Genomic DNA, 144,179 nt, shown 5'->3' with positions numbered 1-144,179 from the left:
TCCTGCACTTGACGCCCTCCTTTGATTCCGATGGATGAAATTGTACAGCTGTTTTTTTTTTTTTTTTCCTCTCTCTCTCCATATACCGCTACAACAAGACACCGTCTTTTCTTTTTATTTCTTCTTTCCTTCGTACAGTTAACGAACCAACGCTGTCATTACCGTTTTTTTGTAAGCAGCAAGCCTCCTCTGCATTCTGTGAATCACCCTAGACAATATATATCTCAAGTCCGGCAAGCCCTTGTAACTATGTGAAGAAATAGATGACTTTATTGCTCTTAATAAATACATTTTGTGTTCAGTCATTTTCTGTGTGTGGAGTTTGTGGCGTCTTATCTAGAAGGTGGGTTTTCTACAGGGATGGACTGGCCATTGGAACTACAGGGAGTTTCCCGGTGGGCCGATGGCTCAGTGGGCCGGCTTCAGTAACAGCGGACCGCTGCCCCCCTCCGCTCCTCTGTCTCTCCCTTCCCGCAGCGCTTACCTGGGGGGAACAGAGAAGCATGGGGAAGGGGACAGATAGCTGACTCAACAGCTATGGCCTGGGAGTTTCTCACTTCTGCCTAATCTTGTCCCATAAGGGGGGGGGGGGGGGGCACCAAACTGATTCTTTGTCCCGGGTGAAATATCTCTGACCATCTCCTGTTTCATGTCTGAAGTCTCTGACCATCTCCTGTACTATGTCTGCAGTCTCTGACCATGTGGGGGTGCCAGAAATATTTCTACACCCAGGCGTCTGTGACCCTAGGATCGGCCCTGTGGGATACTACACTTACTGTAGCTGGCACTTCCTTCCCCTTTGTTCTCTCACCTTGTTCTCTGCGACCCGATCCCCTGAAGCCTCTACTCTTCGAAGCTCTCTCTTTGCACTCTGAGGTCATCAGATACAAAGCAGGACCATAAATTCTGCTTTCTAAATGAGGACAAAAGGGGTCCTTCCACACATATCGTCAGAGGAGAGGTGCTTTTAAATAGTACCCTGGACAAATACATGCATTTAATCCATTACTTGGGGAGCCCCACTGCAATTCCCTGCAGTTCAGCTTTAGGCTGGGTTCACACTACTACACTACTTTCATCCTACTTTGCTCTGCTACATTGGTCCTACATTTATCCTACATTGGTCCTACATCCATCCTACTTTCATGAACAGGATACTACTTTGGTCCGACTTCAATGATATTCAATGGGCCTGAAGTAGAATCAATGTAGGACCAAAAGTAGTACAGGGAGCATTTTCAAAGTCGGACCGACTTGTGTAGGACGCTACAAGACGCTCTCATAGGGAAACATTGAACACAGAGCAAAGTAGGATGAAAGTAGTGTAGTAGTGTGAACCCAGCCTTAAACTGAGCCAGGATTCCATGAAAGATACTACAAATGGTGCTGCTCTAGGTGGACTCTTGACTATCCACAGCTGGCCACAGGTTCAGGCTAACAAGGTCCAACTTCTTCTCTAGGAAATGTTATTAAACAGTTGAAAGCTGCACATAGCTGGGGTCCTCTTGGAGAGACAAGGGTCTTTTGGCGGGGCATGACGCTAAATGTAACCTACAGACCAATAAAGTTTATTGAAGATAAAACCCAGAAATTCCAACATCACAATGCCATGCGTTGAAACTCATTAAGGAGGCCCTTGTTGAAGACTGGGCAGTCCTCATAGACTCCATACCTCTTGTGGGGGGGGGGGGGGGGCCATGCCAAGCACTTATGACACAAATGGACCACACTCAGAGGCGGCTCTATTCTTTGTGAGGCCTTAGGCAAAACTTAGACATGAGGCCCCCGCTCACGCCCATAAGGGGAAAAATAATTCAAGCAAGAAAAATGGCTGCAGAAAATGAACGGATCAAGCACACAGGTGATCAGCACCATATCCAGGGCACCCTCCTCACCCATCAGACATATTCAGCCAATGCAAGAGGGGGGAGGTGAGAAAGAGAGAGGGGTAATAGAGAGATCCGATGACGCCGACATTAGTATTAATCACAGGCAAATTAGGCAGCCGCGAGGCCCCTGTGAGTGTGAGGTCTCTGACCACACTAACTCCTTGACAATCATAGGGCCAGATTCAGGTAGATCAGCGCATCTTTGTTCCGGCGTAGCGTATCTCATATGCGCTACACCGACGTATCCCAGAGAGGCAAGCAGAGTATTCACAAAGCTCCCTACGTTGCGCCAGCGTAATGTAAATCATTTGGCGTAAGCTCGCCTAATTCAAAGTAGGTGGACGGTGGGCGTGATTCATTTAAATGAACCGTGACCCCATGCAAATGATGGTCCGAACGAACGACGCATGCGCGCGCATGCTCAGAATCACGTCGAACATACTCCCTAAGATACGACGGCTCAATGCCTACGACGTTAACGTAACCTACGCCCAGCCCCATTCACGTACTACTACGTAAACGGCGTACAATACGACGGCTGTTCCGTCGTCCATACCTTTGCATGGGATGCGCCTCCTATAGGTGGAATAACTTTACGCCGGACGTACGCCTTACGTAAACGGCGTATACTACTGCGACGGGCGCAAGTACGTTCGTGAATCAGCGTATCTCGGTCATTTGCATATTCGACGCGTAAATCTATGGAAGCGCCCCTTGCGGCCAGCGTAAATATGCGCCCAGGCTCCGACGGCGTAGGAAACTTACGTCGGCCGGATGAAGCCAAATTTTAGGCGTATATTGTATTAAGAATCAGGCGCATATATACGACGGCGCATCTGTGCACTTACGCGGTGAATCCTGGCCATAGTTTTTCTTTTTACTAATCCAAAATTACTGTACTGTACATAAGAGATAAGGAGCTGTATATGGATATATGGCAGTGATGGTGAACCTTGGCACCCCAGATGTTTTGGAACTACATTTCCCATGATGCCCAACTACACTGCAGGGTGCATTAGTATCATGGGAAAAACATCTGGGGTGCCGAGGTTCCCCATCACTGATATATACTGTAGCTGTGAAGAAAAAAGGGGTCTTTGAAAAAGGACAGTTGGATCTGAGCTACAGTAGTGATATGGATAGCTGTGTGATCGCATATTCCACTCATTCTATATACTAATTCATTAGCTGGCATATCAGTATGGATGTTCCACCACTACCTAAAGCGAAATCTTTCTATAACGTAAAAATTAGCTCATATTACCGTATTTATCGGCGTATATCGCGCACTATTTTCCCCTTAAAATAAGGGGGAAATCGTGGGTGCGCGATATACGCCGATAGCCGCTTCCCGCGCTCTGTTTGAAATCCTGCGCCGACATATACCGAGTGCATTACACTCGGGTACATTCGGCCAGGTTCGGCTTAGCTCGTGCTCACGCATAAACGTCACAGAGAGTGAGCGCGAGCTAAGCCGAGCCTTACCGAATGTACCCGAGTGTACCGCACTTGGTATATGTCGGCGGAGGCGTTCGAACTGAGCGCGGAAAGCGGGGACTCGACGTGAGGCGCGCGCTGGAGAAGCCGGGAAGACACCATCGAGGCCGCAGACGGACGCCGGACCGGACGATGGACGCTGGGAAGACACCAAAACTGTAAGTAATAAAATCATATAACTTTTTTTTTTTACAGGAATTTTGGGGGCAACATTAGGGGTGCGCGGTATACGCGGGAGCGCGTTATACCGCGATAAATACGGTATCTCCCCCATCTTCCTAAATTTTCATCCAGATCAATGGTATAGATGTCAGACCCTCCCATCACGCCAGGGTGCTGGGCGTAATCCTGAACTCTGACCTGTAGTTTCAACCCCACATCCAAATCTTGTTGCCTATACCTCCATAACATTTCTAACATATGCCCCTTCCTAACCAATGACACCACCCAACTACTAATTCCCTCCCTTGTAATCTCTCACCCCGACTATGGCAACTTCCTCCTTGTTGGTCTACTTCTACACAGGCTATCCCCCCCCCCCCCCCCTCATCAGTCTTATGAATGCTCCTGCAAGACTCATCCTTCTTACCAACCACCACCCCGTCTTTACCAATCCCTCCATTGTCAATCACTTGTCCAACAATTAAAAGACAACAATATACAAAGCCATCCACAACTCTTCCCAGAGCTGTATCGCCAACCTCGCCTCAAACCAACCAAACCAAACCTTACTCTCCATTCTTCCCAAGACCTCCTGCTCTCAAGCTCCCTCTTTACCGCTTCCAATGGTCACCTCCAGGACTTCTCCAGAGCCTCTCCCATTCTCTGGATCTCCCCAAGCTGTCCATCTTTGAGCAATCACTGAAAGCTCATCTCTTCAGGGAAGCCTATTCCAACGCTACCCAACAACTGAACTTTTTTTTATTAAAGCGGGGGCTTCACCCTAAAAAAAAATTCTAACATTATAGTGAGCCGAGTAGTGACAATTGTGCTGACCTTTTTTACTTTCTCGCCGTAATACCGTTTTATCTATATTTTCACCGCGGCTTCCGGGTATGTAATCCTGCGGGACTGGGCATTCCTATTCAAATGCTAAATGATTGACATGCTCCTGACCGGCGCATACAGCGCGTCACGAGTTGCCGAAAGAAGCCGAACGTCGGTGCGCAGGCGCCTAATAGAGCCCACTCGCAGTCCGGCTTCTTTCGGCAACTCGCGACGTACATATATTTTTTTTAATAGTAATGATGGCAATCAGCGACTCTCTGCCCATCGCCGCCCGCCTCACAGCCTGTCAAGTCTTACTCTCCGGGCCCCCGGCTACTACTGGGTGGGGAATGGAGGAAGATCACTCCACCAGGGAAAGCAAGGAGATAAGCAGGCAGGCGACTGGCCCGGACTTGAGCCAAGGCAGAGGAACATGCGAGCGAAGCCAAATGGATATTCACCGGAACCAGCACTTTATCATCAGAAAGGGGCACAGATAATGGAAAAAAATACACCCCCCTAAGCTAGTAGGAGCGGCGGAGTGGGAGTGTGTAATTCAGATTTTTTTTTTAAATTCTGCACTGACTGGGGTAGATTCAGGTACCTGCGCGCCTAGTTACGGCGGCGCAGCGTATTGTATTTACGCTACGCCGACGCAACTTACAGGAGCAAGTGCAGTATTCACAAAGCACTTGCTCCATAAGTTGAGGCGGCGTAGTGTAAATGGGGCTGGCGTAAGCCCGCGTAATTCAAATGTGGAAGGGGGAGCATGTTTTATGCTAATGTGTGATGACCTGACGTGTTTTACGAACGGCGCATGTGCCGTCCGTGTACATATCCCAGTGTGCATTGCTCTCAAGTACGCCGCAACGACGTATTGGTTTCAACCTGAACGTAAATTACGTCCAGCCCTATTCGCGAACGTCTTACGCAAGCGGCGTAAAAAATTCTAATTTCGAAGCTGGAACGACGTCCATACTTAACATTGGCTGCCCCTCCTAATAGCAGGAGCAACGTTACGCCCAAAAAAAGCCTTACGCAAACGACGTAAAAAAACTACCGCCGGGCGCACGTACGTTCGTGAATCGACGTAACTAGGTAATTTGCATATTCTACGCCGAAAACAATGGAAGCGCCCCTAGCTGTCAACGTAATAGTGCACACAATTATACGCCGCCGCATTCAAGTTACGTCGGCGGAAGCCTATTTTTTAAGCGTATCTGCCTTTGAGAATTGGCGTAACGATACGCCGGCGCAGATTTCAAATTACGGCGGCGTATCTGGAGATACGCCGCCGTAAAAGCTACCTGAATCTGCCCCACTGTCGGCTAGTGGCTAGTGAAGGGGGAGAGGGGGCTTGGGTGGCCGGCCGCCGGGGGGGTGCGGGAGTTGTCCGGCCGCCATGGGAGAGACCTGTCAAAGTGGGCCAGTGTGGATGAAGTCCAGGGCCAAATCTTTGTCCCAGTCCAGCCCTGCAATCCGGGGACAAAACCCGGGGACAGACTTGGTCCGGGGACAGTGTCCTCAATCTGGGGACCGTCTGGTCACCCTACCCTACTGTATAATGATTATAATACAAGCATATCACAAAAGTGTATTCACAATGATAACAGCCAGAAGGATATACAGTAACAGAGCTCTGTGTTTATTAGGGAATTGAAGACTCTCTGCAGACCGCATTACTGAACATTGCGTTGTGCCAATTCAAGTTGCCGTTGAGCTTCTAATGATATTCCTCATTATTCTGCTGATCCAGGATATTGATCAGTTACTGTCGTAAATTACTTCAACTTTAATAAACGTTGTATAACCTCTTGGCTCTCAACAAAAACTGCTGCATGCATAATTACAGAGCCTCGTAACTCAAGCTTGCCTGTCTTGCTGTTGTATCCTTTTGTTTTTTTTAAAGGTTCAGTTCAGCTAGAAACCCAATATTTTTGTGTTGAGTTGCTGCTGGCGGGTCGAGCTCCTCCTTACTGGAAATTGATTGCATTTCTTGTTTTATATAAATTTAACACAGTGAACGGCCAAGATTTTTTTTCTTCTTTGCATATTCGTCAAAATACCTTTTTTTTACTTTAAAATATTTTTTTTTTACCTTAGAATGCCCTTTTTCCATCAAAATACTTTATTTGCATGAGAATATTTTATTTATTTTTTTGCATCAAAATACTTTTTCTTTCAACAAAATACTTTTTGCATTTTTTTTTTTTGAGTTGTCAAGCAACAGCCAAGAAACCTTTAAACACTTCGGGCCAGATTCACGTAGATTTTGGCGTAGCGTAGCGTAAGCTATTTACACTACGCCGCCGCAACTTAGTGGAGCAAGTGCCGTATTCTCAAAGCACTTGCTCCGTAATTTGCGGCGGCGTGGTGTAAATGGCCCGGCGTATCCCCGCGTAATTCAAAGGGGGCGGCTTGTATTTAAATTAAGCGCGCCCCCGTGCCGAACGAACTGTGCATGCGCCGGCCTTAAACGTAGCCCATTGCGCATGCTCCGTAGTACGCCGCAAATCAATTGGTTTCGACGTGAACGTAATTAACGCACAGCCCTATTCGCGACGAGTTACGTAAACGACGGAAAAACCTGACGCTGTCCCGACGGCCATACTTAAAATGGCATACGGCAGACCGACGTAAGGTTACCCCTCATATAGCAGGGGTAACCTTACGCTTACGGAAACGGCGTAAACTACGGCGAAGCGGCGCAAAAACTTTCGGGAATTCGAGAATCGGCTCATTTGCATATGCGACGCTGAAATCAACGGAAAAGCCACCTAGCGGCCAGCGTAGTTTTGCATTTAGGATCAGACAGTGTAAGTGACTTACACCAGTTGGATCCTAGCCTAATTCTGACGTATATTGTTTTGAGAATACAAAACAATGATACGCCGGCGGGATTTTCGAATTACGCCGGTGTATCTGTAGATCATTATCAGCTCAGCTCCCATCAGAGGTGCCACCACAGCTGCCAGTCAGTGCCCACCAAAGTGCCAATCAGTGCCCCTCAGTAACGCCTGTCAGTGCCCATGTCAGATGCCAGTCAATACCTCATCATTAGTGTTGCCTATTAATGCCATCTATTAGTGCCCATCAGTGCCCTCCATCAGTGCCCATCAATTCAACATATTAGTGCCTCCTCATCAGTGCCCATCAGTGCCACCTTATCAGTGAAGGAGAAAACAAAATTTTATTACAGAAACGATCAAATATCACCAAAAGAAAGCTCCATTTGTGGGAAGAAAATTATTTAAAAAAAAAAAATATGGTTTGGGTACAGTGTTGCATGACCGCGCAATTGTTATTCAAAGTGTGACAGCGCTGAAAGCTGCAAATTGTCCTGGTCAGGAAGGGGCGAAAGTGCCCGGTATAGAAGTGATTAAGGATTTGTAAAGAAGAGAGGAGCAAAATCCCTCCTGAGATGTGTGGAGACCTGATCACCAACTACAAGAAACGTCTGACCTCTGTGCTTCCCAACAAGGGTTTCTCCACCAACTACAGGAAACGTCTGGCCTCTGTGCTTCCCAACAAGGGTTTCTCCACCAACTACAAGAAACGTCTGACCTCTGTGCTTCCCAACAAGGGTTTCTCCACCAACTACAAGAAACGTCTGACCTCTGTGCTTCCCAACAAGGGTTTCTCCACCAACTACAAGAAACGTCTGACCTCTGTGCTTCCCAACAAGGGTTTCTCCACCAACTACAGGAAACGTCTGGCCTCTGTGCTTCCCAACAAGGGTTTCTCCACCAACTACAAGAAACGTCTGACCTCTGTGCTTCCCAACAAGGGTTTCTCCACCAACTACAAGAAACGTCTGACCTCTGGGCTTCCCAACAAGGGTTTCTCCACCAACTACAAGAAACGTCTGACCTCTGTGCTTCCCAACAAGGGTTTCTCCACCAACTACAAGAAACGTCTGACCTCTGTGCTTCCCAACAAGGGTTTCTCCACCAACTACAAGAAACGTCTGACCTCTGTGCTTCCCAACAAGGGTTTCTCCACCAACTACAAGAAACGTCTGGCCTCTGTGCTTCCCAACAAGGGTTTCTCCACCAACTACAAGAAACGTCTGACCTCTGTGCTTCCCAACAAGGGTTTCTCCACCAACTACAAGAAACGTCTGGCCTCTGTGCTTCCCAACAAGGGTTTCTCCACCAACTACAAGAAACGTCTGACATCTGGGCTTCCCAACAAGGGTTTCTCCACCAACTACAAGAAACATCTGACCTCTGTGCTTCCCAACAAGGGTTTCTCCACCAACTACAAGAAACGTCTGACCTCTGTGCCTCCCAACAAGGGTTTCTCCACCGACTACAAGAAACGTCTGACCTCTGTGCTTCCCAACAAGGGTTTCTCCACCGACTACAAGAAACGTCTGGCCTCTGTGCTTCCCAACAAGGGTTTCTCCACCAACTACAAGAAACGTCTGGCCTCTGTGCTTCCCAACAAGGGTTTCTCCACCAACTACAAGAAACGTCTGACCTCTGTGCTTCCCAACAAGTGTTTCTCCACCAAATACAAGAAACGTCTGACCTCTGTGCTTCCCAACAAGGGTTTCTCCACCAACTACAAGAAACGTCTGACCTCTGTGCTTCCCAACAAGGGTTTCTCCACCAACTACAAGAAACGTCTGACCTCTGTGCCTCCCAACAAGGGTTTCTCCACCAAGTACAAGAAACGTCTGACCTCTGTGCTTCCCAACAAGGGTTTCTCCACCAACTACAAGAAACGTCTGACCTCTGTGCTTCCCAACAAGGGTTTCTCCACCGACTACTAAGTAGTATTTTGCTTGGTGATCAAATATTGATTTTACTTACTGAACTGCAACTCCATTTATAACATTTGTGTTTTTTTTTCCGGATTTTTGGTTGATCTTCTGTCTCTATCATATAAAATACACCTCTGATAAAAATGATAGACCCTTCATTTCTATGTAAGTGGGAAAACGTGCAAAATCTAGAGGGAATCAAATAATCATTTTACCCACTACTGTATATATATATATATATATATATATATATAAAAGCACCGCCCCCCCCCCCCCTTTGGTATTTCAGGAAGTCAAGAGGGGTCCTATGAGCAATGCATCTTACTTCCTGTCTAAATGACTCTGCCACCCCCACAATCCTCATGCCGCATTCAACCCTTCTCGTATTATCCATTTCCGCCATTTAGATTGCGCCCATTCACAAACAAGGTTAAAGACGTATACCTGTGTATGTTCCATGCCTTAGGTTGGCTGTTTGTTCTATGTTTCCATGGGAACAATAATAATAAAATAAAAAAATAAAAGATCCACATACTTCTTCAAGCCTTGGTGAGAATATAATGAATAATGGTACAGGCAAGCAATATAAATAACAAGAGTGGTTAATGGGAAGAAGAGACACAAGGCCATCTGCTTTCACTGCATTGGTAAACAGCTTAACTTTCTCAGATGGGAGAGAAGAAGAACATGTATTAGTGCAAAAAGCACTACGCAAAATCAACTGCCCGATAATCTGTGAATCACATTATTATTTGAGTAAATAAGGAACCCCTTTCATAGTTTAACTAATTGAGGACTGGAAGGATTTGCCCCCTTAATGACCAGGCCATTTTTTTGCGAAACGGCACTGCGTCACCTTAACCGCTTATATACGTCTGCAGTCTGCAGTCTGCAGAATGGCACGGGCAGGCAGAAGGACGTATATATACACGTCCCCTTTAAGAAGCGGTTGTTGTGGACGTGCGCGCGCACCCGCCGCGATCTCCGTGAGCCCGACCGCTGGTCCCGCGGACTCGATCCCCGCCGGCATACCCGTGATAGTCGCACGGAGAGATAGAACAGGGAGATGTTAGTGTAAACACAACGGGCCAGATCCAGAGAGAGAGTACGCCGGCGTATCTACTGATACGCCGGCGTACTTTCAAATTACCCGCGTCGTATCTTTAGTTTGAATCCTCAAACCAAGATACGACGGCATCTGGGTTTGATCTGACAGGCGTACGGCTTCGTAAGCCTTCGGAACGTAGGTGCAATACTTTGGCGTCCGCTGGGTGGAGTTTGCGTCGTTTTCCGCGTCGGGTATGCAAATTAGCTTTTTCCGACGATCCACGAACGTACGCGCGGCCGTCGCATTCTCTTACGTTGTCTCTAGTCGGCTTTTTCCGGCGTATAGTTAAAGCTGCTATTTTGCGGCGTATAGATAGACTTGTCATGTTAAGTATGGCCGTCGTTCCCGCGTCGAAATTTGAATTTTTTTTATTTTTTGCGTGAGTCGTCCGTGAATAGGGATGGACGTAAGTCACGTCTAATTTAAAAAAATGACGTTGTTGCAACGTCATTTCGCGCAAAGCACGGTGGGAAATTTTGAAACGGAGCATGCGCAGTTCAATCGGCGCGGGGACGCGCTTCATTTAAATGAATCACACCCCCTACCCGCCGATTTGAATTCCGCCGCCAGAAATACACTACGCCGCCGTAACTTACGGCGCAAATTCTTTGTGGATTCAAAGAATGAAAAAGGAAGTTACAGCTGCGTAGCGTATCTCTGATACGCTGCGCCTATCTAAATGTATGTGAATCTGGCCCAACATCTCCCCGTTCCGCCTAGTGACACTGTCACTGATCGTGTTCCCTGTCATTGGGAACAACGATCAGTGACGTGTCACAGCAAATCACATCCCCTGACAGTTAGAATCACTCCCTAGGGAACACTTAACTCCTACAGCCCCCGCTAGTGGTCAACCCCTTCTCTGCCAGTGTCATTTTCACAGTAATCAGTACATTTTTATAGCACTGCTCGCTGTAAAAATGACAATGGTCCCAAAATGTGTCAAAAGTGTCCGATGTGTCCGCCATAATGTCACAGTCGCGATAAAAATTGCTATAAATTTTTACTAGTAAAAAAAATGCTATAAAACTCTTATTTTGTAGACGCTATAACTTTTGCGCAAACCAATCAATAAATGCTTATTGCGATTTTTTTTTTACCAAAACTATGTAGAAGAATACATATCGGCCTAAACTGAGGGAAAATTTTATATATTTTTCGGGGATATTTATTATAGCAAAAAGTCAAAAATATATATTTTTTTTTTTCAAAATTGTCGCTCTGTTTTTGTTTATAGCGCAAAAAAATAAAAACCGCAGAGGTGATCAAATACCACCAAATTGGTGGTATCACCTCTTGGTTTATTGATTGGTCTGCGCAAAAGTTGTAGCGAAAGTTGTAGCGTCTACAAAATAGGGGATAGTTTTATGGCATTTTTATTAATAATTTTTTTTTTTACTACTAATGGCGGCGATCAGCGATTTTTATCGTGACAGCGACATTATGGCGGACACATCGGACACTTTTGACACTATATTGGGGCCATTGTCATTTTTACAGCGACCAGTGCTATAAAAATGCACTGATTACTGTGAAAATGACACTGGCAGTGAAGGGGTTAACCTGTAGGGGAGCACAGAAGGGGTTAAGTGTTTCCTAGGGAGTGATTACTACTGTGTGGGGGCGTGGCTTGCCGTGTGACACCACTGATCGTCGTTCCCTATGACAGGGAACAGACGATCAGTGGCAGTGCCACTAGGAAGAACGGGGAAAGGTTTGTTTACACTACCTCTCCCCGTTCTTCAGCTCTGTGACCCGATCGTGGGACACTGGAGGCGATCGGGTCCCGCGGTCACGGAGCACAGGATCAGGCCGCGCCACTGGCCGCGTGCTCGAGAGTCCCACCCTTCACGCCGATATATGTTGGCAGAATGGCACGGCTGGGCACAATCACGTACATGTACATCGCCTTTAAGAGCCCAGCCGTGCCATTCTGCCAACAAATATCGGCGTGAAGGGGTACTTAAGTGGTTAAATGACGCCGCCCGTTGTGATGGCAACCAGTAAGTTTACGGCGCTACTCGCTGTAAACACTGCGCAGGCGCGAGAACTAGCGGTGAATGCTGGGAGATGAGCATTCACCGCTTCCAGGAAATGATTGCTTGTGGGCTTCACAATGTCCACAAGCAAAATGGAAACTCTCTGAAACGGAAAATAAAAGTTAATCTTTGCCACGAAAACGGACAGGCTGTATTTGCAGAAACCAAACAAGTGAGTACAGCTTTGCGTTGTAATACCTCATAGAATGCTAAAAAAACAACAACAAAAAAACGATTGGCCGCGGAACCCCCGCTTTAAACTACTTTTTTTATTATGTTAGAAAATTGATTGTCCTTAACTGGATAAAAAGGGAATATCTGACGCTGTCAGCATGGGAGGGCCTGGTCCATAAGTGTGCGCAGCCTAGGGTGCCCACGTGTCCCGGATTGCCCGGGACTGTGCCGTAATTGACACGTCTGTCCTCGGTCCCGGGCACCTTCATTCCGGGACAATACAGTGCCCCGAAATGAAATAGAGGACACAGCCACCCCCTACTAACTAATAACTACATTTCCGGAACTGGTTGCTAGGGCTGACGCTGCCCAGCATCTTGCAACCAGTGACAATTTACTCTCAGACAGTGAGGCCGGGAGCGAGGCCTGCGCCTAGTTCAGCACTGCTGTCCCCACCCACCTCGGCACCTCCTCCTTCTCCGGCACCCAGTAGCAAGGAGCAGGGACTAGTGTGACCTTCACTCTCCAGATAGTGACTCCACTTCTTTCCTTCTACGCACGTGGCTCATGCAGAGGGAGTGACAGCAGCACTGCGTCTGGTGGCAGGCTATGGGTGGCAAGTGGCACTGCATCTAGTGGCAAGTGGCACATTCACCTGACAAATAACCTGTCACCAAAGTCCCCATCAACCCCGAGACTACATTCCCCCCCCCCTCATCTTTTTTGGGGGAAGGTGTGAGAGGGGGCGTGTCCCTGAATGGCAGTTAGGAAATGTGGTCACCCTAGCACAGCCTATTGCATTAGGGTGTGCACCTCAAACCTCCAACACATATGTGACATATTAACTGACCTCTTCCCCACTCATCCTCCTTAAACAAAGGGTGGGGGGGGGGAGCAGGGGAACACAAAGGGGGACCTGGGCAACAAAAAGAAAAGGAACTGGGACAAGAGTGGTGGCATACATAGGCAGGGCTGTCTTAATGAGAGGGCACACCTGGGCACTGTCCAGGGGCCCCAGCTGCATAGGGGGCCCCTGCACTTTCCCCAAAGAACCTGGTCCTTGAGCCCATGCTGCCCCGAAATTGGGGGCCCCCCCATGATGGCACTGAGAGTGATAGATACACAGGGGAGGCAGTCTGCCTCCTACCTACTTGATGTCTGTTTATCTGCACTGTCATCATTGTAGGGGCCCCAGAGCATTACTTTGCCCAGGGGCCCGTGATGCTATTAAGACGGCCCTGTACATAGGTACCAATCCCATGTATTTTCCTCCTGTGGCAGCTGAATGGTGGCGAGAGGACGAAGGGGAGAAGCCTCCTTTCAGCTGCTGCAGAAGAAAATACAGATCGGTTCCACTAATTTTCACCCCGCGCCACCTATCCTGTCCAGGTTCTGGGGGTTGGCAAATAAGGATCGCAGCTTAGCTGTTACCTGCCCACGATTGACGGGTTGTCAACTCCAGCAATAGCGTGTGTGCCAAGGCACACCTGGCACACCCCTTGCGCACGCTTATGGCCTGGTCAATGCTAATGTAACAATGTATAAGATGACTTATGAAGCCAGGGGCTGTCCCAAGAAATGTTAAAAGGTCTGGGGAAAGTGGATTAATTCTGGAGACACTGTGCAGTCCGGCACTTGAGATATTCCTCATTGACAGGATGGAGGGACAATAATAGAGTGGGAGATAGACATGAGAGTGGGGTATTGGATGGAGAACAGCACACAAGGTTTCGGGGGGTTACCCCCATCAGGTTATAGTAGGATAGGATTATTGGGCCAGATTCTCAAAAGGCTTACGACGGCGCAACGCCATTTGCGCCGTCGTAAGTCCTAATCTGGCCCGGCGTATCTATGCGACTGATTCTTAGAATTAGTTACGCATAGATATCCCTAAGATCCGACAGGCGTAAGGCTCTTACGCTGTCAGATCTTAGATGCAATTTTTTTTTCCCGCCGCTAGGTGTCGCCGACGTAGTTTTCCCCGTCGTCTATGCAAATTAGCTATTTACATGAGATTCCCGAACGTACGCGCGGTCGACGCAGTGAATTTACGACGTCTTTGTAGCATTTGCGACGCGTAAAGTTGCCCCTGCTATATGAGGGGCAACCAATGTTAAGTATGGCCGTCGTTCCCGCGTCGAAATTTAAAAATGTACGTCGTTTGCGTAAGTCGTTCGTGAATGGCGCTGGACGCCATTTACGTTAACGTCTAAACCAATGACGTCCTTGCGACGTCATTTAGCGCAATGCACGTCGGGAAATTTTAGGGACGGCGCATGCGCAGTACGATCGGCACGGGAACGCGCCTAATTTAAATGATCCACGCCCCCTACCTGGATCATTTGAATTAGGCGGGCTTGCGACGGAGGATTTACGCTACGCCGCCGCAACTTTACAGGCAAGTGCTTTGTGAATCAAGCACTTGCCCGTAAAACTTGCGGCCGCGTAGCGTAAACGAGATACGTTACGCCCGCATAGTTTTACGCCAGTATACGAGAATCTGGCCCATTGTGCCTCTATTTAGACTAGGCACGTGGTTGGATTGTTGTTATAAGCGGAATAAAAAAAAAAAAAAGGAGCTGAATGTATGTTGAATAATGCCATAGAGATGAAATACTTATGTGTGTACTTGATATTGTTTATTTTTGGATGATGCTTTACATATTGTACTTGTTGCTTTGTATGTTACATTTGGCAAATAAAAAAACTTTATTTAAAAAAAATAAAAAAAAGATGTACTGTACATGAAACATCTGAATTGAAACAGTGACACCTTGTGGCCGAATAAAGTCACTTTTCTATCCACTCTCTGTACAGTCATTCGCTTCAACCAGTGTACACGGCAGTCTACGTTTCTCTTTTTATCACGGACAGACAGTACAGTAAAACCTTGGTTTGAGAGTAACTTGGTTTGAGCGCGTTTTGCAAGACAAGCAAAAAGTTTTAATAAATTTTGCCTTGTTATAAAAAACGATGGGCCAGATTCTCGTAGAATCTGCGGCGGTGTAGCGTAAGCCATTTACACCACGCCGTCGCAACTTACTGGAGAAAGTGCCGTATTCTCCAAGCACTTTCTCTGTAATTTGCGGCGGCGTAGTGTAATTGGCCCGGCGTATGGCCGCGTAATTCAAAGGGGGCGGCTTGTATTCAAATTAAGCGTACCCCTGCGCCGATTGAACTGCGCATGCGCCGGGCTGAAAAATAGCCCAGTGCGCATGCTCCAGCTCACGACGGAAAACGTCAATGACGCCTACGTGAGCGTCATTGACGTAAAGTTGTATTCAAGAACGACTTAGGAAAACGACGGAAAAAGACGACGCGGACCCGACGCCATACTTAAAATGGCATACGGCGGACTGGCGTAAGGTTACCCCTCATATAACAGGGGTAACCTTACGCTTACGCAAACGACGTAAACGACGAGACCTGAGACCTGAACGTAAACGCCACCTAGCGGTCAGTGTTGTATTGCATTTAGGATCCGACGGTGTAAGTGACTTACACCAGTCGGATCCTAGCCTAATTCCGGCGTATCTTGTTTTGCGAATACAAAACAATGATACGCCGGCGGGAATTTCGAATTCAACACTGCAGACATACTACAGGAGATGGTCAGAGACTGCAGACATACTAGAGGAGATGGTCAGAGACTGCAGACACAATACAGGAGATGGTCAGAGACTGCAGACATAATTCAGGAGATGATCAGAGACTGCAGACATACTACAGGAGATGGTCAGAGACTGCAGACACAATACAGGAGATGGTCAGAGACTGCAGACATAATTCAGGAGATGATCAGAGACTGCAGACATGGTACAGGGGATTGTCAGAGACTGCAGATCAGTGGTGCTGTGTGTCACTCTGACATATATATGATATATATCATATCCCCCTGAGGAAGTCTGTGGATGTGGACAAAGTTATTAGCCTATTGGAGTGGATTTTTACTATCTGTTTGTTGTAGTTTGGTGCGCTGGAAGCACCATGAAAGTGTGAGTACCCTGACGTTTTTATCTCAAATAAATTTACGTCTAAACTATATTACACTATCCAGACTCTTTTTTAATTTTAATTCAAGAAAAATGCCATTAGAGTCACCTGGGGATCCCACAGAGACCATCACATTTTGAGCCCAGAGGTGGTTCAGCTGCTTTTGGAGACCAAACTTAGTTGTGCGGTCACATACACTGAGGTGAGCACAATCACACAGGGGGAAGCATGTGTATGAAGTCACTACATCATTGTGTGGCGAACCATTACAGAGTCACAATATTGGACATTACAGAAATTTACTATCACCACTTTCACTGTGGACTTGCTTAATACAGGACTTTTTCCTATTACCTTCCATTGTATTTTGTTTGGAGCAATGCACTCTATGGTTTATCACTTACCAGTTAAACCACTTGCCAAACGGCTCACATACATATAAGTCGGCAAAGTGGCACATTCCCGCAAATCGCCGTATGGGTACGTCTTCCCCTTTAAGAGCCATCGGAGGCGCGCGCCTGCGGCACGGCGGGGGACCCGATGCACGCGGTCTCCTGTAGTATGTCTGCAGTCTCTGACCATCTCTTGTAGTATGTCTGCAGTCTCTGACCATCTCATGTAGTATGTCTACAGTCTCTGACCACCTCCTGTATTATGTCTGTAGTCTCTGACCATCTCCTATAGAATGTCTGCATTCTCTGACCATCTCCTGTACCATGTCTGCAGTCTCTGACCATCTCCTGTAGTATCTCTGCAGTCTCTGACAATCCCCTGTAGTATGGTTGCAGTCTCTGACAATCCCCTGTAGTATGTCTACAGTCTCTGACCACCTCCTGTACCATGTCTGCAGTCTCTGACCATCTCCTGTACCATGTCTGCAGTCTCTGACCATCTCTTGTATTGTGTCTGCTGTCTCTGACCATCCCCTGACCCCTGTAGTATGTCTGCAGTCTCTGACCATCTCTTGTAGTATGTCTGCAGTCTCTGACAATCCCCTGTAGTATGTCTGCAGTCTCTGATCATCTCCAGCATGTTATCCTGCTGGACGTTATATGACCCCCAGTCAGGATAACTGAACCACCGGGGGCGAACCACTAACTGAACCACTCTAGGCCGGGGGCGAAGAGGTTAAATACCACCAAAAGAAAGCTCTATTAAAAAAAACAAGATGTCAAATGTGTACAGTGTACCATGACCGTGCAATTGTCATTCAAAGTGTGACAGCGCTGCAAGCTGAAAATTGGCCTGGGCAGGAAGGGGGTGAAAGTACCCTGTAGGTAAGTGGTTAGGGGGGGGAATTCCACCCAAAAGTGGAACTTGCGCTTTAGCCACTCCTCGCCCATTACGTGCCACATTTGGCATGTCATTTTTTTGGAGGGGTACCTGGTTTTCACAGGTACTTCCTGTCCCACTTGCTCCTTCCGTCTTCTCGACACCTAGGTGACTCCTCCTCTCCCCCTAGGTGGCTCCTTCCTCTCTCCAATCTTCTGGGACACGTCACCTTTCCCAGAAGATTGCCTGGCCACTAGGAGAGCGCAGTGCGACTCACGCATAAGCAGTGCACGCCCGCCTGTGAAGCCGCAAGCTGTCACAGCTGGGCGCCCACACTTACAATGATGGCGCCATGGAAAGGAGGGGGAGAGGAGTGAGGGTTCGGGTGGCCACATTACTGGACTGTGGGACAGGCGAGTGTCCGATTATTAAAAGTCATCAGATACACTTTTTGGAACTGCTGACTTTTATTAAACTGAAAAACTAGTGGAACTTCCGCTTTAAGCTTGTGTCCACATTTACATGACAGAGGCAGGTAAGAACCTGTATTTGGATGTATTCGGTGCCTGCAATGCGCGCATTACTCACATATCATTATTAAAGCAACCCTGTTATTAAAAAAATAACAAAATAAATGAATAAGAGTTGCCCTTTAAAAACATATGTTAAATATGGCCCTTTATACAATTAGAAAAAAAAATTGAATAAGAGCCGCCCTTTAAAATCTTAGAATCATAGGGCCAGATTCACATATACTTGCACTTGCGCCGCGTATCCTAGATACGCTACGCCGCCGTACCTTACCTGGCGTATTTTGAAATCCTCAAAGATTTTGCGCCGTAAGTTTCGGCGGCGTAGTGTATTTCTGGCGGCGGAATTCAAATCGGCGGGTAGGGGGCGTGATTCATTTAAATGAAGCGCGTCCCCGCGCCGATTGAACTGCGCATGCTCCGTTTCAAAAATTCCCGCCGTGCTTCGCGCGAAATGACGTCGCAACTACGTCATTTTTTTGAACTTAGACGTGAGCTACGTCCTTTCCTATTCACGGACGACTTACGCCCAAAAACATTGAAATTTCAACGCGGGAACGACGGCCATACTTAACATGGCAAGTCTATCTATACGCCGCAAAATAGCAGCTTTAACTATACGCCGGGAAAAGCCGACTAGAGACGACGTAAGAGAATGCAACGGCCGCGCGTACCTTCGTGGATCGCCGGAAAAAGCTAATTTGCATACCCGACGCGGAAAACGACGCAAACTCCACTCAGCGGGCGCCGAAGTATTGCACCTACGATCCGAAGGCGTACGAAGCCGTACACCTGTCGGTTCGAAGCCAGAAGCCGTCGTATCTTGGTTTGAGGATTCAAACTAAAGATACGACGCAGGAAATTTGAAAGTACGCCGGTGTATCAGTAGATACGCCGGCGTACTCTCAGGCCCCGTACACACGACCAGTTTCCTCGGCAGAATTCAGCTTCCGACCGAGTTTCTGGCTGAATTCTGCCGAGAAACCCGGCCGTGTGTACACTTTCGGCGAAGGAAAGTACACTTCTCGGCGAGGAAATAGAGAACATGTTCTCTATTTCCTCGTTGTTCTATGGGAGCTCTCGGCCCGCCGAGCTCCTCGGCGGCTTCAGGGCTGAACTGGCCGAGGAACTCGATGTGTTTGGCACGTCGAGTTCCTCGGCCGTGTGTACGGGGCCTCACTGTGAATCTGGCCCATAGCTCCCAACTGTCCCGGATTTGGAGGAACTGTCCCCGATTTGGAGGGACTGTCCCGGATTGGGAGCAAACTCCCTCTGTCCCTCTTTCCTCCTTATTGTCCCCCATTTTGGCCTGATCTATATACTGTAGTTGTATATAAAATGCACTTTTTATCTAAATGTTTCCCAGAGCTAAACCTTTCATCTGGTTTCTAAATTGCTGCATTTGTACATTTTAATAGCCAATATAAAGGAAAAGTAGTGGTAAAAAAAAAAAAAGACTTAAGGGCTTAAAGGGGTGGTTCACCCTAAAAACTACTTTTTTTTATTACACTGCCCCCCCACATTACAATACGGTTAAGGCTATTATTATTTTTTTGATGCTGTACATACCTTTGTACAGCCAATTCACCCGTGGCTTCCGGCTTGCGAGTCCCGCGGGAGTGGGCGTTCCTAACATGTCTGTGATTGACGTTTTGACCAAAAACTAGCTCCCCCCGTCGCGTAAGCCGCGTCACGATTGGCGAAAGGAGCCGAACGGCGATGCGCATGCGCAGTATAGCGCCGACTCGCCGTTCGGCTCCTTTCGCCAACCGTGACGCGGCTTACGCGACGGGGGGGAGCTCGTTTTTGGTCAAAACGTCAATCACAGACATGTTAGGAACGCCCACTCCCGCAGGACTCGCAATCCCGAAGCCACGGGTGAATAGCTGTACCCAGGTATGTACAGCATAAAAAAAAAAATAATAGCCTTAATCGTATTGTAATGTGGGGGGCCAGTGTAATAAAAAAAAGTAGTTTTTAGGGTGAACCACCCCTTTAAGTAATTTTGCTAATAGGTGTCCCCTCATTTCCATCTCAAAACGTTGGGAGGTATGTATAATGAATATGTCCTTCTAGGGTGGTGGTATAATGTGTCCCCCTCCTGGAAGCAGTGGTTCCTTCCACCATGGGCAGTGTCTTATAGTAACCTAGTGTCTGCTGGGAGGAACCACTGCCTCCAGGAGGGGACATGTTATTCTACACACCTAAAAAGTGTCAGATACCACCACCACAGAAGGACATATTCATTATACATACCTCCCAGCGTATTGAGATGAAAATGAGGGACACCTATCCTATTAGCAATATAACCTAAACCCTCAAGTCATTTTTTCACCCTCTTAAAGAGCTCCAGGTATTGCTCCTATCTCCCACTTTTGAATAGCATGTCCCCCCACTGGAAGCAGTGGTTCCTTCCACCATGGGCAGTGTCTTATAGTAACCTAGTGTCTGCTGGGAGGATCCACTGCCTCCAGTGGGGGGGGGGACACACTATTCAAAAGTGTGAGCTAGGAGGAATACTTGGAGCTTTATAGCAGGGTGAAGATGGGGGTGGGGGCCCTAATTCGATCATTATTATTAAATCAAAGCAACAGGGTGACTTTAAAACGCAACTTCAGCCAAAGCATTTGTAATTCATCTTTCGGTAAAATATAAAAGGGTATCTATTGTTTATGTTTATATTTATATTTATATATATATATATATATATATATATATATATATAAAAGGATTAGCAGTGAGGGGACACAGACACCAGTAAAGGCCTGGCACTGGCAGAGGCCCCCTGATCCATCCAGAACATGCTTTGGGTTTTAAATTGCCTTTTAATGTGTCACGTGACCCCCTGCCGGGGCACTGATGGGACAGTCGGAGGAGCCGCAGTGGGCGTCACATGACGTCAACATTTCTCCCCGGAACGCTGTGTGCGCCGCTCGCTGTTTCCGGGGGAATGTTGGAGACGGCGCACACTGAAGATGGAGGCGCGGCAGGAGGAAGCGGTGCGAGAGTTTGTGCTGGTTACCGGCTCCGAGGAGGAGAGGGCCCGCTTCTTTCTGGAGTCCGCCGGCTGGGACCTGCAGGTACTAGGACAGAGGAGCTGGGGGGAGTCCGGGGAGGGAGAGAGGAAGGAGGATGGAGGGGAGAATCGCATTGTCATCCCGGCTGTCCTACACTAAATTCCTTCCTCCTGATGTATCCATATCATTCCGGCCCATTATATTAATTCTCCGTCATCTGTATACCTCTCCCCCTCTGTATTCGTTGTCCTTCTTCTGTATTCGTTGTCCTTCTTCTGTATTCGTTGTCCTTCTTCTGTATTCGTTGTCCTTCTTCTGTATTCGTTGTCCTTCTTCTGTATTCGTTGTCCTTCTTCTGTTTATCTTCACCCACCTCTGTATATTATGTCCCCCCCCCTTTGTATATACACCTCCCCTGTCCTCTGTATCTGTATTTTGTCTCCCCCTTTTGTTATATACACCTCCCCCCCCCTGTCCTCTGTATATTGTGTCCCCCCCCCTTTGTATGTATACCTCCCCACCTTCCTTCTATATACTGTACTGCCCCCATCCCCCATACTTCCTCCAAGACTTCTGTACATTCTCCCCCCCCCCCCCCACTATATATTCCTGTCCTCTGTATATTGCCCCCCCCCCCCCAAATATATAAACCCCTTTCCATATATCTTTCTGTCCTTTTGTATACTGTCCCCCATCTGTATATTCTTTCCCTGTCCTCTTGTATACACCCCTTGCCCCCCCATCCTCCCTGTATATTCTCTTTATACCATCCACTAATGTGTGTGTGTATGTGTGTGTGTGTGTGTATGTGTGTATATATATATATATATATATATTCTGCACCCTCCCTTTTTTCCCTCTATATCAGGTATATGCAATTAGCAGACCTCCCAGCTGTTACAAAACTACAAGTCCCATCATGCCTCTGGGTGTCATGCCTGTGGCTGTCAGTCTTGCTATGCCTCATGGGACTTGTAGTTCTGCAACAGCTGGATGGCTGCTAATTGCATATTCCTGGCTCCTCTTCTTCCCCCTCCTCTTCTTCCCCCCCTCTCACGCCCCCGTATATTCCTTCCCCCCCCCCTCTCACGCCCCCGTATATTCCTTCCCCATTCTCTGAACCTCCTGTATACAGTTTCCTTAGCACATAGACTGCTTTTGTTATCTCTATAGTCATACTGCCATATTTTTCCTCTGTTAAATGAAAGGGATAATTTGTTACTGCCACTATAGAGTACATTTTTCTTGGAAACTTCTACCCAACAGTATTCAGTACTGGCCACTCCTGTGGCTATGTAGCAGTGGATGAGACATCTGGTACCTGTCCCTTCCTCACCTTTCCTGTCACCTGTGTGGACACGCCCTCCTCTGCTCTTAGATCACAGGGTCCTCCCTCCTGGTATTGTTGCTTCCTCCATAGGCTAACAGACAAGCATTGCTTGCCATTATAACTGATTGTACATAATGTACAGACGCATTATAGTGCTTTCTACTAGGGGAAAACACCTAGCTTAATAACGTTTAATGTCAGGTTCCCTTTAAAATGCCCACTTAAAGTGGAGTTCCACCCATAAATATAACATTACATCAGTAGTTTTAAAAAAGTCATTTGTCCTTTACGGAAAATATTTTTTTTTTTAGATGACTTCAAAGTGTTGTTGCTAGGCAGAATAGTTAATCTTCCCACTTCCTGCACCTAGGTGCTTAATGCTTCCTAACCTACACCGCACAGACTCCTGGGAATGTAGTGGGTGTAACTTTCCAGGAGTCTGTGCACTCCCCAGTCTCAAAGAATCATGTGACTTGGACAGTACAGGTGCTGAAACCTATTACACTGCTTGTGCAGCACTGAGCATGTGTGAGAACTGCAAGGCTGAAATCCAGGAAGTCATACAGTCTGGCTTCATGATGCCCACACTTAAGATGGCCCCAGTCAATTTCTATTTTATAAAGTGTCTAAATGCTGTAACAACCTAACAAAACAGACCTTAGTTTACAGACTAACTTTACTAGAATACATTAAGCTTGTGTATTACAGGGGTATTTATATTTAAAAAGTGAAATTGTGGCCGGAACTCCGCTTTAACTGAATAAAGATAGTTTAAACATCTATGGTTTGTGTATGTTTTCTTAAAGTGGCATATGTAAGGATTAACCACTTGACCTCTGCGCATTAAACAAAAAAGACAGACCATTTTGAAAGGGGAAAAAAAAAATGTTTTACTTTCTGCTCTAAAACGTATCCAATTATTAAAAAAAAAAAAAAAAATTCTTTATCAATTAAGGCCATTATGTATTCTGCTACTTATTTTTGATAAAAAAAAAAAAAATCCCAATAAGCGTGTATTGGTTTTGCAAAACTTATATAGCATCTACAAACTATGGGATGTTTATAGTGTTTTTTTTTTTTTACTAGTAATGGCGACGATCAGCGACCCATAGCAGAAAAAAATGAATTGTTGTGCTAAGGTGTTTCCAGCATGCAGCGCTGTATCATCTGCAAAATGGGGGGGGGGGATTAAAAATGTTTAAGGTTCTGAACATGTAGTCCAAAAAGTTCCGAAGCACAGACTCAATAGTTAAGCCCCATACACACGATCAGACTTTTTAACAGCGGTCTGACGGACGTGTTTTTTTCAGACAATCCGACATTCTGTACGCTCCATCGGACAATTGTTTTTGGTTTTTCAACGGACAAATGTTCGCTGTGAATGCTCTCAAACTTTCAGGAAACAAATGTCGGATGGAGGATAATCCGATCGTGTGTACACAATTCCATTGGCCAAGTACAGACGTGCATGTTCAGAACCAATGCTAAAGATCAGACAAAAATAGCAGATTTTTCCCAAAGGGTGGCGGTAAAGAGCTGAAAAAACACATGATTTGGCTGAAAAAGTCCTGCCGTGTGTATGCAGAACAAGTTCATGGCCAACACCCCTTCAGACAAAAATCCACGTCAAAGTCTAATGGAAGAGCATTCGTGTGTTTGGCCTTGTTTACATAGGCAGATCGCCGTTCTGCCTGTGTACTGAACAATCGGCTGGTGCCGGCGCACATTGAGCCCCTGGTACCCACCGCTTGGTGTGATCACAGCAAGAGCAAGCCGCTCGACAGTGCGCATGCCCTACCCAGAAAAGCCAGATCACTTGTATACATTATCCGGAGCATAGGTGATGCTCTGTAGCAGTAAAACCACTATGGGGGTTGACCTGAAGCAGTTAAGGAATGTCATTTTATTAACGGAAACCTCTCCCTTAGGCGCTGATAATATAAAACAGTTTGGCGGACAAACTACATGGTATAGTTTTTAGGGATAATGCAGCTCTGTGATGACCGTGTTTTGGGTCCTTTATGTGTGTGGGAATAAATGCAGAATCTTGAACATCTGCATTCCTTGCATTTATCCCACAACACATAGGGGCCTTAACACAGGTACCACTCAGTAAGGATGAGCTCCGGCGTGTTCGCATTGAACACGTGAGGAGCCCGCCAGGAAGACGGCACCCGCGCTGCGCTAATCACAGCCAGGCAGACATTTCCCGATGCTCGGCTGCAGAGATCGGGAAATGTCTGCCTGGCTGTGATTAGCGCAGCGCGGGTGCCGACTTCCTGGCGGGCTCCTCACGTGTTCAATGCGAACACGCCGGAGCTCATCCTTACCACTCAGTACAGCGTTCAGCCACATGGTGGGAGGGATCTACTGCAGGTAGGTGGCCCTGAGTTTCAAAGGGTCTAACAAACGCTATAGATGGATAGAAATTCAAACAAAAATTCTTAGGAAGCGTCTTAGAAAAATTCATATGAAAATTCTCAACGTTCAAGTCTTTGAATTTTCTCTTCATTGAGAAAAAAGTCTCTTCGACACACACACACACACACACACACACACACACACACACACACACACACACACACACACACACACACACACGTTCTTGGAACCTTCTTTTCCTAAGCATTTTTTGTCCAAATTTCTACCCGTCTATGGCCAGCTGAAGTCAGTGTCTTAGCGGTCATCAGAGGATCAAAATATGTCCACAGGTTTCTTATTGGCTGTAAAGCAAGGCTAAGGCCCCTGTCACACTAGGATTGGGGCGGCGTCGACAGTAACGTGCCGCTAGTTTTAGCGGCGCTTTATCTTCAATTTCGCAGTGCCATTGGGCTTCTGAAAAGACAGCAGCGGCTGTTTCCAGTTGCTTTGCAGGCACCATTTTTTTGTTATAGCGCCTGCAGAGCGACCCAGTGTGACAGGAATCTAAGAATGACACCCTCATGGAGAAAAGGCATCACAATTCGTATTGGTCGAGCCATATTACTATAGATTTAAACCGTGTGATTTCTTTGATTTATAGTTTTCCTTGGTCTATAAGGTGAGCTTACATTTTATATATATTTTTTTCTATTTTTGTGTACTTAGTTGGCTCTGGCAAGTTTCTATGAAGATGGAGCAGATGATGACATAGTTACATTACCGCAGCCTCCGTCTGGTTCCACTTCTCGCGGCTCTGGGCCCAGGTAAGGAATGCTATGTCCCATCAGTTTGTGGTGAAGTAGAACAGCAGCCAAACTCTTAGTTTTGGATGGAGTGGAAAAGGGTTATAGTCCCTGTAATATTTTTTTTATATAATTTAAAAAAAAAAAATGCTGGGGAGGTGCGTCCTCTCGGGGCTTGACAAATTTCATGCTATGGCAACTAAAAATTTGGATACTGGCGCCTGGGCATTTGTCAGCCCATTACCAGTTGTGAGCAATTCCTATTGCCCGACGCCCGGGACATGCCATTCCGGGTGGCGGGCAGCTGCTTGCTGACCGCACGGTTGGCTAGTTCGGGGAGGGCGTCTCTTGATGTCCTCCCAACGCTCTGATTGCTGTGTCCTTTAGAGAGATATTACCCTCACTTCCTGTCCTGTAGAGGCAACAGTAAGTTGGCAACGTCCAATATGAGGAAAATCCCCTCTGTCGCCACAATTGTCCCCATTGAAAGATTTTCCTTCTCCACGTGTTCCTCACTTTCAGCCCCATATTTGTGGTCACTAGGACAATCTCCTTAACCTCTTCACGACTGCACTATAGCTGAATGACTTCTACTGCATGGTCAGACATTGCCTGACAGGGCATCTATTGACTATCTCCCCTGATTGTGCTTCTTGGGCATCTTCGGACACAGCTGATCGAGGTAAAGGGCCAATCGCAGAGGCCCTTTACCATGTGATGAGCTGTGTCCAATCACAGTTGATCACATTGTAAACAGGCTTTCTGGTAACGGCAGTATTTTCTTCACACGCTCTCACAGCGAAAGAGAAAGGAGCTGGTAACCTGCAATTCTGACAGGCATGTTTACACGGATTATCAGTGCCCCTACATCGGTGCAGGATTATCAGCGCCCATGGGTGCAAAAGAAAAATAACTTGTTTGCTAAATTTTCTAACAGAAATTAAGAAAAATTGATTAAACAATGATCAAATTAATATGGGTACAGTCTTGCATGACCGTGCAATTGCCATTCAAAGTGTGACAGCCCTGAAAATTGCTATGGACAGAAAGGGGGTGAAAGTGCCTGGTAGGCACTGACAGGCAAGTGGGTAACATCATAATAAAAGGCATATCTGGTCCTGTGACAATGGTGTAGAAGGAGAATTCCCGTCACTTCCTGTTATGTCATCAAAACATGAAGTGAAGGAAAATGCTTTTTTGGGGCACAGCAAAAAGAGGTTTCAACCAAAGGTCAGATTAGTGTCTTCTATACTTTATTTTTTTTATTTTTTGAAAGCAAGTAACAATTTGTCATAGGCCAGCAGTTATCCATAAACCTAACATTGTTTTGCCTTCAGCGACCACAGAGTGACGTCTTTCAGAGACCTGGTGCACGCCCAGGAGGAAGAAGAGGAGGAGGAAGAAGGTCAAAGGTGAGATTTGATGTTGGATACATTAGTCGAGATGGTAAATCTAAATTGCAGTTTCGTTTTATTTCGGCATAAAATCTTTTTTGTGTCATAAAAGGTTTCGTTTGTATTTTTTATTTTCAGAACACTGATATAGTTTTAGGGTGCTTCACATAGTTATGTTTCCTCCCCTTATCCTCTGGATCAGCTATTCACAAGCTGGCTTCTGTGGAGCCCTAGGATTCCCCCAGAGGTTGCTAGGGGTTCAAAACGGTGGCTGGCCGATTTCCCATTTTTATAGCTCCAATACCACCTGGCCGAGTCAGCGGCTTACCACCTATGGTCTCTTTAGCTGTCTGTGAGGGTGGAATTTTGACCGCCACTGTAAAGGGGTTTCCTTCCCACTGACCACTAAGGTAAGGGATTAAAAAAAAATATATATATATTCCCCCCCCCCCCCCCCCCAATTGGTATAACAGGGTTTCCCCAACATCTGAGACTGTGTTTTCTTTTACAAAGTTTTTATTGGTAGAAAAGTAAATTCAACAGATTGGTGCAACAGTGTGATGGTTACATCAAACATAAGATAAGGCAGAAGATCCCAGCAAAGGGATGCTATATACATGGTACAATGTTCATCAGTACAATAGAAAACTGCAGCGGTACATTGCGATAAAAAGAACGTTCGGTGCCCCAGAGTATGAGAATGTTTAGAACCACTGATCTACATCACTGCTGAATCCTGTGGTGGAATAGTTTTAGGTGACACTTCCAGAAGCGCTGTGTTTCTAACAGGCTGCGTCAATAGAGGTGCCATTTTAGTGCGTGTGTTTTTTTTTTTTGCCAAAAATGCACCAAACAAGTTTTTTAACACCACTGTGAAAGTGCAGCGGACCAGTGTGAAGACGTACATAGAATTTAAAGGGATGCATTTTTCTTTGCTTTCCTTGCGCTAAAGATGTCAATGGCTGACAAATTTAAATTCATGATATTGAAAAGTCAAATATAATGCAACTATTATATATATTTATATAATTAAATATATTTTAACCATTTTCGGATTTGGCCAAGTGCATTCTGAATTTGCTTATACATCAGGCCTGTTTTATATGAGATGAAGCTTTGTGTGTGTGTGTATATAATTATATATATATATATATATATATATATATATATATATATATATATATATATATATATATATATATATATATATATATATATATCCCCCAGGGGCTCTCGTGGCTCCTCCTTACATCATATAACCCCCTAGGAGAAGCGCTCTCCTGGGGGGGGGTTACCTTGTGGTGCATGCTCCCGAGTCCATAGACACGAATGCCCGACCTGACATCATTGGATTTGATTGACGGCAGCGGTAGTCAATGGCTGCGTGGCTATCAATCTATCCAATTAAGAGCTGGGACCCCATGCAGAGAGGGAGAGCGTGTCTCCACCGAGGGAAATACGGTGCTCAGGTAAGTAAAATTTGGGGGCTGAACACGCCGTTTTTTTTTTTTTTTTCACCTTCATGCATCCTATGGAAGGTTTATAACCCCTTTAAGCCTGGTACAGATGCTGGTTCAACAAACATTCAGTCAGTCTGGCTCCTGTCGGCTGGGCATGCTGGAAAAACAGTAGCTGATCAGCACTCATACCCAATGGCTGCAAGTGCTGACCGGCGTGTTCAGAAGGGGGGTCGGTTGGGTTACTACAGTGAGCTCCTTTCGACCTCCTCGTGGTTTATTTTTTTTTCGCTCAGTCCGCTGAGCTGAACTTAAAAAAAAAAGTGTGTACCGAGCTTTATGGACAGAAGTTGAACGCAAAAAGGGGCACATAATGAGGAGGCAGGTGACTGAATGGCCAATTCACCTGGGAGAGATCAGTAATGACTAATGTGCCTTTTTTGCTAGTCTCCTCTACCTGTATACCAGAATTGTACTCTCTGGTTTTGTCCTACAAATTACGATTCAGCATGTAACAAAACCCTCCGCACAAAGGGCTATTCTTCTCCTACAGGCCCTGTACAGAAAAGCTGATTAGCTGTAGACAATACCAGGGTCAAAGTCTAGCAAGGCAGTTAGTGTGCCAGTCGGGATACAGACATACGAACTGCCTTTGCCGAATTTTGCCAGTGTGCGATGCGAGAACCGACAATGAATTGTAGTTTCTCACATCTCACCAGTGTGAATCGGCACTCGCTTATCTGATTGTCCTATGAGGCTGCATGACCCCTGACCCTCTGTCTGGACAGTGCTGATTGGCCCTGTGCCGATTTTTTTCGCCCTCCCCAAGAAAAAAGAAAAATCTCTAGCGATTAAACACCAACTGAGCATGTGCAGAGTGACTCCAAAGGCTCTGTTCTATCAGTAGATGGATTGGGGGCTGTGGAAGAAGGGGATAATCAGAGAAGACATAATCTGCCTTTTTACACAATGCAGAGGATTAACCCCTTAGGTTCCACAGTGAGTATAACAAGCATGCTTTACTGCATATACAGACTGATTTTTACTGTTGTGGGTTTAGTAACACTTTAATGGAGACGCCCAAAGGGAAACATTTTTTTTCCCCTAATAACAGGAGTATTGACCATTCCCAGCTCTCTGGGGTACTTTTATATCATGATCTTGTCTAAGTGAGGTTCTTCATTTTGGCAGGTTTTACGCAGGGGGCTCAGAGAGGAGCGGACAGCAGATTGTGGGGCCCCCCAAGAAGAGGAGCCCTAATGAGCTTGTTGAAGATCTCTTCAAGGGAGCCAAGGAACATGGAGCTGTCGCTGTGGACAGATCTGCTAAAAGTCCTGGAGGGGAAAGCAGCCGATCGGTAAGGATGAGGGTTCAAAGTTGGGCATTCTGTATAGTTGTCTATAACTGACCATTAAAGTGTAACCTCCACTGTTCTGCATGCTTTACTCTTAGGTGTGCAGCTACATGTAATTTGCAGCCCATGGCTGTTTGAGAAAGCTGCAAGAATTACTGCTAATCGTTTTTACTTTACTTTCTAATAACAAACTTTAGAGGGTAGTCATACTATGACTTGATTTAAGCATAATTTTATTTTTTTTCCTCCATAGCCATTTGCTGGAGGTGGGTACCGATTGGGGGCCGCCCCGGAAGAGGAGTCTGCTTATGTTTTTGGCGCTCGGAGACAGAATCAAGGCCAGGATGTAAGTTTGCCCCAACTTGGCTTCTCTGCTTTTCATCCAGTGTCTTTTAGCTTGATCAGTGAAGCATTATAGTGTAAAAGTAGCGACAATCTACTAATGACTGTTGATGCGATTTGTAACCAGTGTTAATTTTGTTTCCAAAAAATATTTTTCTCAGCTGCGTGTTTTCAGAAATAAAAATGAAATCTGTAAATACGTTAATTGATAAAAATCAATTCTAGTTTTCACCCATTTCACACACTCCTGCTCCACATAGTCACTGCTCTCCTCTAATAAACTGAACCATCAGTCCTTTCCTATGCAGTTCCACGCATTACTCTTTGGCGCCTCTGCTGGCCTTTTCTAAATCTGCAACACCGTTCCATCCTCGGCCTGGCACATTAACCACTTCAGCCCTGAAAGGTTTTACCCCCTTCATGAACAGGGCATTTTTTGCGATACTGCACCACTTTAACTGACAATTGGCTGGTCTTGCGACGCTGTACCCAAATAAAACTGTCATTTTACGTGATTTTGCGCAGGAGCGCACCCTGATGCAATATATCTGCGTGGGGCGGTCCAGAAGTGGTTAAAGTGGTACTAAACTCCTATATTTTATTTATTTTTTTACCTGCAGGTAAGTTTATATGACATAAAAGATGGATGGCCGCACTCCAAAAACAGTACAGGTTGTCTTTTATTAAATGAACAGCAGATACATCACCAGATCAAAACAGGAACAGGGGAACAGCTGACGTTTCGCACAAAATCAGTGCATAATCAGACATGAATAAGCACTGATTTTGTACGAAATGTCGGCTGTTCCCCTGTTCCTGTTTTGATCTGGTGATGTATAAAATAAAAGACAACCTGTACGATTTTTGGAGTGCGGCCATCCATCCTTCATCTATCTTTTTATGCTTGCCTAGTGCACCACCAGCACCCTTGGAATCCTGTAACAGTGTGTGACCGTATAGTAGACCCACCTGGAGCGGTGACTTTCTTTCTTCTATAAGTTTATATGACGCTTACCTGTAGGTTTAAATGAATATCTCCTAAATGTGCAGCGGTCGGTGACGCCATTGGCGCATGCACTCTGAAGGAACAGCATACCCGCGCTGTTCCTTAAGCAGGCCGGGACTCCTGCGTGCATGTGTGGGAGTGGCATCATTGGGGCTCAGCCATTCAAGTGGCTGCGAATCCAGTAGGCAGACTGTGTGAAGATGGAAGCGTTTGCAGTGGTGACACCGCGCCGCTGGAGGACTTGCTAGTATGTAGGGTCTTTTAATTTATTTTTAAAACACTACTACCGTTTTAAATGAGGATAAATAGGGGGCATCTACTAAGCTGCTAAAAGGGGGAATACTATTTTGTGTCCTCCCCTGTGGTATTGTTGGTTTTACACATTATGATAGTGAGGAGTCTGGATATGGGGCACTGCTCATTAAAGCAAGCCTGTTCTTTGCCCATTCAGGGCAAATTAGAGTTCACGTGTTTTAAGTTGCTGCTTGTAAGGACTCCTTTTTTTTATTTATTTTTTTACAATTACTTGCTGAATTTTTGTTCTCTAGGTCCACGTGGTCCTGAAGCTCTGGAAAAATGGATTCAGCTTAGACGAGGGAGAAATGCGTAGCTATCAAGACCCCAGCAATGCACAGTTCTTGGAGTCAATACGTAGAGGGTAAGATTCGCCTTCTATATTTCACTCTTACCGTGAGCAATCCCTAACCTTGATCTTAAAGAGGAAGTAAACCCTGATGGGTGCTACTTCCTCTATCCTTCCCTGCAAAGGTAAAGCATAATGGGCTTCTTTGCATCGCATAGTAGCCCATTATGTGACACTTACCTGCAGGAGAAGCCCACGCTGGCAGCGAGCATCCATCTTCACCCCTCTTCTTCCAGGTGCCGTGGCTCTGTGACTGCCCGGAGTCGCATGATGTCACTCCCGCGCATGCGTGCGGGAGCCGCTTTTCACAGCCCCGGCTTGAAACGGCACAGCGTGCCTCAGTGTCGCTCGGGGAAATTGCAAATATATTGCAAGCACCTACAGGTGAGCCTTAATCTAGGCTTACCTGTAGGTGTAAGTTGTCCCTGAGGGTTTACAACCACTTTAAGGGGACCTGGAATATTTTGTGTAGTTTGTGACTGGACAGGAATAATATTGAGATCAGCAAAGTCGTACGATATAATTATTGTCCCTAGCTGGTGCTTCTTCCTGAATTTATCACCTGTAATCCAGCACAGCAATCTAGTGATGTGCTCACCAGCATGTCTCATGACCTTGGATTTAGGTAAATAAATGGGCCCTTTTGCTGAGGTTTTTATTTGTTTTAGAGCGGAGTTCCACCCAAAAATGGTACTTCTACTTTAGGGGTGATGACTCCCCTGACATGCCACATTTGGCATGTCATTTTTTGGGGGGTAGAGCGGGTACACATTACAGGTCCCAGAAGATTGCCCGGTCATTCAGTGCGCGCTCCAGCTCGCGAATGAAGCCACAGCCGGGGGCCCACAGTTAGAATGCTGGCGCCGGGGAGAGGAGCGAGGCTTTGTGCGCCCGCATTGCTGGACCGTGGGACAGTTGAGTGTCTGATTATTTAAGTCGGCAGGCTCACTTTTTGTAGCCTGTAACTTTTAAATGGGAACTCAGCTTTAAGTAACATAGCGGTTAAGTGGTGGCGGTCATCATGTAAATCCCGGAGTTCATCTTTAAAGAAGCTTCCTGAAAATTTGCTTAGCTCATTGCTGAACCTGAAAGAAAGCAGATCAATAGTCTACCTGTACCTGAGCATTGGTTAACCTTACCTTGTAACAGTGGGTGTATCGGGTGAATAATGATGAAATAATGTGGGCTTAACAAGACGGGAAGCTCAGAGTTGGTGTCACTGTATGGGGATAGTCGGTAATTGGCAAAAGAGCAAGGTTGGGTGAAGTTGGCAATGTTAGTGCAGTTCATTGGAAATGCAGTATCTGAAGTTTGGTCAACCCTCTCTATTAACTGGGCTTAAATGTAACTTGTTGCTAAGGGGGGGGGGGGGGGGGGGGCGCATAACCCTCCTATAAAAGATGTACCTCCTACTTTTCCTGTCACCTGTTTTTGGAATCGTTTTATTCTGCTGCGTTAAACCCCATGCATCTTTGCTCATAAGTATTGGATGCCTGTGGTTCTTCCTAATGTGCCCCCATTTCCATTACATTTTTGAAAAGCAGAACACTGGGTAGAATCAGATATTATCCTTGCAGTGGTCACCTCCCCTGAAGTGCTCATTTTTGTCTAGGTAGACTTTCACTTAAAGCGGAGCTCCACCAAAAATTTGAACTTCTGCTTTTTGGAATCAAACCCCCCCCCCCCCCCCCCCCCCCCCCCCCCCCCCCCCCCCGGTGTCACATTTGGCACCTTTTAGGGTGTAGTAGGGTGCAGATAACTCTCTAAGCCGCAACGCTTCACTTCCTGATTCCCTCACGGAGGATGGCAGCCGAGAGAATAGTGATTGCTTAAGTGTCCATTTTTCAAAAATCAGCAGCTGTTGTATTTGTAGCTGCTGGCTTTTAAAAAGAAATAAAAAAAATAATAATTTCGGGTTGACCTCTGCTTTAATTTATCCCCACTCCCGCACTTTTGCTCCCAGCTGCACGACTGACTCTACTTCTCTTGGGTACTCTGTCAGCTGCAGACACTCTGATATCCTCGTGTACAATGCATAACCAGCAGTCCTGCATGGTAGGTGAAGGATGCTAAAGTCCCATCCACAACCTGTGGCATTAGACAGAAGTCAAGGATAAGGCAAGTAAAAGTGGTTATGTTCCCACTAGACTAAAATGAGTGTTTAACCCTTTAAGTGTGTGGGAGCCCCACTGCAGGAGGCAGCTTTGGATATTTCCCTGAGTTCAGCTTTAATTCTTTCCACCTGTGTACAGGGAGATCCCGGCAGAGCTGCGCAGACTCGCCCAAGGTGGGCAGGTGAACTTGGATATGGAGGACCATCGCGATGAGGACTTTGTGAAGCCCAAAACTGCCTTTAAAGCATTCGCTGGCGAGGGCCAAAAATTGGGCAGGTGAGATCCTGGCAATAATCCGATCAACTTTTTAGGTTATGGAGATTTACTAAAACTTGAGCACTCAGAATCTGCTACAGCTGTGCATAGTAACCAATCGGTTTCCAACTTCAGCTTGTTCCATTAAGTATGGGGTTTGTGTTTTTTTTTTTTTTTTTTTTTTCATACTTGCCTAGGTGGAAGCTGCATCTGGTACCTCTAACACTGAGAAGTGAACGATTAAACACTGCTGATCACTCGGTTCTCACAGCTCCCTGAGCAGATAGCTGCTGACTGTTGGTCACAGCTCTCTGCTTTGCACCCTCCTCGCTCACTGGAGCGCTGGACTGTGGAGGGGGTAGAAGCTCGGGCTCTCGGCTGCTTGCTGAGGGGCTGAGCTGGGTGTCAGTCCAGGGAATCTGAAGGATACTGACTCCATGGTCGTGATGACGCTGAGCATGGACCGACTCTGTGACATAAGCAGAGGGTGGACGTCGGCCCACTCTCTGCTGAAAATGGGTCACACGAGTGCAGAACCAACTGCACTGCTGTGATCCATAGGAGAAGCCCAGCCAAACAAGCTTTGGCTGTACTTCTCCTTTTTTAACTTTTTACAATAAAACTTGGTCGGTAAATGGAGAGCAGAGCTCCACCAGATTCTATGTTTTATTGTCGCATCTTAAGGCCTGGTTCACACTGCCGCGCGGCTTTGAAGCCGACATCCAGGCGCGACTTGCATACAACTTCTTTAACAGAAGTCCATGCAAGTCGTTCCGAAGTCGGACCAAAAGTAACGCAGGAACCTTTTTCTTAAGTCTGAGCAACTTAAGTCTCTCCTATTAGAACAGTTCCATTGCACTTAATGCGGTGCGACTTGTGATGCAACATTTTCTCTCAAAGTGTGAACCGGGCCTCATTGAACAAGCTGAAGTTAGAAGCTGGTTACTATGCACAGCAGCACCAGATTCTGAGTGCTCCAGTTTAGTGGATCTGGACATTTTCTAGCTCCTCGGTCATCTTTACATCGTTCTTTATTTTGTGTTCTCAGCACTGCTCCCAATATCCTGAGCATGCCCATCCTATCCCAGCAAGCAGAAAACGAGGCTAGAGCCAGTTCTTCCATTACCCTTGATGAGTCTGAGCCTATCACAAGCATCCAGATCCGCCTGGCAGACGGGGGAAGGCTGGTCCAGAAGTTTAATCACAATCACAGGTAAGGATTGTAGGTCAGCCAAATAATAGATTATTTTTGGAAACTATGAACTTCATCCTGAGCACATAAGCAACGAGGATTGTAGTATGAAATATAGCTGTGAAGTGATACAGGATCCATGGAAACACAAGACAAACCATTTAATTAAAATATTCAGGTTGTCTCCCTTGTCCTGAGAAACAGAGGCTGTGATCACTGAGCTCTTAATCAAAAGATGCTTTTTGCCTGTTTTTTTTTTTTTTTCTCTTTTTATTTTTTTCTATTTCTCTTTATTTATTTTTTCTCTTTCTCTCTTTCTTTCCTTTCTTTTCTTTTTTTTCTTTTCTTTCCTTTCTTTTTTTCTTTTTCTTTTCTCTTTTTCTTTTTCTTCTTTCTTTTTCTCGTTTTTCTTCTTTCTTTTTCTCGTTTTTCTTCTTTCTTTTTCTCGTTTTTCTTCTTTCTTTTTCTCGTTTTTCTTCTTTCTTTTTCTCGTTTTTCTTCTTTCTTTTTCTCGTTTTTCTTCTTTCTTTTTCTCGTTTTTCTTCTTTCTTTTTCTCGTTTTTCTTCTTTCTTTTTCTCGTTTTTCTTTTTCTCTTTTTTCTTTTTCTCTTTTTTTCTTCTTCTTTCTTTCTTTTTTTCTTCTTTCTTTCTTTTTCTCTTTTTTCTTCTTTCTTTTTCTCTTTTTTCTTCTTTCTTTTTCTCTTTTTTCTTCTTTCTTTTTCTCTTTTTTCTTCTTTCTTTTTCTCTTTTTTCTTCTTTCTTTTTCTCTTTTTTCTTCTTTCTTTTTCTTTTTCTTTTTTTTTTTTTTTTTTTCTTTTTCTTTTCTGCTTTCTTTTTTTTTTTTTTTTTCTTTCTTTTTTCTCTTTCTCTCTTTTTCTTTTTCTCTCTCTTCTTCTTTCTTTTTCTCTTTTTTCTTCTTTCTTTTTCTCTTTTTTCTTCTTTCTTTTTCTCTTTTTTCTTCTTCTTCTTTCTTTTTCTCTTTTTTCTTCTTCTTCTTTCTTTTTCTCTTTTTTCTTCTTCTTCTTCTTTCTTTTTCTCTTTTTTCTTCTTCTTCTTTCTTTTTCTCTTTTTTCTTCTTCTTCTTTCTTTTTCTCTTTTTTCTTCTTCTTCTTCTTTCTTTTTCTCTTTTTTCTTCTTCTTCTTCTTTCTTTTTCTCTTTTTTCTTCTTCTTCTTCTTTCTTTTTCTCTTTTTTCTTCTTCTTCTTCTTCTTCTTCTTTCTTTTTCTCTTTTTTCTTCTTCTTCTTCTTCTTCTTCTTCTTTCTTTTTCTCTTTTTTCTTCTTCTTCTTCTTCTTCTTCTTCTTTCTTTTTCTCTTTTTTCTTCTTCTTCTTCTTCTTCTTTCTTTTTCTCTTTTTTCTTCTTCTTCTTCTTCTTCTTTCTTTTTCTCTTTTTTCTTCTTCTTCTTCTTCTTCTTCTTCTTTCTTTTTCTCTTTTTTCTTCTTCTTCTTCTTCTTCTTTCTTTTTCTCTTTTTTCTTCTTCTTCTTCTTCTTCTTCTTCCTTTTTCTCTTTTTTCTTCTTCTTCTTCTTCTTCTTCTTTCTTTTTCTCTTTTTTCTTCTTCTTCTTCTTCTTCTTTCTTTTTCTCTTTTTTCTTCTTCTTCTTCTTCTTCTTTCTTTTTCTCTTTTTTCTTCTTCTTCTTCTTCTTCTTTCTTTTTCTCTTTTTTCTTTCTTTTTCTCTTTTTCTTTCTTTTTTTTCTTTCTCTTTTTTCTTTCTCTTTCTCTCTTTTTTTCTTTTTTTTTTCTTTTTCTTTTTTCTCTTTCTTTCTCTATAACCCAGCCTCCTTATTTCTTTTCATGATGGGTTGATAAAAAATTGTGGTGAAAGGTGGCAGGTGTCTCTGGTCCAGCAGGGGGTGATGTTGTCCTCCCTGTTCTGTTGTCATGGGACTTGAACAATACCCCCTTCTGGACTACAGATGCTTGTGCACAATTTATACTTTTCCTTTGCTAAACACATCCAGTTGCACCCTTGCTGAACAACTGAATAAGTCGTTTTAAAGTAGAGCTCCAGTTAAAAATATACAGACAGCACTTTTTATATAAAAAGGCAACCTTCTTCCTTTTCAGGATCCGCGACCTCCGTTTATTCATCGCCAGCGCCCGACCGGCAATGGCCGCCACAAGCTTTGTGTTAATGACTACGTTCCCAAACAAGGAGTTGACGGATGAGGACCAGACTCTGAAAGAAGCTAACCTTCTAAATGCTGTCATTGTGCAGCGGTTAATATGAAATCTCCACCCCCCCCCCCACCCCCGGGCTTTCTATTCCACTTTCTCCCCATACACCGCGCCTCCCTCTGCTGGTGACATGCAGTCATTCTGTCTTGTAGTCCTGGGATCTTAATGCTTTTCAGGTGGACTTCTGTTTAGACGTACATTTTGCAGGATTTGTTATAAGCGTTGGACTTTAAAAACGATTTAAATAAATAAAAAACAAAATGCCTAATTGCAGTGTAATATTTACGACAAGTGGTAACTTGTTCCGTTCCTTATCGGCTTTATTGGGATGTAAGGAACTCCCGGATTCGTAAAACGTATTGCTTTAACCAAGGATTAAAATCAACAATATGTGTGATGTTTTTGTGTTTTTTTTTTTTTTTTTTTTTTTTTTTTTTTATATATTGGTGAAAAAATATTCAGATTCATAAGAACATGAAAACACAAAATAAAACATTAAGGAATACCAAGTTAATGAATAGAACTATACAGGTTAATGGGAAGTACCATACCGGTTGTTGAGTATACATGAATGTTGCCTTGATTTGACTGTTGAACAACATTTGTAATTGAACTGAGTAGCAAACATGGCAATAAAACTATTAGTCGGTTTCATTTGTCATTTGTGAATGTGTATAAATAAACCTTCACAAGAGTGGTTCACCTGCCCTTACCCCAGACAGACGCCCCAGTGGGATCATGCCAAGTCCGGTGCTGGCCACTCCACATGTTTTTGCGGGTTTTAACGTACAGTTCTGGGTCCGTCCTCTGGAACGTTTGGAAAGGTGGGTGCCCGTATTTGCTATTTTAATGACCAGTAGCTTTAGAAATGAAGGAAAACTACATTCTCATCTCTGTACAGGGAATGAGAGATGTTAAATTATTATTTTGCTGTGCACTTTGGTGTCCTGCAGCATTAACCACTTGCTTACTGGGCACACATATCCCCTTCCTGCCCAGGCGAAATTTCAGCTTTCAGCACTGCGACGCTTTAAATTAAAATTGCATGGACGTGCGACGTGCCTCCCAAACAAAATTTACGTCCTTTTTTTCCCACAAATAGAACTTTCTTTTTGTGGTATTTGATCACCTCTGCGGTTTTTATTTTTTGCGCTATAAACAAAAAAGAGCGTCAATTTTGAAAAAAACTCCACTATTTTTTACTTTTTGCTATTATAAATATCCAATTTTTTTTTAAAAAAATAAATAAATTCTCAGACTTTTTTTTTTTTTTTTACTAGTAATACGGCGATCTGCGAATTTTGTCAGGACTGCGATATTGCGGCGTACACATCGGACACTTTTGACACATTTTTGGGACCATTCACATTTATACAGCGATCAGTGCTAAAAAAAAAAATGCATTGATTACTGTATAAATGTGACTGGCAGGGAAGGGGTTAACACTAGGGGGTGAGGAAGGGGTTAAATGTGTATCCTGGGTGTGTTCTAACTGTGTGTGGAGGGGACCGATGCTGTGTCCCTATGTACAAGGGACATAACGTCTGTCTCCTCTCTCTCCCTGACAGGACGTGGAGCTTACAGAGCTCTGTCATTGCCGATCTTCCCATACAATTATGAAACCACTCCCATTAGATTCCTTTTCACACAGGGGCACAGAGAAACGCACATGGATTTCTTCAGAATAACAAAAGGTAGAAATCTGCAACAAAGGATGTTATAATCCTTGCAATGTACATGGATCCCCCCAGAGGGGGATTTTTTTTTTTTTTTTCCCCCCTCTAAACCAAAGTGGAAGTTTAGTCAAAATCTAACCAAGGCTAAAACTACTTTTCAAGCCTATTCTACCCAACTATGTAAAGAAAAGATCTGTATACTTTCTTATTCCTGAAGCTGCTCCAGTCCAGGCCTGTGATCAACTGTCTGTGGTGCCATCAGTGTAGAAGAGGGACGGCCGACAACAGATGCCCCATGGTAAGCCTATGGGTGAAGTAATCTCCCAGCCATTTTCAGCCATTCTCTTCAAACATGGAAACTGCCTCTGAAGAGGTTGTGACCAGACCAAAGCAGCTTCAGAATAGCTAAGTATACAGATATTTTCTTTACAAGGCCAGGGCCAGGCTGAACAGTGCAGTCTCTCCTGCAATCTGTGCCCATACGGTGCCAGGCTGAACAGATTGCATTGGTCAACCTGGCACTGTATGGGCACAGATTAGAATGGGAGTATGTTTTGGCTAAACGTCCGCTTTGAATGACACCCTATAGCAGTGGTTTTCCAAGTGGGGCCCTTTGCTTGGCCTTTGGGTCATTATTCCCCCCCACTGTTGCTAACATAGTTCCTATCCGTGACAACAATGGGGCACTGACGCCAATGATCGGGCACTAATCCTCCCACTGACACCAATGAGGAGGTACTTTTCCTCCCGCTGGTGCATATGATGGGGGGCCACCAGTCCTCCCGCTGGTGCACAATATTATGGGGGGGGTCAACAGTCGTCCCGCTGGCGCACAATATGATGGGGGCCACCAGTCCTCCCGCTGGCGCACAATATGATTGGGGGGGTGCCACCAGTCTTCCCGCTGGCGCACAATATGATGGGGTGGCCACCAGTCTTCCCGCTGGCGCACAATATGATCGGGGCCACCAGTCTTCCCGCTGACACCAAATAAACGGACACTATCTCTCCTATTGACACCAATGATGGGGCACTATTACTCCCACTATTTTCAATCATGGAGCATTGTTTACTTTCACTGATGCCAAGACATTTTCTTTCCACTGGCCCCCCTAATGTTTGAAGGACGGTAAACTGGCCCTTTGTTTAGAAGGTTTGGAGACCCCTGCCCTATAGTATTCCACTTTGCTTTTCCCTCCGCAACTACATAAAAGGCTATATGAGGGCAAGGGCCAGAGGAGCTGGGCCTGCACAGTGCTGTTGAAATGGCAATTCAATATTCCACGAAGGGGGAGACTATGCCTTGAAAGAGGGAGAAGGTTGTTTGCTAGCTAGTTCTAAAGCCTGTTACGAATTAAAGTGGAGGTTCACCCTATAAAAAAATTCTAACAGTACATCCAGCCCAGTTCTGCCTTTAAAATGACACTGACCTTTCCCTCCCCCCCCGTAGATAGCGTTTAGCCGTGGAATTCACCGCGGCTTCCAGGTAGGGAATCCCGCGGGAGTGGGCGTTCCTATTGACATGCCAATTGATTGACATGCTAAACGACGGCGCACACAGTGCGTCACGACTTCCCGAAGGAAGCTCGGGTCGGCTCGGCTCTATTCGGCGCCTGCACACCGGCGCCGAATAGAGCCAACCCGAGCTTCCTTCGGGAAGTCGTAACGCGCTGTGTGCGCTGTCGTTTAGCATGTCAATAGGAACGCCCACTCCCGCGGGATTCCCTACCCAGAAGCCGCGGTGAATTCCACGGCTAAACGCTATCTACGGGGGAAAAAAAAAAGGTCAGTGTCATTTTATAGGCAGAACTGGGCTGGATGTACTGTTAGAAGTTTTTTATAGGGTGAACCTCCACTTTAATAAAAATTATTATTGGAATGGAAAAACTGCAAGGATTTTTAAAATGTTTGATTTTCTGTGCTTTTAGTTTATTTTTTCAGTTACTGATGAGGCTTAGCACCTTCCATTAAGCAGCCAAAGCAAAATGGACACCGCAATGCACCCGAAATTCACAGATGTTTGCTCTTGTGCATGACAATGCAAGTGTATTGCTATGCATGGCCTTAGAGCAGGAGTCTCAAACTGGTGCCCCTCCAGCTGTTGTGGAACTACACGTCCCATCATGCCTCTGCCAGGCTTGTAATGCCTCATGGGACTTGTAGGTTTTCAACAGCTGTCAGGTTTAAGACCCCTGCCTTAGAGTCTGAGTGGTGCTCTGTGCTTTAATGCTTGGCAGCAGCACACATTAAGCTCTGCATTACCTCCATGCGCTGGTGTGAATGGGGCTTAAATGTGACAAGGTGTTATATTCAGGGCAGGAAGAGAGCTGTGTGCGTCACAATATCCCTCATTATAATGTGTATATATTCATTTCTGAACGCTATAAGAACCAGTCGCCGTGAGGTTTCCTGTCTCTTGGTGAGGCATGAATGAACATCCCTAAAAAAGCAAACGGATCGGCCGTGTCCACTGGAAGGTTTTTGCAGCCAATGGTCTTCCACCACCGCCCGTATGTGCGAACACGCTCACGTGAGCGAATTACAGCAAAACTGACATTGGGGGACATCTGACAGCATACATTAACCACTTAAGGACCGCCTCCTGCACATATACGTCGGCAGAATGGCACAGCTGGGCACAAGAACGTACAGGTACGTCCTCTTTAAGTGCCCAGTCGTGGGTCGCGGGCGCCTGCCCGTGACCCGGTCCGAAGCTGCGGGACCAGCGGACCCGATTGCCGCTGGAGTCCCGCGATCGGTCCCCGGCGCTGAAGAACGGGGAGAGCTGTGTGTAAACACCAGGTGACGGTGTTCCTGGTCACTGTGATTGGCAGTCACATGATGGGGATCCAACTCTCAAATATAAATGATGACTGCGAACTGTCGGCAACAACCAAGTAAGCGTGTTCTTGGCACAGAACAGCTCCGACCATACGCCGCACACTGCATCAAATTGGTTTGCATGGCTGTTGTCCCAGAAAGAAGCCTCTTCTAAAGATGATGCACAAGAAAGCCCTGCAAACAGTTTGCTGAAGACAAGCAGACTAAGGACATGAATTACTGGAACCATGTCCTGTGGTCTGAAGAGACCAAGATAAAGGTATTTGGTGTCAGATGGTGTCAGGCGTGTGTGGGGGGAACCAGGTGAGGAGGACAAAGACAAGTGTATCTTGCCTACAGTCAAGCATGGTGGTGGGAGTGTCAGGGTCTGGGGCTGCATGAGTGCTGCCGGCACTGGGGAGCTACAGATCATTGAGGGAACCATGAATGCCAACATGTACTGTGACATACTGAAGCAGAGCATGATCCCCTCCCTTCAGAGACTGGACCGCAGGGCAGTATTCCAACATGATAATGACCCCAGACACACCTCCAAGATGACCACTGCCTGGCTAAAGAAGCTGAGGGTAAAGGTGGTGGACTGGCCAAGCATGTCTCCAAACCTAAACCCTATTCAGCATCTGTGGGACATCCTCAAATGGAAGGTGGAGGAGCACAAGGTCTCCAACATCCACCAGCTCCGTGATGTCGTCATGGAGGAGGGGAAGAGGACTCCAGTGACAACCTCTGAAGATCTGGTGAACTCCATGCCCAAGAGGGTTCAGGCATTGCTGGAAAATAATGGCGGCCACACAAAATATTGACACTTTGGGCCCAATTCGGATATTTTCACTTAGTGGTGTAGCTCTATTTGTGGGGAAAAATTATATAAACTGTGTTTGGGGTACAAGTCGCACGACCGCACAATTGTCAGTTAAAGTAACGCAATGCTGTATCGCAAAAAAAAATGTCTGGTCATGGGGGAGGGGGGGGGGGGTGGTCGTAAACCTTCCGGAGGTTAATGTAACATTGTATCCTATTAAAGTTTTCATTGATTTTTTTATTATTATTATTATTATTTCTAAAAATGATTACATTTTGCACAGTATATATATATATTTTACTTTTTACATTATTTTTAAATTGTATTATTATTACTACACAAGATTTTACATTATGATTTTATATATATATATATATATATATATATATATATATATAAAACATCATAATGTAAAATCTTGTGTAGTAATAATAAATACAATTTAAAAATAATGGAAAAAGTGTCACAAGGCCCCGCAGGTCAGGAGAGCAAGGCCTGTGCACTCGCATCACCCCTCCCGGCTGCTCCACCCTATTCAACCCCACAACAAAGAACTCCTTCATCAATCATCACATGACTCCCTCCCCTCTGCTTCCTGGAGCCGCCATCTTTACTGCGGGCAACCCCACCCTCAGCCGCAGGCCCCGCCAACAGCCAGGATGGCGCGCGGCGAACAAAGCGTCCGCTGCAGGGGGGGAAGCCCCTCCAACGTCGTGACGTCGCCACCCTGCAAAATGGCCAATGGGAGAAGCGCACCTGGCCTCACGTGACCCGGAGCTGGGGTCTTGACGTCAAGACGTTTTCTTCTCTTTTTTTTTTTTTGGCGTTTTCACCTCAGCGCGGCCGTCGCCTGTTTCGTGAAGTGAAGAAAGCAGCTGAGCAGAGTGCGCCGGAATGGGAGTGACGGTGGAGAGTATCAGCAACGGGGACGGTGAGAGCGGGGCCGAGAGGGTGTCGGGTGGGGTTTGAGCGGGTGGCAGGTCCGGGGTGGAGGGACAGGGGCGCTGAGGAGAGGGGGCGCCTCCGCCGCCATATTGTGACTGAAAACCCCCCTCACAAGGCCTCTCCTCAGCCCGGAGTCCTCCTTCCATTACATCACTATGAAGGGGAATAAATAAAGGACTTCTTTTTCCATTTACAGACACTAAGTGAGAATTAGAAGAACCCCTGTTATTTTATGTGTCCCCAATTGGGGGATTTCCTTCACTTCCTGTCCCATAGACAAAACTGGGAGTGAGAGAATCCCACATCTGGTGTCCCCATTGGAAGATTTCCTCTTCTGGTTTCCATTCATTTTCTGTCCAATTGTCAAAGCAGGACGTAAGAATTCCAGATCTGGTGTCCCCATTTGGAAGAATTCTTTACATGGGTTCACTTCCTGTCTCCTAGCCGATACAGAGACCTTGAGGGAATCCCAGATCTAGTGTCCCCATTGGACGAGTTCTGGTTTCCCTTCATTTCCTGTCCCATAGCCAAAGGAGGAAGTAAAAGAATCCCAGATCTGGTGTCCCTATTGGAAGATTCCTTTACCTGGGTTCACTTCCTGTCTCCTTGCCGATACCAAGAGTTAGAGGGAATTCCAGATCTGGTGTCCCTATTGGACGAGTAACTGTTCTTGTTTCCCTTAATTTCCTGTCCCCTTAGCCAAAGCAGGAAGTAAGAGAATCCCAGATCTGGTGGCCCCATTGGAAGACTTCCTGTTCTGGTTTTCCTTAATTTCCCGTCCCATTGTCAAAGCAAAAAGTAAGAGAAATCCAGATCTGGTGTCCCCGTTGGAAGAATGCTTTACCTGGGTTCACTTCCTGTCTCCTGTCTCCTAGCCGATGCAAAGAGTTAGAGGGAGTTTCAGATCTAGTGTCCCAATTGGACGAGTTCCTCTTCTGGTTTCCATTCATTTTCTGTCCTGTTGTCAAAGCAGCAAGTAAGAGAATCCCAGATCTGGTGTCCCCATTGGAAGAATTCTTTACCTGGGTTCACTTCCTGTCTCATAGACAAAACTGTGAGTGAGAGATTCCCACATCTGGTGTCCCCATTGATGTTTCCATTCATTTCCTGTCCCATAGCCAAAGCAGGAAGTAAAAGAATCCCAGATCTGGTATCCCCATTGGAAGAACTCTTTACCTGGGTTCACTTCCTGTCTCCTAGCCGAAACTGAGACCTTGAGGGAATCCCAGATCTAGTGTCCCCATTGGAAGATTTCCTCTTCTGGTTTCCCTTCATTTCCTGTCCCATAGCCAAAGCAGGAAGTAAGAGAATCCCAGATCTGGTGTCCCCATTGGAAGATTTCTTTACCTGGGTTTACTTCTTGTCCCATAGCCGAAACTGGGAGTGAGAGGGAATCCCAGGTGTCCCCATTGAAAGAGTTCCTGTTCTGGTCCCGTCTACTAGCTTAAACAGGAAGTCCCTCCAAAAGTGGACACCAGATCTTGGATTCTCACATTGAAAGATTTCTTCTGAGTTCACTTCCTATCTTATAGCCAAAAGTGATGGCGACTCCCAAATCTGGTGTCCCCCCATAGGAAGACTTCCTGTCCCATAGCAGGAAATCCCTCCAAAAATGAGGAAATCCCAGATCTGGTGTCCCCATTGGAAGAATTCTTTACCTGGGTTCACTTCCTGTCTCCTAGCCAATACTGAGACCTTGAGGGAATCCCAGATCTAGTGTCCCCATTGGAAGAGTAACTGTTCTGGTTCCCCCTCATTTCCTGTCCCATAGCCAAAGCAGGAAGTAAGAGAATCCCAGATCTGTTGTCCCCATTGGAAGATTTCCTCTTCTGGTTTCCCTTCATTTCCTGTCCCATAGCCAAAGCAGGAAGTAAGAGAATTCCAGATCTGGTGTCCCCATTGGAAGATTTCCTCTTCTGGTTTCCCTTCATTTCCTGTCCCATAGCCAAAGCAGGAAGTAAGAGAATTCCAGATCTGGTGTCCCCATTGGAAGATTTCCTCTTCTGGTTTCCCTTCATTTCCTGTCCCATAGCCAAAGCAGGAAGTAAGAGAATCCCAGATCTGGTATCCACATTGGAAGATTTCTTTACCTGGGTTCACTTCTTGTCCCATAGCCGAAACTGGGAGTGAGAGGGAATCCCAGGTGTCCCCATTGAAAGAGTTCCTGTTCTGGTCCCGTCTACTAGCTTAAACAGGAAGTCCCTACAAAAGTGGATACCAGATCTTGGATTCTCACATTGAAAGATTTCTTGTTCTGAGTTCACTTCCTATCTTATAGCGACTCCCAAATCTGGTGCCCCCATAGGAAGAATTCCTGTTCTGGTTTCACTTCCTGTCCCATAGCCAGAGCAGGAAATCCCTCCAAAAATGAGGGAATCCCAGATCTAGTGTCCCCATTGGAGCAATTCCTTTTCTGGGTTCATTTCCTGTCTTTTAGCCGAAACTGGATGTAAGAGGATCCCAGATCTGGTGGCCCCATTGAAAGAGTTCCTGTTCTGGTCCAGTCTTGTAGCTTATACAGGAAGTGAGGAAATCCCTCTAAAAGTGAGACTCCAAGATCTGGTGTCCCCATTGAAAGATTTCCTGTTCTGGGTTCACTTCCTGTCTTCTAACCAAAATGGGCATCAAGAGGAAATCCCTCCCAAAAGTGAGGAAATCCCAGATCTAGTGTCCCCCATTGGATGATTTCTTTAGCTGGGTTCACTTTTTGTCTCGCAGCCAAAACTGTGACTGAATCCTAAATCTGGTGTCCCTGTTAGAACAATTTATTTTCTGGTTTCCCTTCTTATAGCCAAAACGGGAACCCCCGATCTGGTGTCCCCATTTGAGGATGTCCTGTTCTGGTTTCCCTTCATTTCCTGTCTCCTTGCCAAAGCAGGTACTGAGAGGAAATCTCAGATCTGGTGTCCCCTTTGTAAGATTTTTTTTTTACCTGGGTTCACTTCCTGTCTCATAGCCAAAACTGGGAGTGAGAGGGATTCCCCGTTCTGGTGTCCCCATTGAAACAGTTCCTGTTCTGGTCCCGTCTCCTAGCTTAAACAGGAAGTCCCTCCAAAAATGAGACTCCAAGATCTGGTGTCCCCATTGAAAGATTTCCTGTTCTGGGTTCACTTCCTGTCTCAAAGCCAAAACAGAACCCGAACGTCGGTGCGCAGGCGCCGTATAGAGCCACACCGACGTTCGGGTTTTTTCGGCAACCTGTGACGCGCAGTATGCGCCGTTCGGAAGCCTGTCAATCACAAGCAGTGCTTGGGAACGCCCACTCCCGCGGGATTGCCGTGAGGTGAAAATCGGGATTAAGAGGTATGTGCTGGAAAAAAAAAAAAACGCCGGCATTCTGTCGGTAGGATGGCGCGACTCCGTGTGATGTCAGAATTTTTTTTTGAGGGTGAACCTCCACTTTAAAGAGCTGGATAGTGATTGTAGATGATGGGATAAGACTGTATAATCTGATTGTATCTTTCCCTCCTGTGTATGGATAACCTTAGTATTGAAGGTTTCTCTATCCCTGATTATGTTGTCTTCTCTTCCTCAGGACGGACATTCCCAAAGAAGGGTCAGAAAGTCTACGTACATTATGATGGTAAGTTATGCCGTTCTGAATTCTTGTCACTTTTAATCACTTCAACCCCAGAAGGTTTACCCCCCCTGCCAAGATTAGGCCATTTTTTTTTTGTGATACGGCACTGTTACTTAAACTGACAGTCGCACGTGTACACAAAATGTATGTCCTTTGTTTTTTTATCCCACAAATGGAGCTTTCTTTTGGTGGTATTTGATCACCTCCTGTGGTTTTTGCGCTAGAAACAAAAACATTTTTTTTTTTTTTATGAAAACAATTTTTTTTTTTTTTTTTTTTTACTTTATGCTATAAAACATATCCAATAAAAAAACATGTAAAAGACGATGGTCGAGCCTCCCTATCTCTTTTCTGCAGTCTTCTTTTTTTTTTGTTTTGGGGGGGGGGGGGGGGGGGGGGTTTGCTGTGGTCTATAGCAGACCCTATTTGATAATTGGCAGTGACAACCCACCCCCCTACTGTCTTTTTTTTTTTTTTTTTTTTTTTTTTTTTATTATTATTTTTTTTTTTTTTATTGTTTTATCCTGAACGGGTGAAAGGGGCTTTCAAGCGGATGTTCCATTACAAAAAAAAGCTAGCTACTAACACTGTAGCTGCTGACTTTTAATAAGGACACTTGCCTGTCCTAGCCGCCAGTGATGTCTGCCCCCGCCGATCCTAGGAGCTCCAAGCGCCGCCATCCACAGTAAGGGAACCAGGCAGTGAAGCAGGACGGCTTCACTGCCCGTTTCCTACTGCGCATGCGCGAGCAACGCGGCGATTTGTGAATGGGCCGGCTGCTTTCTGGGGGACACACAGTTCCCAGAATGCAGCGCGCCCCATTTACAAGAAGACACCCAGTGTAGGAGGAAGAGAATCCACCGAGGAGGATGAAGAGGCAGATTTGGCACTTCCGCATAGCAACAGCTATTTAGGGTGGGTAAAACTTAATTTTTTTTTTGATTTTTGGTGGAATATTTTTTTTAAGGTGAAACCTCCACTTTAAGGAAATATGTAAAAAAAAATAAAAAACACTAAACATTGCCTTTTAATTCTGCACTTCATTTTTAGTCTGTGGATAATCACAATTCTTGATTTAAATGGAAAGCTTAAAATGCAGCTCTGTGATTATATATACATTTTTTTTTTATATAAGACTGCAGTGGAACACACCCATGGCAGTTGATTGAATTAGTACACTTTTTTTTTTTTTTTTTTGTTCCCTTTTTCCAGCACAGGAAGTCCAGCTGCCTCTTTTTTCCTGGAGTCTGGCTGATTTCCTGTCTTCTGTCACCAGAGATTTGCTGTGACTGTTTAACTTTCCAGATTCTCTGACTGCTTATCTTATGCTTGTTGGGCTTCTTTTGTACATTGACTGCCTTGCTGAAACCTACTTTTTTTTTATTTTTTTATACAAATTGTATCACTTAAAGCGGAGTTCACCCGAATTTTTTTTTTTTAACCCTAGATTGATGCTCATTTTGTCTAGGGGAAGCTGGTAGTTTTTTTTAAAATCTAGGCAGTACTTACCGTTTTAGAGATGCATCTTCTCCGCCGCTTCCGGGTATTGTCTTTGGGACTGGGCGTTCCTACTTGATTGACAGGCTTCCGACGGTCGCATCTATCGCGTCACGAGTAGCCGAAAGAAGCCGAACGTCGGTGCGGCTCTATACGGCGCCTGCGCACCGACGTTCGGCTACTTTTGGAAAATCGTGATGCGATAAGATGCGGCCGTCGGAAGCCTGTCAATCAAGTAGGAACGCCCAGTCCCGCAGCCCATACCCGGAAGCGGCGGAGAAGATGCATCTCTAAAACGGTAAGTACCGCTTTGATTTTAAAAAAACTACCCGATTCCCCTAGACAAAATGAGCCTCAATCTAATGTTAAAAATTAACATTTCCGGGTGAACCTCCACTTTAAAGACACTGCATCATGAAAGCGATAGTAAACCGTGGCAGAGTTTAAAAAAAAAAACCATCTGTAACACAATGGCATAATGTGCTAGTATGCGTTGCGTACTAACACATTAGGAAATACTTGCCTTAGAACTAAGCCCTCCAGCGGTGCACCGTCACCGCTGAGAGGGCTAAAACCTTCCCCTGGTCATTCTTCCAGGTTTGTGGGCTGTGAGTGACTGGTGCCACAATGCCATCCTCGGTTCTGGCACAATACTCTGGTCCGGCACGGTATGCCAGACCTTCAGAGCGCATGCGCCGGTGACGTCACTGGTTGCATCCAGGGTGAATATCTTCTAAACATTGAACGTTTAGGAGACATTCATTCATTCATTCATTCTACAGGTAAGTCTTATAGGCTAACCTGCAGGTACAAATTACAGAGCAAGGTTTGCTCCCGCTTGAAGCAGACCATCAGTCTATGAGCTTTGATAGTCAAACACCCCTTGTGCCTTTTTTGGACCTTGTTTTCTCAATACAGTTTAACTCCTGACGCCATTGGTAATGTTTTGCCAGTGTATGTATTTTGGAATTATTGTGTCAGTGGTGCATGAAGAGGCACAGGCACCTGGAATTAAGCTGGCCCTAGATGGATAAAAAAATGGGGAAGGTTCAGCAAGGCCCGTGAACATTTCGATCTATGTATGGCCATTCCTTTTCAACAGAATTTGATCTGGAGATCAAAAATGTTGGAAAACCTTTTGTTGATCAACTCTTTGCAGCCGCTGATCAACGTATTCTGACAGCGAATGAGTCCTGCTGCCAAAATACAATGGCAGAGCGGGGAGAATTTCTCCATCAACCAAGCTTGTGTGGATGGTGGAACCCTTTTTTTTTTTTTTTTTTTTTTTTCAGTTTTCTGTCTGATTGGAAACTTTATTTTTATGGCAAAATAAATGGAGTAAAAGTTTAGATCTTTGCATTGAGCTTTTGTTATTTAGGGGAGAAAGAAAACAGATAAATGGGTTGGTCCTCCTAAAATTGCAGCTTCACTTAGAAATGTAAAATCCCTTTGCCTGGAGTTTTCTTTGTCATATAAACAAAGGTTACCTCTGGTGTGTACGTTCTGTCAGGATCGGCTCTGCTGTTCAGAATCTATACTTTCAGCTCTTGCTGTAGTTTTGGCGCAATGAGATTCCCATACACGAGAGCGCTGGTGTTGTCTACCTGCCCCTTCTCTCCCTTTGCTCATTCACAGAACAACAACTTCTGTTCTGTGAAAGGCTGAGGGGAGCTGATAAATGGCACGAGTGTATAGGAGCTCAATTTCTTGTACCTGTAGCAGGTTGGAGCTAGGAGCTGTACTGTCTGGCATGAATGAGTATAGATTTTAAAGCGGTTGTAAGCCTAAAAAAAAACTGCAAGACACAGGCATAATGCAGGGCTAGACAAATCCCGGTCGCCATGGCGACTAGAAATAGTGTCCTGGCGACTTGGCTTGGAAGGTGGGCAAAAAAAAATGGCCGTTGGTATTACAAGTTAAGCATTACAAGTTAAACAGCAATTCTAATGTAATTTTTCACTATTTTCACTGCCATCTTCTTCCCTCTAATTAGAACCCCCAAACATTATATATATTTTTTATCCTAACACCCTAGAGAATAAAATGGCGATCGTTGCAATACTTTCTGTCACGCCGTATTTGCGCAGCGGTCTTACAAGCGCACTTTTTTGGGAAAAAATTACTCTTTTTTTTTTTTTTTTTTTTTTTTTCGTTACAAAATAAGACAACAGTAAAGTTATCCCCATTTTTTTAAATATTATGAAAGAGAATGTTACACCGAGTAAATTGATACCCAACATGTCACGCTTCAAAATTGCGTCCGCTCGTGGAATGCCGACAAACTTTTACCCTTTAAAATCTTCATAGGCGCCGTTTAAAAAAATCTACAGGTTGCATGTTTTGAGTTACAGAGGAGGTCTAGGGCTAGAATTATTGCTCTCGCTCTACCAATCGCGGCGATACCTCACATGTGTGGTTTGAACACCGTTTACATATGCCGGCGCTGCTCACGTATGTGTTCGCTTCTGCGTGCAAGCTCGTCGGGACGGGGCGCGTTTTCTGGCTCCTAACTTTTTTAGCTGGCTCCTAGATTCCAAGCAAATTTGTCAAACCCTGGCATAATGTGCTAGTATGCATCACATACTAGCATATTATGAAATGCTCACCTTAGAATGAAGCCCTCTCAGCGTCACCCTGTAAAAGTATTTATTTTAAATTAGTAATGTAGACACACCCAAGCTCTATCACACAATTGTAAAGTAATGAGCTAAATATTGGTAAATCTTTATTTGGCACTAACAGCAGTGCTTTATCTATGGTGGTAACACGTTTTGGCTGGAGCCTTTCTCATTTTAAGAGGACTTGTCCTTTTTAACCACTTCAAGACCAGGCTTTTCCAAAAAAGAAGTAAAAAAATATATAATTTTTTTTTAGCAGAGACCCTAGAAAATAAAATGGCGTTGCAGTTTTTTGAGAAAAAATACTTTACTGAATCCCAAAAAAACTAAAGTTGTTCCATATTTTTTATTTTTTTTTGTACCGTGTCTAACGCACACAGGCGTATAACACGCACCCTAACTTTAACAGGAGAGTTTCAGGGGAAAAAAAACTTTCCACAGCCCCCTGCGTATAACACACAGGCAGAGTTTACCCTCTATTTTCAGGATAAAAAAGTGAGTGTTATACGCCAATAAATAGAGTAATTGGGCTAACTTTAGAGCCCATTCACACAGGGGCGACTCGTCGGGGGTGACAGCCGACAAGTTGCGTCCCGCTCTGTTCAATAGAACTGTTCTAATAGGAGAGACGCAAGTCGCTCCGACTTAGAAAAAGGTTCTTGTACGATTTTGGGGGCGACTTGCATTGACTTCTATACAGAAGTCATTTTGCAAGTCGCCTTCAGGTCGCCTTGCCGAGTCGCCCCCCAAAGTCGTGCTGCCCCTGTATGACTGGGCTTTAACTGTTTATTTTGTAAGTCGGTGTATTTTTGTTCCCCAAAAATTACGCTTGTAAGACCGCTGCGCTAAAAAGTGTGTGATTATTTATATCTATCTCTATCTCTAGACCCGATCAAAGCCGATTGCGGCTATGTTCTCTTTTCCGGCCGACTGTTTGCTCGGGTCTCCCGGTGGGAGGGGGTGAGGGATGTCTCCTCCTGCTGCTTGTGATAATGGCCGAGCGGCTTATTGGCATGAAAAGCTGACTGTCCTCTCTTAAAAAACATTCAGTACCGGGGTGATGCCTATAGCTGCAGGCATCACCACGCTACAACTGCTTCCTCAAAATGGCGTACGGGTACCTGATCTTGCAGTAAGTGGTTAAATTATGTGCACACTTGGGGGTCCTCTCTAATCACTGAATAGGACCTTTTTTTAGTAACAAGCTGCAGTTTCTGTTCTTGCTCTTAAGGTGATACCATTTATTCTTTAATTTTCTGTGTATAATTGTCATGCTTTACCATTCGTCTATAGGTTATTTGGAGAATGGCAAGAAGTTTGACTCTTCCCGGGACAGAAATAAGCCTTTCTGCTTCGTCATTGGACGGAAGGAGGTGATCCGTGGCTGGGATGAAGGTGTTGCACAGGTAAATGTTTAATTACCACGTTCTTCACAGGAATTCCTGGTAAAGTGATAGGCTGCATTTTCCAGAATTTGGGGTTATTTGATAGCTGCTACTCGGTATGTATTGGGGAGGGAGCGGGTGCCTGTTTTTATTTTATTACAGGTAACCTGTCCCCACTTCTGGGAGGAAGGATAGCTGCGAATTACGTCAGCTCGGCTCCCTTCCCTTCTGCTGGGCCAGTGAGTAGTAGTAGGGACCCGGCCGTCAAGCCGAAAGGATTCACTGCCAGGTTCCCTTACCGGCAATGGCGGCAGCAACACCCGATGGCTGCGGTGCCGACATTGCTGGACTCCAGGACAGGTAAATGTCCTAATGTTAAAGCGGGGGTTCTCCCTAAAAAAATGTTTTTTTTCTTGTAGCATCTCATTCAGCATAGTAGCGTGAGCTACAGTATGCCTTTATATATTTTTTTGGCGCCGTACTCCCTGTGTAATCGCGTAGTAAAGTTTCAGGGGAATGGGCGTTCCTATTCCGAGGGCTTGTGATTGCCGGCTATGGCGCGTCACGCTTCACGGAAATAGGTGTTTGCTCTTCACGGCGCCTGCGCAGTCAGCTCCGATGTCTGTGCGCAGGCGGCGTATATCGCCGGGAAGAGCCGAGACCTACTCCGGCTATTTTCGTGACACGCCATAGCCGGCCGTCAATCACGAGCCCTCTGAATAGGAACGCCCATTCCCCGCGGGGAGTCTGAAATTTTACTACGCGATTAAACAGTGAGTACGGCGCCAAAAAAAATATAAAGGCATACTGTAGCTCGTGCTACTATGCTGAATGAGATGCTATAAAGTTGTTTTTTAGGGTGAAACACTGCTTTAAAGAGAAAGTGAACCTTCTGCAAGAAAAAGGCATAACATACTAGCTCATTATGAATTACTTACCTGAGATCGAAGCCCCCGCAGTGGTCCTCGTCCCCTCTTCCATCACCGCCATCTCTCCCGGCGTGACTTCTGGGTATCGCGGCTCCAGCGCTGTGACTGGCCGGTGCTGCTAGTCACGGCACGATCGACATTAGAAACGGCACGCTCAGTGCGCCTGCGTGGTAGACATCGGTGCCTGTCTCTTTTTGCAAATATTTCCTAAACCGTAGTGGTTTAGGAGATATATCAAGCACCTACAGGTAAGCCTTAATCTAGGCTTACCTGTAGGTAAAAGTGGTCTGTAAGGGTTTACAACTACTTTTAAGTCAGCAGCTACAGTAATGTGTAATGTGCTGACTTTTTTTCATTTTTGAAAGGGGCAGGCGGAACTCCTCCTTCAAAGAGGTCAAAGGGAATATTCGCCTTTTTCTAGCATCCATGTGTGACTTGTAGGGAGGGGGATACAGAAACCCACACAGGAGGAAGAGAAAATTGCATCACAATAAAGGGAAGAAGAACATAGAAAATTGCAAGTAATGCTAACAGTGGTCACAAGGTGGCAGCATAATGAAATTCTCTATCAAACAGTCGACAAGATAAGACAATGGTTATGCAATTGGCAGACCTCCAGCTGTTGCCGAACTACAAGTCCCATGAGGCATAGCAAGACTGACAGCCACAAGCATGACACACAGAGGTAGAGGCATGATGGGACTTGTAGTTTTGCAACAGATGGAGGACCGCTAATTGCATATCCCTGGCGTAGGAGATGTAGAGACGGACGCAGTTTTTCCCTATAATGCCGGAGGCAGCACAGAAGGTAATGGTTAGGAAGTTTACATACTTTTACTCTATGTAGTTACATATGTGTATATTAATAGTTTGTAATCCTATTCTTTTACATGGGGACCACCATATTTTATTATTTTTTCATTACATGTGCAGTCTGCTGTAGCCATCAGGGAAAGATTTTGTGCATGCTTCCCGACAAGGATTTGGACGGAATTGCTGCACCAGGGAGATAATAATTGGTCAAAATAATAAATGTGTGTGGGTGTTTTTTTATATATAATGTATATGATAAAGGGTTTTAATACGATTTGAATTTTTTTTCAACTTATCAAAGCAATTGCCACACAGCACAGGTTACAGCTTGTAAAGTGCTTTTATTCTTGTGATATCTGTAGGTTAATTCGCTAATTATCATGTGTTGCTTTTTAACATGCTTAAAGTGTGAGATTAGAGCTTTTTGGACTCTTCTCCCTTAATGCAGGGAATGCTTAATTTAGGTGTGTATTGAGAGCAGGATATGGTATATTGTGCAGGTATGGTGGGGTGTTTGGGAACACGGGTCATTGAACAGGGCGCTGCCTGCATTGGTTAGTCTATATGTTTTTTATTTATTTTTTCATTTACAGATGAGTGTGGGGGAAAGGGCGCGTCTCATCTGTACCCCAGACTTTGCGTACGGCCTCACAGGACATCCAGGCGTCATTCCTCCTAACTCAACGCTCATTTTTGAAGTGGAGCTGCTGCGTATGGAGTGAGGGACACTCTGGACTAGAGTGTGGGTATGTGAGGTGCGGAGAGACCTTTCCTCCTTGTGATTGGTCTGCATGTTCATTCTTTGCAGTCTCTGAATAAGCCATCCTTTGTTTGCTGCTTCATTGCCTTTCCTGGATCTCATCTCTCAACTGCATGACGTCTCATCCATATTAACTCTGACTCCATCGTCTTTGACTAATATTTTGTTCAGCTTGTGCCTGCCTGAGAAAAATTATTACATATCAGTGCCTCTGCACCTTTTAAATGAATTTTCTCATTCTTTTTCTTTTTTTTTTTTTTTTTTTTTTTTTTTTTTTTTTCTGTCTGATTTACATTCACAAGGCCTCCCCCATTCTAATGTTCCTCTATCACTATTCTCCTTTCCTGAATGTCTACACCCCGAGCTCTGTTTCTTCCTGGCAACACTTCTGTCATTGTTTCCCCTTTTTCTGCTATCTCTTCATGATGTGACTTTGTTTCTGCTATCTCACCTGTTCCTCTTTCTATCTTACGAAGTCTTCCTCCATGTTTTGTGTGCCTTTTCTTTCATTGGCTGAACTTATGCCTTTTTTTTTTTTCTCCTTTCTGTAATACTACCCCATCCCCATCCTTATTTTTTTAACCTGATAACACATTCACCATAATTGTGTTGATATTGTGTTGCATGATATCTCCATGTTTTATTTTCCTTTGCTCCCTGCTATATTTTTTCCAAGACTTCCTATTATACCTGCCACCCTTCACTTATCTATACAAAATACCTTTCTCTCTTTCTCTCTTCCAGGCTGACTGTTTTCTCTCGGCTTTTTGCCATCTGTCTCCTTCCAGGTGTCGGGAGCGGTCTGCCCGCAATGATTACCCTGCGTTGTGGGCAGAGTGCGGATCACAGCAGCGTGGACACAGCTTGACCCTCTCCCCTCCTTCCACAAACTGCCTTCTTACCACAAGTCGTGTCCTCCTTCTCCTGGCTGAAGTTACCGAGCAAATTTTTCACTGGATGTTTTTATGAAACAGTTAAAGCTGTGGCTGGACAGTCACTCTGTGGAGCCGGCCTCATCCCAGCGCTGTCAAGGATGGTGGTGGTTCTTTCCGTTATTTTGATGCCGCCTGCGTAGGGATAGAGGACCGGCACTGTGAACCATTCCAGAGCTGCCTGTCTGTGCGCTACAGAGCTTGCCAAGCCCAATTCCAGTGTCCTGCAGCTCCTGCTTTCCTCCCCTCACGTGGCAGGGTCCTGTCTTGTCTGCACCGCATGCAGCCCCAACCGCACACTGTCCACATTAAACAGCTTTTCTCTACTGGAAGGTCTTGTGTCTGTGCTCTGAAATCACAATAAATGATCTGTAACTTGGTAAATGTGTGTTGCTCATGATTGTGTGTGCTTCAAATACTGCATCTGTTAATGTAGGAAAAAAAGTCCCAAGATATTTTTATAAGGATAAAAACTCCTGTCAGCGACTCCTGAATAGAGGTCGACCGATATATCGGTCGGCCGATATATCGGCCGATATTTGGCCGTTTTTGTGAAATCGGCATCGGCCGATTATCGTGAAAAAATCGGCCGATTCGCCGCTACAATATCCAGGCCTTGAGGTCCCTTGCCTTCCAGTCATGTACTGACCAGTCACCAGTGCCCCCGCCCCCGCCATGAATCCTCCATCCGCATTGGCCTCTGCTACTCACCGCAGGTCCTGGAAGTCTACGTACGGCGGCGAGTAGGGGCGTGACGTCACGGTCCTTCCCCTGCAGCTCGCGGTCCACTCCGTGCTCACATTGCGAGTAGGGGGCCACGCCTGTCTCTCACGTCACCCTTGCGTGCCCCACCCCCTGCTGCTCCTGGTTCCCGGGTCTTCTACTGGCTCTCCGTTGCGAGTAGAGGCGTGACGCCCAGTGCGCGCCCCGCCCCCTGCTACTCCTTCCCGGCTTCTTATTTTGCAGCATCCCCTGCATTCGAGCTAGGTATGTGGCATATTCGTTCATTGATGTAGATCACTATGGGCATTTATTTTTTGTCAACACTAACACTGCTGGGCAAGGTCACGCTGATGGGCACTTTTTTATGTTAAGGGGCACTCTGATGGGTATATTTTTAATGTGCGCACTGATGAGCATATTGTTTTAAGAGGCACACTGATGGACACATTTTGTTGTGCCCATCAGATTGCCCCTTAACATAAAATATGCCCATCAGCATACACATTAAAAATATACCCATCAGAGTGCCCCTTAACATAAAATTTGCCTTACAGAGTGTCCCTTAATAACAATAAATGTGCTCATGGGCACATTTTATGTTATTAAGGGACACTGTGATGGGCAAATTTTATGTCAAGGGGCACTCTGATGGGCACAACAAAACTTTTATGTTAAGGGGCACGCTGATGGGTATATTTTTAATGTGTTCGCTGATGGGCATATTGCATGTTAAGGGGCACTCTGATGGGCAAATTTTATGTTAAGGAGCACGTTTTGTTGTGCCCATCAGAGTTTCCCTTAACATAAAATGTGCCCATCAGCGTGACCCTTATTTTAAGTTAAGGGGCACAATGCATCCCCACCCATCCCTCTCCACAACACATGGCTGTGGAGGAGGCGGGTACAGAGAGAGGTGGCTGTGGAGGAGGCGGGTACAGAGAGGTGGCTGTAGAGGAGGGGGTACAGAGAGGTAGCTTTACAGCCACCTCTGTACCTCCCTCCGCCACAACCACCTCTCTGTACCTCCCTCCTCCGCAACCACCTCTCTGTACCTCCCTCCTCCACAACCACCTCTCTGTACCCCCCTCCTTAAAATGACTAAGATTGTATTTGTTTTCTTTTTTAATAATTATGAGGTGGCACTGATGGGCTGCACTGGTGGGCACTAATGAGGTGGTACTGATGGACACTAATGGGCTGAACTGGTAGGCACTGATGAGGTTGCACTGACAGGCTGAACTGGTGGACACTAATGAGGTGGCACTGATGGACACTGATAGGCTACACTGGTGAGCTGCATTGGTGGGCACTGATGGACACTGATAGGCTGCACTCCACCTTTCCACCCTAAACAATAACCTCCTCCCCAACCTAGGTTTTCTAAAATAATGGGGAAAGAAAAAAAAAATCGGCCTAAAATATCGGCCGCAAAAATCGGCCTAAAATATCGGCCATCGGCCGCCCCGATTTTGAAATATCGGCATCGGTATCGGCCAGAGAAAAACCCATATCGGTCGACCTCTACTCCTGAATATTGTATACACTATATGGAGTCATTCACAAACTGTATACAGTGCTGTGTTTTGGCAGCGGTATGGGGACAGAACAAAATCAAGTGGTGCTGAGTGCTTCTCATCCATTCACAGGAAGACTTAAAGGGCTTGTTAAACCCTCAGGGTTTTTCACCTTAATGCACTCTATACATTAAGGTGAAAATCCTCCTGTGATGCAGCAGCCCCCCTTTTACTTACCTGAACCCGATCTTTTCAGCCACGGGGGTGAGCTCCAGCCAGTGTCTCGAGTCCTGATTGGATAGCTTGATGGCAGCGCAGCCATTGGCTCCCACTGCTATCAATCAAATCCAATGACGCGGGGAGAGCGGCTCTCCAACGGGGCACTCAAGAGGAGGAGCCAGAAGAGGATCATCGGCGCCACTTGGTGCAAAACCAACTGCACGGAGGAGGCAAGTATGACATGTTTGTTTTAGAGAGAATTTTTTTTGTTTTTTTACGTAGCCTAAAAAAGTTTTCCTCTGCCCAAGTTGGGGAGTCCGGCAGACGATTGTCATGATCTTCACCTCATCCAATCAGAGGAAGCCTTGTATTCATTGATGAATACAAGGCTTCTTGTGAATTTCTGAGAATGCATTGGGAGCTTTCCGGTAATCACTGACTACCGTGTGCTCCCAGCGCGGTAAGTGTTTTACACAGGCCTGCATATATGCTACCGTTCTGAGTGACGGTCCACACGCCGAGAGGGCGCATATGTGTTCACCCAGCATGAAGAGGTTAATCAAGATTATTACTAGGGTGGTCCCGATACTGGTATCGGGACCGATTCTGAGTATTTGCGCAAATACTCCCGATACCGAAATAGAATACTTGCACCCCCGCCGCCGTTACGCCGCATCCCCGCTACCGCCGACTGAGTAATACGGGCGGGGAACATTACAGCTTTCATTTGAAAAGCTGTAATGATTCGTGCCGCGTATAGACATTCCCCCTTGCTCGGGTGAACTGTCCAATCCTGAGCAAGGGGAAGTGTCTATACGCTGTATAAATGAAAGCTGTAATGTTCCCCGCGTGTAATTAACCAGTCGGCGGCAGCGGGGAATGCGGCGGGATGCAGGTAAGGGGGACATGGCTGGATATGGGGGGCGGGGAAGACATGGCTGTATATGGGGGGCGGGGAAGACATGGCTGGATATGGGGGGCGGGGGAGACATGGCTGGATATGGGGGGCGGGGGAGACATGGCTGGACATGGGGGGGGGGGGGGGGAGATATGGCTGCATTTGGGGACACATTTAAAAAAAAAAGTATCGGTATCGGCGAGTCCTTGAAAAAAAGTATCGGTACTCGGTCTTAAAAAAGTGGTATCGGGATAACCCTAATTATTACTAATGATAACCTACAGGGGGAAAAAAAAACATGTTGCAAATAAACATCCTTTATGTATTTTGAAAGGTTCTTCAACAGCCAACCGTAATCCCGCAGCTTACGACAGACTTTCCTGGGCATGGGGGAGTGTTGCACACCCCTTTACCGGAGCAGGAAAAATGACATATATGTACTGTGGCAGGTCGGAAAGTGGTTAAAATAGTCAATGTTGATTGAGAGGGTTGCCAGAGTTGCACCTCCTCTTACAAATCTGCAATCACTGCTGTTTATTCTGGTGCATTGTGTTCAATTGAACGGCTGTTAACACACCAGAAAAGACAACCACTGAAAGTGCACTTGCTGTAAATCTGAGGGGGAAGCGCTGCTGTTTTTTTTATTATCCAATCATGTGCAAGCTAAAATGCTGTTTATTTTCCTTGCATGTCCCCCTCAGATCTTCAGCAACTGCAATTTCAAGTGCACTTGCAGAGAAATATGGATTTGCCTTAAGTAAATGACCCCCTATGTGTTTATAACCTGAAATCTTCCTTTTAACCACTTGCCGACAGCCCCCAGTATATATACGTGTCATCAATTTGACGTTTAATACTGGGATTTGGCAGCAGCTGCCTGTAACCCTGCTATCTTTTTTACTGTGGTGCAACTTGGCATCTGCTAAAAGTGATCGTGGTGGCAGATTTGCCGCGGGATCACTTTTAGAGGAGGCTGGAAAGATGCCTCCCCCACCGCTTTCCTGTCGTTTCTGGGTTCACCAGAGCCATTGGTAAACCCTGGAAGCGATCTGATCTGTTTGATGGATAGGCAGACAGTCAAATAAGGGCAAGATGTCCCCCACTTGGCTCTATGCCCTTGGAGGACTGAAGCAACCTCCGACGCGACTTCCGATTCTTTGACTTAAAGAGACGAAGTCGAATTGTCAAAAAGTGCTTTTAAAGGTAATCGAGAGATCCAAGGTCTTTTTGACCCCAGATCTCTCAATAAAGAGGACCTGTCATGCTTATTTTTGTTACAAGGGATGTTTATATTCTTTGTAATAGGAATAAAAGTGGTAAAAAAAATTAATAATTAAAGGAACACTAAAGGTTCGTGTTTTATTCACTAAATTGATTAATCTAAGCTAGAGCATTTAAATGTTCCTTGCCTCCTTTTTTTCATTTTGCCCTCCAAAATATCGTAATTTAGCTTTCAAAATGCCATATCCTGTGCCTCCTCTTCTTCTTGCCAGAACGTGCTCGCCCCTTCCCTTTGCTTACAGCTCTGCGTGTAGATGCTCTCTCTCATTCACAGGCAAGGAGGCAGAACATTCTTGGGCGTCTCTAGGATGTTGTAGCTCCGCCTCCCTTCCATTCATTGTCCTTTGCATAACTCTTTACAACCCTGCCTTCACTCTGCCCCCCCATTGCTCTGGTGGAAAGTGAAACTGATTTGTCCAATCCTCGGCTTCTACACAGTACAGTAAATGAGGAAACGAGGCTTCGTCAGCTGGAGGAGGTGGGAATGTGTGTGGAGGAGAAATGAATTGGTATAGGCAGGGGGCGGGAAGGGGTGTATTCTGGGGGCGGAGTGTGGCTAATAGTGCATGAGAACTTTGCTCGTTCGACTTCTCGTCTGCCGTTAAAAAAAAAAAGACAAAAAGCTTCTGCTCATGCGCGGCGTGCTAAGCCTAATGGGAACTGTAGTTCCCATTAGGCAGTGAAGTAGAAACAATGCACGAGCCCCGCAAAACAAGGAAGTGAGGGGGGGGAAAAGATGAAACGGGAGTGACGGAGGTGTACTTTTAGCATCCTTTTTTTTGGACATGTATAACAAACTTTATAATGCCAATCATGTTTTTCTGTATGAACTCCTTACAGACTGTATTTTAAAAGGGAAAAAAAATTGTCTTTACAACCCCTTTAAGAAAAAAAAAATGATAGCGTCCCATCCCTCTGCACAGAAACAAACAAATGCGTAATTGGCGCCTGCAAGCGGTGATCAAACCACACGTTTAGTTTCTCTCGCAGGTCTATATTGGCTTCAGTATAAATCGCACAAATAGTAAACACAAGGGGAATACAAAGACACTGAATTTCAGAAGAGCCAACTTCCCTAAACTACAAACCTTGCTAGAAGGCATAAACTGGGATAAAATCTTGGGAACAAACAACATGGAGGAGAAATGGGTTTGCTTTAAGAGCATATTAAATAAGGATATTGGCCAATGCATCCCATTGGGTAATACATTTAAAAGAGCGAACAAAAAGTCCTGGATGGCTTAACGCCAATGTGAAAATGCATATAAAAGCAAAGGCCTTCAAAAAAAAAATAGTTTGAGGGATCATCAGCATTCAGACTTTATAAAGAATGCAACAAGAAATGTAAGGGTGCAATTAGGGCGACTAAGATAGAACATGAGACACAGCGGAGGAGAGCAAAAAAATTCCCAAGAAATTATTTAAGTATGTTAACTGTAAAAAAGTGAGGATAGACCATATTGGCCCGATTAACAATGAGGAAGGACATCTGGTTACAAAGAATGGGGAGATGGCGAAGAGATTGAATGTATTCTTCAGTCTTCACAAGATTTCAGTAACCAAAACTGCAGTGTTTATCCTCATGACACATCACAGGAAGCACCACCATGGACTACAGGAGAGTCAGGATGCCCTCTAACACACAGCTCCTTTCTCTATCTGCAAAGTAGAGAGCGTCCTGACTCTCCTGTTGTCCAAGGAAGGGTGACATCAATGAGAATGAAGCCTATCCATTCAGCATAGACCAGTGACATCACTGAGAATGCAGCCTATCCATTCACCGGTGACATCAATGAGAATACAACCTATCCATTCAGCATAGACCAGTGACATCACTGAGAATACAGCCTATCCATTCACTAGAGACCGGTGACATCACTGAGAATACAGCCTATCCATTCACTAGAGACCGGTGACATCACTGAGAATACAGCCTATCCATTCACTAGAGACCGGTGACATCACTGAGAATATAGCCTATCCATTCACTAGAGAGTGGTGACATCACTGAGAATGCAGCCTATCCATTCACTAGAGACCGGTGACATCACTGAGAATACAGCCTATCCATTCACTAGAGACCGGTGACATCACTGAGAATGCAGCCTATCCATTCACTAGAGACCGGTGACATCACTGAGAATGCAGCCTATCCATTCACTAGAGACCAGTGACATAAACAAAATTCAGCCTGTAAATTTACCAGAAACTGGTGACATCACTGAGAATGCAGCTCTCAAAGTAAATGACTACCTATTCCATTTTGATCTACCTCTGCTACAGTGTTCCTTTCTATATCATGGAAAGTTTAGAATTGACACAGACAGTATAAAAGTCAGATATTGTCAGTCCAGCAGATCACAAGACTCGGTGCGTGTGACATGGCATGTGATGTCATCTTTGTGTTATCTGAGGGTGTGTGAACTTGTGACATGTCTATTTATGGAGTAAGATAATTCATTGGAAAGCAAATAACAATAATCAGTTAGCCAGATTCAGATAGACTGGCTTTATTTTGAGGCGGCATAGCGTATCGCATATACGCGACGCCGCCGTAAGTCAGAGAGGCAAGTGCTGTATTCACAAAGCACTTGCCGCCTAAGTTACGGCGGCATAGCGTAAATGGGCCGGCGTAAGCGCGCCTAATTCAAATGATGAACAGGGGGGCGTGTTTTATGTTAATGACTGGTGACCCGACGTGATTGACGTTTTTAACGAACGGCGCATATGCCAGTGTGCATTGCTCCAAAGTACGCCGCAAGGACGTATTGGTTTCGACGTGAACGTAAATTACGTCCAGCCCCATTCACGGACGACTTACGCAAACGACATAAAAATTTCAAAATTCGACGCAGGAACGACGTCCATACTTAACATTGGCTAGGCCAGCTTTTTGTTCGACTAACTTTACGCCGGAAAAAGCCTTATGTAAACGACGTAAAAAAAGGCGCCGGGCGTACGTACATTTCTGAATCGGCGTATCTAGCGCATTTGCATATTCTACGCCGAAATAAACGTAAGCGCCACCTAGCGGCCAGCGTAAATATGCACCCTAAGATACGACGACGTAGGAGACTTACGCCGCTCGTATCTTAGCCTATCTGGTTTCCAGAATACGCTTAAATTTACGACGGTGTAGATTCAGAGTTACGATGGCGTATCTACTGATACGCCGGCGTAACTCTCTCTGAATCTAGCGTCTGCAAGCACGATATTGACCAGCATTTTTTTGGCAGCAGAGGAGAGTACCCAATATGTTATGGTAATGGGGTTCTTATGACGATGGTTAATATTTCTCATCTGCAATGAAGTGATCCTTTGTGGAAGCTCAGCTATAGCGTAGCAAAAGTTTAACGGAAAACAAGAGGGGAGGATATTTATGCAATTCATACAAAATATAATTTATTGAGAATTACACCAAGCATACAGAACAAGAGAAGTGCTACCGTGCACAGCCCCTGATAACATCATATGTGACGAAACGCATAGGGGCGGAGCTAGGACGTACGTCGCTCCTCGCATTTTCGATATACTCGCTCCAATTTTGGAGACCGGAGGTCCTCTAGCATTTTGTCTATGCTTCATATCTGTTGGATAATTGTAAGTTCAATACTTTTAATAAATCTTTTTTTCATCGTATAAATGGGACTTCGCTATGGTTTAGCTTTTTTTGTTCCACTTTCATGTTCGATGATTGATGAGATGGATTGGTCTGGCTGGGAACCGCTGCCCTGTTTGGACAATCGGAAGTCCAATAGATACACCTTAACCACTGAAGGACCGCCTCCTGCACATATACGTCGGCAGAATGGCACGGCTGGGCACAAGCACGTACAGGTACGTCCTTTTTAATTGCCCAGCCGTGGGTCGATGGCGCGGGCCCGCGACCCGGTCCGAAGCTCCGTGACCGCGGCCCCGATCGCCGCTGGAGTCCCGCGATCGGTCCCCAGGGCTGAGGAACGGGGAGAGCTGTGTGTAAACACAGCTTTCCCGATCTTCACTGTGGCGCCGTCATTGATCGTCTGTTCCCTGATATAGGGAATCACAATCAAAGACGTCACACCTACAGCCACACCCCCCTACAGCTAGAAACACAGATGAGGTCACACTTAACCCTTTCAGCGCCCCCCTAGTGGTTAACTCCCAAACTGCAATTGTAATTTCCACAATAAACAATGCATTTTTAATGCATTTTTTGCTGTGAAAATGACAATGGTCCCAAAAATGTGTAAAAATTGTCTGAAGTATCCGCCATAATGTCGCAGTCATGAAAAAAATCGCTGATCGCCGCCATTAGTAGTAAAAAATAAAAATAAAATAAAAATGCAATAAAACTACCCCCTATTTTGTAAACGCTATAAATTTTGCGCAAACCAATCGATATACGCTTATTGCGATTTTTTTTTTACCAAAAATAGGTAGAAGAATACGTATCGGCCTAAACTGAGGACAACATTTTTTTTTATATGTTTTTGGGGGATATTTATTATAGCAAAAAGTAAAAAATGTTGAATTTTTTTCAAAATTCTCGCTCTATTTTTGTTTATAGCGCAAAAAATAAAAACCGCAGAGGTGATCAAATACCACCAAAAGAAATCTCTATTTGTGGGGAAAAAAGGACGCCAATTTTGTTTGGGAGCCACGTCGCATGACCGCGCAATTGTCAGTTAAAGCGACGCAGTGCCGAATCGCAAAAACTGGCCGGGTCCTTTACCTGCCTAAAGGTCCGGGTCTTAAGTGGTTAAGGCTACATGATGGATGTTTGGAATATATGGCGAAGGGTCTGGAGGATTGTAATAATAATCAAAAGCGTGTGTTGACCACTATTTACTAGCGGTCACATTTTCCTGGTGACCCTCCTGTTTATTACACCCGGGTGGCGCGATCCTCTCTTGGATAACTTTTCTTCTGTTGACACCCATGCATTGAATTTTTGAAGGACTTCTCCTTTATGATTGTGAACCATTTTTATTCTGTATTAGGAACTGACACCCATATCCTACTAAAAAGTATTCATACCCCTTGACATTTTCCAAATTTTGTCATGTTATAACCAAAAACATAAATGTATTTTATTGGGATTTTATGTGATAGACCAAGTGACCACGTCGAGAAAAATTTCGTATTTTTTTTGCATGAGATGAAAGACGGCCGTGTGAATGCGGCATTAGAGTTTGCAAAAGACTTGAGACTGGAGTGGAGGTTCACCAAGTGGCACAAAGTGAAAGGAAACATTTTTATTTATCAAAAATATGTAGAAAAATACATATTGGCCTAAACTGATGAAGAACTTTTTTTTTTTTTTTTTTTTTTTTTTTAGGGTATTTATTATAGCAAAAAGTAGAAAAATATTATCTATTTTCAAAATTGTCGTTTTCTTTGTTTATAGCGAAAAAAAAAAAAAAGCAGAGGTGATCAAATACCACCAAAGAAAAGCTCTATTTGTGGGGGGAAAAAAAAAATCCTTCCGGTCCTTAACTAGTTAAAGGGCCATAGTGTCTATATAAGTCATCTGACTGGCGATTGTCGGTAATGCTCTCTGCACGTCTACATACAGGCTGCACTTTGTATCATCATCCTGTGGAAGTCACTGACACGGTTAATGTTCTGTAGTTCAGCACACATTCCTGTGTGATCTATATATATATATATTTGTATCTATCACGTGTGTGACATTTGAATCGTCTGAGTTTTAGGTTGGCAAAGAAACTCGGATTACTCGGAATACCTACACAAACCTGCATATTATCTACAACCCGTTCAGCCAGTTACTTCCTTACCGGTGACCTCAATGTCTTGTGACCTGAATGATGTCACTGCCCCGCCTAGTGTCGAGTCCATAAAAGGAGGATGCCAGAGATCAGGTGTGTGACAGTCTCCAGAACACTGCAGGGAATAAGGTGAGTGTGATTATACTTTCCCCACTAATACCAGACATGTATCTCCTCCTTGTTGTATGCATCTAAAGCTGGCCTGTGCATGCTGGTCTTTGTAGTTCTGCAGGCGCAAAATAAGCTGAGTCGCCCTTACTTGATTGTAAGAGTCGCTTGTCCGGCAGCAGTGCATAGTTGGCTTTCTACTAATGTTCCCAGAGGTGTGCTGGAACTTGTAGTCTCCCTCTCTGCCAGTGTCTGTGAGTTGCTCTGTTTGTCTCTTTAATTGTCGATTGTTTTTCAATGAAGCGTTGAGAAACCAAAACTCAACACGTTGCATGTGATCAATGTTTACCAGTAATTAGAGACTAGCTAACGGGGGCCCTCTATTGCAGGGATATGCGATTAGCGGACCTCCAGATGCTGCAGAACTACAAGTCCCATGAGGCATAGGAAGACTCTGGGGGTTTATTTACAAAAGGCAAATCCACGTTGCGCTATAAGTACAAAGTGCACTTGAAATTGCACTGGAAGTGCAGTTGCTGTAAATCTGAGGGGTAGATCTGAAATGAGGGGAAGATTTATAGGTGTGTGCAGCCTATGGCATTAGGGTGTGCACCTCCAAAGCTTATATACTGTATAGATTTATTTATTCTATATATGGCAGTAGAGCAGCCTCACTGTGCCCATGACTAGACTGACGTTTAACATGGGAGTCAATGGAAGGGGTGCCCGGCTTTGAAAAATCGGTGCTACCCAGCTGTAGGTCCTCCAGACAACAAACGTTACAATTGTAGTAGAGAAATGGAGCTACATGTGTGCCAAGTTTGAGGTCCAGGGGACCTATGACAGGCCAGTACCGGGTCCCCAAAGTCACTGGAGAAATTACCGTTTAACATGAGAGTCTATGGAAGGAGTGCCCGGCTTTGAAAAATCGGTGCTCCCCGGCCGTAGATCCCCCGGACAACAAACTTTGCACACTTGTAGAGCAAGAGTGGGGCTACATTTGTGCCAAGGGTCCCCGGGTCCCCAAAGTCCGGGAGATCAGGCGCAAAAATGTGACTCGAGTATAAGCCGAGGGGGGCATTTTCAGCACAAAAAAATGTGCTGAAAATCTCGGCTTATACTCGAGTATATACGGTACTTGAAATTGGCACAGATGTCGATGTTAACAGTAAAAATGTTGCATGAATTTGGCGCAGGGTTTCTGACTACATCCACAATGTCAGAAATATGTCTTTAACATCTTATCGTACCTAATATGTTTATCTGCCTCACAAATATTCATAGAGACGTCAGTTGTTTCTGTGAAGTCATGTGACCAGTTTCGGTGTCTCCCTCCGGGCCAGTGTCGGGTTCTTGGTCCTGCCAGTTCTTTTCATACCTGTATATTCCTCGCTCCTCCTGGAAACTTCACACCCAGGACTGCTGCTCCTCATACTGGGAGTTGTGACGCTTGTATTGTCTTTCCACTGATCTCACCTACCTGCTTCTCAAATTCCTCTTCATCTGCCATTGTCCGCTGTCCCTCTGGGGACAGTCCCTGGTTTTCAATACTTGGTAAAGCTCAAACCTCCTCACTAGTCTGCTGCATTCTTTCTTAGAGCTCATTCACATGGAAACAGAATCCCGTACAGGCTCGTGAAGAGCCATTTGTGTCTAGATCAGTGACGACGTACCTTGGCACCCCATATGTTTTGGAATTACATTTCCCATGATGCTCATGCACTCTGCAGTGTAGGTGAGCTTCATGGGAAATGTAGTTCTGGGGTGCCAAGGTTCTCCATCACTGGTCTAGAGCAATGTGGAGCTGCATGCAGGAAGCCTATGCTAGTCAATGGAGATGCATTGGCTGTATGAGCCCAGCTGTGTGGATGAGCGCTTGAGCTTTCTTTTTTTTTTTTTTCTTTTTCTGGCCATACGATGGAACAATTTCATTTGAAACCTTTTGTTTCAGGAAGGTTCATTCAATTTTCAAATTGTTAGGCTGGGTTCATGATGATGCGAAGGCTTTCCTCGCATCCAATTCGCATAGCTGGGACTGTGACCGGCTTTCAATGGAGCCGAGGGGGGGCGGCCGCGGTCCGGATTGCAGAGGAGTCCTGTGCGTCTTTGGCTCTGTATGTGTGAATTAAAGCGGAGCTCCACCCTAAAGTGGAACTTCCGCTCATCTGATTCCTCCCCCCACAATTGGCACCTTTCAGGGGGGTGCAGATACCTGTCTAAGACAGGTATTTGCACCCACTTCCGTGCATACAGTCTGCGGGTAGTGCGTCACTTCCCGGTCCCCCCCTGTTGTGTTCTGGGAAACACACGGCTCCCAGAACACAACGGTGACCAGTGAAAGACGCGCAGCACTGCTCGCGCATGTGCAGTAGGGAACCGGAAAGTGAAGCCGCAACGCTTCACTTCCTGATTCCCTCACCACATGATGGCGGTGCTGGCAGTCGAGAGACGAGCAATCGCTCGTCTCCTGCTGCGGACGGCGCTGGACTCCAGGACAGGTAAGTGTCCTAATATTAAAAGTCAGCAGCTGCAGTATTTGTAGCTGCTGGCTTTTAATATATTTTTTTACGGCGGAGCTCCGCTTTAAGGCAAAAATTCAGACCTGATCTGCTGCTGAATTGGTGTACAGGAACGCACCGGACCCCCTGCTGGGACATGAGGCAGCATCAGGGTGAACCCAACTTAAGTGGGGTCAAATTGATGCTTGCTTTTAAGCACAGGGACGGGTTTGAAGGAGAAGAATGGAAACTTGTTGGCCACTTTCACACAAGCGCCTCCGTCCAGCGGGTTCTGCTTGTTTAGCAGGGGATCGCTCCGCTGATCCCTGCTGAGCAGGCGAGCAACAGGTCTGTGTCTGCTCACTGTGCAGAGCAGAGACAGACACAGTCCTGCGCGCCTCTATGGGGAAATCAGATGGAAAAGGACCACCTTGTCCGTTTCCATCCGATCCGCAGGATGGATGAAAAATAGGACCACCATCCGTCTCTTTTTTGCGGTGCAGGATTGGATAGCGGCGGATTTCGGCAGACGTGTCAGCTGACATCCGCCGCTCCATAGAGGAGACTGCAAGGTCCAATCAGGTCTGCCTGAAAAACGGACATGCGGACCTGATCAGACAGTCTGTGTGAAAGGACCCTTTCTCGAACAAATTTCCAACAGCGAATGTGGTTTTTGTTTAATAAATTACATTTATTCTAAAATCAAATGTTAAAAGCAAATAATAACCTGGCTAGGATCAGGTCCCACCCTTATCTTTTCCTATTATTCCCTCTTTGGATCCCACTACAGGCAGTCCCCGGGTTACGAACAAGATCGGTTCTGTAGGTTTGTTTTTAAAGCGGAGGTCCACACAAAAAGTGAACCTCCACTTTTTGGGACCCCCCCCCCCCCCCCCCCTCCGGTGGTCACATTTGGCACCTTTCAGGGGGTGCAGATACCTGTATAATACAGGTATTTACACCCACTTCTGGGAATAAACTCCCGCGGGAGTCACGCCCCCTCTCGTCTCCGTCCCTCTGTCTTCTGGGAAACACACTGGTCCCAGGAGACAGCGGGGACCAGTGAGGATGGGCCGCGCCGCTCGCGCATGCGCAGTAGGGAACCAGGCAGTGAAGCCGCAAACGCTTCACTTCCTGATTCCCTCACCGAGGATGGCGGCGGGGGCAGCCGACAGACGAGCCATTGCTCGGCCTCGGTTCCCGACATCTCGGGCGCGCTGGACAGGTAAGTGTCCATTTTTTAAAAGTCAGCAGCTGCTGTATTTGTAGCTGCTGACTTTAAAAAAAAAAACAAATTCGGGTGGACCTCCGTTTTAAGTTGAATTTGTATGTAAGTTGAAACAGGTAAAGTTTTTCTAACTCCAGGTAAAGAAAAAAAAAATGAAGTTTTGGATAGCATAGGGAAGGGTTAATTGGCCATGCAGTGATGTGGGATTGCTGACAGGTCTGCCAGACAGTACATGGCATCACGAGGGGAGCAGCAAGATGTTTCTGGGGCCGGCGCAACGTCACGCTACCTCCATTCGAGTTGTATGCAAGTCGGGTGTTTGTAACTTGGGTACTGCCTGTTCTCATTTTGCTGTTACTTCACCCTTCTCATTCATTCATTATCCTACTCCCCCCCCCCCTTTTTTCCCCAGTAAATATATTGCTGAACTTCGGCTCTCATGTGATGAGACCGTATCACTTGGTGAAATCACGAGGAACCACCTTATCGTTGACGGATATAGTTGTATACCCGTGATGTCATTTGCCGTGTAGGGTGACTGGTTGCATCACCTTTTATTGTTGGAGAGACCATACTTATAAAAACCTGAATGTTTTCATATGGCTCTATAATTATTATCTGGCCTCTATTGACTTGGGGATTCTCTTATCTTTTTAATTACACCCCATGTTGGGTGACTAAGTAATTCTATTGCTTATGTTTTGAACTGGAATTTTTCCTACTATGTAGCAAAAAAATGTGAAAAAAAAATTCCTATATAAAGAATGCATTAAAAAATATACTTTGGAATGCCATTTGTCAGGTCAACAGCAGGGGCGGACTGACAACTCATGGGGCCCCCCCGGGCCATAGAAGATTATGGGGCCCCCGGGCCATAGGAGATTATGGGGCCCCCGGGCCATAGGAGATTATGGGGCCCCCGGGCAATAGGAGATTATGGGGCCCCCGGGCCATAGGAGATTATGGGGCCCCCGGGCCATAGGAGATTATGGGGCCCCCGGGCCATAGGAGATTATGGGGCCCCTGGGCAATAGGAGATTTTGGGGCCCCCTGGCAATAGATTATGAGGCCACACAGTATACACACACACACGCATACATACACAGTATACACACACTGAAAAGTTATTGGAGAGGCGGGGCAGCTATAATCTTGGGATATATAGACCAAAAGGATGTCGGTAAGAGACATTTCAGGGACAGATGTAAAAAGAAAACTGATTTTTACATACTGTCCCTGGATTAAAAGAATTTGCATTTATCAGGAGGAAGAAACAAGTTCTCCTTTCGAATATAGGGATTTTTACTGTGAGGTATGTTGCTCTTTGTATCAAAGGTAGGCGCACAAAACACAAAGGTTTTTGGGAGTATCAAAAAAGTTTTAATTTCATATATATAAAATTTCATAAAATTATTCATATAAAAGAGTTTACATGATTAAGACCACAATTTCATAATTCATTAACAAAGAAAGAAAATTAGGAAAATGGATGCAGATTTGCCAACTAGTTTCGCACTGATGTGCTTCGTCAGGGCTTGCAAAATTGTTCCTGTTTCTTTATTTACATATGGTGGTCTGTGTATGACATAGAAATATACGTCATTAGTACAAATACAGTATAGCAGTTTACATGAGTCAATTTTGTAAATAAACATGTAAGTAAAAGGTTTTTATTGCGCTTACCACTTCGTGACATACTGTCCCTGGTTTTACTGAGGCTGGCAACCCTGATGGGGACCCCTAGTGGCATGGGGCCCTCGGGCAGTGCCTGAATGGTCAGTCCGCCCCTGGTCAACAGATATACTGATGAGAATTGTCTGACAAATGTCCTTAAATCTACCAATGTGTGACCAGCTTTGTTGTCCTCAGGATCCAATACAAAACACTACGTCTATCATATACAGCCGTTCACATTTGCATCTCTTTTTAGCTGCACGGCTTATCCCAACCCAGAAACTTTGACTTCCTTTTCTTCTATAGTCCTCATCGCTTCTTACACATAGGTTTGGGACTTTCCCTTGCATGTTACTTCTTTCCGCATGTCACGAGGCATTCACCATTCTTTCAAGACTTTAAAGTCCTCAGTTGTGCTGCCCCTTCCTCAGGAATGTGTTACTATGTGCCAAGAGTCCCTTACCTTCTATCTTATTAGAGTTCTCTTGTGTGGCCTCTCTTCCCCGGAACTCCTTTCCATATGTCGTCAGGAATTCACCCTGACGGCTTATGTGTAAAAGATAATAGAAAATATAATTCCTTGGCCCTTTCCATAAAATGCACAGACCTGAACGTGACTCCATAGGAAACCATGTTATATGGACTGTGGCGTTGTGTCTGAAAAACTGAAAACGCACAAAAAAATAGGTGTGAACCAGGCTTCGTACTTATCTGACCCCGGTCTTGATCCAGCGATGTGCACTGTTAGGATACTCCTTTAAAGGGGTTGTAAAGGTAAAAAATATTTTTCCCTAAATATCTTCCTTTCCCTTAGTGCAGTCCTCCTTCACTTACCTCATCCTTCCATTTTGCTTTTAAATGTCCTTATTTCTTCTGAGAAATCCTCACTTCCTGTTCTTCTGTCTGTAACTCCACACAGTAATGCGAGGCTTTCTCCCTGGTGTGGAGAAAGCCTCTTGAGGGGGCGAGCAGGAGAGTCAGGATGCCCACTAACACACAGCTCCTTTCTCTATCTGCAACGTAGAGAGCGTCCTGACTCTTCTGTAGTCCAAGGGAGGGGGCGAGCACGACACTCCACACCTGGGAGAAAGCCTTGCATTACTGTGTGGAGTTACAGACAGAAGAACAGGAAGTGAGGATTTCTCAGAAGAAATAAGGACATTTAAAAGCAAAATAGAAAGATGAGGTAAGTGAAGGAGGACTGCACTAAGGTAAAGGAAGCTATTTAGGACATTTTTTTTTTACCTTTACAGCCCCTTTAGCCTATAACAACTAGTCCTGACTATCACCTTATTATGGTCTAATTACGTTACCTTATTGCCGGCATCACTCCATTGTCCACACCCAACTCTGCGCAGAGAACAGTGTATACAAAGGTGACCCAACACAGACTGATTCCACACACTGTTCCTTTATGTGTGGCTTGTACAGGATCCTACACAGGATAAGATGGGCCTTATTAGATACTTTCCACCAATAAGGGCTACAGATGACATGTTTCCTTTATTTATTCAATTAACCAATTATAATCATACATATATTTAGAGTTCTTTACATTTCTGTAGCTATAACCAAATTATTATGTCACTTAGAACATATGAAAAACCACCCTATGGTTTCCAGACACATGGTTTGGTCACATATGCAAGCTCCTCATATCGAGTCTCAATTTCACCGCAAGCTTACTTGTTATATTTAAACCTTTCTGCTAAGCAAAATAATACATTAAGGCCCCTTTCACACTGGGGCGTTTTTCGAGGAAAGCCTCATCTGCAATCCCAATGTGCTGGTAAAGCACCGCTAAGACGCTAAAGTTTTAGGGCGTTTTTGCAGTGCCTCAGTGTGAAAGGGTAAGGCGTTTTTACAGCGCTTTCATTTCAATGGAGAGGGGCGTTTTTGGAGCGTTTTTTTTAGCGCCCAAAAGCTGCTCCAAAGATGCTGCTTGCAGGACTCGGTGTGCATTGAGATGCATGGAGAGCGTTTTATGAGGGTTTTAGTAGCGCTATTTTTAACGCTAAAACGCTGTAAAAACACTTCAGTGTGAAAGGGGTCTAAGACCAAGGTTCACACAGGGGCGGCACGACTTCGGGGGCGACTCGGCAAGGTGATTTCAAGACGACTTCAGAGGCGACTTGCAAAATGACTTCTGTATTGAAGTCAATGCAAGTCGCCCCGAGTCGTCCCCGAGTCGCCCCCGAAGTCGTACAGGAACCTTTTTCTAAGTCGGAGCGTCTTGAGTCGCTCCTATTAGAACGGTTCCATTGAACAGAGCGGATCGCGACTTGTCAGGCGGACGAGTCGCCCTTGTGTGAACCGGCTCTTAAAGGAGCAACTCAGCCTTATGTTCCAATAACATCACACAACGCAGGATAGACATTAGGGGGGATTTTTACGAGAGCAGCAACTGTCTCGGCTCTGTCTTTCCTCATTGGAGAGAGAGACAGCTACTGTCTCAGCTCTCTCTCTCTCTCCCCATTGGACAGAGGCAGCTACTGTCTCAGCTCTCTCTCTCTCTCCCCATTGGACAGAGGCAGCTACTGTCTCAGCTCTCTCTCTCCTCATTGGACAGAGAGGCAGCTACTGGCTCTGCTCTCTCTCTCTCTTCTCATTGGACAGAGAGGCAGCTACTGTCTCAGCTCTCTCTCCCCATTGGACAGAGAGGCATCGACTGGCTCAGCTCTCTCTCTCTCCCCATTGGACAGAGAGGCATCGACTGGCTCAGCTCTCTCTCTCTCCTCATTGGACAGAGGCATCAACTGGCTCAGCTCTCTCTCTCCTCATTGGACAGAGAGGCAGCGACTGTCCAGGCTCTCTCTCTCCTCATTGGACAGAGAGGCAGCTACTGTCTCAGCTCTCTCTCTCATCATTGGACAGAGAGGCAGCTACAGGCTCATCTCTCTCTCTCCTCATTGGATAGAGAGGCAGCTGCTGGCTCAGCTCTCTCTCCTCATTGGACAGATATGCAGCTACTGTCTTGGTTCTCTCTCCTCATTGGACAGATATGCAGCTACTGTCTTGGTTCTCTCTCCTCATTGGACAGATATGCAGCTACTGTCTTGGTTCTCTCTCCTCATTGGACAGAGGCAGCTACTGGCTCAGCTCTCTCTCTCTCATTGAACAGAGAGGCATCAACTGGCTGCCACTGCTGTCAATCACAGCCAGATAGGAGAGGGTGGGGCATAGTGGTGCTCTTTGTGTCTATAGACACAAACAGCCAGCTTGGGAGCGAGCATGCACAAGTGCCCCCCATAGCAATTGGCGCTCAACAGGTGGGAGGAGACAGAATTGCCAGCGGGGGATCCGATTAGAGGAGGATCTGGCTGCTCTGTGCAAAACCATTATACACAGCAGGTAAGTATATGTTTGTTATTTAAAAAAATAATACCTTTAATTATCTGTTTAAGCCATAGGAGGCTGTCAGAGTCTCGGGGCATGTTGCATGAGACCCCACTGGACTTTCCTTTATAAATCAATACTCCCTCTACTGACTGCAGGGGCCCAAGGGCCACAGCTAAAACACCAAAGGGACACCTGTGGCCCTTGGGCAGCAGGGGCGTAAAGTTTACATAAAAGATATTTCAACCAAGACATGATTCCAGTTTAGAAGGAAACACTTTGGATTCTTTGCTCCCTCATGTAACACAGCAGCCCTGTGTTCTCTTTCTCTATCATGCTAATAGTTTCCAGTGTATGGCGGAATGTTATTTATAACACACCTCATTCTGTCATGGAAACAACTTGCACTCGGAAAAGAATAATGACAGAACGTCAATATTGACCCTGTCACAGGTCCGCACCCAGCACCGTCATTGTGTAATAGGCACTGAGCTGCTCGGCCATTTTGTGACTCAGCAGCAGCCATGTTGGAGGAGAGTTCCAGTAAAAGGATGACTCTGAAACGTCCTCTTTTGAAGAACTTGTTTGGTGAAAACTTGACGGCGGCTAGCTGCGGAATTTATTCCTGAATTTCCTGAAACCTAAGCGTGTCCTGTGCAAGTAGGCTTGGATCCCTGCCACAGGAGGCGCTTGTTCTCAGGAAGACAGAGCTGTGCGGAAAGGTAACAACATGGATATAGTGCTCACTTCTGATAGAAAAGATATCCCTCTTCTCCATAAATCATCCATACACGTCCAATACTGAGCGCACCCCGTCTACTTTTCATCAAGGACGTCAGTCTATGTTCCTACATACAGTGGGGACCATGGAGAACATATGTAGCCATCCTCTAAGTCAGTGGTCCCCAACCTTTTTAGCACCGTGGACCGCCATTGTGGATGAAAATTGTGCCAAGGCCCGATGATGCGGGCAGACGATTCGGTTTTTCGCGGCCAATGTGGCACTTCAATCATCACAACACCATGGTTAATCAGGATGATTGAAGCACATTATTTTTATTATTATATTGTAATATAAATTAAATAGTTAAACTCACCATAATGCAGAATCTGCCACCAGATGCAGAGTGCCAGCCACATGCCACCAGATGCAGAGTGCCAGCCACATGCCACCAGATGCAGCGTGCCAGCCACATGCCACCAGATGCAGAGTGCCAGCCACATGCCACCAGATGCAGAGTGCCAGCCACATGCCACCAGATGCAGAGTGCCAGCCACATGCCACCAGATGCAGAGTGCCAGCCACATGCTACCAGATGCAGATCCCCCCCCACAGCTTACCTCTCGCTCTCCCTGCCCTGGATGTCACAGCCGAGCACTGCCGCTGTTGTCAGAGCGCTGCCGCTGCTGCCTGGCTTCACTCGCGGGGGTCGGGGGGCCGGGCTGAACAGTGGTGATGCGGGCGAGCCCATAGTTGCCAACATTTTTAAAAAATTTCCAGGGACACTTTGCAGCACAGCTATTAATTAATTACCACACTGACTTCTCCGAAGCTCCACCCACTCCGCATAATCTTCGCCTGGCGAAGATTATGCGTAGTGGGTGGAGCTTCGGGGAAGTGAGTGTGGTAATTAATTAATAGCTGTGCTGCAAAGTGTCCCTGGACAAATGTTGGCAACTATGCGAGCCTGCTTCACCCCTAACTGTGTGGGCGGAAGTGCGGCGGGGCTGTGTGGGCGGAAGTGCGGTGATGGCGGCGATCTCTCTGCTCGCCCGCCACCGCCGCACCTCAGATAGCGCAGGCTTCGCGGCCCACCAGCAAACAGGCTGCGACCCGGTAGTGGGCCGCGGACCGGGGGTTGGAGACCCCTGCTCTAAGTCATATTGTGATAGACGTGAAACTAAAATGAATATTTTTGTGTTATGATTAGAACCACTGAAATGGAGTGTATATTTTCCTTGAAATGATTCTTCAGATTTTGTCAGATATGTTCTTAAAGTATATTTTAACTTGGATGGACATACAGAGAGAGCTGTTGAAATCAAAAAGCAACTCCATCCACTCACTCACTCTGTGTCCCCCCTCCCTCCTGGATTCCTCAGTTGTAACAGGAAAAGCCTTCCCATCCCCCATTGTAATTCACTCTTCCCTGCATTCCTGATCATTTCAAGAGGAAATTGTGACTTTGCTACATCCTGCCTTTTGGAGATGGAAAAGGAATTTGTAGCCTGGACTGTTTTTCCCTTAAAAGGCAACGTGCTGGTTTCCTGTGTATGGATTTGTAAATGGGCGATTTGCTGGAACTATTTCCCAACGAATATCCTTCCTCCTGTCCTGGACATGCCCCTTTCCAGCCCACCTCACTACATCCTTGCAGTTCTGATCGAGAGACCCCTATCATTTATGATGAAACAAAGACTTTGCCATGTGGATTAACAGAATGGGAGGGTAACTGGGTGGAGTAAAGGGTTATTGGGAGGGATTGATGGGTGTGTATTCTGTGACGACATAAGGAGAATAAAGCTAAGAATGAGAAGATTGCCATCAGCATTCTGCTCACATTTTCTCACATTCTCTGTGTGTGCATCTGTCTGTTCTTCTCTTCTCTCATCTTCCTGCTGTGCACTTCAGCTCCAGACCACAAGAAGCTGTGTGTGTGTGTGTGTGTGTGTGTGTGTGTGTGTGTGTGTGTGTGTCTCTGTTTGTTTCTGCTTATTTTAACAGATTATAGCAGTGAATCAAATCCAAATCCAAATCAATTGACGCTCAACGTGCTTCTTTTGGACTTCAAGGACAGACTTTGTGGACGCACAAGAAACTGGCTGAGAATTGAGGGACCGTCTACCATTGAAAGGGGCGTCATGAACCCCTAAACACGGTAAGTGCGAGTTTTTTTTGGCTCCCTTACACCGTGTTACAGGCTGGACGGCCTCTATTCCCATCTAGTTTGTCTACAAATTCCGAGCCTTTGAAACAGACGGTATAATTCTGGTCCAGAAGCGAACCCCGGTTTGTGTTGATTCACTGCTATTAATTTTTTTTGGTTCTTGCCTGTTTGTATGCTGCCTGTGAGTAGAAGGGTGAGCTTGTGGGTTGTTTGCTGTCTGTTTGTGGTTGTGTGTGAAATCGGCCTACTAAGTTAAGGTACTGGTCGTGCATCGTCTCGGATTAAGCCGATGTGATAAAGGGGTGTGCACGGGGAGTGCATGCTGGCTGGGTTGAGCCTGGGACAGCTCTAAGGAAGTTGGCTGCGAAGATATGGGTTTGTTTTATTTTATGCTTGTGTAAAAATATTCCAAACCTCCTTGTTTAGATTAATTGGGGAACTGGGATTCTGGGGTTTATTTGAGTATGTCTGTGGTGAGATATTGAGTCAGCTTTTCCACATTTTGTCCTTGCTTTGAATAACGCGGGGATTTTTGTTTACTCAACTTCCCTGTGCTAGGAAAGGTGGGGGCTGAGCTGGAGGAGGTCGTTTTTGTGTGGCTTCTGCTAGCTGGCTATTTGTGTACATTTGTGTGTCTTAAATTGCTTTTTCCCTTACACTTCTGCCTTTTGTTACAGCTGGCTTGCAATAGCTAGCTTACTTAACCCTTTATCTGGACAAAGGCTGCTAAATTCTGTGTCTGGCTTCTTGTTCTGCTAACTGTGCTAATTTGTGACCTGAAACCTTTTGCTTTTCATCACAGCTGGATACCAATTAAGGGTTTTCTGCCTAGCAGTCTTAACTCTTTGCAGTCTGAACAGGAAACTTTTTCATTTCTGTGCCTTTCCTAGTTAATTTTTTTTGCTGGGATGATCCTTTTGTCTTTCTCAGTATGTATGTGTTTTTATTATGCTGGATAACTGTGTTTGACTGAATAGAATACCTGGCTTTCTTGTTGTATGTATTGGCTGCTGTTGGCACTGACTTTTGTTTTTCATCTACAGAAGTCTGACGTTTTTCTTTATAACTTCTGACTCCCCTTCTTCTTCGTCTTCCATTTTGCTTTTCTTTGGCTTTAGATTTTTCCCGCCTTTTCTGAAAAGCTCCTCCCCCCTCTGCCATCTTTTTCTTAGCTCCTCCCTTTCTTCTCCCTTTTTCATAACCCCCCCCCCCCCCCTCCGCAATCTTCTTCTTAGATCCTCCCGTCTTCTCCAAATCTTTGCCGCTCTTTTTTCATAGCTCCTCCCCTCTCCACCATTTTCTTCTTAGATCCTCCCGTCCAACCCTTTCTTTGCTGCCTACTACACAGCCCCCTATCTTCCCCTCCCTCTATGTAGCATGCTGATTGTACTGACTGTGCTAGAAGTGATTTGATTGCGTCTAATGGTACATTGTGTCTGTAACATATAACTTATGGTGTCTTTCTTTGCATGCACTTTTCGTTTGGGTTCTCAACTCTGTGCTGGAATCGAACTCTTTCTTTCTTATTTCTTTCTCCTTTCTTCAACCCTTTTTTTTTTTCTTCTTCCCATTGAAATTCATTGATCCCTTTTCCCAATTCCTTGTTGGCAAGTGGTGAATGAATTCTTCTTATTATTATTTTTGCTGTTTTTTTTTTATATTTCTGGGATGCCTCCCTGATATAATATATACTCCTGCCCCCTCCCTGGTGGGGGGATAGAACTGGGTGTGTGAGGAATGTGGGAGGTCCAGACCCCTGCATCCTGCCCGCCCTGAGCTCTGCCACATTTGCAAGTTGGAGGATAGCCCCCCTCTTCCCCCCCAGGGACGACAACCTAGGAGACAGTTTTTTGTAACACAGAGTTTTTTTTTTAACAAAAGGTTGACTTGGGATATTGCAACTGTTTCTGTACAATTAAAATTGGTCTGAATATGCCTGTTACATTGTACGCTGATTTATCAGATAATTCGATTTAACTAGAAATAATGGGATATTTCTCCTGAGGTTTAAAAAATATGGAACAGACATTTGATGCACATAATAAGCAATTGTTAAGTCTTTATTTTACAGTTAAAATCTTCTACAGAGAATTAATTTAGGTGAATTATTTCGTCCCGTTTTTTTTTATCCTTTTAATCGGATAGATTGAATGCGTGTTCTGTGGGGACCTGTCCCATCTGGGTTGCCCACTTACACTTACACTGACGATGCCATGCACTGTATTTTGACTTGATACATAGAGGGCTTTTTGCCAGTTTTGAAATTTATAATGTGATACCCAGGGCCTGTTATTGTCTTTTCGTTTCCCTCATGTTCTGCCCACGATGCCTGCTGGAAGCATGGGCCCCGCCCGACTGCTTGAGGCCGTGCCCCTTCTTTCCCCTCACGTTCTGCCCAACTGTATGCCCCGCTGGAGGAAGCATGGGCCTGCCCGGAAGCTCTTCCCTGCTGAAGGCTTTGCCTCGTTCTGAACGCATATGGTGTCGCCTCCTGCCTCCTGCCCGCTGCCCATACTGGATTCTGTGCCCTCCGGCCCACGGGCCTTCTTCTTCATGCCCTCCTTAGTCTGTCCAGGGGGGGGTAACTACAATGCCACTTCGCTGGACAGACACGTAAGGGAGGAGAATGATGTAGATGGGAGTGGCAGACCTACCTGAAGGTAGAATCCGTTTATATGCTGTCCTGTGTGCATGGGGTGCCCAAAAGCGGTAGAGAGAGTGTGTAAATCCTGGCGTTCATGACTACAGAAGCTGTGTTCACAAGTCACAAATGAGGGATGAGGAGATTCTGGGTATCACATTGGAACAGTAGAACATTTTACATAGTACATTTAAATGGTTTTATTCCACATGCTGTGCCATGCCATCCTCAGGGTTAAGTGGGTAAGTGGCCCCAAGGGGGGAGCATTCAATACATTATCCCTTTCTGAAATCTTGTTTGAGACAGTCTCTAGATTAGATTGTTATGAGCTATGATTATGTGACCGCTTTTGAAAATAGGTAACTAATATTCGTGTACGAGTTTTTCTCACATTCCTGATGTAGGTACCGATAATTACCAATATCCCCTGGGTGATGATTAAGAGGTTCCTTCGAAAATATTCTCTGGAAGATGAGTGATATTATGGACTGTGCCGCCCAAATCTGAATGAAATTATATATCTTTTTTCAAATACATGGGATTGTGACCACGGGGGTTTGTGGGTTGGAATATCTCAAAGGGGGGTCCCGGTTATATGGGGTAATTAGTTAATTAATGTCAGAGTGTAAAGAAGTTCTTTAATGAGATAATTAAGTTTACTTCTGCCTGTAAATGTTTATGAATATGTTTACCCCAACAACTGAAAATGTATTATGACATGTCAAAACATGCATGGGATTAGAACAAAGGTTTAATGGGAAAATTGTTGATTGAGATTGTGTGAAGAATTGTATACAATTCAGTCTATGGTAAACAACATGGTATTTTATGTTTAACTGAAATCCTACAGATCTGGTTGTAAGAATTAATAAGTAGAGGTTTGAGCAATGTTTACAACAGATTCTAAACTTGGGTTTGGTTTATTATAAGGTTCCCCAGAGAAAAATATTAAAATATGAAAGTTATGTTCAATCTAACAACTTTATAAAAAATATTATTATAAAAATTGTAAAAATAAAATTAAAAAATAAACAAGTGTTAAAAGTTATTATAAAATGACATTTCTGATAAAATATAGATTGTGAGTAATTATGAGTGACTTTATCAGTAGAAAACAATGGTCGGTTCATGCGCAGGGACTGGTCAGTGGATTTCATGAGATTTGTCCTCTAAGCGATCTTTTGTCGCTATTGGAAGTTAAGGAATGTCATGTTATAATGTGGTGTACATGATTTTTGGCAGATGTACAAACCAAATATGTTTTAAAATTTTTGAAAAAGAGTTAAAAATGAGAAAAACGATGCAATTCGATTGGATTGTATATGGTCTAAAACTTGTACAATCTGCTCCAAGCATGGGGGGGACAGATGTTTTCCCTTAGAGGTCATTAACAGCAGATCAGGTTACAGGCTGTGGTGGTTTACAGGAGTGAGTGCTAGCTTGAAATCCGACTCCCAGTCTAAGCATCCTCAGCTGCTGTGCTTTACAATGGCTCTTTTGCAAGTTTGAAGGGAAAAACAAATAAATATCAGAGTTTATGTTAAGTAAACTATGGAAGCGTATTATGAGGGTAAATCTTTCTTTAATAATAAAAGGTAATTTGTACACAATCATTAGAAGATCTGAAAGAAAGCCCTTATCAATAAAGTATTGTTTTTCTCTTTCTTTTCCTTTCTTTTTCTCTCTCTCTCTCTTTCTTTTGCTCTTTCTTTCTTTCTTTCTCATTCTTTCTTTCTTTTTCTCTCTCTCTCTCTCTTTCTGTGGGTTTTTGCACCATTTGGTTTGAAGAATACCTTACTTAAAGGGTGTTATTTTAAAGAGAATGAAATATGGTGTTAATCTGCATAGCTTAAAAAAGGTCAGATAAAATAGTGAAAAATAAAGTAATAAATAAATAAAGTTTCTTTAGGAAATAAAATATTTAGGACAGAGCCCAATATAAAATTAAAATGCTAATGAAGGGAAATATAGTAATTTGGTGGGAACGGATGCTTTTATGAAATTTAACTTAGTAATGTAAATGTAGATTGGATCAATTATGGTTGCTATGGTCAATAGAGGTTTGTTAACTATAAACAAGAATGCATTCCAGTATATTACTGAACACCTAGAGGCCGCTTCACAAATGACTTTGTATAAAATTATGGCCTTATACAGGATATTAGGTGAACAAGGGGGGCATTTAGAATGTCACCTGCGGACAATATTTTGGGTGATAACACATTTGTACTCAAATAGGTATAGCAATTCTGTTTATATTGGTTATGATAATGTTTTGTTATATTGACCGTGTCCTCCATTACCGTCCTTGTCTGTTAAGAAATAACAAAGAGAATGAACTGACGAAATATTCATTTCAAGGGGGGGCTGTGATAGACGTGAAACTAAAATGAATATTTTTGTGTTATGATTAGAACCACTGAAATGGAGTGTATATTTTCCTTGAAATGATTCTTCAGATTTTGTCAGATATGTTCTTAAAGTATATTTTAACTTGGATGGACATACAGAGAGAGCTGTTGAAATCAAAAAGCAACTCCATCCACTCACTCACTCTGTGTCCCCCCTCCCTCCTGGATTCCTCAGTTGTAACAGGAAAAGCCTTCCCATCCCCCATTGTAATTCACTCTTCCCTGCATTCCTGATCATTTCAAGAGGAAATTGTGACTTTGCTACATCCTGCCTTTTGGAGATGGAAAAGGAATTTGTAGCCTGGACTGTTTTTCCCTTAAAAGGCAACGTGCTGGTTTCCTGTGTATGGATTTGTAAATGGGCGATTTGCTGGAACTATTTCCCAACGAATATCCTTCCTCCTGTCCTGGACATGCCCCTTTCCAGCCCACCTCACTACATCCTTGCAGTTCTGATCGAGAGACCCCTATCATTTATGATGAAACAAAGACTTTGCCATGTGGATTAACAGAATGGGAGGGTAACTGGGTGGAGTAAAGGGTTATTGGGAGGGATTGATGGGTGTGTATTCTGTGACGACATAAGGAGAATAAAGCTAAGAATGAGAAGATTGCCATCAGCATTCTGCTCACATTTTCTCACATTCTCTGTGTGTGCATCTGTCTGTTCTTCTCTTCTCTCATCTTCCTGCTGTGCACTTCAGCTCCAGACCACAAGAAGCTGTGTGTGTGTGTGTGTGTGTGTGTGTGTGTGTGTGTGTGTGTGTGTCTCTGTTTGTTTCTGCTTATTTTAACAGATTATAGCAGTGAATCAAATCCAAATCCAAATCAATATCACAGCAGCGAAAAAAAGAGGCAGAGAAGAAGGTACTCCGGGGTTAAGAATACATACTCAAGCTTTTTTTTTTTGTAAATCCATTTTAAATAAAGACATTTTTAAATCCCTGTTAGGTTTTTATTGATGCGTTTGTCCCCAATGAGAGAAGTCTAACCACTTGCTTACAGGGCACATCTACACCTTTCGTGCCCAGGCCAATTTTTAGCGCTGTCGCACTTTGAATGACAATTGCGCGGTCATGCTCCATTGTATCCAAACACCATTTTTTAATTTTTTATCCCTCATAGGTGAGATAACTTTAGGCGGCCTATCGCGTACGGAAACAACGTAACTCGACGGTGTAGGCCCGGCGTACGCTCATAAATCGTCCGGAATCAGCGTCGCCCCTCATTTACATAATCTATGCCGGCCGCAATGGCAGCGCCATCTAGCGGGCAAAAGAAACATTGCAACCTAAGATAGAATGGCGCAAGCCGGCCTATCTTAGGTATGTTTAAGTCTATCTCTGTTTGAGAATACACTTAAACCTAGGCCGGCTTAGATTCAGAGTTAGGTCGGCTTATCTGTAGATAAGCCGGCCTAACTCTTTGTGAATCTACCTAAGGCTGCATTCACACCTGAGCGTCGGTCGTTTTTTTTGGGCGTTTTTTTCCGTCGTTTTGTCGCGCGTATTCATGCTTATTTGCGCGTTTGCATACAGCGTTGTCCGACGTTTTTTACTTCGACGTTTTTTATTTTAGCCAATAGGAAAAATGATCATCTTTTCATCACTTGTTGCTATGTTGGTAGATTTTTTTAATCTTCTGCCTGGGTGAAATGTTCTATTGATTAAAGCGACGAAACGCCCGTAGCAAACGCCCGTTGTCACGCAACGCTCAAATACGCCCAAACCGCCCGATACGCGCGACAAAAAAAGGGTCCGGGACTTGTTTGAGCTTCAGGCGATTGTCGTTTCAGCGTTCGGTAGAGTTGCTACCTCATCCCTTTAAAAAGGAACACATATGAATTACACAGGTTCTGAGGTTAATTTAATGCAGGTAAGGCACCAAATGAGTCTAATTACCACCTTAATTAGCCACAGAACCTGTGTAATTCATATGTGTTCCTTTTTAAAGGGATGAGGTGGCAACCCTAGCGTTCGGTGTTGAGATGTGAACAGTCTCCATAGAGACTAATGTAATTTCGACCCTCCGGTGTATTGTAGCGTCGCGCTTCAGGCGTTAAAACGCCTAAATGTGTTTCTATGGATAGATTTTCATTACATATTAACAAAGCTCTCTCATCCTCTGAGCTCACATTCAGACTCTCTCATGATTGGTAGTCAGAGACCATGTGACCACCCTACCTAGGATAGCAGATGGGGCGCAGTCCATTAGTCATTGCAGGAAAGAGGAGCTTTTGTTTACTCATTCTAATAATATCATTGGTTATTACTGACATGTGACCTGAGTCATGTGACGTGTGACTGTCCACTTTAAAGCTGAGCTCCAGGATGAGCAAATATTATCTAAACACGAGAGTCCTATGTATTGTTAATTAAATATCGGTGCGCCCCAAACACACCTCTTATGATGTTCCTCTCTCTCGACAAGAATTATGCAACGTTCAATATTATTGGGCCCCCCAAATGCAATATAAAAGGCTATATTGTCAATGACTTTAGAACTAAATTAGTACATGATATCTTTGGTCAATGTTTACATGGATATGTTTTATAATACCCCTTGATGACTTGTGTAAAGTCATCCTCCTAATATGTCTCATATTCTAATTTGTTTTATGCTTGGAAAACGAATAACAATTTTGACATCTTAATCTCGGTGCGCTCTGTGTATTTCTTCCAGATCTGTGCAGTAATTCACGGTGAAAACGTTGTCTTCCTGTAATAAAGACCGCTCGCTCTCCTTATGCAGGGTTACTGGTCTGGTCTCCGCCCCCTCTTGTAGTTTTGTGCAGGCAGCCTGTAGTGGGTGGAGCCTGATGGGCCCCTCCCACAGCTCTGCTTTCTCGCCTTGTGCAGGGTGACTGGTCTTGTCTCCGCCCCTTTCTGTAATTGTCTGTAGTGGGTGGAGCCTGCTGGGCTCCTCCCACAGTTCTACTCTCCCCCTCTCCTTGTGCAAGGTGACTGGTCTGGTCTCCGCCCCCCTTTTGTAGTTTTGTGCAGGCAGCCTGTAGTGGGTGGAGCCTGATGGGCCCCTCCCACAGCTCTGCTTTCTCGCCTTGTGCAGGGTGACTGGTCTTGTCTCCGCCCCTTTCTGTAATTGTCTGTAGTGGGTGGAGCCTGCTGGGCTCCTCCCACAGTTCTACTCTCCCCCTCTCCTTGTGCAAGGTGACTGGTCTGGTCTCCGCCCCCCTTTTGTAGTTTTGTGCAGGCAGCCTGTAGTGGGTGGAGCCTGATGGGCCCCTCCCACAGCTCTGCTTTCTCGCCTTGTGCAAGGTGACTGGTCTTGTCTCCGCCTCCTCCTGTAGTTTTCTGTAGTGGATGGAGCCTGCTGAGCCCCTCCCACATCTCTACTCCCTCTCCTTGTGCAGGTGACTGGTCTTGTCTCCACCCCTCTTGTAGTTGTGTGTTGCGGGTGAAGCCTGATGGGCCCTCCCACAGCTCTGCTCTCTCTCTACTTGTGCAGGGTAACTGGTCTTGTCTCCGCCCCTTTCTGTAGTGGGTGGAGTCTCCTGGGCTCCTCCCACAGTTCTGCTCTCTCCCTCTCCTTGTGCAGGGTGACTGGTCTTGTCTCCGCCTCCTTTTGTAGTTTTCTGTAATGGGTGGAGCCTACTGGGCTCCTCCCACAGCTCTGCACAGGTTATGTGCAATATAGTGATGATGTCATTGCTACCGTTACACGGTAATATCTGTGTTTGCAAAGGCATTTGGTGGATTTACTGTATATCCTTTGTGATTATTGAGGAATACATTTACATGGAAGTTTTTGTGCCCGGAGTTCACGTGAGGTTGATTTCTTAAAGACGGATTTACTGAAGCAGCAGTTTGGGCCGTGTATAAAAAGTGAAAATACTTCAAGATCTTTTACAATAGAAAGTAAAATATGTGTTTAGTACATCCGCACTCCTAACCAACGCTGATTTTCTATTTTTTTTGTAGACTCTGAACTTCCGTAACAATGTCTCTGTACCCATCACTAGAGGACCTGAAAGTGGACAGGGCCATGCAGGTGAGTCCCATTCCCTCACAGAATGGAAGATTCCTCTGACTCTACACATGGTGGTTCGTTTATTTCTTAGGCGGGCCAAATATTATGTGACTTTCTTTTCATCAACTATGGGTTGTATTTTTTTGCCACTTATCAACCTGCCACTTTATACCAGGCGCGCCCCCAACCTTTTGAAGGCCGAGGACCACTTAAAGCGACTTAGGGCCAGATTCACGTCCTGATACGCCGTCGTATTTCTCTGTGATCCGCCCGTCGTAACTATGCGGCCGATTCATAGAATCAGTTACGCATAGGTAGCCCTAAGATCCGACAGGTGTAATTGACTTACACCGTCGGATCTTAGGATGCAATTCTAGGCCGGCCGCTAGGTGGCGATTCCATTGCGGTCGGCGTAGAATATGCAAATGACTAGTTACGGCGATTCACGAACGTACGCTTTACCCGTCGCTCTAAATTTACGTTGTTTCCGTCGAGATACGCCGCGTAAAACTAAGGCTGCCCTCTAGGTGGCCTAGCCAATGTTAAGTATGGCCGTCGTTCCCGCGTCGAAATTTTAAAATTCACGTCGTTTGCGTAAGTCGTCCGTGAATGGCGCTGGACGCCATTTACGTTAACGTCGAAACCAATGACGTCATTTAGCGCAATGCACGTCGGGTAATTTGACGGACAGAGCATGCGCAGTACGTTCAGCGCGGGAACGCGCCTAATTTAAATGGTGCCCGCCCCATTTCAATAAGGCGGGCTTGTGCCGAGCGGATTTACGTTACACCGCCGCAAGTTTACAGGTAAGTGCTTTGTGAATCAGGCACTTACGCTGTAAACCTGCGGCGGTGTAACGTAAATGGGACACGTTACGCCGCTGCAGCGTAACGTATTTGTACCTGAATCTGGCCCTAAGTATTCAGTCGCGGGCCACAATGAGCGGAGTGGGTAGATGACAGGTCTGTGTCCAGTCTGCATATGCCAAGCAGACACAGACCAATCTACTCTATGGGCCCTCTGATCCAATCGGATGGAAGGGGACAGATCCACTTCTGTTTTTTTTTACCAGATCGGATTGGAGGTAGGCGGGTGTAAATGGACAAAAGTCTGTTTACATCTGCCAATCCATAGAGGTGAATGGAGGGTCCAATTGGGTCGGACCCATTGCTTGAAAGGGGCCTAAGGCTGCTTTTATACTGATGGTCTGTGGCCTATTGCGGCGCAGTGTACCTGCCAGTTAGCTGCACTTTCCCATCGACATCGATTATATCCTGCAGGTGCGGTGCACTTTCTGAAAAGCCGATTTCTTTCCTCTAGCGCCGGCTTTATTTACAACACTGATTATCTCAGATGGAAAGTCGGCAACCTGCAATCTGGGCTTGCCGACCTGCCATCCCAGAGCAGGAGGTTGCGGGCCACATCAGAGGGCCCCCCGGGCCACTGGTTGGGCACCCCTGCTTTAATCTACGAACCATTCCCACTCTCCTATTCTCAATGGGAGAAGGAGTTCTGTAGTCCACAAGGGAGCACTGGGAACATGGTAACTGGTACCAGCACAAGCACTCAGCTGGCAAGATTTCTGGAAGGATCAACAGGTATTTTTTGACACTTATCAAACTGATATAACAAAACACTCTCAATGGTGTATTTAACAGACCAGAAGAGATCAAATCGTTGTTCGGGTTTACATACATTTTTAACTCCGGGGGGGGGGGGGGGGATCACCCCTTGCAGCTCCCCCCGCACCACAAAAGGTTAAATGCGTGTTTATGCCTAGGGTACCAGTAGGAAGGACTTTTATTCACCTCACCCCTCGCTCGGCTGGCTCCCTCTAGGCCAGTGATGGCAAACCTTGGCACCCCAGATGTTTCGGAACTACATTTCCCATGATGCAGTGTAGTGAAGCATCATGGGAAATGTAGTTCCAAAACATCTCGGGTGCCAAGGTTCTCCATCACTGCCATAGACACACTCCTAAACCTTGTGGACAACCTTCCCAGAAGAGGTGAAGCTGTTATAGCTGCAAAGGGCGGGGCCAACTCAATATTGAACCCTACGGACTAAGGCTGGCCTCTGCAGCTTCTTTTTAAAAGCACTCTGATGTCATCAAGTACAATGCAGTACCTATACTCTTGCATTGTACCTAAGGGTCTGCTCACAAACCTGAGCACCAGGAAGAAGGGGTTAGCACTGTCTGCCAGGTAGGCAGAGATGAGGTAAGCAAAAGTCTTTGTTACTGGTACCCCAGGCACAGGGGCAGACTGACAACTCATGGGGCCCCCGGGCAATAGGAGATTATGGGGCCCCCGGGCAATAGATTATGGGTCCCCGCAGTATACACACACATATACAGTATACACACACACAGACACACAATATACACACACACAATACACACACACACTGAAAAGGTACTGGAGAGGCGGGCAGCTACAATCTTGGAATTTTAAAAAAAACACACAGATTTTTTCATACTGTCTCTGGTTTTACTGAGGCTGGCAACCCTGGTGGGGCCCCCTAGTGGCATGGGGCCCTCGGGCAGTGCCCGAGTGGTCAGTCCGCCCCTGCCCAGGCATAAATGCACATGTAATCCTTGAAGGGCATGGGGAGCCGAACTCTTTTTCCCAGAGGTTGGCTTTAAAGTCCTCATGTGTACTTCACACCTTCAGCAGTGATTGTCGATGCTGGATGATGTTTTTACACGTTTTGTGGTTTTGTTTACTTTGTTTGCACAAGGAAACATTTGCACATCTTTTGTGGTGAGACATTATTATCTCCATGTAGTGTTGTTCCCCCACGTGTCACACTCTTTTCCTTCTTACCAGTCAGTGGCATTCTGCGCCACGTGAACCCTAAACACCTCAGCATGCCAATCTGGGAGTTCATCTCACATGAAATAACAAATTACTGATTAATGATTCACAGAAACCAGAGATGATTCACCCCCATAGAGAAGAGCAGGAAGTATCACCGTTGTGTGATTAAAATGAAATAATGATGCCGCATTGTCACAAATTCCTTACACTCATTATGATCTTCCTTCTTCCAGGCCCAGGCTCAGTCCACTCAAGTGATTTCCAGACCACCGCCTGCTATCATGCAAGCGCCCGCTCCATCGTCCGCTCCACAATCCGCCCCAGGTAAGTGATCAGTTCTAATGTGCATGGAATAGGAAACATTTCCTGGTTTTCTGGGTAAACTGCTCCCTCTAGTGGAGGAGCGCTGTACATGTCTTCGGACGTCAGATGTCAAACTAAAAGGTATCGATACCGATGTCTCTGATACAGTACTTGTTTGCATTGCAATGCAGACAAAGGCTTAGTCACCTTGTACTGATTTGTATTTTACTGCCGAATTCCTTGACAATTAAAGATTGTGTGAAAGAATTAAAAAAATAAAATAAAGGAACTTACGGGGGTAGTGACCTCATATATGCCCATGGTTATCTCTGCCAGGGACAAACTGATACAACTCAGATACTTGCACCAAATGTATTACACTCCACTAAGGCTGTATAAAATGGGAAGGAAGGAAGGACAACCCCATGTGTCATAAATCTTTAGCAGCAGAGGGATCCTTTATTCATATGCATAAGTGTGCACAGGCCCGTTGCGACAGGACAGGCAAACCAAGCAATTGCTTTGGGCCCCCGAGCTGACCTGGGGCCCCCGCCACTTGCTCGCTGCACGGGAGGTGGAAGGAGGACTTGGATGTCATCTTCGGCAGCCCCACCGATTCTCATCTTACAAAGTTGTTCGCACCCTGCCCCCGCTTCTCAACTTGAATAAACTCTGCCCGATCCTCAACGTGAAAACAAATGTTGTTGTCCATTTTGCTTGGGGCCCCCAAAAATGTTTCAAACGGCCCTGGGTGCGCGCAGTCTATTGCATTAGGGTGTGCACCCCAAAGCTCAAACACACACTACTGATCACTCACAATGTTCATTCAGAAAGGGAATGGGATGGTTAATTACATATTTACCGGCCCCTTCCTCCACTCATCCTAAAACATCCTTACGGCAACAGCTGGAGGGAGAGGAGGGAAGCTGGTAGCACTGCAGGGGGAAGGAGGGAGCCAGGAAAGTAGGGGGAATCTGTTCTGTAAAGGGTGATTAGGGTGTGCCTGGGCAGACCTGGCACACCCTGTGCGCATGCCTATGTTCATATGGTTTGGGACTGTAATAGGATACGGCCCTTATGGTCGCAGGTGACCCAGTTTATTGCTGATACATTCAAACTCCTGAATATCTGTAGACCACTGTTGGGACTTCTAGGTTTTATAAAGGATGGGGTTATGAAACGGTGAACCAGGACGGACCTGAAGCGGTAAACCAGGACTCACCAGACCCCTTCATATGTGAACCGAGCCTTAGTCTTCCACATGTTTTGGTCCTGCCCAAAACTGAGAAGCCTACAAAGCAAGTGGACCTTCATGCTTCGTGAATTTTCATGCAAATTTCATCTTAGTAACCGGGTTCCACAGATGGCTAACTGAACTAAGAGGCCAAGCAACCCTGATAACAACATCGGCTTATGTGACGGGACCGACCTCTGGCCGGTAATGTAGACTGTCAAATTAAAATGACATTTTGCAGCCAGCACAATACAACACAATCACATTCCACCCATGTCACCTGTAATTAGGGCACATGTGATGAGTAATACACGGATACCTGACAGAAATCAAATTCTGCCTGAGCTTGTCAAATATTGCAGATAAGTTTCTCCTGCACACCCAGACGGGGAATGCGTGACTTTCTACAGCAGGGGTAGGCAAATTGGGGCCATCCAGCTGTTGCAGAACTTCAAGTCCCATCATGCCTCTGGGAGTTAGACCCCTTTCACACTGAGGAGTTTTTCAGGCGGTACATCGCTAAAAATAGCGTTGCTATACCGCCTGAAAAACTCCTGCCCAGCTACCTCAATGTGAAAGTCGGAGGGCTTTCACACTGAGACGATGCGCTGGCGGGAGACAAAAAAATCTCCTGTCAGCAGCATCTTTGGAGCGGTGAGAGGAGCGGCGTGTATACCGCTCCTTCCCATTTAAAACAATGGGAAAGCGCGGCAATACCGCCTGCAGAGGCGCATTGCGGGCGGTATTAACCCTTTATCGGCCGCTAGCGGGGGTTAATACCGCACCGCTAGCGGCCGATTCCCACGGCAATCCGGGCGGTATAGCGCCACTATTTTTTGCAGCGATATACCGCCACCGCGGCTCCCGGTCCAATGTGAAAGGGGCCTAATTGTGACTGCCAGCCTTGCAATGCCTCATGGGAGATGTAGTTCCACAACAGCTGGAGGGCCTCAGATTGCCTACCCCAGTTCTAGAGCAATTGTAGGCTCGTCTGAGGGCAAAAAACGCTATTTGGTTTGGTGTCCAAATTCCCCTTTCTGTTGTCCTGATGTGAGATTCTACTGGTAAAAAAATTTTTAGACAACCAGCTATATACTGAGTGTGTGTGTGTGTGTGTGTATATATATATATATAATCTATCATTATTTTTTTGTGCACCTTGTGTTCTACTGAGGGATGTTAGGAACCAGCCCTGGTCACAGCTCCTCATTGACTTATAGTAAGAATTGTTATTACTAATCCATGATACTGGGAAAGACAAGCCCCTTGTTTCTTCACAGGAACTTGAAATAAAGACAATTGCTGACCTTCCTCTGAAAATACAAGTTACCTGGCCACTCAGCCTCTGAATTTAACCACTTCAGTCCCGGACCATTTTGCTGGTCAATGACCGGGCCACTTTTTGCGATTCGGCACTGCGTCGCTTTAACTGACAATTGCGACGTGGCTCCCCAACAAAATTGACGTCCTTTTTTTTCCACAAATAGAGCTTTCTTTTGGTGGTATTTGATCACCTCTGCGGTTTTTATTTTTTGCGCTATAAACAAAAATAAAGCGTCAATTTTGAAAAAAAAAAGAATATTTTTTACTTTTTGCTATAATAAATATCCCCCAAAAATATCTAAAAAAACTTTTTTTTCCCCTCAGTTTAGGCCGATACGTATTCTTCTACATATTTTTCGTAAAAAATAATTAAGCGTTTATTGATTGGTTTGCGCAAAAGTTATAGCGTCTACAAAATAGGGGGTAGTTTTATGACATTTTTATTAATATTTTTTTTGACTAGTAATGGCGGCGATCAGCGATTTTTATCGGTATTGCGACCTTATGGCGGACACATCGGACACTTTTGACCAATTTTTGGTTTTATAGCGATCAGTGCTATAAAAATACATTGATTACTGTAAAAATTTCACTGGCAGGGAAGGGGTTAATTAGGGGGTGTTAATTATGTTCCCTAGGTGTGTTCTAAATGAAGGGGGGGTGGGTGGCACTGACTAGGGGAAATAACTGATCGCTGTTCATACATTGTATGAACAGACGAACAGTCATGTCTCCCCCTGAAAGAATCGGGAGCTGTGTGTTTACACACACAGCTCCCGGTTCTCGCTCTGTCACGGGCGATCGCGGGTGCCCGGCGGTTATCGTGCCCGCTGGGCGCTCGCATCGGCACCAGGGGCGCGCACGTGCCCCTAGTGACCACATAGCAACATCACGTTATATTACGTGATCTTGCGCAGCCGAGCCAACCTGCCGCAGTAAAACTACGGTGGGCGGTCGGCAAAAGGGTTAAAGAGACACTGGAGTTTGTTTACTGAAACTGGAGAGTGCAAAATCTGGCGCAGCTGTGCATGGTGGCCAATCAGCTTCTAACTTCAGCTTGTTCAATTAAGCTTTGACAGAAAAAAAAAAAACTAGAAGCTGATTGGCCACCATGCACAGCTGCACCAGATTTTGCACTCTGCAATTCTAGTAAATCAATGTTACCTTGTCCATAGCTGAAATCAGCTGTGTCTGTGACCCCGGAGAGCAGTGACCCCTGCATGCTTCACTAGTGTTCCTTCTGGAGGATGGACATGCAGCAATGAGAAAAGATTTAGGCTTGGTTAGAAATGCTGCGACTTGAGAGACCCCAAGTCGCATGACGTGAAATCCCATTTTAGTCTTAATTGGCAATACGGAAGTCGCTCTGACTTCAGAAAAGGTTCCTCGGCATTCTCCTGGTCATGTGACAGTGACTGCTAGGTCCATTACAGGGGAGGATTTCACATGCTTTTTCCTACATGGGAGTGCAGGTAAAGGGGAGAATATGGGGGGACAGGGGTGCCACCACGGCCTACATGGGTATGGTGACACTTTTCTCTTTAATACGTTTCTATGGTCATGGACCTGAAACAAGCAAGTCGGAGTGAAGTCAACACTGCAATACATATTTGTTTCTGGTTAATGACAGGCTATTGAAGTCACTAACCCAGCATATTCAGAAGAAGATCAGCCATGGCACCTCCTGTTGTCATATGTGAAAGTTTGCTGACAATAGTGTTATTATTTGTGTTTTTATAGTTTTATACCCAAGTCTGATGGAACTGAACAATTACATGGGGCTGTCACTGACTGATGAGGAGCTGCAGCTTAATCTCTCACTGGTGCCATCCGGGGGAAATGTGAGTATGGCTGAGATATTAGATTCTACATTTAATAGACTGGATCTATTTTAAAGTGGTTGTAAACCCTCGGGGACAAGTTACACCTACAGGTAAGCCTAGATTAAGACTCACCTGTAGGTGCTTGCACCTACACGGTCTTGGAGATATTTGCAATTTCACCGAGCGACGCCTTCAACAGCGCATGCGCCGTCTTGAAAGGGCACGCTGTTCCGTTTCCAGCCGGGGTCATGCCGCTAAAGGCGCCTCTCGCGGGAGTGACGTCACGCGACCCCGGCCAGTCACAGAGCCGAAGTTCGCGGCCCCTGGAAGAAGAGGGGTGAAGAATGGACGCTTGCTGCCAGTGTGGAAGATGGTGACATCGCGGGCTTCTCCTGCAGGTAAGTGTCACATAATGGGCTACTATGCGATGCTTTACCTTTGCAGGGACACATAGAGGAAGTAAAACCCATAGGGGCTTACTTCCACTTTAATGATACATAAAGGTGTGGCTGGCAGTGTTGCCAACCTACCAGATTGAAATTTACTGGCACAGCCAAGTTTTTACTGACATTTCCAAAAGTTACAAAATTACAGTTGTAAGTTAAAATTTCAGGGCCAGATTCAGATACATTTGCCCTGGCACAGCGTGTCAGTTATACGCTACGCCGCCGTATCTTACCTGGCGGAATTTCGAATCCACAGCGATTTCGCGCCGTAAGATACGGCGGCGTAGTGTTTTTCTGGTGGCGTATTTGAAATTGGGCGGGTAGGGGGCGTGATTTATTTAAATGAAGCGCGTCCCCGCGCCGATTGAACTGCGCATGCTCCGTTTTGAAATTTCCCGCCGTGCTTTGCGCGAAATGACGTCACACCGACATTTTTTGAACGTCGACGTGAGTTACGTCATTTCCTATTCACGGACGACTTACGCAAAAAAAAAAAAAATTTAAAATTCGATGCGGGAACGACGGCCATACTTTAACATGGCAAGTCTAACTTTAGACCACAAAATAGCAGCTTTAACTATACCCTGGGAAAAGCCGACTAGCGACGACGTAAGAGAATGCGACGACCGCGCGTACCTTCGTGGATCGACGGAAAAAGCTAATTAGCATACCCGACGCGGAAAACTACGCAAACTCCACCCAGCGGGCGCCGAAGTATTGCACCTACGATCCGAAGGCGTATGAAGCCGTACGCCTGTCGGATCGAAGCCAGAAGCCGTCGTATCTTGGTTTGAGGATTCAAACTAAAGATACGACGCAGCAAATTTGAAAGTACGCCGGAGTATCAGTAGATACTCCGGCGTACTTCTTCTGAGAATCTGGCCCTCAGTATTTAGGCTACAAATAAGTACAATTAGCAATAGACATTAGGGCAAAAAGCATATTTCTTATTTTACTTTCAATATAGTAAGTGGGTGGCTCAGGGACAGGACTCGGGTGTTCCTCTCAGTCCGAACAGCACTAACAGGCCTACTCCCAGCATGCCTTGGCCCGTCCCACAGACCCACACATGAGGCTCTGGCCGGTCTGCCAGTAAAAATACTGATGATTGGCAACACTGGTGGCTGACTGTAAGCTGCCTGGTCGACTGAATTTGCCCAGTTGGGGATCGTTTCAGCACCCACCTTTTTTCCACAAGCCATTTTTCAAAGTCCAGGTCCGTGTGCGATTCGAATATTGACTAGACGGTCGACTGAACTGTCTGCAGAGGAGAGCTGCAGACCGCTAAGCCCCAAGCTACAGTTTTTTTTTTAATGCTGTCGGGTATTTGTATTTTTTGAAGGAGAACAAGCAGAAGAGGTGGTGGCAAGGAGGGTAAGAGCGCTGGTTGGCCTGCTAGAGGTCTGAGTTAAAATGCCTCTGAGGGCAAGCTGCTTCTCCACTCAGGTGATGTGCAGTGCCTGCCCCCTGCTGGTAGAGAAATATTTTAAACTCACTACCCTGTCTCACCAGCAGGAGGTTCAGGTACTGTACCGAGTGTGTGTGTATATGTATGTGTGTGTGTATATATACATAATATGTGTGTGTGTGTGTGTGTGTGTATATATATATATATATATATACACACACACACACACACACACACACACACACACACACACACACACACACACACACACACACACCCTCAGGCTGGGTTCACACTACTACACTACTTTCATCCTACTTTGCTCTGCTACATTGGTCCTACATTTATCCTACATTGGTCCTACATCCATCCTACTTTCATGAACAGGATACTACTTTGGTCCGACTTCAATGATATTCAATGGGCCTGAAGTAGGATCAATGTAGGACCAAAAGTAGTACAGGGAGCATTTTCAAAGTCGGACCGACTTGTGTAGGACGCTACAAGACGCTCTCATAGGGAAACATTGATTTTCACACGTCATGCTACATGAGGCTCCCAATGTAGGACCGTTTGTAGGACAAGTGTGAACCCAGCCTGAGTCCCACTTTTTGAACAGGCTGCCCCAGTAAGACTCCCACTGCAGACGCCTTTCCACCTCTCATATACAGAAGGCCCTATGTATCATGCTGCTGGCGCTACATTCAGCAGATTTGGTCACTTGCTTTATGAGATTTGAATCTCATTTGGGAATAAAGCCAGCTTGGGAAGAGAAGGTTACAAAGCACAGTTTTCAGAAAGCAGACCTACCCACCCTGGGCCATATTCTTAAACAAGTTACGCCGGTGTATCTACTGATACACCGGCGTAATTTGAAAATTCCCGCCTGCGTATCATTGTTTTGTATTCACAAAACAATATACGCCGGATTTAGGCTAGGATCCGACTGGTGTAAGACACTTACACTGTCGGACTTAAATGTAATTCTCCGCCGGCCGCTAGGTGGCGTTTACGTTCAGGTCTCATTTGTTTATGCAAATGAGCCTGATACGCCGATTCACGAACGAAATCGCGTCGCGTAACCGTCGCTTACGTCGTTTGCGTAGGCGTAAGGTTACCCCTGCTATATGAGGGGTAACCTTACGCCAGTCTTACGTAGGCCACGTTAAGTATGGCGTTCGGTCCGCGTCGTGTTTTCCCGTCGGCTACGTCGTTTTACTAAGTCGTTCTTGAATACAACTTTACGTCAATGACGCACACGTTGGCGTCATTGACGTTTTACGCCGAGAACTGGAGCATGCGCACTGGGCTATTGTGAGCCCGGGGCATGCGCAGTTCGTTCGAATCGGGGGCGCGCTTAATTTAAATACAAGCCGCCCCCTTGGATTTACGCGGGGATACGCCGGGCCAATTACACTACGCCGCCCCAAACTACGGAGCAAGTGTTTGAGGAATAGGGCACTTGCTCCTGTAGGTTGGGGCGGCGGAGTGTAAATGGCTTACGCGCCGCCCGCCTAAAATATACGAGAATATGGCCCCCTGTGTCTTGTGGGGGAGCATCTTTAGTCACCTCAAGATCTTTTGGCGTAGCAGAGCACCTATCACTGCGGGACTGCGCACAGATTTGGTTCTTTACACTTTTGGAGGTTTACAAATGGACCATCTTTGGATATAATTTCCGTTGGACTTTTTTATTAATTGTGGATATACACTTTTGGTGTGGGTTTTAGCACTTGCTCCTCACACTATTTATATATCAATTCATGTTTTTCATATCTTACAAATTGTTTTTATATTTACATTTCTCTTGTTATGCCAGCTTATGTTTACTGCTAGACATTTTTTTGCACCACCTTTTTAGCACTAAACCCAATATATGTGTCAATCCATATAAAGTGCTTTATATTTAGCCTTATTATATTTGGGACTGGTATAGCCCAGAGCCACTTGGCACGCACAGCTACATTTATGATCGTATTCATTACTGTCACAGGTTACAATCATTAGGTACGCATATCTAATGGTAAGATTGTATTTACTGGACTTATATTTTACTAGTATTGTTGGGATCAGAGTTTCAGCACTCTTCCTTTTCAAAGTCCTGTAGGTCACTCTTCAGGAATAGGCAGTGCCACTACCCCCACATTATCTTTTCTACCCACCCTGTGTATTGGGAGCTCTGTGAAATCTAGGACCAGGAAGGGAAATAAGCTGCGCCTTTTGGTCCAATGCTGTCTGGTTTAGGTCAGATTCTGATTTTAGGCTGACTTTCTAACCTCCATGCTTGTAAATCGCATATGCAGGAGGAGGTCAGAAAGTACGGCTGTGTATTCCTTCCAGCATGTTTTTTTAAATATATCCTTTCTTTTTTGTGGGCAGCAGTTTCTCCTCCCTCCTCTGCCCAAAAATAAAGGCTCATTAATTTTTACAAAACTTTGTGTCAGGAGAATAGTACTCTAGGTGTATATATGATGATGATGGTACAACAGCGCCCTCTGCTGGCTGATAACCAGCTGTGCATTATCCTCTGAGCATCTATTCTGTAACTCGCCTTCCCTCCTTCAAAAGATGAAATAGAGTTCCTGTAATATTATTATTATACAGGATTTATATAGCGCCAACAGTTTGCGCAGCGCTTTACAACATCAGGGAAGACAGTACAGTTACAATACAATTCAATACAGGAGGGATCAAAGAGCCTTGCTCGTTAGAGCTATATAAATATAACAACTTCATGGAGTGATTTGTCCTGCTGGAGACATTTCCATCCAAAAGTGCGACTTATCATATTTTTCATCTATTTTTGCTGTTGCCACTTAAAATATTTTCCCTCTATTAGACTTTTCTTTTCATCTGTTTTAACAAACTCGGAGGAAAAAAAAAATGTTCCATATAAAATATATCACTTAGTGGGACTTTTTTTTTTTTTATTTCTTTTGCCGGTGGCACCTAGAGTCTTTGTCCTTTTATTTTGAAACTCGGATGAAACAATGTTCCATCTAAAATGATATATTTCACTTGGTGGGACTTATCTCTTTTTTCTTTCTTTTGCCAAGTGGCACCCATAGTATTTGTCTTCTATTTTGGATGGTGAGGCTTAGGGTTCTGGTTAGATTTATTGGGTGTAGTCCAGAAATAGGAGGACGAGTACACAGCTTGGTGTGAAGCAGTGATAGCTCAGTGGGTAAGAGCTGTGATTGGACTGCTGGAGACCCGAGTTCAAATCCCTGAGTTGGTGTCTACCTCTTCTCAGTCCCAGGTACTACATGGTACCTGAGCCCCCTGCTGGTGGAACAAGGTAGTGAGAAATATTTCAGACTCACTACCCTGTCTCACCAGCAGGTGGTTCAGGTACTGTGTAGTACCTGGGGGGGTGAGGCAATAAAAACCTAAGTCCCTGCTTTTGGAATGAGCTGCCCCGGTAAGACAGCCCATTCTAATTATATATGTTGCAGTGATGTCACAGACTGTGGACCGAAGAGGCGGGGTGTCCACAACCTAATGTGATGCCCACACATGTTACAGGCCTGTGGGGACCTGGGACTGGAGCAGACTGGTGGGTTGTCCATGGCCTCCAGACTTCCACTCAGGGATTCGAGCTCGGGGTCTGCTGCGCCCTCAGATATTTGCCCTTGGGGGGTCTGCAGAGCTTATGTGGATTCAAACTCGGGTCTACGGCGCTCTGGGTCAGCACTCTTATCCTCTGAGCTACTCGCCTCTGCTCAGTGTTCTTTCCATTATTTCAGGAGTAAATTAAACACAAATTCATATAGAAGACATGGGATTTGAACCTGCAACTCCAAAAAAGCCTCTATGAAGCTGGCTACTAAACCACTACACCATAGCACAGTTCAGGGTTAGCCACCAGCTAAATGGTAAATAAAATGCGACCACCGACTTCAAACTCAAATGGTCTGAGCAATATATGCAAAAATATTTGGAATGAGCTGGATAAAAATGGGACTTAAAATATTTTTGGAATATTTTCGTGTTAAGGTTCTGGCTCAGGAGGGGGTTGTCAGTCATCTCATTAAATATCAAGACTTCGTAAATAAAATTGGATGAGCAACGCCAAATATTTAAGCTGTGGTGTTGGCTGATGGCGTCCATTCATTCTCAGCCACAAACTGAAGTTTATGCCGGTGGGATTCGAACCCATGATACAAAAGAAATCATTGTCAGCCTACTAACCCACTAGGCCATCTCTAATGCTGAGAGTTGCTTGTGTTTATATCACAGATATAGAAGATATCAGATTCTTCTGAGGAGGATCCTTGTGATTGTCCCACCTACCCAAGTCTATGATGATTGCCGTGTCTGTAATATATATTTGGCAGCCAAAAAAAATTGTATATAATTTTCGATTATTTTATAGTATTAGTAGCACATGTCTCATTGGCAAGCAGGCTGAACCACCATCCATCCCGTTACATTTATTGGTTGTTTTCCCACTATATAGCACGGCTTTGGTGCTCGAGGGATTGGAATTTAGGGCCGCAGCTCTTATATTGTGAGCATGTTGAGCCTTTAAAATAGAGACAATGCTTTGTCCATGAAGGGTTCAGAAATATTCACGTTAAAGGAGAATTCCAGCTTTTGTTTTTTTTTAAATATTATAGAATATTAGAAGTTAGAAGTTCATAGCTATTGCCAACATCCTTATGGAAATTCTTGGATCCTGGGATTCTCTGACCACAGACAAGTGGAGCAAGGAAATTGTGATTGGCACACTTGTCCTGGGGGTCAGTGTGGGATCAATGTAACAGGCAGCAAGCTGGCATCTTCATAGGCAACATACACATTTTTTTTTTTTTTTTAAGTAGTTGTAAACCCATATATAAAAAAAACCTGCAAGACAAAGGCATAATGAGCTAGTGTGCATCGCATACTGGCTCATTATAAAAAAAAAAAACGTACCTTAGACTGAAGCCGTTGCAGCATTCCCCATACACCGATGTGACCGGCGACATGTCTCCCGGAGTTATTTCCAGGTTCGCAGGCTCCAGCACGGTCATTGGGAGCCACCGGTCATGGCCCAGGTCCTTTAGAAAATGGTGCGATCGAGCCGTTTCTTCAGTGTGCACGCATGTACCAATTACATTGGCACAAGCATATATGGTAAATATCGCCTAAACCATGCAGATTTAGGAGATATTTACAGTACCTACAGGTAAGCCGTATTATAGGCTCACCTGTGGATACAAGTGGGGCAACAGGATTTACAACCACTTCAAGTGAGGGTTTTGGAGAGAAAGAGTAGGAAAGTGATAAAACCCCAGACATATTTGTTTGCCTGTGTCCCAATGGGGAAATTTCACAGCACTTCCGGTCCTAAAGACAACAGAAAGTGAGGGGAAATCCTATCCTAGTTGCCACTGGAACAGGTGCCCTTGTGTTGTCACATTCCGCTCCCCATCACAGAACGCTCCGGAAGTGACGTTCCATCACCGCCATCTTGCTACACCCCACACCATTGCACAGTAATGATACAGTGAGAAGGGGGCAAGCAGACATCTTGTTACACCCATCTGAGTTTTAGATTTCACACTTATTTTCAACACAAAACGGAGCTTATATGCTTAAATACAGTGTTTTTAAATCCGACGGACTGTTTAGATGTTAAATGTGAAAATCAGAGGTGTTGTCACATCAACCATGTAAGGTCAGCAGGTTTGCTGCTGCTTTCAACATTTAAACAGTCCGTCGGATTTCCAAATACTGTCTTTAAGCATATAAGCTCAGTTTTGTGTTGAAAATAAGTCTCAAATCTAAAACTCCGGTGGGTGTAACAAGATGTCCGCTTGCCCCCTTCTCACTCTATCTTTTCTGTCCAGGAGTGTGGGGTGTAGCAAGATGGCGGCGGAAAAACGTTGCTTCCGCAGCATTCTGTGATAGGGAGCGGAATGTGACACAGCACCCTCATCTCTTGTTGGGGTGACAACTGTAAAGTTTTGGGTTTCCCCTTCCTTTTTGTGAAAAGGTATTTCAGGCTAAAAGTAGAAGAAATCTCCTCATTGGGGACTCAGCAATACAAACTCACCAGAAGGTCTGATCATTCCATACTCCATCCAACATACACAGGACAAATAGAGTGACTCTCCCTAATGGGGGCACAACGAAGTTTAGATTATCCCCTTATACACACACCACAATCATACTTTTTTCAGACTTGCAGAAAACAAGTTTATTTTAATGCATTTTGCCTCTGATACAAGTCCACTGACATTGAGGTGTGTTTTCTGTGCAGGAAGTGGCGGTCCCCCACACCATCTCAGGCGGGTTGATTGCCCCCGTCACCGGTAATGACGTTGGTCTGAGACGCGCTGAAATCAAACATGGAATGCGGGAGCTGATCTTGTGCAAAGACGAGAAAGGGAAGGTGGGCCTGAGATTACGAGATGTGGACAAGGTAAGCACATGAGGAGAACTGCTCCAAAAAGCAAAGATTGTAATAAATCATCCTTTTTTTTTTTTAAATCTCTCAGATCTTATCCCTATAACCATACATGGTTTTAAAGCTTAGCCGGTTCCTGCTGAACCATTAATGGGTAAAGGTATATAGCTCTAAAGTTAAAGGGGTTGTAAAGGTAAATTTTTCCCCTAAATAGCTTCCTTTACCTTAGTGCAGTCCTCCTTCACTTACCTCATCCTTCCATTTTGCTTTTAAATGTCCTTATTTCTTCTGAGAAATCCTCACTTCCTATTCTTCTGTCTGTAACTCCACACAGTAATGCAAGGCTTTCTCCCTGGTGTGGAGTGTCGTGCTCGCCCCCTCCCTTGAACTACAGGAGAGTCAGGACGCCCACTAACACACAGCTCCTTTCTCTATCTGCAACGTAGAGAGCATCCTGACTCTCCTGTAGTCCAAGGGAGGGGGCGAGCACGACACTCCACACCAGGGAGAAAGCCTTGCATTACTGTGTGGAGTTACAGACAGAAGAACAGGAAGTGAGGATTTCTCAGAAGAAATAAGGACATTTAAAAGCAAAATGGAAAGACAAGGTAAGTGAAGGAGGACTGCACTAAGGTAAAGGAAGATATTTAGGGAAAAAAAAATGTACCTTTACAATCCCTTTAACTTGGGTGCAACCAGCCTTCTGGATTTGCTTGCCCCGCCTGGAGAAGACAATGGCCTGGCAAGAGGGACTCCCCTGACAATACTGTCTGTTGATGAGGGAATCATGCAAGTTTCTTCACTGCAACCCCTGGTTGGAGAAAATAAATTTGCAACGTCTATGGCCAGACTAATAGCTGGATTCAGGTAGGGGGCACGCATCTTTGCGGCGGCATTGCGTATTTACACTACGCCGCCGTAAGTCAGAGAGGCAAGTGCAGTATTCACAAAGTACTTGCCTCCTAAGTTACGGCGGCGTAGCGTGAATAGGCCGGCGTAAGCGCGCTTAATTCAAATGAGGATGTGGGGGGCGTGTTTTATGCATATTAACTGTGACCCGACGTGATTGACGTTTTTTACGAACATGCGCCGTCCGTGTACATATCCCAGTGTGCATTGCGGCAAAGTACGCCGCAAGGACGTATTGGTTTCGACGTGGACGTAAATTACGTCCAGCCCTATTCACGGACGACTTGCGCAAACGACGTAAAATTTTCAAATTTCGACACGGGAACGACAGCCATACTTAACATTGGCTACGCCACCTGGGGGGCATCTTTAGGCGGCGTATCTCTTACGGAAACGGCGTATCTTTACTGCGACGGGCGCACGTACGTTCGTGAATAGGCGTATCTTGTTATTTACATATTCTACGCCGAACTCAATGGAAGCGCCACCTAGCGGCCAGCCTAAATATTGCACCCTAAGATACGACGGCGCAGGCTGCCGTATCTTAGATAGGTTTAAGTGTATCTCTGTTTGAGAATACACTTAAACTTAGGACGGCGCAGATTCCGAGTTAGGTCATGAAGTCTCCCCTGCTTTATCTGTAATGTAACAAACAAGTTAATTGGATGAGATTTTCGTATGACGAATACCAAGATAGGATATTAGGAAAAAAATGGTGCCAACAGAATATGGAGCAACTGTGCATAGTATCCAATCAGCTTCTATCTTCAGCTTTTAAAAAGGAAAGAAGGAAGCCGGTTTTCCATGCTTCTGATTCTGTCAGCTCCAGTCTAATGCTCCGTTCACAAATGAGCCGCATGCGCCTCACAGCAGGGGTCCGGTGTGTGCTGGTTCACCATTTTAGGTCCAATTTCAGACCAGAAGACGCACATTGTTTTTGTGCAAAATGCACCGGACCCACTGCAGGGATATGTGAACCGGCTCCATAGAGAGCCGGTCAAAATCTCCTACTATTGCAAGTTGGATGCGGAGATTCCACATCCAATTCGCCTAGGTGTGAACCCAGCCTTAGGCCTCGTACACACACGTTTGGTTAACCAGAGGACAACGGTCTGATGGACCGTTTTCATCAGTCCAAACCGATCGTGTGTGGGCCCCATAGGTTATTTAACCTTAAGTAAAAAAAAAAAAAAGCCAACTTGCTTTAAAATTAACCGATGGATTCCTAACCGATGGGGAAAAAAAACGATCGTTAGTAGGCACGACCATCGGTTAAAAATCCACGCATTCTCAGAATCAAGTCGACGCATGCTTGGAAGCATTGAACTTCGTTTTTTTCAGCACGTCGTTGTGTTTTACGTCACCGCGTTCTGACACAATCGTTTTTTTAACTGATGGTGTGTAGGCGCGACGGACCATCAGTCAGCTTCATCGGTTAACCTATGACAACGGTCCTTCAGACCGTTCTCATCGGATGGACTGATCGTGTGTACGAGGCTTTAGGTACTTTCCTCCAGAACGTGGGAACTCTGCATCTGAGAGCACGGGGGGGGGATGTAAAATAGAGGAAGATCTTTGGGGTGATTGGAAAGGCCAGTTTTGGGGCAGCAGAGATACTGAGGAATTGTTTGCCGTGTCTTTCCAGGGAATATTTGTCCAGCTGGTTCAGGCCAACTCTCCGGCCTCTCTGGTCGGCTTACGGTTTGGGGATCAGATTCTGCAAATCAATGAACAAGACTGCGCAGGATGGAGCACCGACAAGGCACACAAAGCGCTGAAAAAGGCCGGACAGGACCGAATCAGCATGATTGTACGAGACCGGTGAGTTCCCAAAGATAACCTGCAATGTGAGAGCCCCCCGGGTGCCGTGACAGTCCTGTATAGAATGTGAGCAGACCCCCCCCACACACACACAAACACACACCCGATCACCTGACTGCCCCCTACACTCAGATCGATCAATCAGCAGTTTACACACTTGTATCTCCCCAACAGCTGGAGGCACCGGCTGCAGTTTGTTTAATTACACAATTTGTTGTTATTAATACAAAACATTCCTGGATGGTAAAACGGACCACAAATTCCACTTTATTAGCCAATAAACATTTATTAGACCACAGACGTACATCATTCTGTCATCAAGTGTCCAGAGTAGCACTTCTATCTCTGAGATCTGCCAAATACGCTGGGCCTGTAATGTTGAAGCGGAGAGAGACACACAAGAGTTAACGGACATTGCACTAGTACACTGCCCCCTAGTGGAGAGAGATACACATACTTGGAACATATTTATCTAAGACTAGAAGCATTGCTATATCAAAGGGGTTGTAAAGGTAATTTTTTCCCCTAAATAGCTTTCTTTACCTTAGTGCAGTCCTCCTTCACTTACCTCATCCTTCCATTTTGCTTTTAAATATCCTTATTAAAGTCAGAGACCAGACAGAACTGATCTACACATTTGTCAGGGAGTCAGAAAGAATTGAAGCATTAGGATCAATATAGCAGCCAGGCATTAATTGGCTCATAAAGAAGAGCTCAGCAATGTCCTCCTCTGTGTACTAGGAAAACCACCAACTCATTCTTAAGGAGGTCTCTGCAATGAAACTTGAAGTAAACCATTTAATTGTAAAACTTGTGTATTCTGTTCACAGTCCATTCCAGCGCACAATAACGCTGCAGAAAGACAGCGCAGGACAAGTCGGGTTCATTGTCAAGAAAGGACAGATCTCATCCCTGGTGAAGGACAGCTCTGCCGCCAGAAATGGGCTGCTAACCAACCACTATCTGTGTGAGGTCAATGGGCAGAACGTCATAGGACTCAAGGTAAGCCGAGCTCTCATACAGTGGGAACATCTAGGGAGCAGAATGATTTTTCTAAAGTGCACATTACGTGACTACATGACTACTCGGGTTATGCTGCTACCTTCAGATTAAAAAGGATCTAGTCCAAAGAAAATAAAGAAACACACACATATATTCGATATAACCCCCTCCCAGCTAAGCTTCAGTTATTAGCATATGTTCCTAGTTATGCATGGCTTACAGAGGTTTTCTCTTATCACCTTTTATGAGCGTTAGTCTCATACTTGGGACAAGTGCCTCCATGGGCTTTATCCAGATAGGTCACCACAGCCAGTAGTCCTAGAGAAACTGTACCTGGAGCCCACAAGCAAGTGCAGGGACAAGCCTGTAATGCTTCCGGCCAGTGTGAGATACAATGATCTCCAGGGTACAGAGTACCTGATGACCTTGCTGGATGGGTGCTCTACCGATCCAGGGCAAAGATTCCCTGAAGACCCTGTGTAGTGCACCCACCATGACTGGTAAAGTTTGGTCCTGCAGCTTGGACAGGAGAGTGCCCCTTGTACTAGTGACGTGGCAGCATTTCCCTAGAGTGAGCATTCCTAGGTGAGCAGGGTTGTTTTTTTCCCTTGAGCAATAGTGTTCAAAGGGGAGGCGAAGATGCAACTTCTCCTGAGGGAGAAAGACCTTGGCCACAGACTTGTCCAGCAAGAGGCCCTGATATTCCAGATGCAAGGAGGAAATTGAACCAACTTGCACACATTGAAGACTCACCCCAGATTCTCCAGGGTCTTGATGGTTATGTACAGGCCAGCCAATAAAGCACGCAGGAGCCGGCTTTCCAGGTACCACAGAAAAACGTGGGAGTGTCAACCCACTGGCCAGGATTTTGGTGGAGCCAAAGCCAGGCTGTGAAATGGAAGAACCTCTGAAGGTAGCGACAAATGGGGGGATGTGGAGAGAAGTGTTTTTATGTCAAATCAAGGCCAAGCACACCAATTCCATGCAGAACTTTCACACCTTCAAGAAGAATTTCAGGGACTTTATCCAAAAAAGACCAAACTCAGTCTTTCTTCAGAACAAAAAGGTTGGCATAAAATCCCTTGAACCGTGCCGAGGACGCAACTGGGGCTATGATGCCCTGATCCAGAAGACCCTGCACCACAAAACACAGGTTGGCTAGACGACGCAGAGAAGAATGGAGATTGAAAGGAAAGAACGGATCCGGGGGAAAGGACCCATCTGTTCGAAATGTGAGCAAGCCAGCAATCCACAAACAAAAAACACCCACCCATTGAGATATAGGCGTGGGGTCAAACCATCATGTGGAGGAGGGCAGACTGAGTTCTTGGGCTGCCAAGGTGGTTTGTGGGCAAAGGAGGCAGAGGGTTTGGTGGCCTTGTCCTTTGAGGAGGAGCCCTGACCACAAAAATTACGTTTGTAAGCTTAAAAAGAAGGACCTGCCTTGCAACGAGAATCCTTAAGCTTTAGAGCCCGAGGAAGGTTGTCTCCCCCCCCCCCCCCAATGACATTCTTGATGATGCATCCAAGAACGTGCCGAATAGGCGGACACTTGGGAATGGCATTTTTTTGTAAGTACCTTCTTGGAAGGCTGGTCAGCCAACCAGCACTTAAGCCAGCTGAGACACCGCAAGACCACTGAGGAAGTGGCAATATCAGAGACCACTAGAATGAGTCCATGGCTGCGTTGCACAAGTATTGGAGCCCCAGACTAGTTGCTCTGCTAGTCCAACATAAGCTGGGGGGGGAGAGAACGACCTGCTCTGTAGTCGGCCCCTGGTGTAGCAGCTTGGCCCACTCATTCAGGGTCTGTGAAACCATAGCCAATACCGGGACCCAAAGGGTCAAGGCCCCGGAGGCCACATAAAACAAGTCCTGGGCTCTCAAACCAAAAATGGTGCCAGTGGCTCAGCCCCCTTCACTCTCATGTGTCCTTCAATAAACTCTTACAAAGTTGATAACTTTAATGCCTTGTCTTACTTTGTGACAGAAAAGTGAAATTTAGATATTTTTTTTTTAACAGATAAAAATGAATTTAGATTTTAAATAATTTTACACTGGAAAAGTGTGGTCATAACAGAGGTAGTACCAACATTGAAAACCATGTATTCATAACCGATAGGACAACAAGTAAACATTTGTGTTAAATGGTGTTCACCACATTGTCCCTGGATGATGACAGCTCAAGCGTTAAAGTGTTTTTTTTTTTTTCCTCATAGGATCGTCAGATTGTGGACATTTTAGCATCAAGCAGCCGCACTGTAACCGTGACAGTGATCCCCGCTGTTATATTTGAACACATTATAAAAAGGTAAGATCACATGTCATCCTACCATACAGAGAGGAGGGCGTCCATCTATCTTTAAAGTAAAGGTTCGTCTTTCGTAATATGTTATATTCAGGGTGTAACCTGTTGGGAACAGACCGGCCCCCGCACCTCCTTGATCCCTGATCTTACAGCTAGTGGGGGTTCTTCTCCCCACCCCCCACTAGATGTCACAATAAAAAAAAAAAAAGGCTGAGCGGGGCTCCGGCGGCATCACTCATCCACAGTGTCCTGTGAATGGAAAACTACAAGGTCCAGCAATCTTTGCGGCTATCAGCTTGTAGTTCATTCTCTCTTCCTGTCAGATTGCTTGGCCGTATGGGAAAGCAGATACACCGGCAGATCTGATGGAGACCTGCATTGCACCAGCAATCTGCTGATGACTGGTGCAATGCTTTACAGGCTCAAAATAAATGACGTTTTTGTTTATCTTAAAAAAAAAAGTGAATTTATTTTATTTTTTTCTTTAAAGTGAACTTATCCTTTAAGATCACCCAGCCATTGGGGCAAAGCTCCTCCCTGCAGCTGAGCAATAGTGTTTATTGTACAAGGTTTCTACAGCTGCATCTGAAGCATTCCTACAAGTAGCTGTGTGAATGACTCTGAACCATCACAGGAGTCTAGTTATGTGAATGGGGAGAGTTCCATGCCCCACAATAAGCTGTGTGCATGTACCTAATGTTCTAATGGTCATTCACAGACCGTGATGACAAATGTGCATGCAGGACAGTGTTTTAAAGTGATATTGAAGTCTTTCTTTAAAAATAACAAACATATTATTACCGTACTTACCTGCTCTGTGTAATGGTTTTGCACAGAGCAGCCCCGATCCTCCTCTTCTCGGGTTCCTCGCTGGTGCTTCTGGCCCCCCACAGCAAGCAGCTTGCTATGGGGGCACCTGAGCTGCAGCTCTGTCCATTCAGCTGTGGAGCCACAGTTCGGGTCTGCTCTCTCTCCCCTGATTGGCTGACTGATTGACAGCAGCAGAAGCCAATGGCGCCACTGCTGTGTCTTAGCCAATTAGCAGGGAGAGTCCTGGATGGCCAAGGCACTCATGCACATCGCTGGATAGAGAGGGAGCTCAGGTGAGTATTAGGGGAGAGCTGCACACAGAAGGCTTAACTCAATGCATTCTATGCATGAAGATACAAAACCTTCTGCCTTTACAATCACTTAAGACCCATTTCTCCAGGTGCTTCATCACTAAAAACAGCGCCTGTAAAGCACCTGAAAAGAAGCATCACCTGCAATCCCAGTGTGAAAGTCGAAGTGCTTTCACACTGGTGAGCTGCGCTGGCAGGACGCCAAAAAACGTCCTGCAAGCAGCTTCTTTGAGGCGCTTTAGGAGCGGTGTATACACCACGCCTAAAGTGCCCCTGCCCATTGAAATCAAAGCAAAGTGCTTTGGCAGCGACGCTTTTAACCCTTTATTCGGCCGCTAGTGGGGGGTTAAAAGCACCCCTAAAAAAGACAGTAAAGCACCACTAAAACTAGCAGCGATTTACCACCTATGCCTACGCGTTTTCAGTGTGAAAAGGACTCTTAGTCAAAGATATCTACTAAACAGCAGGTTTTTATTTTTTTAAAGTTTCTAGCTTCCTTGAAGTTTGAATAGATTGCACACATCTCACCTCTAGGAAGCCTTGTGAGCAGAAGCAGGAAGAGGGGTCAGAAGGGGTTACTGTGGAAGACAGCCCTGACATCATCAATAATGGTCATCTGTTCTTTTCTTGCAGAATGTCATCTGGTATCATGAAGAACTCTATGGATCACTCTATCCCAGAGGTGTAACAGGGACATGTACACGGATGGCACAGCAATGTGCACCTTTCAGAGACTGTTTTTATGGTGTGGGGTTGAAATACAATTCTACAATGCACTTTTGTCGTTCTCCTGGTGGGGGCGATCTGATGGCGTACATCTTCCTGAATAACAGAAGCTGTGATTTCTCCTTGTTTGACTCTGCATATATGTATTGCTGCCCAAATGTCCACCCTAGTGGATCCATCTGTATGGAAAGCCTAGTATACGAGTTAGTAGTGTAGTGTGCAAGGTCAGAATGGGACGGACAGATCCGAATCTACTTTTACCACCTTGCATGCTACATGGACCAAAAAAAATAAAAATACCCGCAACTGCCACTGGTGATCACTTTCCATACATACAGGCAGATCAGGACAATCCGAAACAGACACGCCGTGACACACTCACCTCCATAGTCATCGCTTCTCTATCCAGTTTTCATTGGTTGCAGACGACCCATGTAGTAGTTACGCCCTTTTATATTTATGTCCATTTTCCTTTTCTGAATCGCATCCAAACTTAAACAGTTAGAGGAAGTGACACTTGTAGTGATGTTTTAAAAGAGAACCTGTCATTCATGAACAGTGAAAGTACTTTGAAGGCTGGATCAACAAGAAAATTCTACTGCAGTAAGTTTACCAGTTTCAGGTTATACAACAAGTTGTATTGCTGCTCAGCACTCAGGGTGCGGCCTATTTATTAATGACAGGTACTCTTATCTATAAATCATGTTGTGTTCTGTAAACCTTACTGTACTCTTATTATACCGCTGTGCTGGTACAGTTTTCTTATGTTACACTCCAATACTTTAATAAAGAAAAAAGTAAAATAAAGAATTTACCTTTTCTCCGAGTCGGATGTGAACACTTTACAAAAAGGACCGAGGATTTTTGTATCTAAAAACTTCCCATCAGAAGTAAACAGACATGGTTATACATCGAATGTAATACAGGAGCAGATCACAACCCCTGGTAAGCTCAACACTCATCCTCTGGATGCTCCCCTTTTTTCAGCTGCTTCAAGGATGAAGCAAAGATAGAGGATCATTTTTTCATATACAGTATATACTCGGAGTATAAGCCGACCCGAATATAAGCCGAGGCACCTCATTTTACCACAAAAACCTGGAAAAACTTATTGGCCCAGATTCAGGTAGGGGCGCGCACTGATACGGCGGCGCAGCGTTTCGTTTTTACGCTACGCCTCTGTAAATTACTGGAGCTACGCTTCATTCACGAAGCATTTGCTCCGTAATTTGCGGCGGCGTTTCGTAAAAGGAGCCGGCGTAAGCGCGCGTAATTTAAATGATCCCGTAGGGGGTGTGGATCATTTAAATTAGGCGCGTTCCCGCGCCGAACGTACTGCGCATGCTCCGTCGGGAAAATTTCCCGACGTGCATTGCGGTAAATGACGTCGCAAGGACGTAATTGGCTTCGACGTGAATGTAAATGGCGTCCAGCGCCATTCACGAACGAGTTAGGCAAACGACGCAAGATTTGAAAATCGCGATGCGGGAACGACGTCCATACTTACCATTGGCTGCGCCTCCTAATAGCAGGAGAAGCCTTACGGCGAAAACTACGTAAAAAACGAGCGCCGGCCACGCGTACGTTTGTGAATCGGCGTTAGTATGCAATTTGCATACTCTATGCTGAAAACTAGGGAGCTGCGGTGGCTCAACGCGATTGGCACTGCGCTGACAAGCCATTCACCTCTGCAGCTAGAGGTTCGGATCCCGGTCTCGGCTTCATGTGAATTGAGTTTGGTGGTCTCAGCCCGGCTCCCGGTGGGCGTGCTATGCAAGGTAAGCCTGCGCTTAGTACGCCCACCCCCCTCCCACAAAAACCACCACACCTACACACGCACTCTAAATTGGGTTAACACACGCACATTGACCACGCGGTCTCTAAAGAGAGGCGAAGGACTAATGGGGCTGGTTGAGCGGGCAAATCCTCTCACTCCCTTATAGGGAGTCCCTCTGCCCCGTTGGGCTTCAAAGCGGAGCAGGTAGGGCGGGCTGTGTGGGAGGACCCCCTCACACACCCGTCATTGCCACCCGGGGCATGGAGAAAGGTGGCAGATTGCCTCTGGGGGAGGCCTGCCTACTCCCAACTCCTGCAGTCCAGCTCCTCTCTCGAGCACACGCACAAAATACACTTTAAAAAAAAAAAAAAAAAAAAAATACCGGAGCGCCACCTAGCGGCCACCGTAAGAATGCACCCTAAGATACGACGGTGTAAGAGAATTATGCCAGTCGTATCTTAGGCTACAGTCGGCGTATCTAGCTTTCTGAATACAGAAAGTAGATACGCCGGCGCTACTTAGCAATTATGCTGCGTATCTATGGATACGCAGGCGTAATTGCTACCTGAATCTACCCCATTGACTTGAGTATAAGGCTAGGGTGTCCATCTGCATGCCTCACTGTGCCCATGACTAGACGTTTAACATGGGAGTCCATAGAAGGGGTGCCCGGCTTTGAAAAAATAAATAAATCTGTGCTCCCCAGCCGTAGGTCCTCCAGACAACAAACTTTGCACACCTGTAGAGGAGAAATGGGGCTACATGTGTGCCAATTTCCGGGTCCAGGGGACCTACGACAGGCCAGTACCGGGTCCCCAAAGTCACTGGAGAAATGACCGTTTAACATGGGAGTCTATGGAAGGGGTGCGCGGCTTTAATAAATCGGTGCTACCCGGCCGTAGATCCCCCGGACAACAAACTTTGCACACTTGTAGAGGAAGAGTGAGGCTACATTTGTGCCAAGACCTACGGCCAGCCGGCACCGTATCTCCAAAGTCCGGGAGGTCGGGCGCAAAAAGGCGACTCGAGTATAAGGCGAGGGGGGCATTTTCGGCACAAAGAAAAATGTGCTGAAAAACTCGGCTTATACTTGAGTATATACAGTATATAAGTCAGCCTACAAAAGCAGTCAGTGATTTTATATATATTCCATCCAAGGGATACCAATAAGAGAGGAAATGTTCTATATTATTAGCCTTAGACCCCATACACACTATTAGATTTCCTGCTGATTTTTGTCTTCAGATTTAGGCCCCTTCCACACAGGGATGGATCCACTTGCAGCGGTCCACCAGCTCAGCGTGAGATCTCTCCGCTGATCTGGCGGATGACACGTCCCTCTCCGCTGATCTGGCGGGGAGGGGCTTGTCCAGAACTGCTGTCTCTTATAGAGAGATCGAACGAAAACGGACAGCATGTCAGCTTTCACCAGATCTCACCCGATCCGATATGGACGGATGGCGACGTATCAACATCCGTCTGATTTTAGCGGATCAGATCGGGTCGGATGTCAGCGGACATGTCTCTGCTGACATCCGACGCTCCATAGAGAAGAATGGAGCGGCCGTTCAGGTCCCCTGAAAGAAAGTGACAGGCGGACCTGAATGGCCCGACCGTGTGAAAGGGGCCTTAACAAAACCATATAATGAGGTCATACCTTAAAAGGGGTTGTATAGGTTTTTTTTTTAAACAAACATGTCATACTTGCCTCCACTGTGCAGTTCGTTTTGCACAGAGTGGCCCCGATCCTCCTCTTCTGGGGTCCCACGCCAGCTCTCTCGGCTCCTCCCCACAATAGCTAACCCCCTCTGGGAACTGCTATAATAAGGCTTACCTGTAGGTATAAAGAATATCTCCTAAACCTGAATGGTTTAGGAGATATTCCCCTCGCAATGCGCCGCTGACTGCATCGGCGCATATGCAGGGGGGATCCTCAGCTAAAGGACCAGCAGCCGCTGGACCTTGCCGAATTTAAATCTCCCGCACGCGCGGGGGAGTGACGTCATCGCCGCTCCAGCCAATCACAGCGCTGGAGCGGCGATACCCGGAAGACATGCCGGAGCAAGATGATTTCTCGCTCGGCGTGAACCAGGTAAGTTTTACACACCTCGTTCCGAGGTAAGTACTTTTGCCTTGCAGGAGAAAAAAATAAATAAAAAATGTTGATGCGGGTTTACAACCGCTTTAACTCTCAGCATACCAGGGGACAGGAGAGACCACTAGAAGATCAGATATGGCTCATGACTGTGGCTCAGGCCAGTTTAATACATTCAGCAGGACAGACAGCAAATGACAAGCAACATCAAAAATAGATATATCTCTCTTTCTATATATAGCTTTATAAGTGATTTCTTCATTGCAGTAGTAGCTACATTTACCTGTCCACAAAGCTCGGTGTCAGGGAGACAAGTGACCAAGTAAAAGGTTTTCCATTCCGTTCACCGACTCCCAGGAATCTAAAAAGGAGAATCGGGCAAGTGCAAAAAAACAAGTTTTGAAGTGCTGAAAAGAAGTGCGGAGCCGCCCGGTGGAGTTTGTGGTAATCCCTAAAGAGCTCCTCCAAGTGGGCATTACACACACTGCAATGTAAGCGACCTGCACAGACACTGACTCCAACAGGGCATAGGGGGGGGGGGTAACACATAGGGGAGCACAACCCCCAAAGTGCCAGGAGTATAATGGATGTCACAAAGGTTGAGGAGAATAAAAAAAGGGGGGGGAATGTCCTCACGTGATGCAATTAGAAGCGGGGCTTAGCAGCATGTCTCAATAAATGAGCCAGGGTCTGTGCAACCAAACCATGCGACATGCCAAAAGAATGCAGCAAATGCAGAAATGTGCAATCTGGTGACAAACATCAGCATTCGTTTCTCTATTAAAGAGTCGATTAGCCTAAAACGTGCCATTTACTTCTTCTAGAAAGAACCGGCAACGCTATAGTATTAAAACGTACTCGCAACTATGAGAAACCGAATTTCAGTATTCATTTCAGGGTGGCTATTGCTCTACAGCAGTGGTCTCCAAACTGCGGCCCTATATGCTTGCCTTTATCCAGCCCTTGGGGCACCATTTCATCCACTGACACCAATGACAGGGCACAATGCCTCCCGAGGACACCAACAATGACCGGGGCACAATTTCTCCCACGAGGACACAAACGACGGGGAACAATTCCCCCCTGCGGGGACACCAACGACGGGGCACAATCCCCCCCTGCGGGGACACCAACGACGGGGCACAATTCCCCCCTGCGGGGACACCAACGACGGGACACAATTCACCCCTGCGTGGACACCAACGACGGGGCACAATCCCCCCCTGCGGGGACACCAACGACGGGGGAAAAAAAACCCCTGCGGGGACACCAACGACGGGACACAATTCACCCCTGCGGGGACACCAACGACTGGACACAATTCACCCCTGTGGGGACACCAACGACGGGGCACAATTCCCCCCTGCGAGGACACCAACGACAGGGCACAATTCCTCTCCACGGAATTAACGGGGCACAATTATTCCTCCTGCAAGGACACCAGCGACGGGGCACAATTCCCTTTGCGAGAATACCAACGGCAGGGCACAATTCCCCCTGTGAGTACACCAGCGATGGGGCACAATTCCCTCCAAGGACATTAACGACGGGGCACAAATCCCCCTGCGAGGACACCAGCAACAGGGCACAATTCCTCTCGCGAGTACACCAGCGATGGGGCACAATTCCCTCCAAGGACATTAACGACGGGGCACAAATCCCCCTGCGAGGACACCAACGACGGGGCACAATTCCTCTCGCAAGCACACCAACGACGGGGCACAATTCCTCTCGCAAGCACACCAACGACGGGGCACAATTCCTCTCGCAAGCACACCAACGACGGGGCACAATTCCTCTCGCAAGCACACCAACGACGGGGCACAATTCCTCTCGCAAGCACACCAACGACAGGGCACACATACCCCTGCGAGGACACCAGCGATGGGGCACAATTCCTCTTGCGAGGACACCAACGACGGGGCACAATTCCTCTCCCGAAGACACCAACGACAGGGCACAATTCCTCTCGCGAGGACACCAACGACGGGGCACAATTCCTCTCGCGAGGACACCAACGACGAGGCACAATTCCTCTCGCGAGGACACCAGCGACGGGGCACAAGTCCTTTTGCGAGGACACCAGCGGCGGGGCACAATTCCTCTCGCAAGCACACCAACGACGGGGCACAATTCCTCTCGCAAGCACACCAACGATGGGGCACAATTCCTCTCCCGAAGACACCAACAACGGGGCACAATTCCTCTCGCGAGGACACCAACGACGGGGCACAATTCCTCTCACAAGCACACCAACAACGGGGCACAATTCCTCTCGCAAGCACACCAACGACGCGGCACAATTCCTCTCGCAAGCACACCAACGATGGGGCACAATTCCTTTTGCGAGGACACCAATGACGGGGCACAATTCCCTTCACAAGAATACCAACAACGGGGCACAATTATTCCCCCCGCGAGGACAACTCCACAATTCCCTCCGAGGACATGAACGACGGGGCACAATAAAATCAATTGATGGAGCACAATTCCTCCAATTGACAGCAATGACAGAGCACAATTTCTCTCAATGACACCAACAATGGGGCCCAATGGCATGAATGATGTGGCACAATTCCGCCTACAGACACCATTAATGGGGCGCAATAACTTCCACTGAAACAATGAGACTTGTTTCCCCCCACCGACGTCAGGACCTCTATCCCCCCTAATTCTGAAGGACGGTAAACTGGCCCTTTTGCTTTACACAGTTTGGAGACCCCTGCTCTATGGGATCAGTCATAATAAGCCGATTGCATAAACTGACCAACTTCAATACTGATTACTGACAGGAAGTCAGCCAAATGCAAGGAAAGATGTATTTTAGTATTCCACCTCTCAGCTTAAACTTTGGCAAATAGATTTAGGAATGTTTTAGCAGGTGTGTGCGCTGGCCCCTAAATAATGATACAACATGGAGAAAGTAACACAATAAAGGGGAGGTAGGAGTGTGGTTGGGCCTACATGCACTCCATGGTACAGAGGTATGCAATAAAATATCTGTCTGATGTCATCTACAAGCACAATGGGGTCTGGGGCACACATGGCAGGGGCACACATGGCAAGGTCACACCTGGGGACAAATGTCCAACAGAAGCAAGGAAGAAAAAAAAAAAGGGGGGGGGGGGGACCCTCAAATTCAATAATAAATTGCTAGGGAATGGGTAAGAGCAAGGGACAAGAACCATCAAGGTGGCATTAGTCGGGCCTCGAACCAGTGCAGTCCAGCACGTGGCATGCACCCGTCTACATATACACAGCACTGGTCCACGCACACAACATATATGTACAGAATACATTCAATGGCAATGCATTGCTCCCTTAGCTCCCCACCAGATACTGCGGTGTGCAAGCATACACGGGCACAGGAACTGCACACATGACAGTAGGTGGCATGGCATGTGTGTGTACATGTGACATATAGGATAGTTTACACTCTAGAGACACAGACAGGTGTAGGTGGTCAGGTGACATGGGGTACATACACATCTCCCGTGTCTGGACACAACCAATCGCACAATATGAACTATGTGGACTGGCATCTGAGTAAATTAACCCAATAGCCCCCCCCTCAACCGTGACAGTCAAAGTCCCCCTCAGTCAACACTGGACTCTTCATCTTAGGATGCTTGCTGTTTTCATTTTTACTCAGATACATTCCATAAAGTCTGATCACTGATTATCCTCTGCAAAATAGGTCTTCCTTCTACCCCTCCAGTTCACAGACAATCTTTGCATCTACAAAGGGGGCGGCAGAGTCATCAAAGTGCGAAGGTTTAGGGTGCGCGGGGGGGGGGGGGGCAGCCAGAGTTAGGGCTGGCTTGTGGAGGCACTGACTGGGCGGCAGCTGATCCTGCGAATGGAGTGCAAAGCGACTGTACAGCAGCCGCGCATCAGGGAGCTGATGTTATACACTGGCTGTCCTTGGCGCCTCTCCGCGCGGCATAACCAGGCCACCGTGGGTACCACAGGGATCAGCACAGCCAATAAGTCCACTACAAAGTGACGACTCCAGTAAGTAAGCGGTGCATCAGGGACCTCTGCCTCCCCGCTTTCAGCCCCAGAGGCTCCGTCAGTGACCAGCACTACACAGCTTGAGTCAGGATTGGAGGCTTCTGGCTCTTTGGGGTCCTGGGACGTAGGGGTGCCAGCCATCTGTGACTGCAGGAGCTTCTCTAGGATTGCGTCTGGCTCAGGGGTGCCCGCAGCTTCGTCCGTCTGAACAGCACAGTCACTCATGCTGCTGGCCTGAACAGCAGCCTCAGCACACAGCGGAGGTGGTGGCACACTGAGACACAAAGGTCCCTCGCCAAGGTAGAACTCTGTGCCAGAAGAGACAGCGCTGCTGTCCGCGTACCCGCTATCCCCAGTGTCCTGAGAGTGGCGATCTCCCACGGGAGGCTCGCTGAGTTTGGTGTAGGTAGAGCTGCGGGTGAGAGAGCGGGCAGGCGAGTCCCCGGCGGAACCTCCACCTTCTGCCCCACACGGCACTCCATCCTGCGCCAACTCCATGTTCTGCAGAAGACTTTCCAGCTTACGGTTCTGCAACGTGATGTCGGCAAAATACTTCTGGACCCCCGTTTCGTTTTCTCCTAGCCTTCCCCGGACATCGTCCATGACCTCCCGGAGCTGCTGGATTTCCCTCTGTGCCGCCTTCAGCGCCAACTGCGCTTCCACCCGATGGCACTCTTCCTCTATCCAGTCCTCTTGCATCCGGCTCAGCTGGGAGCGCAGCTCATCGACCTCCGAGTCTCTGAATACGCACCGCACAGAAAACGGTTGGGGTGAGGAAGAAAAAAAAAAAAAAAAAAAACGGGATTAGTATGAGCGGACTAAACCACAATTAAATAAAACAAATTAAACCACACACAAAGCAAGTCAAAATGGAAAATAATTTCAACATATTCTATTTGTGCTCATTTTTTTTACAAATGACTGCTCATATTTTTATCACAATTCTCATATTTATATATCAATAATAGCCAGGGGCAGATCTACTGATTGTCCATCCTGACAGAAGATGGAACGGTTACATAATTTATGCTAAAGTAGGGGAGCCTGTCCAAGACACAGAAAGCAAATCTGGAACAGAGACTGCAAAAAGGGGCAGTAAAAGTATATACCGTATTTTCCGGCGTATAAGACGACTTTTTGGATGCAAAAAAATGCATCCAAAGTCGGGGGTCGTCTTATACGCCGGGTACGGTCTCCGTGCAGCTGCGATCGTTCACGATTTCAAAGCCAATCCTCTCATCCTCGGACGAGATGAGAAGGCATCCGTGATTGGCGGAACACAGAACAGAGGCGCTACTGGGAAAATTTGTGTTCCGCCAATCACAGGACACGTTGAGAAGACGGCGCGGCTTTGAAACCATGGACGCTCGCAGCAGACGGAGACTGTCACCGGCCTGCAAAACGTGAGTGATGGCACAGTGGGGGGGAAGTGGGGGCAAATGTCACTGTGGGGGCATGTAATGTGATGGCACTGTGGGGGCAAGTAATGTGATGGCACTGTGGGGGCAAGTAATGTGATGGCACTGTGGGGGCAAGTAATGTGATGGCACTGTGGGGGCATGTAATGTGATGGCACTGTGGGGGCATGTAATGTGACGGCACTGTGGGGGCATGTAATGTGACGGCACTGTGGGGGCATGTAATGTGACGGCACTGTGGGGGCATGTAATGTGATGGCACAGTGGGGGCATGTAATGTGATGGCACAGTGGGGGCATGTAATGTGATGGCACTGTGGGGGCATGTAATGTGATGGCACTGTGGGGGCATGTAATGTGATGGCACAGTGGGGGCAAGTAATGGCATAGTGAGATTTGAAAAAAGCCTGTTTCTGTCAGCGGTTGTTCTGGCTAACCCTCAGCTTCCAGACAGACTAGTAGGAAGGGGGTAGTCTTATACGGCGAGTATATCCCAAAACCAACATTTTTACTGGAAAATTAGGGGGTCGTCTTATACCCTGGAAAATACGGTAGTAAAAGAAGACATTGAATACATGCTGTAGAGCAGCACAGGGAAGCAGAAATAAAGGTTTTCTAATACAGTGGGCTGTCTGACATACTGATTAGATCTTCTCTACCTGCAGCTTCCAAGCTTCCCATAACTTTCATTACCATCTACAGGTCAAACTCCCAGGGTTTTTTTTTTATGGGTGAAGGGCAATGCAGCGAGGATCATTCTAAAAAATAATCTCAAAAGGTGCATTGGCAACACACTTTAATGCACCATGCCCTACTTTTTGATATTCCATCTAGGAGAGAGGACAGAAAACTCTGTGCAAGTTCTAAAAGTTAAAGCGTACACACAGGGTTCAGGAGAAAAAGAGAGACCGCCCTCGTCTTACCACCTTACTATATGGAAAAATCGTTGGAATGATTTACAAGATGGGATCTTACCTGTCATGTATTGCCTCCTGCATGTCCCTCAGTCTCGCCCTCAGGTGGCGGATGCAGACCTCTTTCTGCTGCAGGGGGGTGAGATATTGTTCTGGGGTGGGGGGCTTTATTCCATGGTTCTCACTGCATAGACTGTATTTATTTGACCGCCTTCATAAGAAAAAAAAAAAAAAAAAACAAACACAAAAAAAAAAAAAAAACATTAAAAAAAAAAAAAAACGGTTTAAAATCGATTTAAAAAATCTTTGTATTGCCCGATGTGTTTTCCTGAAACTCTCTTCAGGCTCCACAACCCAGTCTACAGCTTTCTCTCTCTGAGGGATAAATTACAATGAAGGGCCCACATTTTATACTGTGGACGGCACTGCTGCCTCCTGTCAGTCCGGTGTTCTATCATTATGGGTCCCCAACCCCCTATCAGATAGTGCCTGGGCCGGGCCAGGTACTGCGCGGTACAGGAGATTCAGTTTCCTGTGTTCCCGGCCGGACTGAAAGGAAGTGAGCGCTCAGTGTGCACTTCCTGTCAGTCCGACCGGGAACAGGAAACAAAATCTCCTGTAGTACCCAGCTGGACTGACAGGACTCCAGGAGGAAGGAAGAGGAGCTCGGCCACGCTACAGCCTGGGAAGGGGAAGTTGGGGGCCCCAGGCCAGCTCGGGGCCCCAAGCAATTGTTTGTTTTGCTTGTCCTGTAGCGACGGGCCTGCGGCTGCACAGAGTCCTGACCTCAACCCGATAGAACACCTTTGTGATGAATAAGAGCAGAGACTGCAGTTGCAGAGCTTTCAGGAAGCTTTTCAAGCACCATTCAACTCCAGTTTGTAAATGCTGAACACAGAGCCAAATGGAAAGGTTGATTGCCACTTTAAAGAAACTGCTAGCAGGCTTTGAACAAGCTTTCTGGAAGTGCTGAAGCCTGCTAGCAGCTTCTTAGATTTGGCAATCAACACTCCCATTAGGATCTGTGTTCAGCATTTACAAACTGAAGCCAAATGGTATTTTATGGCATACAAGATGATGCCGGTGTAAAAAAAGGCCTTCCAGGCTCTCCCTTCCCAGCACATTTCTGAACTGGGGCAAAGAGACACAGATAGCTAGATTCAGGTAGCCGGGCGCATTTTTTACGGCGGCGTAGCGTATCGTATTTACGCTACGCCGCCGTAAATCAGAGAGGCAAGTGCTGTATTCACAAAGCACTTGCCTCCTAAGTTACGGCGGTGTAGCGTAAATGGGGCCGGCGTAAGCGTGCCCAATTCAAATAAAGATGAGGGGGGCGTGTTATATGTAAATAGGTGGTGACCCGACGTCATTGACGTTTTTTACGAACGGCGCATGCGCCGCCCGTGTACATATCCCAGTGTGCATTACTCCAAAGTACGCCGCAAGGACGTATTGGTTTCGACGTGAACGTAAATTCCGTCCAGCCCCATTCACGGGCGACTCGCGCAAAAATTAAAAAATTCGACGCGGGAACGACGGCCATACTTAACATTGACTAGGCCAGCTATTTGTTCGACTAACTTTACGCTGGAAAAAGCCGTACGTAAACGACGTAAAAATAAATGTGCTGGGCGCACGTACGTTTCTGAATCGGCGTATCTAGGCATTTGCATATTCTACATCGAACGCAACGGAAGCGCCACCTAGCGACCAGCGTAAATATTGCACCCTAAGATACGACGGCGTAGGAGAGTTACGCCGCTCGTATCTTAGCCTAATTTAAGCGTATCTGGTTTCCAGAATACGCTTAAAGTTAGGACGGCGTAGATTCAGAGTTACGTCGGCGTATCTACTGATACGCCGGCGTAAAGCTTTCTGAATCTAGCCAAGAATATGAAGACAGATTTCTGCACTCTCCCTAATCAAACCCATATAAAAGTAACACTTCCCTGCTTTACAGATAATCAGACTAGTAAGCAAGCTGGGTTCACTAAGCAATTAAATGTTATGAGGTCTGGATGTTCCAGCGCTTCCCCGCTATGTGCCTATGCTGCGATTTCACAGAGAACATGCTTATTCAGCACTTTATCGCAGCTCCCTGTACTTTGCGACGGTCTCACAAGAAGGCTCATTCAGTATAATGACTACAAGGGGAAAAATAAGATATCTAGGGGAGTCAGTCACATATCAGTTCTCAGTATCTACCGGCAATCCGATTGGTTGTTAGGTCCGCTTTAAAGTCCATTGTGACCTCAGCAATGGCCATCAATAATAAACTCACTAGCAATGTAAAAAATGACAAAACTAGCAAATTAGGATTTGATTTCGATTTTTTTTTCCCCCAACGCACTTCGGTCACCCAGCTTATCATTTTCTGGGATTTGGCGACTGAGTTCTCAAGTCAGCCCGCCTGCCGAAGCCATTATAAGGGGGTTCCCCTCTCCTAGAGAGGATTATTTAGCATCCATTTCCTGATGGTGTACCATGGAAGAACCATGGTGTACCATGGAAGAAAGCCAAGATATCCCATATCAGCCTAAGACCCCTTTCACACTAAGGAGTTTTTCAGGCGGTACAGCGCTAAAAATAGCGCTGCTATCCCGCCTGAAAAACTCCTTCACTGCATACTCAATGTGAGAGCCCGAGGGCTTTCACGCTGAGGCGATGCGCTGGCGGGAGACAAAAAAATCTCCTGTCAGCAGCATCTTTGGAGCGGTGAGAGGAGTGGCATGTATACCGCTCCTTCACCGCTCCTTCCCATTGAAAACAATGGAAACCGCGGCAATACCGCCTCTATAGAGGCGCATTGCGGGCGGTATTAACCCTTTATCGGCAGCTAGCGGGGGTTAATACCGCACCGCTAGCGGCTGATTCCCGCGGCAATCCCGGCGGTATAGCGCCGCTATTTTTAGCGGCGTTATACCGCCACCGCGGCTCCCGCCCCAGTCTGAAAGGGGCCTAACAGTAGTCAGACTAAATTAAAGTTGACACTAAAGCGCCGACTTATTTATTTTTTAAACAACAAACATATCATGCTTACCTCCACTGAGTGGCCCCGATCCTCCTCTTCTAGGGTCCCACAGCGGCTCTCGTGGCTCCTCCCGCAATAGATAACCCCCTCTGGGAAGCTCTCTCCCAAGGGGGGGTTACCTTGCGGGCGCACTCCCGTGCCATACAAATCGGCGTCCATAATCACCCATTGTATGACTCGGCCCCACCCCCCGGCAGCCGCATCATTGGATGTGATTGACAGCAGCGGGAGCCAATGGCTGTGCGGTTATCAATCTATCCAATGAAGAGCCGATCAGGCATAGGGAGAACGACACGGGATTGCGCCCATGGAAATTCGGGGCTCAGGTTAGTAAAACAGGGGTTGGGGTGGGGGGCTTTGGGGTGGTGACTGCAAGGCTTCTTTTTTTTTACCTATTTGCATAGGATGCATTAAGGTGAAAAAACACTAAAGTTTACAACCCCTTTAACCCATTTCAATTTAGCTTTTACTTTTATTTTATATGTAGCTTTTAATGCCATTTACTAGGCCCTTTTTAAAAAAATACAAAATCAGCTGCCAGATTGTTTCCGATTATCAGTTGCTGTACCTGGAAGAAGGACTGCTATCACTTCCTTTGTAGGAGCCGGAGGTGCTACTGCTAAGAGAGGATGTTCCATACGGGTCCCTCATAGAGGCAGGAGGCGAAGCTCGCCTGTAAGGGGGAAAACATAAAAAACAACAAATTTTGCAAAGCACAGCAACTGGTAACAAAAAATAAATAAATAAAAAAAGTTTACATGAAGCAGAAGGCAGACTTACCTACGCGAACCAATAGACGGCCTCCTGCCTCCAGGGACAGACATTGGGGCACTGCAGCAAGGGGACACGATAGGGCGGCAGAGAGCGCCTCCTACAGTAGGAAATAAAATAGTTGCAGCATAGACTGGCTAAAAAAAGACAGACCATTTCTGAAACCAAACACAAAAGTAATTTTTTTAACATAAAAAAAAACGAAACATCCTGCCATTAAACTCCTTGTTCAGGTGCTTCCCGTTATAGGGCGGCAACGCGCTTTTCTCGTCTCCAAACTATATCCCTGCATTGTCACATGAGACTAAGGCCCCTTTCACACGGAGGCTTATTTCAGGCGCATAAATAACGCCTGAAATAATTCTGCCCCAGCATCCTCAATGTGAAATCCCGAGGGAAGCGATGCGCTGGCGGGAGGAAAAAAAATCTCCTGCAAGCAGCATCTTTGGAGCGGGGTGTTTGCCGCTCCTTCCCATTCCTGCAGAGGCGCATTGCCGGCGGTATTAACCCTTTTTCGGCCGCTAGCAGGGGTACAAACCGCACCGATAGCGGCCGAATATCGCGGTAAATACGATGGTATATCGACGCTAAAAATTGGGTCGCTATACCGCACCTCCCGTGCCCAGTGTGAAAGGGGCCTACAAGTGCATGCAGACAGAAGTGGCTGAAAAGAGGGCGTCAAGAGATCAGCAGCACCGGAGGTAAAAAAATAAATACAAATAAAATTTAAAATGTATAAACTGGTTAAAGCACACCAGTCCATGTTCACGCTGTAAAACTGGAACTCTATTCTGCCACCTCCAGCTCACTCTTGCTGTCATTTGTAAACACAGAGCACACCCTGCGCTCTGTACCTAGTTCACCCCTGAACCTAGTTTCTAGCGCACCCCTTAACCCTGCGCCTAGTACCTAGCGCACCCCTGTACCCTGTACCTAGCGCACCCCTGAACCCCCTGAACCTATTTTCTAGCGCACACCTGAACCCTGCGCCTAGTGCCTAGCGCACCCCTGAACCCTGCGCACCCTGAACCCTGCGCCCTGTACCTAGCGCAAAAGACACAAACTCCTGCGCACGGGTGGGTTGTCCGACAGTTAGTCACTATTTCCACATGAGAACTTCCACAAAGTCAAAACTGGTAACAAAGGCCTTGCTGCCCTTCAGGGATGGGGAACATCCTAGCAGAGAACAAAAAGAAGAAAAAATGAAAGGCACACCAGCCTAGTATACACTAGGCTGGTGTGCCTTTCTTTTTTTCTTCTTTTTCTTACCGTTTGACAGTTTAATAAATGGATAAAATAAAAATTAAACTACTCACAAACGAGATAGTAAAAAAGGCTTGTCAACAACGGTATGATGATAGATAACCCTCGAGCCGCAATCCCAGATAGGGGGGGGGGGGGAGAGACGTATGTCACTGCCGGCTGACGCGTTTCAAGGCAGCAGAGGGCTCTTCATCAGAGCTCAGCTGTACCTAGCGCACCCCAGATACAACTGGCCCTTTGGGGGCAACCATAACGCTGAAGTGGCCAGTGATGATATAGAGTTTGACACCCCTGGATTAAAGGGTTTACATAATCCAGAATACTATACAAGGCAAAAGCAGGGGAAGGGTCTGAACTAAATGTATTGTAATAAATACATTTAAAAGGGGGCCCTGCAGGCAAATACCATCACGTGCCAATATGCGCCGCATGATGTCAGACTTACCTTTAAAAAAAGGAACCCCCTAGCTCCCTTTAAATGGACAGGCGGCAATGACCTTGGGAGCCGCCACCACCACCGCATTGCGCTCTCTACATTCACGGCGCACTCAGTGTTCTGTGATTACAGACGGTACAGCACATGCGCCAGTGACGTCATCGGCTTGAGCCAATGATAATATCTAGAAAATGGCCCAAGTTCAGGCCGTTTCAAAAGCACCTACTGGGAAGACTTACCTTTTAGACAGGAATATATATTTTTTTATTGATATTTTTTATTAAATTTTTATGGTTGAAACAAATGGACTTGTGCCTTTTCCCAACCCAACTATGCAACTTTGTAACAAACGGACCTGTAGGACAATTTATTACCAATATTTTTATTTATTTTTTTAAAGGGAGTTGTTTCTAGAAACAATACTTAAAACTACAACTTTACTAAATGCAAAATTAAAAATAGGGAGAGATTCCAAATAAAACCGAACTGCTTGGAATCGGCTCAGATCTGTAGCTTCCAAGCTTTCACTATCAGCAGCTCAGCAAGGGCTCCGCACAACAACACTATATCCTGATTAATAAATCATAATGCTATTACTAAAAGGATAAAGAAACACATCAGGAATCTGGCAAATGCAACAAATTATCTTTATCAGGGAATTATCAGTTTGCCTGAATATGAATATGCTTCTACAGTATGTCCAACTTGAGGAGAACCAGGCTGTTCACTTTCTGCTTATGAATTGTTTGGTAGATCAGACACATTTGTGTATATAATATATATATATATATACACACACATATACACACACACACACACACACACACACACACACACACACGTGTGTGTTTGAGCTTTGGGGGGCAAACCCATGGATTCATGTAGCCAGATTCATAGAGAGTTACGCCGGCGTATCAGTAGATACGCCGACCTAACTCGGAATCTGCGCCGTCGTAAGTTTAAGTGTATGCTCAAACTGAGATACACTTAAACCTAGCTAAGATACGACGGCCTGCGCCGTCGTATCTTAGGGTGCAATAATTAGGCTGGCCGCTAGGTGGCGCTTCTGTTGAGTTCGGCATAGAATATGAAAATTACTAGATACGCCGATTCACAAACGTACGTGCGCCCGTCGCAGTAAAGATACGCCGTTTCCGTAAGAGGTACGCCGGCGTAAAGATAAAGCTGCCCCCTAGGCGTAGCCAATGTTAAGTATGGCCGTCGTTCCCGCGTCTAAATTTGAAATTTTTACGTCGTTTGCGCAAGTCGTCCGTGAATGGGGCTGGACGTAATTTACGTTCACGTTGAAAACCAATGACGTCCTTGCGGCGTACTTTGGAGCAATGCACACTGGGATATGTACACGGACGGCGCATCAATCACGTCGGGTCACCAATCATTTCCATGAAACACGCCCCCCCATCCTCATTTGAATTAGGCGCGTTTACGCCGGCCACATTTACGCTACGCCGCCGTAAGTTAGGAGGAAAGTGCTTTGTGAATACAGTACTTGCCTCTCTGACTTTAAGGCGGCGTAGCGTAAATACGATACGCTACGCCGCCTTAAAGATGCGGCATCCTACCTGACTGGCTAATGGTTTTTGGTGACAAAGCTATCCAGCTATAGTCTGTATAAATATAACACACTTCTATGATTGGTAAATGTAAAGGTCTCATGAATGAATGTCTAACATAGGAAGCCACCAACCAGAAAGCGGCTCCACCAACACCTGCAGTGTAAAAGCATTACAAACGTTTCTGGTTTGGGGCACTTTGATGAATGAAGTCTGATCCATTATTTACCAATAGACAATCCGGCGAGGTACTTCATGCAATTCACTCACTTGGCTGATCAAAGTGCTATGAAGTAATTGCATCACTTATTGATTTCATTTCACTAAGAGCTCCTGGCAAGTGAAAGCAACAGACCTCCAGTGCTGAGGAACTACAAATACCAGGAGACAGCATTTAGTGTTGATGTTGGACCTTGTAGCTCCTCAACACCCAATTTCTGATCGTCCAGTTTTTTTTTTTTTTACCCGACAAAAACTATTATCTGACTTCCATTCTCTACATCTAGAGTTAAAATGGATTAAAAAATTCATGAGATTTGAGCTGGGCACATATATCTGTAGTGTTTTCTCATCTCTTTTCAAAGCACTGTGTCCCATGGCTTTCTCCTGCTTCATTCTTCTATCAGCCTGATAACTTCTGACAAGTTCTCCGACCATAGGTGTGCACAGTCTCTTACATTAGGGTGTGCACCCCAAAGCTCAAACATACACTACCGATCACCCACGGCGTTCATTCACAAAGGAAAGGGACCGGTAAATTACACATTTACCACCCCTTCCCCCACTCATCCTAATACTTCCCCTCAGCAACAGCTGGCAGGAGAGGAGGGAAGTTGGCAGCACTGTGGGGGGAAGCAAGGGCAGTAGGGGGGTTCTGTGCTGCACAGGGCGATTAGGGTGTGCCTGGGCATACCTGGCACACGCCTATGTCTCCGACACATGATAAAACCAGGCTGAATTTTGTGTCAGGGTGGGTTAGCAGAGAGCTTGTCTATTCACAGCACAGCCCTGCCTATGTGGAGGGGGATGTGTGCCTTTCCTCCAATCAGCTGTCTTACAGTATATGACAAGAATACTGATTCCCACAGGTGACTCAGGAAGAGAAAATTCCAACAGGACATGCACTTTCTAAACAGTATATAAAGCTTAAGACAGTAGATATACATGTAAAAACTTATGTAGGGGGATTTGTTTCATCTCTGTGTATCATCTGAGGCTGTTCACTTCACTGGGTATATGCGAGGGTTTACATCCACTTTAATACTAAAAGTCTAATTCTTTTAGGTTATATAATAATTCAAATTAAATATTTTTTCTTATCACACGTAATAAGTGAATAGGTTGATTTTCAAACTTAACATTTTTGGGGGATATTTATTACAGCAAAAAGGAAAAAAATATAGATTTTTTTTCAAAATTGTCGCTCTAGTTTTGTTTATAGCGCAAAAAATAAAAACCGCAGATGTGATCAAATACCAAAGCTCTATTTGTGGGAAAAAAAGGACGCCAATTTTGTTTGGGAGCCACGTCGCACGACCGCGCAATTGTCAGTTAAAGTGACGCAGTGCCGAATCGCAAAAACTGTCCGGGTCCTTTACCTGCATTTTGGTCCGGGTCTTAAGTGGTTAAAGGGGTTGTAAACTCTCAGGATTTTTGACCTTCTTTAAAGTGGAGTTCTGCAAAAAATTTAAAATAAATTAAAAAGTCAGCAGCTACAAATACTGCAGCTGCTGACTTTTAATATATGGACACTTACCTGTCCTGGGCACCCGCGATGTCAGCACCTGAAGCTGATCTGTCCCTTGGCTCGAGACACCACCATCTTCGGTAAGGAAATCAGAAAGTGAAGCCTTGCGGCTTCACAGACTGGTTCCCTACTGCGCATGCGCGAGTCACACTGCACGATCCCAATGGTCCCTGCTGTCTTCTGGGACCTGTGCATCTCCCAGGAAGGGGGGGGGGAATCGGAGGAGGCGCCAGACGTGGCATAGGTCGCCATGGCAACCTATGCCCGGAAATGGGAGAAAATACCTGGATTAGACAGGCATCTGCTTCCTCCTCCTCCCCCCTGAAAGGTGCCAAATGTGACACCGGAGCGGGGGAATCTCAAAAGTGGAAGTAAAATGTTTGGGTGGAACTTCGCTTTAAAGGTGAAAATCCCCCCTTTTATTACCCAAGCCAGGGACGAGCACACCAGCTCCAGCCGGTATTTCGGGTCTTGACTAGATAGATTTATAGCAGCGCAGCCATTGGCTCCCGCTGCTGTCAATCAAATCCAAAGACGCAGGGGGCAGAGCAGAGTCCTGCTGTCTGTGTCAATGGACGCAGCAGCAGGAGGAGACGGGGGGGGCACACCCGCACAGGTGCACCGAGGGAGACTTGCTCTCCAACGGGGCACTCGAGAAGAGGAGGAGCCAGGAGCGCCGCTGAGGGACCCCAGGAGGAGGTGGATCGGGGCCACTTTGTGCAAAACCAACTGCACAGAGGAGGTAAATATAACATGTTTGTTTGTTTTTTTTTTTTTTGTTTTTTTTATGAAGAAAAAAAAAAACCCCTTAAAGTGGAGGTTCACCCGAAAAGTTAATGTTTAACCTTAGATTGAGGCTCATTTTGTCTAGGGGAATCGGCTAGTTTTTTTAAAATCGAAGCAGTACTTACCGTTTTAGAGAGCGATCTTCTCCGCCGCTTCCGGGTATGGGCTGCGGGACTGGGCGTTCCTACTTGATTGACAGGCTTCCGACGGTCGCATACATCGCGTCACGATTTTCCGAAAGTAGCCGAACGTCGGTGCGCAGGCGCCGTATAGAGCCGCACCGACGTTCGGCTTCTTTCGGCTACTCGTGACGCGATGTATGCGACCGTCGGAAGCCTGTCAATCAAATAGGAACGCCCAGTCCCGCAGCCCATACCCGGAAGCAGCGGAGAAGATTGCTCTCTAAAACGGTAAGTACTGCTTCGATTTTAAAAAAACTACCCCATTCCCCTTGACAAAATGAGCCTCAATCTAATGTTAAAAAAAAATTTTGGTTGAACTCCCGCTTTAAGAGCCGGTTGACACAGGGATGGCACGACTTGCAGAGCGAATCGGCAAGGCGATCTGCCCACGACTTTAGAGGCGACTTGCAAAATGACTTCTGTATTGAATTCAATGCAAGTCGCCCTTGTGAAGGACTTTTTGCCTATATGCTTCAGTTTAATTCTCCCTGCTAGTTTAATGCTGTGTGTGTTAGAGGTAAAAGGTGATTTCATGTGCGACTCATTCCTCTGCCTAACAGACTGTTGAAATGTTAATTTCCCACCCCCAGCCAGCTCTCTATTTTAAAGGGTAATTGATCTATTGTGTGTGTGAAGAAGACCTGTGTTTACATGTGTCTACAGGGTCGGCTCCAAAGTGTCTGCCTATAATCTGTATGTGAGCCCCCACTGTGTGAGGGGGGGCGGAGATTGTCATTGTAACAGTTTGTAACTACATATAAGCTAGGTGTTGTACCATTAAAGTGTCTCTTGTTCCAGCAGTAAGCTTGGCTCATGTGTGGATTATTGGGCGATCCCAGGAATATTCCTCCTCGTGGAATATTGGGTGATTTTCTTTATGGGAAGAAGGGAATGTTTGGCAGGGATATCTTCCACTACCGTGACAGCCCTGAAGTCGTCCCAAAGTCATACAGGAACCTTTTTCTAAGTTGGAGCGACTTGACTCGCTCCTATTAGAACAGTTCCATTGTACAGAACGAATGGCGACTAGTCAGTCGGCTAAGTCGCACCTGTGCGAACCGGCTCTTGGATATCCTTTAAATTGACATTACAGAGGCTTAAAAATAGGAATTTCCAGGATAACTAGACATTTGTGGGCTTCAGAAAAGATGTTTGAACAATTCTGCAATCTTTATAAATAGAAATAAGCCAGAATATTTCTACCACTATAACAAGCAACTGGGAGATGTAAGCACGGTAAATCAGGAGGATGCTATATATGTGAACAATGCATGCCCACCCAGCAGGCCTCAAGTCATGATTAGGGTTTGGGGGGGGGGGGGGGGGTGATGTCATACATTGACTTGGGCATCCTGCCCTTCGCTCATCGCACATGGTTGCCCCAGCAACAGGAATGATGCTGAATTAAGATTCCAAGCTGTGTCACATTCAGCCTCTCATTTCCTCCACCCACTTCTATAGCTGGAAGCGACATGCAACACCCACAACCGAGGGCCCTGACAACTTTCCCCAGCCACGTCTAGTGAAAGACGCACCCTTTAACACCAATAATCTCCTGCAAATGCACAACATAAATCCACTTGTAGTATATGGATGTAAGAATCTGCCTTTCTGTATTAGTCCTGCAGGCATTCACTGATATCAGCACAGCCCCGGCATCCTATTTTGGGTACCTTTTGAAGAGAAAACTGCATGTAATCTGCAGCAATGACTTGCTCAGCACAGATTTGCTGTGTTCAGGACCCAAGAGATCCACCCACACATCAAACCACACTGAGGCTGCCAACACAACACAGAGCAGATGCCCCCCCAACCTTGCGGGCAGGAAAGTGAATTCCCGCCGATGGTACACACGGCTGCAGATTGTGTGACCTTCACAAATGGCGGAAACAAGCGGCCACATTGCTGCTGCAGAGTGACACCCCCCGAGGGAACGCAATGAATGTCAGAGTGCACATGGAGCGGAGGAGATAGAGAAAAGCACAAGTCAGGATACAAAGGTTATGTTATGGAGGAGGATGCCGAGGACGTGATGAAGGGAGAGGGCACAGCGCTGCTCGTGTGATCGGAATATCTGTAGATAGATATAGATCTCTATATTTCTACGTCTCTCTACGGATATTCCAATCACACAAGCAGTGTTGTGAATATATAAAATCAAACATCCCGGGGGAAGGGGGGACTCTCCTCAATGGGAATAGGTAAGGCCCTGTGCACTGTGTCCAAGGGAGCTCAGTCAATGCAATCCAAGCAGTCCTAAAGCAAGCAAACAGCAGAGTCACAGCAAGGGTGCCACCCTATAGGGCCCTGTACACCAGGCAAGGGTGCCCCCACTACAGGGGAGCAAACAGCAGTGTCACAGGCAAGGGTGCCCCCACTACAGGGGAGCAAACAGCAGTGTCCCAGGCAAGGGTGCCACCACTACATGGGAGCAAACAGCAGTGTCACAGGCAAGGGTGCCCTCACCACAGGGGAGCAAACAGCAGCGTCACAGGCAAGGGTGCCCCCACTACAGGGGAGCAAACAGCCGTGTCACAGGCAAGGGTGCCACCACTACAGGGGCGCAAAAAGCAGTGTCACAGGCAAGGGTGCCCCCACTACAGGGGAGCAAACAGCAGTGTCACAGGCAAGGGTGCGACCACTACAGGGGAGCAAACAGCAGTGTCACAGCAAGGGTGCCCCCACTACAGGGGCGCAAACAGCAGGGTCACAGGCAAGGGGCCACCACTACAGGGGAGCAAACAGCAGCGTCACAGGCAAGGGTGCCCCCACTAAAGGGGAGCAAACAGCCGTGTCACAGGCAAGGGTGCCCCCACTACAGGGGCGCAAACAGCCGTGTCACAGGCAAGGGTGCCCCCACGACAGGGGCGCAAACAGCAGTGTCACAGACAAGGGTGCCACCACTACAGGGGCGCAAAAAGCAGTGTCACAGGCAAGGGTGCCCCCACTACAGGGGAGCAAACAGCAGTGTCACAGGCAAGGGTGCGACCACTACAGGGGAGCAAACAGCAGTGTCACAGCAAGGGTGCCCCCACTACAGGGGCGCAAACAGCAGGGTCACAGGCAAGGGTGTGACCACTACAGGGGAGCAAACAGCAGTGTCACAGCAAGGGTGCCCCCACTACAGGGGAGCAAACAGCAGTGTCACAGGCAAGGGTGCCCCCACTACAGGGGCGCAAACAGCAGCGTCACAGGCAAGGGTGCCCCCACTACAGGGGCGCAAACAGCAGCGTCACAGGCAAGGGTGCCACCACCACAGGGGAGCAAACAGCAGTGTCACAGGCAAGGGTGCCACCACTACAGGGGAGCAAACAGCAGTGTCACAGGCAAGGGTGCCACCACTACAGGGGCGCAAACAGCAGTGTCACAGGCAAGGGTGCCACCACTACAGGGGCGCAAACAGCAGTGTCACAGGCAAGGGTGCCACCACTACAGGGGAGCAAACAGTGTCACAGGCAAGGGTGCCACCACTACAGGGGAGCAAACAGCAGTGTCACAGGCAAGGGTGCCACCACTATAGGGTCCACCAGGCAAGGGGCCCCTAGAAACCACAGACGTCTTTGCATAAATCAGAGTTGCTCTTTCTCCAACAGAAAAGCAAGATGGTCAATGTAAGGCAAGGTGACCCTCCTGATCAATGGGGTCTTTAATAATAAAAAGGCATGGGGGGGGGGGGTCTATTTACTAAAACAGGAGAGTGAAAACCAATCGGCATCCAGGTTATTTTTTATTTTATTTTTTCTTCAAAGCTTCATTGAGCAAGCTGAATTTAGACCCCGATTGGCTGCCATGCAGAGCTGCACCAGATTTTGCATTCTCCAGTTTTAGTAAATCAACCCCAATGTGTTCTTAGACACTTTTCACACAGAGGCAGCTTCCATGCGTTTTAGCGCTAGAAATAGCGCCCTGTAAACTGCCTCCCATTCTCTGCAATGTGTGCTTATACACCCGGGCCGGTGCGCTTGTGGGACGTTCAGAAAAGTCCTGCAAGTAAAGTCTTTGGGGCGGGTTTGGAGCGATGTATACAGCCCATTGCAATGAAAGCGGTGCAACGTGGGAGATTTTAACCCCTCCTTTGGGAGTTAAAAGTGCCCTGCCATCGGCCAAAAAGCGGCGGCCTCAGTGTGAGAGGGGTCTAAATGCACCAATACACCTGTCAAAATTTTTTTTGTCGAATGCAGTTTAGAAAAATAAATACATGGTCATGAGAGAAACATGCACATGCACATACTGCAGCTGCTGACGTTTAATAAATGGACACGTACCCGTTCTGGAGTCCAGCGATGTTGGCACTGCAGCTGTCGGGTGCATGACACCATTGCGAGTAAAGGAATCCGGCAGTGAAGCCTTATGGCTTCACACCAGGAACCCTACTGCGCATGCGCTCCGCTGTGCTCCTCGCTCCTACTGGCCCGGCGAAGGAGGAGGGAGCCCCAGCAATGGCAGAGATACCCGCGGCTGCGACTCCCGGAAGTGGGAATAGGATACCTGTGAAAGACAAGTATGCTGTCCCCCCTCGAAAGGTGCCAAATGTGGCACCGGAGGGGGAGGAGCACAACAAGCGGAAGTTGCACTTTTGGGTAGAACACCACTTTAACCTTTCAATTTATCATCCATTCGGCAGGAGTTTTCCAAACTTTTCCTTCGATTTTTTTTTTCTGGGCTCAAAAATGTCACAATCGATTTTGAATTTGTGCCAATTAACCGGACGATAAAAACACAAAACAACCAAATGACAGATTTTCAAACTACATTGTTTGCCTCCTGTATGGGCACCATTGGTCCCAAGTTCACAACAATGTACAAATGAAGTAAACTACCCAAATGGCACAAAAAAAAAAACTTTTTTTGTCCAGCTCTTTTTACAATCGATCAGATTTATCAGGCAACAAATTCTCCAAGTTGTAACCATTGTTCAAATTGTAACATAAGAGTGCGAAAAGATACTTTTGTGATTGATAAAAAAAAAAAATTATATATATTATAGATTTTTTTTGTTTATTTTTATCAATCACACCAACAGTATCTTTTCACACTGTATATATATATATAGATAGATAGATAGATAGATAGAGACAGAGAGAGAGAGAGAGAGAGAGAGAGAGAGAGAGAGAGATATTTCCCCCCCTTTAAATATTATTAGTTTTATTTTTTTATATACACACACACACACACACTTCTGCAAACAGGTGTCAGGACATCCACCCCAAATGACATGACCATCCCATTAACCTGTCGAAAATGGTTGAACTGGACCGACTCCAGTATTCACTGACCACACAAACACTGAGATGTAAATATATATGGAAGGCAGAACAATCACATTAGAACCTATAGAATTATCAGCACTATATCCAGAGGAAGTGAGAGTGCCAAACATTGATACATTGTATCCACACTGATCATCTGCCCACCCACTGCACACACACATACCGATCACCTGCACCTACCTACTCTCTACTTAACCATCTGCACACACCTACCTACCCACACACACTAGTCACCTGGCTGCACACATCTACCTACCACTTAACCACCTGCCCCTATCCTGCACTAAACACATACCGATTACCTGCCCCTATCCTTCACACCTACCTACCCACCCACACTAATTACCTGGCTGCACACACCTACCTAACCATACTAACTACCTGGCTGCACACATCTACCTACCCATACTAGTTACCTGGCTGCGCACATCTACCTACCCATACTAGTTACCTGGCTGCGCACATCTACCTACCCATACTAGTTACCTGGCTGCGCACATCTACCTACCCATACTAGTCACCTGGCTGCGCACATCTACCTACCCATACTAGTTACCTGGCTGCGCACATCTACCTACCCATACTAGTCACCTGGCTGCACACATCTACCTACCCATACTAGTCACCTGGCTGCGCACATCTACCTACCCATACTAGTCACCTGGCTGCGCACATCTACCTACCCATACTAGTTACCTGGCTGCGCACATCTACCTACCCATACTAGTCACCTGGCTGCGCACATCTACCTACCCATACTAGTCACCTGGCTGCGCACATCTACCTACCCATACTAGTTACCTGGCTGCGCACATCTACCTACCCATACTAGTTACCTGGCTGCGCACATCTACCTACCCATACTAGTCACCTGGCTGCGCACATCTACCTACCCATACTAGTCACCTGGCTGCGCACATCTACCTACCCATACTAGTCACCTGGCTGCGCACATCTACCTACCCATACTAGTCACCTGGCTGCGCACATCTACCTACCCATACTAGTTACCTGGCTGCACACATCTACCTACCCATACTAGTCACCTGGCTGCACACATCTACCTACCCATACTAGTCACCTGGCTGCGCACATCTACCTACCCATACTAGTCACCTGGCTGCGCACATCTACCTACCCATACTAGTCACCTGGCTGCGCACATCTACCTACCCATACTAGTCACCTGGCTGCGCACATCTACCTACCCATACTAGTCACCTGGCTGCGCACATCTACCTACCCATACTAGTCACCTGGCTGCACACATCTACCTACCACTTAACCACCTGCCCCTATCCTGCACTAAACACATATCAATTACCTGCCCCTATCCTTCACACCTACCTACCCACCCATACTAATTACCTGGCTGCACACACCTACCTAACCATACTAATTACCTGGCTGCACACATCTACCTACCCATACTAATTACCTGGCTGCACACACCTACCTAACCATACTAATTACCTGGCTGCGCACATCTACCTACCTGGACACATCTACCCACACTAATTACCTGCACACATCTACGTACCTACCTACCCACCCACCACTTAACCACCTGCCCCTATCCCGCACACACCCACCCACATCACCTGCTTAAAATAACTATATGAAGACACAAAGCTGGTGATTGCCTCCGCCCACATGCACCCACCCCGATCTGTGTCCCCCTTGGCCCGGGCGGTGTCACCTGCGGGGCTCTGCATGATGGTGCCGCAGCTCCGGCCGGCGGAGGAGGAGGAGTGGTTGGGGGGGAGGGAGGAGAGGGGGACACCAGAGAGGGGGGGCGGAGTCTGTGCGTCATCTCACTTTCACTTAAAGACACAGAGCAAGGAAGATTCATGTCGTACAGCAGATGAGAATTGTGCTGTGTGTAGAGGTCTATGAAGCCTGCTGTACTGCACACAGCTATGGAGATCCTGCTTCCCATGGATTCCCATATTGCCCTCCTTTCCTTATCTGGTGGTCACCATCAGTGGGCGCTGGTGCTCAAATTTTTGGGGGGAGCGAAAACAAACTGAAAAAATTCTAAAAAATACTGGAAAAAAAAACATCAATTGCAGCCACTGTGCCCATCAAATGCTGCCACTGTGCCCATCAATTACAGCCAATGCCCCCATAAAATGCTGCCAATGTGCCCATAAAGTGCCGCCACTCACTGTGACCCATCAAATGGTGCTACTGTGCCCATCAAATGCTGCCACTGTGCCCATCAAATGCTGCCAATGTCCCCATCAAATGCTGCCAATGTGCCCATAAAGTGCCACTACTCACTGTGCCCCATCAAATGCTGCTACTGTGCCCCATCAAATGCTGCCACTGTGCCCCATCAAATGCCCACCACTGTGCCCATCAAATGCCCACCACTGTGCCCATCAATTACAGCCAATGTCCCCATAAAATGCTACCAATGTGCCCATAAAGTGCCGCCACTCACTGTGCCCCATCAAATGCTGCTACTGTGCCCCATCAAATGCTGCCACTGTGCCCCATCAAATGCCCACCACTGTGCCCATCAAATGCCCACCACTGTGCCCCATCAAATGCCCACCACTGTGCCCCATCAAATGCCCGCCACTATGCCCATCAAATGCTGCCACTGTGCCCCATCAAATGCCCGCCACTGTGCCCATCAATTACAGCCAATCTCCCCATAAAATGCTGCCAATGTGCCGCCACACACTGTGCCCCATCAAATGCTGCTACTGTGCCCATCAAATGCCGCCACTGTGCCCATCAAAATCTGCCACTGTGACCCCCCCCCCCGCCCGCTGGCTGTCTGACCAGCACTTACCCTATCTCGGTGGCGGGTTAGGCAGTGAGTGACGGCGGCGAGCTGTGTCCTCCATGCGTCTCCTACCTTCCTCCTGGTATTAGACTCGCCCTTCTTGATTGGCGCAGAGGCGGTTCCATGTTCATTCACTTTTTTAACATATTTGGGTGGACTTCGAGAGCAATGCTTTGTGCTCTGAGTCCATCCTTTTTTGTAGCCTATGGCTCTAATCAGGTGCCTCAAAAATACACCCCCGCCGCTGTAATTCAGGCGCCCGGCATCCGAAAAGGGGCCGGATGCCTAAATAGCGGGTGGCAGCGGCCATGGATAGATTCATGCAATGCATGAATCTATCCATTATTCATAGAGGGGGGTGGCTGGAGAGAGGGGGCAGTGCCCGTGTGCCCTTAATGGACGCATCGGCTCTGGTCACCATAGACATGCTACATATCTTTGGTAAAAAAATCCCAATAAGCGTATATGGTTTGTGCAAAAGTTATATCACCTACAAACTATGGGATGTTTTTTTTTACTAGTAATGGCGGCGATCAGCGACTTATAATGGGACTGCGACATTGCGGTGGACAAATTGGACACATAGCTGACACTTTTTGGGGACCAGTAACACTAATACAGTAATCAGTGCAAAAAAATATATGCACTCTCACTGTACTAATGACACTGGCAGGGAAGGGGTTAACATCAGGGGTGATCAAAGGGTTAAATGTGTGCCTAAAATGTGCTTGGGTACTGTGGGGGAGGTGCTTGTACTATGGGAAGGCAGAGATCTGTTTTCCTGCTTTGCAGAAACACAGGATCAGTACATTCCCCTCTCACAGACTGCCGTTCTGCCTGTCTCCCAAACAGGGGGGGGAGGGCTGGCAGCCTTAGGCCTGGGGGGCAAGTCCAGTCAAGTGGCCCATAGAGCGTGGAAAAGTGATGGATCAAGGAAAACAGTCTAAGATTTTTCATGATCACATTAGTCCGCACAGAGGCCCCCCTTACATCAGAGTCCGCACAGAGGCCCCCCTTACATCAGAGTCCGCACAGAGGCCCCCCTTACATCAGAGTCCACACAGAGGCCCCCCCTTACATCAGAGTCCGCACAGAGGCCCCCCCTTACATCAGAGTCCGCACAGAGGCCCCCTTACATCAGAGTCCGCACAGAGGCCCCCCTTACATCAGAGTCCGCACAGAGGCCCCCTTACATCAGAGTCCGCACAGAGGCCCCCCTTACATCAGAGTCCGCACAGAGGCCCCCCCTTACATCAGAGTCCGCACAGAGGCCCCCCCTTACATCAGAGTCCGCACAGAGGCCCCCCCTTACATCAGAGTCCGCACAGAGGCCCCCCTTACATCAGAGTCCGCACAGAGGCCCCCCTTACATCAGAGTCCGCACAGAGGCCCCCCTTACATCAGAGTCCGCACACAGGCCCCCCTTACATCAGAGTCCACACAGAGGCCCCCCCTTACATCAGAGTCCGCACAGAGGCCCCCCCTTACATCAGAGTCCGCACAGAGGCCCCCTTACATCAGAGTCCGCACAGAGGCCCCCCTTACATCAGAGTCCGCACAGAGGCCCCCTTACATCAGAGTCCGCACAGAGGCCCCCCTTACATCAGAGTCCGCACAGAGGCCCCCCTTACATCAGAGTCCACACAGAGGCCCCCCCTTACATCAGAGTCCGCACAGAGGCCCCCCCTTACATCAGAGTCCGCACAGAGGCCCCCCCTTACATCAGAGTCCGCACAGAGGCCCCCCCTTACATCAGAGTCCGCACAGAGGCCCCCCCTTACATCAGAGTCCGCACAGAGGCCCCCCTTACATCAGAGTCCGCACAGAGGCCCCCCTTACATCAGAGTCCGCACAGAGGCCCCCCTTACATCAGAGTCCGCACAGAGGCCCCCCTTACATCAGAGTCCGCACAGAGGCCCCCCTTACATCAGAGTCCGCACAGAGGCCCCCCCTTACATCAGAGTCCGCACAGAGGCCCCCCCTTACATCAGAGTCCGCACAGAGGCCCCCCCTTACATCAGAGTCCGCACAGAGGCCCCCCTTACATCAGAGTCCGCACAGAGGCCCCCTTACATCAGAGTCCGCACAGAGGCCCCCCTTACATCAGAGTCCGCACAGAGGCCCCCCTTACATCAGAGTCCACACAGAGGCCCCCCCTTACATCAGAGTCCGCACAGAGGCCCCCCCCTTACATCAGAGTCCGCACAGAGGCCCCCCCTTACATCAGAGTCTGCACAGAGGCCCCCTTACATCAGAGTCCGCACAGAGGCCCCCCCCTTACATCAAAGTCCGCACAGAGGCCCCCCTTACATCAGAGTCCGCACAGAGGCCCCCCCTTACATCAGAGTCTGCACAGAGGCCCCCCCTTACATCAGAGTCCGCACAGAGGCCCCCCTTACATCAGAGTCCGCACAGAGGCCCCCCCCCCTTACATCAGAGTTTGCACAGAGCCCCCCCTTACATCAGAGTCGGCACAGAGCCTCCCCTTACATCAGAGTTCGCACAGAGCCCCCCCTTACATCAGAGTCGGCACAGAGCCTCCCCTTACATCAGAGTCCGCACAGAGCCTCCCCTTACATCAGAGTCCGCACAGACCCCATATACATCAGAGTCTGCACAGACCCCATATACATCAGAGTCCGCACAGACCCCATATACATCATATCTCATGTAAGGGGTGTTCTGGGAAACTTGATTTAAGGGTGCATGCTGTGAACTATTGTGTAAATAGTCGCTGGTGTGCGCTAAGGCTGAGCTATGTGTGAGACGAGACATAGCTCAGCTCTGCAGCCATCTACCTCGGAGCTGACACAGCTGTGTTAACAGAGCTCCATCAGGCATATTCCTGCTCTGCAAAAACAGCATTTGGTAGTGGCGGCAGGTGGCTGTGCATAGTGTCACCAGCCCGGGGGGAGATCTCCACCCTGCCCCCCCTGCCAGCCCTCCCCTGCTCCCAAATGATCGACGGATCCCGACAGACATCCGCTGGACCCACTGATTGGCACGTGTCCCAGACCCGTAAGTGTCAGATCACCTACTAGGTGTTTTACAGGTGCATGCTGGGAGTAAGGCAACAAAAAAAAAAATAGAAGAGAAAAGAATATTCCCGGAGAGAAAAGAATATTCCCGGAGAGAAAAGAATATTCCCCGAGAGAAAAGAATATTCCCCGAGAGAAAAGAATATTCCCTGAGAGAAAAAAATATTCCCGGAGAGAAAAGAATACTCCCGGAGAGAAAAGAATATTCCCGGAGAGAAAAGAATATTCCCAGAGAGAAAAGAATATTCCCAGAGAGAAAAGAATATTCCCAGAGAGAAAAGAATATTCCCAGAGAGAAAAGAAAAGAATATTCCCAGAGAGAAAAGAATATTCCCACTCCCGGAGAGAAAAGAATACTTCCGGAGAGAAAAGAATATTCCCGGAGAGAAAAGAATACTCCAGAAGAGAAAAGAATATTCCCAGAGAGAACAGAATACTCCCGGAGAGAAAAGAATACTCCCGGAGAGAAAAGAAAATTCCCGGAGAGAAAAGAATATTCCCGGAGAGAAAAGAATATTCCCGGGAGAAAAGAATATTCCCGGAGAGAAAAGAATATTCCCGGGGAGAAAAGAATATTCCCGGAGAGAAAAGAATATTCCCGGAGAGAAAAGAATACTCCCGAAGAGAAAAGAATATTCCCGGAGAGAAAAGAATACTCCCGGAGAGAAAAGAATATTCCCGGAGAGAAAAGAATATTCCCGGGGAGAAAAGAATATTCCCGGCTAGAAAAGAATACTCCCGAAGAGAAAAGAATACTTCCGGAGAGAAAAGAATATTCCCGGAGAGAAAAGAATATTCCCAGAGAGAAAAGAATATTCCCAGAGAGAAAAGAATATTCCCAGAGAGAAAAGAATGTTCCCAGAGAGAAAAGAATATTCCCACTCCCGGAGAGAAAAGAATATTTCCGGAGAGAAAAGAATATTCCCGGAGAGAAAAGAATATTCCCGGGGAGAAAAGAATATTCCCGGAGAGAAAAGAATATTCCCGGAGAGAAAAGAATATTAAAAGAAGAGAAAAGAATATTCCCGGAGAGAAAAGAATACTCCCGAAGAGAAAAGAATATTCCCGGAGAGAAAAGAATACTCCCGAAGAGAAAAGAATATTCCCAGAGAGAAAAGAATACTCCCGGAGAGAAAAGAATATTAAAGAAGAGAAAAGAATATTCCCGGAGAGAAAAGAATACTCCCGAAGAGAAAAGAATATTCCCAGAGAGAAAAGAAAATTCCCGGAGAGAAAAGAAAATTCCCGGAGAGAAAAGAATATTCCCGGAGAGAAAAGAATACTCCCGAAGAGAAAAGAATATTCCCGGAGAGAAAAGAATATTCCCGGAGAGAAAAGAATATTAAAGAAGAGAAAAGAATATTCCCGGAGAGAAAAGAATACTCCCGAAGAGAAAAGAATATTCCCAGAGAGAAAAGAATACTCCCAGAGAGAAAAGAATATTCCCGGAGAGAAAAGAATACTCCCGGAGAGAAAAGAATATTCCCGGAGAGAAAAGAATACTCCCGGAGAGAAAAGAATATTCCCGGAGAGAAAATAATATTACCGGGGAGAAAATAATATTCCCGGAGAGAAAAGAATACTCCCGGAGAGAAAAGAATATTCCCGGAGAGAAGAGAACATTCCCGGCAACATGAAGGCTTGGTCGGCCGAATTTCGAAAATCAATGGTGGCGTCATCGGATCACCAAAAAAAACAGAACTTTCTGATTTTGAAAAGAAAATTTGTTCGAATTTCAACCGTGTATGGCCTGCTTTAGTCTGTTAAAGGGT

General features: G+C 46.2%; 4 protein-coding genes across 7 annotated transcripts; 3 read left to right on the top strand and 1 right to left on the bottom strand.

The window, feature by feature from the left end:
* Positions 1 to 21,171: 21,171 nt before the first annotated feature.
* On the top strand, positions 21,172 to 38,354 carry NSFL1C (NSFL1 cofactor). Its single transcript, XM_040331840.1, has 9 exons — positions 21,172 to 21,337; positions 25,692 to 25,789; positions 27,106 to 27,180; positions 29,811 to 29,976; positions 30,227 to 30,319; positions 31,870 to 31,979; positions 34,217 to 34,354; positions 35,382 to 35,546; positions 37,593 to 38,354. Exons 1-9 carry the CDS (start codon positions 21,233 to 21,235, stop codon positions 37,753 to 37,755), a joined length of 1,113 nt encoding a protein of 370 aa, XP_040187774.1. The 5' UTR covers positions 21,172 to 21,232; the 3' UTR covers positions 37,756 to 38,354.
* A 5,460-nt stretch (positions 38,355 to 43,814) lies between these two features.
* On the top strand, positions 43,815 to 56,865 carry FKBP1A (FKBP prolyl isomerase 1A). 4 transcript variants are annotated; one of them, XM_040331829.1, is made up of 5 exons: positions 43,815 to 43,953; positions 47,503 to 47,550; positions 52,956 to 53,068; positions 55,383 to 55,535; positions 56,294 to 56,865. In XM_040331829.1, the coding sequence occupies exons 1-4, from the start codon at positions 43,917 to 43,919 to the stop codon at positions 55,509 to 55,511; spliced, it is 327 nt and encodes a 108-aa protein (XP_040187763.1). In that variant the 5' UTR covers positions 43,815 to 43,916; the 3' UTR covers positions 55,512 to 55,535; positions 56,294 to 56,865. The 4 variants fall into 4 exon arrangements, with proteins under 4 accessions (XP_040187763.1, XP_040187762.1, XP_040187764.1 ...); XM_040331828.1 differs by having other exon boundaries at positions 55,383 to 55,544; positions 56,338 to 56,865; XM_040331830.1 differs by having other exon boundaries at positions 55,383 to 55,544.
* Positions 56,866 to 66,854: 9,989 nt separating this feature from the next.
* Positions 66,855 to 112,109, top strand: SDCBP2 (syndecan binding protein 2). Its single transcript, XM_040331252.1, has 9 exons — positions 66,855 to 67,016; positions 87,610 to 87,679; positions 90,711 to 90,801; positions 95,078 to 95,178; positions 103,262 to 103,423; positions 105,963 to 106,138; positions 106,969 to 107,140; positions 109,360 to 109,451; positions 111,203 to 112,109. Exons 2-9 carry the CDS (start codon positions 87,629 to 87,631, stop codon positions 111,255 to 111,257), a joined length of 900 nt encoding a protein of 299 aa, XP_040187186.1. The 5' UTR covers positions 66,855 to 67,016; positions 87,610 to 87,628; the 3' UTR covers positions 111,258 to 112,109.
* A 5,751-nt stretch (positions 112,110 to 117,860) lies between these two features.
* On the bottom strand, positions 117,861 to 138,330 carry SNPH (syntaphilin). The gene is made up of 5 exons (XM_040329807.1): positions 138,272 to 138,330; positions 125,324 to 125,414; positions 125,112 to 125,216; positions 121,574 to 121,723; positions 117,861 to 119,920 (listed from the first exon to the last, which is right to left on the bottom strand). Exons 1-5 carry the CDS (start codon positions 138,285 to 138,287, stop codon positions 118,978 to 118,980), a joined length of 1,305 nt encoding a protein of 434 aa, XP_040185741.1. The 5' UTR covers positions 138,288 to 138,330; the 3' UTR covers positions 117,861 to 118,977.
* Between the last annotated feature and the right edge of the window lie 5,849 nt (positions 138,331 to 144,179).

Source organism: Rana temporaria, chromosome 12 (genome assembly GCF_905171775.1).
Source record: "Rana temporaria chromosome 12, aRanTem1.1, whole genome shotgun sequence".
Lineage (NCBI taxonomy): Eukaryota > Metazoa > Chordata > Amphibia > Anura > Ranidae > Rana > Rana temporaria.
This window is presented reverse-complemented; position numbering and strand designations above follow the sequence as displayed.

Coding starts and splice junctions, on each gene's coding strand:
- NSFL1C (XM_040331840.1), top strand. CDS start 21,233: ATGGAGGCGCGGCAGGAGGAAGCGGTGCGAGAGTTTGTGCTGGTTACC. Junction 30,320..31,869: donor GACAGAATCAAGGCCAGGAT/GTAAGTTTGCCC, acceptor TTTGTTCTCTAG/GTCCACGTGGTCCTGAAGCT. Junction 31,980..34,216: donor TTGGAGTCAATACGTAGAGG/GTAAGATTCGCC, acceptor ACCTGTGTACAG/GGAGATCCCGGCAGAGCTGC.
- FKBP1A (XM_040331829.1), top strand. CDS start 43,917: ATGGGAGTGACGGTGGAGAGTATCAGCAACGGGGACG. Junction 47,551..52,955: donor AGTCTACGTACATTATGATG/GTAAGTTATGCC, acceptor ATTCGTCTATAG/GTTATTTGGAGAATGGCAAG. Junction 53,069..55,382: donor GGGATGAAGGTGTTGCACAG/GTAAATGTTTAA, acceptor TTTCATTTACAG/ATGAGTGTGGGGGAAAGGGC.
- SDCBP2 (XM_040331252.1), top strand. CDS start 87,629: ATGTCTCTGTACCCATCACTAGAGGACCTGAAAGTGGACAGGGCCATG. Junction 87,680..90,710: donor AAGTGGACAGGGCCATGCAG/GTGAGTCCCATT, acceptor TCCTTCTTCCAG/GCCCAGGCTCAGTCCACTCA. Junction 95,179..103,261: donor TGGTGCCATCCGGGGGAAAT/GTGAGTATGGCT, acceptor TTTTCTGTGCAG/GAAGTGGCGGTCCCCCACAC.
- SNPH (XM_040329807.1), bottom strand. Junction 125,217..125,323: donor CCGTCTATTGGTTCGCGTAG/GTAAGTCTGCCT, acceptor TCCCCCTTACAG/GCGAGCTTCGCCTCCTGCCT. Junction 121,724..125,111: donor GATAGCAGTCCTTCTTCCAG/GTACAGCAACTG, acceptor TTTCTTATGAAG/GCGGTCAAATAAATACAGTC.